A 144,179-nucleotide genomic window follows, 5' to 3' on the forward strand; every position below is an offset into this window, starting at 1 on the left:
ATTTTGTACTTTCTGCTTGTGCAAATCATGTGCATTTAGGCTCACACAAGCATGCTTCCATTCATTGAAATGGGCAATTAACTTAATGAGTTCCATATGTGCTATTTACCTGCACAAATAAAGCGTGCTGCGAATTTGTTTGTGACTGAAATGCATGAGCAAAATGCGCGCATGTGAACATAGCCACTGAACTCAATGGGTTCTATTCACTGTGTATTGTGCGCGCAAATTTTACACACGCCAAATGCTGTGCGAATGATCTCGTGTGACACAGGCCTCAGGGTGCCCTCACACATGCGATCGCGGTATCACTGCGTTTTTTTAATGCGAATGTCAGTACGACTTTCTAATGTTTAAAAGACATCACACAAAAATTGCAAGCGTGAAGGCGCCCTCACGGCTCAGTCAGACGGGCGGTTTTACATGCATTTATTTGCGTGTAAAAAAGATCGCACTGCGCGCGTAAAAAAAAACACAAGTGACCGCGTCTGTGGCCGCCCGTATGTTCTATCTTTTGTAGGTGCGAATTTTATGAACATGTAAACTTCGGACACGTGGCCGCTGCCATTGAAGATGCGAATCGTAAACGCACAAAACATGTGCTGCGAGCAAACGCCCGTCTGACTGGGCCCTTAGGGCTCCTACAGACGGGCGGTTTTGTGTCAGTTTTTGCTGATGGGGCGGGCTGGGGCTGTGAAGCGGTGCAAAACGAAACCATTGATTTTAATGGTTTCGTTTTCACTATCAGAACTCTCACGCATTATTACTACGCACGAGAAAAGATAGGACTTGCCCTATCTTTGTCGCACGTAGTTAATACCTGTGAGAACGATAGGGCAGCCGCAGGACCGATATTCTTGCTCTTTTTTTTCAAACTCGGGCGCAATAGCGCGGCGTTTGAATAGTAAAAGAAACCCACCTGGTTCATGCGCTAATAATCTCCGTAGCGGCGAGCATATTAGCGCATGCGCCTGTCTGTTTAAGAGTCCAAGATGGAAAAATCGCAGCATCTTCTTCAAGAATCACCCATTATTTCCTATGAATGTGTGAAAAAAAATCGCATTAAACTGACATGCCGGGCAATGTGCGCACGAGTGGGATGCGTTTTTTATCCTTTCAGGCATCGACAGACGAATGTGTAACGCAATACGTTCGCTACTGCGCAATTGTTTTACACAGTGAATGAGTGTATTTTCCTCGTGTGCCTGCGCAAATGCTGTGCGTATTTGCACAGACACAGCTTATTTACATGGGTGGGGTAATCATGGTGCCGGGTACAAGCATGTAGGTGTACGTTATTGCGCACCTCCTATAGACCTCTGTGAGGCACTTTGGCGCCCAGACACGCACAAGATAGAGCAGGTCCTATTTTTTGGGAAAAAAAAAAAAGTGAGAATGAACCTATTGAAATCAAGAGCCCAAGAGTTGTAATAAGACGCGTCACCCAGCTTTCCCAGGAACAGATAAAACCACTGGAGAAAGAAGGATGACTGAAGGACTCGTGGAGCTGCGGGGGACAATCTTGTATCGGCATCTCCCACCACCAGACAGCCGCCCCGCTACGTATCTTTATTGCCATCTCCTGCGGGACAGATAACAGGCGTCCATGTTGCTTTTATTAGCACCATCCTTCCAGCATCTGCTGCCCAGCGGGCGCTCCTGCCAGATGGCAGCGATTACACTAACAGTGCATTAAGCGCAGCCCTGTTGGTGGTGCCATTTATTGGAGCCGCTGGTGCCGCTTGGATTGCGGCCAATACACAATTTTATTTTATTTTTGATTCCATAAAGTTTCATAGCAGCAGAATATTTTTATTTGGAATAAGTAACGCTAGTAATATTTTTGTGTTTTCCTGTTACATTATAAGCAGGGCCCTTGTGTTCCTCCCAGCGCCCCTCACCCGCTCGCTGGAGGTGGTCGTTTTATGAAGGTTATATTTATGAAAATGTAATTTAAAGTAAAGCTTCACCTCCAGAGTCGCATAAACTGCAACGTTAAAGGGGGTTTAGAGATTAGGTAAAATATACTGGTCTGCATTTAGTAATCAATTTCAAGGAGGGTGGAGGTGCCCCCATACCAGCCCATTGCCCCACATCAGTGCTATCAGATTGCCCCCATACACAGTGCCAGCCCATTGCCCCATATCAGTGCTAGCAGATTGCCCCCATACACAGTGCCAACCCATTGCTCCCGTGCAACGGACCCCATCCTGGTGATAGATCATCAATAGTGTTTCCCTGGAAAAACCCCTTAACCCTTTGCAATCCATTTTGGATTCAAGGTTTCCTAGGGGGCTTTTTCTTTCTGCCATTATACAATGGCGCCATCAGCTGGCTAGAGCCAGTACTGTGGTATGGGACATGCTGGAGAGGCCCCCAACAGTAGAGTGGCCAGTAATATACAGTAAGAATACCCTGCTGGACGTCTTCCGACATCGGAGCTGTACAGCCTTCAAATAGAATGTCTTAAGACATCAGACAGTGGATTTGGAAAGGGTTAATGATTCTTTTCATAAGCCCTGTCCTGACACTTTTCTCTCTTTTACTTATTGACCTGAGCTTGCAAACCTTGCAACGCACATGACGACCTGGAAGTGCAAATCCAGTCCTGCTCCCCTGTACCTTTATCTCCTGCATCGGAACCAGAGAGAAAGGCCCAGGGGACGCCAACCAAAGCCTTCGCCATATGCGCCCTGTAATCCGAGATTATACAAGTTATATATCAAAACCTTCTTATAGCGGAAATATAGCAATCTAAAAAATACACAACTACAAATTCAAAATAAAACTAAGAAGTGGAAAAAAGTGAAAAAAAAAATAGAAATAGCCCTAAACGTCACAGAAAAAAACACAGCAAAAAATAGGGCAGTAAAACCACCACATGGGTAAAATCCTAAAGAGTGTCTGGTCCTTAAGGGGTTAAAAAGGACTGCTAGTACTGGAGGGGGCTTTAAAGTAGGTGATCAGGCAATAACAGAGGAAACAGAAAGGGCTACAGAGGGGCTTATATTACTGTGGGGGTTATAGAGAGGCTTATATCACTGCTGGGGCTACAGAGGGGTCTATATTACTGGGGGGGGGGGTTACAGAGGGGTCTATATTACTGGGGGGGTTACAGAGGGGTCTATATTACTGTGGGGGTTACAGAGGGGTCTATATTACTGGGGGGGGTTACAGAGGGGTCTATATTACTGGGGGGGGGGGGGTTACAGAGGGGTCTATATTACTGGGGGGGTTACAGAGGGGTCTATATTACTGTGGGGGCTACAGGGGAGTCTATATTACTGTGGGGGAACAGAGGAGTTTATATTACTGTGGGGGAACAGAGGAGTCTATATTACTGTGGGGGCTACAGAGGAGTTTGTATTACTGTGGGGGGCTACAGAGGAGTCTATATTACTGTGGGGGCTACAGGGGAGTCTATATTACTGTGGGGGCTACAGAGGAGTTTATATTACTGTGGGGGGCTACAGAGGAGTTTATATTACTGTGGGGGGCTACAGAGGAGTCTATATTACTGTGGGGGCTACAGAGGAGTGTGTGTGTGTGGGGGGGGTGGTGTTACAGAGGGGTTTATATTACTGTGGGGGGTACAGGGGAGTCTATATTAATGTGTGTGTGTGGGGGGGGGGTGTTACAGAGGGGTTTATATTACTGTGGGGGGTTACAGAGGGGTTTATATTACTGTGGGGGCTACAGGGGAGTCTATATTACTGTGTGTGTGTGTGGGGGGGGGTGTTACAGAGGGGTTTATATTACTGTGGGGGGTTACAGAGGGGTTTATATTACTGTGGGGCACAGAGGGGTTTATATTACTGTGGGGGCTACAGGGGAGTCTATATTACTGTGTGGGGGGGAGGGGGGCTACAGAGGGGCGTATATTACTGTGGGGACTAGAGTGGATTATAGTACTGTGGGGCTGCAGAGGGGCTTGTATTGCTGAGGGGCATAGTGGAGGAATGGATTACTGTGTAAAGGTACTAGACCTATTCCTGTGCAGGGGGCACAGAAAGGAGCGTCAGAGATAATGCCAGAATGAGGAGAGTGTGCTGGGAGAAGTCTTCATAGCGGTCTGGGTAAGATAAAGTATGGGGCCTGTCCAGAGTGTTGTGGTGAGGAGCTGGCTTAGGCCTCATGTCCATGGGAAAAATCAGGCACGCTGCGGATATGTAATGCGGATTTCTGCTACGGATGCAGTGCGGATCAGCTTAAAATTGTGTTTTATTGCTTGCGGGTGACATGCGGATGGATTTTTTTTCACGCACGTACGTACGCAGATGCAATTTTTACGCTGGAGGTGTTTTGCCCACTTTACCCCAACTCATAGTACTTTCCCTACCTCCCGGCCTTGAAATCCGCAGCGGATCTCCCGCACCCATTTAATTCACATTTAAGATCCGCAGCGGATCTCCCACACCCATAGAGATCAATGGGGGCCATCCGGAGCGTGATCCGCACTTAGGCCTCATGTCCACGGGGAAAATCAGGCTCGCTACGGATTCTCCATGGAGAATCTGCAGCGGGTCCCTCCTGCCCCGCGGACATGAGGGCTGAAAATAAGAATAAATAAGAATAAACTCACGTCTCGCCCGCTCCGGATCTTCCCTTCGCCGCGGCGTCATCTTCTCTCCGTCGCGGCCGGATCTTCTTTCTTCGGCCCGGCGGATGCACAGGGCACGTCGGTGACGTGCCCCACGCATGCGCCGGCCCAAAGAAAAAAGATCTGGCCGCGACGAAGAGAAGATGGCGCCGCGGCGAAGGGAAAACCGGAGCGGGTGAGTAAATTCCGATTTTTGTCTCCCGCGGATCCGGACGGCTTTCATAGGCTTCAATAGAAGCCCGCGGGAGCCGTCCCCGGGGGAGACACGCACGAAAATGGAGCATGGTCCAGATTTTTTCATGCTCCATTTTTTTGTAAATCCCTTTTATTGACCATCCACGGGTATTTATCTACTTGCGGGTGGTCAATGCATCCCTATGGGGTGCGGATCCGCGGGCGGGAGAAGAGTTAAAATCCGCTGCGGATTTTAATTCTTCTTTTGCCCGTGGACATGAGGCCTTAAATGGAGCATGTCGCATTTTTTTTCCTGCACATGAAATTTTTAAATCACTTTAAAATACCATCCGCGGCTATTTATCTGCCCGCGGGTGGTCAATACATTCCTATGGGAAATTTTACATGCAGATCACGCGCACGGGCAATCCACTGCGGATTTTACTATTTATTTTCCCCGTGGCCATAAGGCCTTAGGCCTCATGTCCACGGGGAAAATCAGGCCCGCTACGGATTCTACATGGAGAATCCGCAGCGGGTCTCTCCTGCCCCGCGGACATGAGCGCTGAAAATAAGAATTTAAAAGAATTAACTCACCCGCAGCGGGCCGGGCACCTCTTCTCTTCCTCACGGTCGGATCTTCTTTCTTCGGCCGGCGGATGAACTCGGCACGTCGGCGGCGTGCCGCGCATGCGCCGGGCACATCCGCCGAGCCGAAGCAAGAAAGATCCGGCCGTGAGGAAGAGAAGACGTGCCCGGCCCGCTGCGGGTAAGTTATTCTTATTTTAGGTCTCCCACGGATCCGGACGGCTTCCATAGGCTGCAATAGAAGCCTGCGGGAGCCGTCCCTGCTGGAGACCCGCACGAAAATGGAGCATGTCGCGTTTTTTTACATGCTCCATTTTTTAAAAATTCACTTTTATTGACCATCCGCGGGTATTTATCTACCTGCGGGTGGTCAATGCATCCCTATGGGGTGCGGATCCGCAGGCGGGAGAAGAGTTAAAATCCGCTGCGGATTTTAATTCTTCTTTTGCCCGTGGACACGAGGCCTTACAGTGGAGCAGATTCCACAGACAGAGGAAAGGCGAGCAGCCACGTCCAGAGAGACCGAGCATCAGTGTTTGGGTCACCCCAGAAGAGCGCAGCAACAGGTAAGCTTTACAGCATGCGGGGTCTGGTAAGTATACGTTTTTACTTTTTAAGGGACCAAAAGATTTGGAGGGGCGCTCATGACAGTGTTGCACTGGATCCTCCAAGGGTTGAGACAGTCCTGCGCTTAATACACACATCAAATAGCTAGAAGTGTCCCTCCAGCGCCTCCTCGTGGATTCTGCGACACAGTATGATTCCTGAAGAGATCACTCTTGAATCGTGGGGTACTTTTTGCTCCACAGAAGAGACCATGATGCTTACAGAGGAGCCCCGGAATGCTGATGTGACTACACGGACTTGTGCAATGGATTGCACATCAATCACTAATAAAATAACTTATCTGTCAAATTACGGGGTCAGGTGACTACTTTTTAAAGGCGATCTAGTCTGTAATCTATATATACCTAGGGCACGTGTATCAAACCGCGATGAGCTTCAGACGCAGAAGGTCCGGCTCTCCACTTTCCCTGGAGGATGCAGCCAGCGCTCCGCAGAGGGGACGGCGCCAGCACAGGGAACGGGAGCCATCTTGGACTCTGAGCTCCAGCGCACCTCCACACTGCTCTGTTTAGTGACTTACAGGTGGTGGCACAGCTCTGTCAGCCCTACCCGGGCACCCTAGCCACCCTCCAAGGTAGGACGCTCGGTGCTAAAGTGGTGGAAGGAGAGAAACATCATCATAGTGTAGTGACCTGGAATGTCCTCCAGGATAGCCACACAATTATCTGTGTTGTAACACCTAGCTATGGGCTCCTAGGAGACATAGAAGGTGCTGTACGTGGGAAAAACCCTGTTTCCCCCTTTCTTCTCAAAGCTAAAGCTAACTGCTTGGCAACAGCTGGCTGTTTATTGGCCATTGTCATGTGATCCCTGATTGGTAGAGAGGGATGGTGTGATAATCTGCAACACCCCAGAGGGGTGACCCTTGGCACCTGGCTAACGTGAAGAGCTGGGAGGGATAAGTGCTGGTTTGTCATGGCGGCACTTACCAGGTTCGGTCGTACAGGAAAAGCCTGTAGTGTGAACGGGTACCTGTTTAAAACTTTTGCAGGGCTCTCTCTAATGACGGGACTCACTCCTTCACATCCATACCCTAAACACTACAGGATATCGCTTCTCTTCCTCCATCTTCACCTACATGGAAACTGAAGGTGCTTCCATGCGGCTCTGTGGAAGCACTCTCGGATGGACAGGATGGAAGACCTCTTCCCGCTCTCAAACACTCACATTTATAACCTCACTTGTACCACATGACAAGACAAACTGATAAATCTACATGCAGGCAATGATTTTATTACTGTTCACCTCCCAAGCGCTGCAGCTGTGCAACACATACACTGGATATGACAGGACAAGCTTTGCACAGTGCATGTACATAGGACAAAACATGTATGACATTTATGGAGGGGACCAGGATGGTGTTCTGGGCCACTACAAGTCCAGAGCTAGAAAATATCTGGGTGAGGCAGGATGTTAAGGGGAGGCGTAGACAGAAAGTGAAGGACTTAGTCAGTTGGAGGAGGAGGCAGTCGGAGGAGGAGGACATGCAGGCGGAGTTCCACAGTGCGAGCAGAGATAACGCGATTGGAAGTGGGAAGTCAGGATTTACAAGCTTCCTAATCGATAGCAGTGTGGAGGAGAATGTTTGGGGCTTGTCTACTAAATAGTGCGTTACACAAAACCCGATGAAGTCACAGCCAGGGAAAGTAAAGAGGCCGATCTTAGAGTCTACTCCATTAACTGTCTTAAAGTCATCCAGTAGGCCTAGCAAATAACTGGGACTGTGGGAATTCTACTGAGTAACCTCTAGAGTCAAATAGACAGAGAACGTTGAAGGTTAAAGTGTGTTATACTGAATGTTACTGTGCACCAACGTATAATGTGTTCTAAAGTCATATCTCTGCCGATTACTGCAAGACTGCTATTTGCTTTGTTGCTTAATTGTCATTTGAGCTTAAGTAAACCTGTGTACCCCCAGTTTACAAATCAAAGCTACCAGGACTCGTGTCAGTTATTTCGCCATTAACTCTTGGAGTCCCGGATGAGGTACTGGCGTCACGTGACAAACCACCGTTTAGTATTTAGAGACTGTCAAAACCCTTTTGCCACTGTGGGGCGACCGAGTAAGGCACCTTTGTTGCCATTGTCGGGAGAGATCACAGAGCCACCCGTGACATCCATCTTGCTTCCCCGTGGTCTCCCCTACTTTGGCGTGCCCCGCTCGGACGCTGCAGTAGTGCATAGAGCGCCACAGCTGTGTAAGGAGTAGGTACATTTAGGGCTCATTCACATGGGTGAATGCAGTTTCAGTGTGTGAAATATGTAGCATTTTCACAGACCGAAAACATGTGCATTTGGACCTTCATGCGTAAATATGCAATCATGTGTATTTGTTGTGCATCTGCGTGATTCCATTGACTTTGCAGGCTCCTGCACACGAGCGTATGCGTAGATACAGCGCTCGCGGGAGGATGACCGGACTGCGTTCTGAATGAAGCACAATCACATGCCTTTACGCGTGTTCACGCGCATTTTACTGTACTTTTGTGCGCTGCTGGGCTCGTTCAGCAACCTAATTAGTCCTTGGTGTAAATAATTAACACCACAAAACCGTGCTGTTACTGTTGAGCCTAGGGTGCACAAATGTGCACAAAAATAGAGCATGTCGCGTATGTTTTGGCCCGACAGAAATGGAATGATTTCTATTGTCTGTAGTTTGTGAGCGCAAAAATGTGCGCAAAATCGCCGTCTGCAGGAGTCCTCGGGGCTTTTCCCGACAATTGTTTTTTTTTTACGTGTGCAATATGCAGTGAATAGAACCCATCGATGTTAACGGGCTTGTCCTAAGGCTACCTACACATGGGCGAGTGCGACATTGGGCCCAATATCACGCTCGCCAGTGTCCGTTTTCACGCTGATGTGAGGCGGTTTCCTGTCAAAAACGCCTCCCATCATTTCAGTAAGGCAGCGATCCTCTGGCGCAGCTTTCAGCCGCGTCGGAGGGTCAGCAAGTGTTTCCCATTGTTTCCAATGGAAAATCTTGCATCGTACTCGCATGCGGCTCGTACGGCCTGCGATGTGTTCTACTGTCCCTTTGAAAGTAATGGCGATGCTTTCCAAGGAACACGAATATATGGGACACGCAGCACACGTGAAAACCGCATGTATGAATATCCCAATGCAAATCAATGGTGTCTAAGCTGTCCGTAACATGTGCGGAATACGGAGATCAAATACACCCGTGTAAATGAGCCCTTATAAATGGCCCCTTGAAGGTGACCATTGCTGATGTGGCCCTCTGTGAAAATGAGTTTTACACCCCTGCTTTAGGGGGTCTTTTTTAGGGGTTCTAGTCTGGGTTTACTATCATGGCGGCTTCACACGGGCGTATTTTGTGTGTGTGCAAAATCTGCGCCCGCAATGCGCTGAGAATAGAATCCATTGATTTCAATGGATCAGTTCACACGGCCTTCTCTTGCACGGCGCGGCGCCCTCACTTTACTGCGCATTTGTGCAATGCGCTGCACATTTCCACTGGAATAAAAACACATCTGGAACTCATTAGACTAAATAGCCATTTAAAGTGCGGCGTGGTTGAGTCGCACGCGCAAAACATCATGAACTGCGGCTGCAAAATGTATAGTTAAATATGTTGGAACGCATGCATAGCGCAAATGGGGAAACCTCTCATCGCACCGCGTGCACCTAGCAAGTGGTGCGGTGAATACAATGAGGCGCGCCCAAAGATAGGACCTACAGCAATTAGTTTCCCGCATCGCGGTGCCATGCGGTAAAGCTCGCTCATGTGTATGACAGCATTCATAGGATAGGGTTCATATTCGTACGAGATTGGTGCGTGTTGCACGATTTTCTCGGCCGTACAGTTAAGTCTAATTTAACCGCGCATTTGTAGAACGAAACTACATCTTAAACAACAAAACGGATCCGTTAAACTATTGCGTCTCTAACGGATGGAAATGCAAATCAGTCGTCCGTTGGTTAGTTGCTGGGTAGTTATGTTAGAGCACATTTAATTTCAGTTTTTCTGGTCCGAGAACAGAACAAAAGTGAGGAAAACAGTGATGATGTCATTTGCGCCAGGAGCTCGCTATCCTCATACTGCCGGATAGTTGGGGCACGAGGGTCCTTCTACACGGGACAACCGTGTAATCCGCTGGAGGCGGAGCGGCCGGAGATTTCTTCCATCTGCCTCAATTCTCAGTAAGGGCGGCTCCACATGAGCGTATGCGTAAAAGCACCAGCGCAATGTATTTGTGCATTAATGAGGTTGATTTGCGCAGGTCTGCACATAGTACTGTACTTTTTGCGCACGCAGGGCCAGTGCACACCCACGTGCGACGCACTCATGCCACGGATTAAAAGGTTACTTAATCTAACGAGGTCCAGATATGTTCTTTTTTTCGCGGTTTTACGCATAGATTTCTATGGGGACCTTTGCTGCACAAAACACAGAAAGATATGGCAGGTCGTACTGTTTTTAAGCGCAAAATGTGTGCGCAAAACACAAAATCAATGTAAAAGGGCCCCACAAGTCCCCGTACATCAACGTAATGTACAGGAGCCCAAACAGCTGCCCCCTGCTGGAGGATAACTCATTCTGCAGCTCTTCTAATGTGCTAGTAGCTCTGCACTGCCATCTGCTGGAGGACAAAACGTTTTTCACCTCTTGTAATGCTCTACTAGCGCTGTACTGCCATCTGCTGGAGGATAACACGTTTTGCAGTTCTTCTAACTCACCAGTAGCTCTGCACTGCCATCTGCTGTGGAATAGAGTGCTTTGCAGCTTCTGTAATGTGCTCTTAGCTCTGCACTGCCATCTGCTGGAAAATAAAGCGTTTTACAGCTCTTCTAACTCGCCAGTAGCTCTGCACTGCCATCTGCTGGGGAATAGAGTGCTTTGCAGCTCTGTAATGTGCCCTTAGCTCTGCACTGCCATCTGCTGGAAAATAAAACATTTTGCAACTCTTCTAATGTGCTGGTAACTCTACACTGCCATCTGCTGAGGGATAACGCGTTTTGCGGCTCTTCTAATGCGGCTCTAGCTCTGCACTGCCATCTGCTGGCGAACAGGGTGCTCTGCAGCGCTCCTCTCAGCTAAGTCGTGTGCTGAATCTTTTGTCTCTCTTCACTGCCATCTGCTGGCGAACAGGGTGTACTGCAGCGCTCCTCTCGGCTGAGCTGTGTGCTAAATCTTTTGGCTCTACACTGCCATCTGCTGGCGAACAGGGTGTTCTGCAGCGCTCCTCAGCTGAGCCGCGTCATGACTCTACTGCATCTCTCCGCTGCCATCTGGTGGACAGAGTTGATTATTGCAGTCATGGTTCCCGGTTACGCCCTCTACTCCCGTGACTTGTTTTGTCGCAACATCCGCTTCCGTTCGGGATCTGAGGACCGAGTGCTGCAGGTGAGAGCTGTCAGATCCGCTGGGGGGGTCCAGACTCCGGGAGTTATTTCCAGTTTGACGTCATGCATCCTGTCATGACGTCATTAGCCCTAACATTGTGGCTTTACTTCTGTCCCTGCTAATCCCAGCCTTCTGCATGCTGTCTGTACTGTAGATGTAGCAGAGCTGAGTGTGTTGTTGGTGCGCTGATGTTCTAGTTTGTGTTCTTTCAGCATATATTTGCAGTCTGTGCGCCCACAACTCGCAGCGTGCGGCCACCCGCGTGTACTGAGAGCCGCAGTCTTACACCGGCTGCGGATCGCTACACCTCTGCAGTCTTAGATATTTCCTAGTGGCGTTGCATGGCGTTCGCGCGGTGAATGTGCAGGATGCTACGCGGCGCTGTCCGTTTTTTTGTAACCTTGTGTGATTCCCGCCCTTCAGGTCGCAGCCGTTAATCTCCCAGCATGCCTTTCCTCCACGGCTTCCGGAGGATAATATTTGAGTACCAGCCTCTGGTAGATGAGATCCTGGGCGCGGCGGGCATCCAGGACCCGGAGCAGACGGAGGCGCCGCCGAGCACTGCCAGGTACGACAACGTCCGAAGGCGTTCACATCAGCATCCGAGCCTCCGCAAAGAGCAGACATAGATGTCCGCTAAAAACGCAGGAGGAAATGGCGCCGCACGCAAATCCAGCAAAATAGCGGATGGAAACCGCAGGATCCCGTTGTATTCTGTTTGTTTCCTCGCATGGCGGTTCAGTGCGGCTGAACGGAGCAGGAAGCTGATGTGAATGAGCCCTAACAGTGGCTGGGGGGGGGGGGGAGTGCAGCTCTTTAGTGCTCTCTCTGTAAGATCTCTGCTTGCTGTCAGTAAACAGTCACTTAGGATTTGTTCACCTCCGGGTTATTTCCTTTTGATCTCAGTGGGTCTTCGCAGCGCCGGTTGTTCTCAGTTCGGTTCCGTTTGCTTTCCGTTTTTCAATGGAACATAATAGCGCAGACCGCCATGCTTTTATTCCACTGAGAAACGGAAAGCAAATGAAACGGATAGAAATGCGCCTCTTTACAGATTTTGCGCCTCTTTATATATTTTCTTCCTGCAGTTGTGGCTGCTGAATCCATTAATACAAAGTAAACATTGGCGCTCGTCCGTTCGTGTTTTTTTTTTTTTATTCGGTTTTGCTATTGGCTTCATTTAAAAAACAGAAACGGATCCATTACAAATGGAAAGCGAAGCGCAGATGTGAACGAGTCGTTACCGCGGACTAAACCGCGCTGCAGAGCTGAGGCCGTGTTCGCTGTAGCGCTGAAGTCCCGTTCGTACGGTAGAATCGCGGCAGACTTTTTCATGGTAAATCCCGCTCAGAATCCGTGTCATGATCCGCGGCTCTCCGCCACGATTTTTGGTGTGAACGGGCAAAATCCGTGCTTGGAATTCTGACGCACAAAACCGCGTTTCCGCATCCAGGAGTGCCGAGTTGATGCAGAGATGTGATGTTTCGTGTCAGAATTCCACTCGCAGGTTTTGTCCATTTGCCCCAAAACCACGACACAAAGCTGCAGAATTTGCCGCAGTGCGAACACGACCTTTGTCTGTTGTTCGTCCCCATCCTAGCGCCCGATCCAGCGGTTCCGGCCGTGGACCCCATTATCTGTAGTATACGGCCCGTCTGGTCTCCGGATCGTCGCCTGGAATATTCCTGGTTGAAATAGCGCAGCGTGATCCGCTATTTCGTCTAGACTGTCTGCATGGAGCCCCTGCCAGAGATGAGCGCAGAGGGGCTCATTCACACGGGCAGATGACAGTTTGGTCCTTGAAAACTGGACTGATTTCTCTGCGTGTTGCGTTCATCGCATCGTCCATTTTTCACTCGCACAAAAAAAAAAATCCAATACCGCGGCGCACACGCGTGTAAGATCCATGTTTGCTACGTCTTTTATGCTCCCATAGACTTTCATAGCCGATCGGACCCGCTGTGTTTTACGAGCGTCAGTTCGCCTGAATACACATTATTTACTCTAATGGTTCTGTCCGTTTCCAGTCAGTGAAAAATCCGAACGGCTCACGGAGAGGTAATCTGCCCGAATGGTTATCACAGCTGAGGGTTTGTTACCGTTGTATCCAGTCTAGGATATATATCTACACTGACACATTGTAACAAATGATCAGGACAGAAGAGACTCGTCTGCACTGGATACATTGTATCAAAGCCCCTGCTGAGAAATATGTTTGTAAACAGAATCCCATTCACTGACAGTAAGCAGAGATGCTGAAGTGTAAAAACCAGTCCGTGCTACACTGGTAGAAGCGGCGTCGGGGTGGTATTGGGGCTACATGAGGTGAGGGGACGCACATTCCCGGTGCACATGACACTTCCTGTTCTGCTTGTCCGCAGCTTCCTGGCCGCGCAGGATGACAAGTTCCTTGCCCTGCACAAACTGCTGGAGAGACATTCGCAGTCTGTGTTCTACCGCGAGGGGATAAGTTACTCCTTGCTGAAGGTGGCTGAACTGGGGCTGCTGCCCGCCGCCGCGATCCTCCTGCAGTGCGGCGCCGACCTCAACTTTGAAGGTAAATACTCAGATTTCTATTGTTCCCAACATGGCTGCTGTAGCGCCCGTCCCCCAGACACCTGAGTGGGAAGAGACGAGTCGCCATGTATGAGATGCCGGGAAGGCTGGGTGACCACCAGTGATAGTCCGTGCTGGAGGCACCCGAGACCTCCCATGGCATCTCCGCAGGTCTGATATAACTGTCTCCTGCCTTATTACGTTGGCGCATGACGTCAGAAGCGGATGTTGGTGTTACGGTAATATAGTTTGACCCTTTCCACCAAAATCCAGTAAATGTTGTCGTGTGACAGATGGCAGCGGAGGGGCGGTCTGCCAAAATGGCGTCTGCTATGGACGCGCGTATAAAGCAAACGTGCAACTGAATTCTTCTGTGCAGAAAAAATGCCCCCGTTGACCGTCAACGATGCTTGAATGTGTACAGAGACCAAAAATTGGATGTTGGCACAGCGAGGCGGTGGGTGGGGGCAACATGCAGGACAAGGCACGCCCCGGATGACTGTGCACAGCTGTCACACCATGATATGAAGAGCATCTTGATCAGCGCCAATCAGTGGATTACAACCGGGGAGCGGAGTATGAGCCTCAATGTGTTGGAGACACTTAGGCCGCCTGCACACCAACAGATCTGCATTGCGGTATGCGCGGTCGGCGTCCGCACTGTGGATCCGTGGCAAATACCGTTCGTTACATCCTAGGGAAACCCGCTGCTTCCTGCACACCTGCGGAAACCAATTGCAGTTTCCGCAAATAGAGGAAAAATCGTAGCATGTGCCATTTTTGTGTGGGCTCCGCACTAATGGCTTCCATTGAAGTCAATGGAAGCCGTCCGACCCGCGGCCCATCTGTAATTGACATTGAGGTCACGGGTGCCCACGGCATCGCCTAGCGATGGCATGGGGAAAAGAAAAATCTGTGCTGCGCATGTCTGACGGCGAGGCGCCGGGTCCATCCGCAATACAGGTTAAAAAGAACAGAGGCAGCCACGTGTGGACGCCGGCAGCGGTAGGGTCCGGTTTCTGCTGCGCGCTCCCGCATGTAGCACCCAGATGTGCCGTCTGCAGGCGGCATTATGAACTGTGATTGGCGCCGATGAGCTGATCCACTGTTTGGTCTGCATAAACGTTCAGCAAGCATCAGCGAATGTTAACGGGCGCAATTGTTTTCTGCACGGAGGAATAAGGTTACACATCTTAGCTGTAAATACACTTTCCGGTCGGATCGCCCTTCTGCTGTCGCATGGCTAGAAAGTCTACCGGATATTGGCGGGAAGGTTCAAGCTCTACTGCCAGACCGCCAACATCCGCTTCTGACATCATATGACAGGAGGCATTAGCTTTGGGGTGACCATCATAGCAGCCGCTCCCCCCCTCTAGGACTCCCACCATGTCTAGTTCAGCCCCCCCAGCTGAGGGTGATGGCTACTGGTTGGGGCTTACAGAAGCAGCTGAGTGGCTTCTCCATGCTGCTGCTAACATAGAAGTCAATGGGAGTCACACAAATGCATAACATAGGAAATGCGGCCGGATCTTCTTTCCCTCTGCCTGGCGGATGTGCTTGGCACGCTGGAAGCCGTGCACTCCTTTTTTTTTTTTTTGTACTCCTGCTCTCTCACGCCGGAGAGCAGTAATTCAGCTGCAGGTGTACCGCGGGACCGGGCGGCTTCCATAGGCTTCTACAGAGCCCCGCAGAAAATGGAGCATGCGGCGGGTGTTTTCTCGCACGTGCGATCCACGCAGCAGGGAAAATTGACATCCGCAGGTATTTACTTACCTGCGGGTGTCCAATGTATCCCTATGGGCGCGGATCACGTGTGCGGGACACCCGTGCGGCCTTCCTAAATCCATTTGTCCAGTGGTCATGAGGCCTTAGTGGACGCTCGCGGAGTTGCCTGTGGACGTGCCATGGCCGGTCTCTGATGGGCGCAGCTAATAACCTCCCAACAGCCACATTAAATGTGAAAAAACCCTCTAGAAAATGTCACTTGTTGTAAATTTTGAATTTACGTCTCATGTAAATATATTTGGCGCAGAACTCGGTCGCCTGAAGTGCATTTTTAACCCCTTAGTGACATAACTAATTCTAGCCAGTGAATAGTTTCCCCCGTTGTGTTCCAGCAGTCATAACTTTTCCCCATCCTTGTAGCCGTGGGGCAACCTGTATTTTGCGGGCCGAGTTCTAGTTTTTATAAGGACTGGGATCCTTCAGATATAATGGACGGAATAACGGCTATTTTATGGTTTTTACTGGGTAGCAACAAATAAAAAATTCCACCATTGATTTTTGGGATTTTTGTTTTGGTGATGCTCAGTGTGGTGTGAATATTATGTTGCCTTTATGCTGCGGGTCGTTACCATGAGGACGAACCCAAATGTTACTACTTTGTAAAAATAAAAAAAAAAGTTTTTATTGTACACAAGTTTTTGTGGAGCCGTATGTCGGGGGCAGAGTGTCTGCAGCATTGTTATTTTTCTGTTGACTGAGCTGTATGAGGCCTTTTTTGTAGTAGTTTTTATTGATACAATTTAGCGGTATATATGATTTTTTTTTTTTAAATCGGTTATTTTGGCATTTTCTTTTTTTTATGCAATTTACTGTGTTGGATTAATGTAATATTTTATAGTACCGGTTGTGATGGATGTGGCATTTTTTTATGTTGTGTTTTTTTTTTTTTTCTTTTTCACTTTAATATTTAAAGCCTTGTGTAAGGAGTAAAAGAAAGTGTTAACCTTTTCTATAAAAGTGCTTAGATGTCGGCAATGACTACACCATTTGCAGAGTAAAACTGTGTAAAGGATTGATTAGATGAGCAAGTCTTCATCTTTTCTGGGGAAAAAGACCCCATATGTGACAATCAGAGAGCAAATATTTTCCTCGGGGGGAATAATGAAGAAAGTCTGTGTCACCCCCTTCCCTGGGACAGAGCGAAAGACGAGCTACTCATAGATTTCTTCTAAGCAGCCTGCTCCTCCCTCTCTGCTCTACACACACGGACAGCGGTAAACTTCAGTATTCCAGACCCCACTTCAAATGACTGTAGCTTTTGTTCTATAGTGCCACTGACAACACCACCAAAAGTAGGTCGATGGCCCTGATAGAACCAGAGTTACAGTCGTTTAAAGTAGAACAAGTTCTATTTGTCCAAAACTGTTTTTTTTTCCTGCAGGAGGAGCAGGGCTCCTCCTGGACTGTAGGGGGCGTAAGGTCCCAGATAAATCCCTGTGTCCACTTTGGACAATGACTTTTGGTTAGAAATCTTTCCTGACACTTGGCTGATCACTGAAGGTTCCAGCAGTGAGACATCCTGTGATCAGCTGTAATCTGTGGGCAAACCTGGCTGCAAGTGTTTACTTCCCCTGCAGCGCCTCCACAGGGAAAATGAAGCATTACACCATTGGCATTGAAATCAATAAGCTGCCTGTGTAATACAGGACAGTCCTCCAGGGTGAGACATAATTTTAGTATCTGCTCTGTATAAAGGAGGGTCCTGACCAGGGGATCTCTCCTCAATATTTCCTAATAGGGTAAGTTAACCCTTAAAGTGACATTACAGATTTTGACCAAGGTTATCCACTTTTTTTTTTATCTTCCCAGATCCTGTGACGTACTACACAGCTCTTCACATCGCCGTCCTCCGGAACCAACCCGGCATGGTAGAGCTACTGGTGCAAAATGGCGCAGATATTAATAAGAGGGACCGGGTGAGACAACTCCCCCCCCCAGTTGGTATAACGGTCTGATATTAAAGGGGTATTCCATCTTACACATCCATGGCATATCCAGAGGATGACCAGACCTCGATAGTCTTGTGTTTGCATCACTCACTGTCAATACTTTCTCTGGTTCAGATTCATGAAAGCAGTCCGCTGGACCTGGCCAGCGAGGAGTCCGAACGGCTGCCATGTTTACAGCGACTTCTTGAGCTCGGAGCAGATGTGAACACCGCAGATAAAAATGGTCAGTGACTGGCGCACGTGGCGTAGGTTTGTTTGAAAGTGGTGAGGGAAATCATTTAAATGAAAAAAAAGCTGCAGCAGGAAGGGGTTAAATGTGCCCATTTGACCTTTTGCCTTGTTCTTTGTTGCTCTGCCCGAACCACTTTGTTAATGTTGGCAGGTAAGACGGCGCTGCTGCACGCACTGGCCAGCAGTGACGGGGTCCAGATTCACAACACTGAAAATATCCGCTTGCTGTTGGAAGGAGGTAAGTCACCTCAATGCAGGCCCTCTGTCCAGCAATACCAGAAACTTCCAGCCTGTTTCTGACACTAGGTCACATGGTATGGATTCTACCCCAATCTTTTTGGTGATGTCATCACAGGGGGCTGATGGGGCTCATTTCATTAGCTAAGCCAGCCCCCTTTTCTGTTATGGCTGATGCAGAGAAGGGGCTGGCTTAGTTATTGATGAGCCAGTCGGACAGCTCCCCTAAATGGCGTCACGAACAACACGATGAGAGGACGACGAATCCATAGCATGTGACCGCCAGAAGTGGAGATGCCACCACTGCAGGACCTGTAACGGCTTGGGTTAGTGTTTCTCTTCCTAGACGATCCTGTAACAGGTCCTTCATCAAGAATTGTTTGGTCTTCTAGAGCAATAGACAAGTCACTGCATTACACGGTCATTTATTTATTGATGACTGTAACACTTCATTTCTCCTCTGGGGGCACTGCAGGGAAATTGAACAGCTACTACTGCCAACTGATAGCTGGTCCTATTGGTAAGACAAAACGTGGTTAGGGGAATCTAGAATAGGGAGTAATTGTGATGCTAGGGCTGGTCCTAAACCACAAGTACCGCCACTGCTTACCTCCCCTTCTATCTTCTAGGCGCTGATGTGAAGGTCACAACCAAGGATTGTGACACCGTATTTTCAAGCATCATCTTCCTACTGGGAGAGACTGTTGGATCGGATAACGATGAGGCAAAGCTGATTAACCACTTCTGCTTCCGGGTCAGCCAGCTGTTGATGGTCCACGGCGCCGACCCCAGCGAGTGCCCGTCCCACGAGTCCCTCACCCACACGTGCCTCAAGAGCTTCAAGCTGCACTTCCCTCTCCTGCGTTTCCTTCTAGAATCTGGTGCTTCGTACAACTGCTCGCTGCACGGCCCGTCCTGCTGGTCTGGCTTTCACATAGTCTTTGACAGGCTGTGCACTTACCTGGGCAGCTGCGAGGACTGTGACTCTGTGGACCTGCTGAACAAAGCCGAGAGCGTCCTGGAGCTGATGGTCGCTCAGTCTCCCAGGATCACTCTGCCCAGGAACTTTGATATCAACACATCGAACTGCAGGGTCCATGCGGACAAAGTGACCGCCCTACACCAGTCCCTGAAACAGCTGGAGCAGTCGCCCCCTACGCTGAAGCATTGGTGCAGGGTCTACATCCGCCAGAGGCTCAGGCCTTGGCCTGTGGACGTCAAAGTGAAATCTTTGCCCCTTCCTGACCGGCTGAAACTGTATCTTCTTATCCATCCTGCTGCCTCCTATGAAGACGACTTATAGTGGAGGACTTCCCAAGAGAAGACTTTGCCCCGTGTCCTTACACTTCAACCCTACTGGAGCTTCTGCAGTGCAGAGGTTCAATCCCCCCACCTGTTTCTCTTGCGTCTGTGATCAGGGTGTAGTAATCGAAGGCTGATCTATTTCATCGGGGTATTAACCCATTATCTGGAAATGAATTTCTGCATGAACCCCACCCTTCTCGCCCGGACCTGTGGAGAACATGGTATCTATTGTAATAAATGGAGCTCTGGTGGTAGAGGACGGCTCGGGGTAAAATGTCTTCCTGTAAATTGGAAAGCTACTGGTCCACCTTGTGGAGATCTAATATAAAAGAAGAGCAACTTTAAGGCAGAAGTCTATAATCTGTGGCTGCCTAGCTGGCATGCTACTACAACTAGCAGCATGTCCAGACAGCCTGCAGAGAGAAACCACAGATTGGAGACCACTGTATAAAAGCAATGCACCTTGGGGAAAAAAATATGTAAATACCTCAAGACATAACATTGTCTTTGCAGTGGCACCTGTAGGTGACTTTCTAGAGCACTGAAATTTTGGATTATCAACCACCTGTAGATTAAGGTTTAGGAGCTATAGATCGGGTCTCTTGTTTGGCTTGGACCCTTAAAGTGTATGTACACCTTTAAATACCTAATTTTTCATTAACGTGGCTTTCTGGACAAATACGATTGATGATTTATCCTCAGGATAGATCATCATCAATCGTTGAGCGCCAGGGATCAGCTGATCGGCCTCCTGTCAGCGCAGCGGGACTGGATGTCATCATCTGGGTTGGAGAAGGAAGTCTCAGAGGTGGTTTCACTCCTATAGAAGTTATCTGCCTCTTCGGCCGGGTGCCCACAGGGTGGACATTCCACATCCATTTTTGAACCCGAGACTAAGCATCAAAGTGAACAAGATTTGTAAACATTTCGTTCACACGTTGTGGACGAGCCGCACGGAAACTGACATGCGGCGTGAAATTCAAATCCGCGAGATGTCGACTGTATCGCCGATTCCGCTGCGGACTCCCTTACTTCTAGGGGGAAAGATTTCCATAGCGGAATACAGACAGAAAAGCAGCTTGAGGGTGCGTTCCCACGAACGTATATCGGCTCGGTTTTCACGCCGAGCCGATATACGTTGTCCTTGTGTGCAGAGGGGGGAGGCTGGAAGAGCCTCAGAGCAGGAACTGAGCTCCCGCCCCCTCTCCGCCCCTCTGCACTATTTGCAATGAGAGGAGCCGGAACGGGGGCGGGGCTAAGGTCCGGGAATTAGCCCCGCCCCCGTTCCGCCTCTCCCCATTGCAAATAGTGCAGAGGGGTGGAGAGGAGGCAGAGAGGGGGCGGGAGCAGAGTTTCTGCTCCTAGGCTCTTCCAGCCTCCCCCCTCTGCACACGAGGACAACGTATATCAGCTCGGCGTGAAAACCGAGCCGATATACGTTTGTGGGAACGCACCCTGAAGCAGCCGTTCCCCTGCCGAAATCTTAGTCCCCCTGCAGACATTCCGTGAGATTTCCGTCCCGTGGGAACCCAGCCTTACCCTTTCTGCCCTCACCACCAATGTGGACATCTGGCCCCGCTGCACCAACAGCAGGCCAATCAGCTGATCACCGAGGATCCCAAGCAGCGGATCCATGGTGATCAACTACTAATCACTAATGCTGAAGATGGATAATTAATAGTAATGGCCTGGAAAATCACTTTAAAGGGTCTGTTTTGGGAGGGGGGGTGCGTACTTGAGCTTACGGGTTCTTTCACACGAGCGTATATGTTTTTACTCGCCGGTGCCATAAAATTGCAATGAAAGGACTTTAGTACTTAGCGTTTTCTCACCCATTCACACGACCGTTGAGCGTGGTTTTTAGCGAAAAAATACGCTGCACCCTGGAAAACCCTCGCTCGGCTTTACTTCTCAGAATGACTTCTAATGCCTCCATAGAGGCAGCTGTAAGCTTTTCGCTGCCCCCCCCCTCCCATTTTCCCTGCTCCCATAGGAGTCTATGGGACCTGCTGGCGTATATTAGCCAAAACCTAGTTCCAGAACTATCTTTTTGCCCAACATATAGACGTTGGCGTGTATTTTGGTCGTGTATGTTCCCTTTTTCATGTTTCCATGCGCCATATCATCGCCCATGTGAATGCCTGCATTGCCACAGGAGGTTGCATATAATCAGTCGCACCGTTTATGCGCTCTTGTGAAAGAGCCCTAATGTTGTTGTACGGTAATACATAGCAGCTTTTCTCCTCCAGGGTGGTGGTAGGTACAGCATGTTGTACCCGTGTGCCCACTCCGCTATATCGCATTGCTGCATAGAATAAGCAGATGCTCATTGGTCAGCAGATTCTGTCTTTGATGTAATTATAAAACGCTCGCTCGTTAGCGGTCCATGGAAGTGGCAAGGAAGATGCGCTGCCGACCAATGAGAGCAGCCTTTGTAAATGTTAGCATTCACCAATCGGTGCTCGTGCCAATAGGTTGCTTCTCAGCCAGTCTAAAAGGCCCCGGGGGCCGGCCCCATAGAGTATAAGGAGGGACTATCAGACCTTGGATGGTCTCTTAGTAATACGCGAGTTCATTTTAAAGGCCTCCCTGTATAAAGAGGCCGCGGTGCAGCTCTGGATTCCAAAATTCACTTTTGCCTGTGAAGACTTCCTTTTGCGTGACGGACCAGCCCCGTGCTGCCTGAAGTACACAGATAGACAATCCAGCCATCTGAATGGACCCTAACATTTTACATCTTGGGGTTAACCCTTAGCCCCCAGCCGCTATGAGACCATTGCTTTAAAAAAAAAAAAGAGAACCTGTTATCACCTTTGAGCCCCATAAACTACATTATGGGGGTCAAAGGTGAGGGAACGGGGCACTGCGTTTGATATTCCCCGGGTCCCTGTTCCTACACTGTAGGGAGTTGCATCCCGCATGACTCTGCAGACGGCTCTGTGTGCATAGTGTCCCATAGAGATGAATGGGAGAGTGTGAGCACACGGCTGTCGAAAAAGTCAATGGTGTGTGTGCATGCCAACTGGCGGGGGCACCACGTGAGTATAAATGCAGCACCCCAGACTACCTGTTCCCTCATGTGATTTATAGTGATAGCAGGTTTCCTTTAACATCTAAAACTGAGCCCCCTTTGGTCCCCGTCAGTACAGTGCAGGGAACACTGCTGGTCTATCCTCTTAAAAAGACGGAGTAGATGGAGACCATTGGATTGAGGGTGTGGAAGTGACACCCCTATGGTTCCATCCAGCTTACCATTTCAATGCCGTTTTAGACTCGTGAGCCGGAGTGCGGGGCAGAGGGAAAATCGTAATGTGTAAGAAACCTAACCATAATCCAGAGAAGTTGGCTGCCCCCTAGTGGTATACTCAGCACTGTGCTTCTCGCCACTGGCACCATTCATGAATATGCTGATGATGAGAGGGCTAGATATGACCGAGGTATGGCGTTAATGAGAATCTGGATTTTGAAGCCCCATTTACATGGAACAAAGGTTGGGCAACTGCTGCACGCCACCCGTCCCCCAGATGTACTCGCTCCCATGCTGTCACACAGGAGCGAGTATCGCTGGCTCGCAGCGGGACAGCTGGAGATTTCACTCCTCGCTCTCTCCCGCCCCTCTCTATTCACTTAACACAGCAGCCGTTTAGTACTGAACGACGGCCATTTACACTGAGCGATCAGGGGTCAGGATTTTAGGCAGCCTGAACGACGATCATTCGCTGTGTCCAAGTGGGGGAGAGCGAGGAGTGAAAGCTCCTGCAGCCGGCCAAAGGTACTCGCTCTTGTGAAACAGCATGGGAGCGGGTACATGCGGGGACGCGTGTAGGGCATCGTTTGCCCGACCTTTTGGCCATGTAAATGGGGCTTTAATCTTTTCATGCTCATTGTGCTTCCACACAAACCGGAATATTTCATAATGGAAATCCACATTTTGGACACGCTGATTTCGACACAGATTTGCTGCAGTATTTAGCCATTTACAAAAAGTGTCAAAATCTGGATGTCAGACATTCAGATTTACTCATTTTATCAAAAGCATTACACTAAACAAAGTGACTCTGGTGGTACTTACCGCCGTCCCCAGATAAGGCACCATAAACCTGCTGACAGACTAGAGAGGAGCGAGCGTACTCGCTAAGGCAAACTACTCGAGCGAGGAGTGCCTTATGCGAGTACCTGCCCGCTCATCTCTAAAGATTCAGGTCCCGGCGGGGAGAATGGGGAGGGGGAATCTCTCTCTCTCCCTTCTGCTCACTCCCGCAACTCACCGCTCTCCCCCGCCGGCACCAAATCTTTTGAGATGAGCGGGCAGGTACCCTAATAAGGCACTACTCGCTCGAGTAGTTAGCCTTAGCGAGTACGCTCGCTCATCTCTAACGGCCACATTTCCGTGTCTAATACCGTTGAGCATCCCGATCAGCTCCAAGCTTCCTCTTCCTATGAGGCTGTATCCGCACGGGTGACAGCGATATCGCTGCTACGTACAGGCAGGCTGGTAGCGTCAGTGATGCTTTTCTTCTTGGGTAAAGTGTGGCATCGTGTCGCCGCTGCCCGCGATACAAATCGTGTGATTGTGTGGCGAGAAGGTTAATAGGACTTTCTAATGTTAAAAATCACATCGCATGAAAATCCCAAGTTCGTGCGAGAAAGCAGCCGCCTCCATGGGGAAACATGGGCTACAGCGAATAGCAAATCGCAGCTGTTTATAGCATGCTGCGATTATGTAGTCTCCCAATGTAATAGACTACAGGACCTCGCCCGTGGGGACCAACCCATAGGGAAGCACGGGCTCTACATACATGCGATTTGTAGCACTGACATTGCTACGAAATCGTCTGAAGCTCAGTGGGGGACAAGATGGCGGTCGTCCACCCCGGCCCCTCGGCCGTACTATTGACTCATGTGGCTGTTATATACTCGGAGAAGGTTACCCAAAGGCTTAATGTCTTTTACACTGCCTGCTGCTCAGGCCAATGAATAAGCAAGCGATCGGCCATCGATCATTGCCTGAAAGATACGGAGTAAACGGCTTCCTTATTTCACTGGTGTTTTTGAGTGAGAAAGAAGTGCCAGAAACGTAGGGCGGCGTTGTTGTTTTTTTTAAAATTGGTATTTAGTCACACGGGTGAAGTTTTTTTTTGGCCACCCCCAAAGCATGCTATGATTGGCGTAGAGATGAGCGAACGTACTCGGATAAGCACTACTCGTCCGAGTAATGTGCCTTATCCGAGTATCTCGCCGCTCGTCCTGAAAGATTCGGGGCGCTCCGCTGCTGACAGGTGAGTCGCAGCGGGGAGCAGGGGCAGAGCGGGCGGGAGAGAGGGAGAGAAAGATCTCCCCTCCGTTCCTCCCCGCTCTCCCCTGCAGCTCCCCGCTCCGCGGCGCGTCCCGAATCTTTCAGGACGAGCGGGGAGGTACTCGGATAAAGCACATTACTCGGACGAGTAGTGCTTATCCGAGTACGTTCGCTCATCTCTAGATTGGCAAAGAAAAAGGCTATTTTTTGGGGGCCCCTGTAAAAACTCCCACATGCTTTGGGGTGAAGTTGCAGTAGCTTTCACTCCTTGAGTTTAAATTCAACTGAAAGGGTGAAATCTGTTGCAGATTTTGGTAATGATCATCTGCGTGTGAACGGACCTTTATGTGCTCATACAACAGGGACCGAAGAGTCCAGGGGGGTGTAGAGTTCGCAGAATTAAACTTCCCAAACAGAGAAGCCTCTGGAAGGCGTTTTGCTGCTCCAAAGGAGATCAAATGCAGGCGATACGCTCACCATTTATGGGGAAAAAGTCACAGGTAGGGGGCGCTGTAGAGGACGAGGTCTACTGTGACCAACCTGCCTCAATCATTAGATCTGAAGGACCACATTTGTCGGCATGCTGTAGCGATAAAGGCCTCATTGTCCATGGCATAAATGGAGGGAGGGAGAGTGAGTGAGTTGCACCCATAGGGAAACATTTACATGCCCACGGGTGCCCAATAATTCCCTATGGGCGCAGATCACACACCTGGATTTTGTATTTAAATACCTGCGGATGTTATTTTCCCCGCAGCATGCTCCATTTTGAAGCAGTTTTCTCGCACGTTCTGTTCCCCTTGAAGCCAATGGAAGCTGATTGGATCTGCAGCGCAGACAGTCTGTCCATGCGTCCGTGCTGCAGACTGCAAGACCGCAGGAGTTATAAAAAAAATTAAAAATGGCGCATTCGCGTAGCACATTGCCGGCGTCTGGAGCGCATCCACCGCGCAGAAGAAAGAAGATCCAGCCTGCACGGAGGAGAGCCCCACAGCGTGAGGACGGGCAAGTATAATGTACTTTCGGGCCTAAATTCTGCAGGCCGGGTAGAATCCGCTGCTGGATCCTGCACGAGAGAAACCGCGCGGGCCCGCGGACACGAGGCCTAAAGCAGACTCATGTGCTGCAGTGGGAAACATGCTTTTGCAAATGGAGAGTTGTTGACAAATTCCTTTTTTCTTAAATGGACAGCACATCATCTGAAGGGGCCGCTGTCTTGAATTTCATCTCATTTGGAGCAGCCGAATGCCTTCTAGCGCCCACCAAATTGGGTGAAGTTTAATTTTGCTAACCCTGTACCTTCATATTTACCTGTGTCCCCGTCAGCTCTGACAAGCGGCGCTCGGTCTGCGTCTCCGACTCAGTAGACTTGCTGATCTCTTCGATGGAGCGCATACACTGACTGCAGAAGTGCGAACTGGGAGCCCGGTAAGTAGAAATAGAAGTACACCCCCGACCTCCCTGTCCTATAAGCCGCATAAACCTGTTATGGTGAGGACAGGGGGGGGGGTAATCTCTACCATCAGACTGACCCCAGATTTCCAAGACTCCTAAAGTTCAGATTGGATTGGTTTATACATCCCTCCCATGGAAATGCTTAGGGGCCAGGCCTCAGCAGGTCTAGGAGGACAACATAAGGGGACGATGCGGTTGGTGAAGTAACAAGATTTACCAAAAAATAATTTATTATATTCAAAATATGTCTGACTCCTGTCACACCGGGACCAGATCCGTGTAGAACCTCATGCAATGCACAACGTATAAACACCACCCGATTACCAACACGACTCCTGCTCACCCCCTGTGCGAAGCCTTTACACATCGGCCTGCCCACATGAAGTACAAAAGTCTGCACCCCCTTGTTAAAGTGCCAGGAAGAGTGGGCAAAGACTGCCCCGTCAAGATGTGCCATGCTGATAGACACCTACTACTAAGGATGAATGCTGGCCTAAAGCCACAGGGTGCATCAGCACAGGATTGGTTGTAGGGTGTGTATATTTATGCAACCACATGGTTTTAATTTTTTTCTTTTAAGTTTGTCCACCCTAAGAGATTTCAGTTTGTTTTTCTGTGGCATTGCCCAGATAACGGGTGACATGGAAGGTGGCAATAAATCTGAAATTATTCATCTGTCAGGTTTTTAAACATGACCAAAATGTGGCATTTTAACAGAGTGTGGAGACTTTTTATATCCACTGTAGGAACCAATGACAACATTGCAAACTGTCTTCTATATTGCAAGTTCCTATATTAAATGAATGGAATCTGAAAAACATGGCTACTTTCTTCTAGAAAAAGCGCCCCTGCTGTCCCCAGTCCACGTCAGGTACTGCAGCTCAGCCACATTTACTAGAATGCGGCCATATTACTCAGGAAGCAAGCAGCCATGTGTTTCTGGATAACCCCTTCCACTACAAAACTACCCCCTCCACAAGTAGATGACGGGTGCACTAAATTCCTTAATCACACAACACACGTCTTTTTTTGACAAACACTATCAAGTCACCCCAAACAATATCCACGAGCGTTCACGGAAAGCGAGAGCGCCACCTTAATAGTCTCTTTACTTCTTATGGTGCTAAGTGCATCAACTGTGCTATGTGACCACCAGGAAGGGTTAAAGTGTAACTAAACTTTTAGAAAACTTCTGACATTGCATAGCAACATCAAAAGTTTGGATCGGCAGGGGGGCCAGGGGCGGAGACCCTCTTCAATCACTAGAATGGAGAAGCAGAAGCAATGTGCCAGTTTGGCGCTTTGCTTGGAGTCGTGCACAGGCTCAATAGAAAGTATATAAGTGCGGACGCTGCGAGCTGATCAGAGCGCAGGTCTTATGCCGACTGCTTCCGTCCCTTCATGTTAGACGTTTTGATTTTGGGTTTGTGTACCGAGCCCCCCACTGATCACCGACATACAGTCTTGTCACCAAGTATCCAGCAGCACTCATAGTTCCAAAGGAGGTAAAGGTATTATTACTCCATGCACAGCCACCGTTCGGGGATCATGGACCTCCAAATCCCCACAGTGAATCCAAAGGCATGAAAAATAGTGGCAGCATCAAGGGTGCGAAGCAAAAATCAAGAACTCTTTATTGCTTAACGTTTCGACCAGAGGACTTTATCAAGGCTTGATAAAGTCCTCTGGTCGAAACGTGAAGCCCAGAGGACTTTATCAAGGCTTGATAAAGTCCTCTGGTCGAAACGTGAAGCAATAACGAGTTCTGTATTTTTGCGTCACACCCTTGATGCTGCCACTATTTTTCATGCCTTTGGATTTACTGATCACCGACATGGCACCAGCTGAAGAGAAGCTCATAGACCTTCTTTGAGCCCATCTTTAGCTAGCAAGTGAAGACCGCACTCTGATAAAACGAAGGGGGAGAAGCACTTATCAGTGGGGGTCTCGGCTTCCGACCGCTCAAAACATCTGACCTGGCATTGCCATGCCAGAATTTTGCTAAAAGTTTTGTTATCCTTTAACCTGACCCTCTGGTTCTGGACAAGGAAGGCTCCAACACTTGACTACCTGGCACGACTGTCAGGCACATACGCGGTCAGTGAGTGGAGGCGGCATGCACCAGATCTCTCTTCCAGCCACCCGCCTCCATTCAGTACAAAAAGGCAGTTGCTCAAAGATTGGGTGACTTCCGTTTATACAGAGAGAAGTCACTCAATAGTCGTTGTATTTCGTGCTCTGTTGGAGGGCCGTGTCTACAGTCTGAGCAACTTATCCCATGTAAAGGCACCTTAAGACACTACATGCTGCTCTGACTGGCCAGCGATTCTCAGGTCAGCAGCACTGGCCAATCAAAGCAGGTGTAGTGCCTTAGATGGATGATGCAGCAGGTAGTCTGAGAAGTGGTGCGGCCATCTTTGTTTGGTCAGGACCGGAGGATCGCTTTAAAGAGTACTTCCCCCAATATGGCTGTCTTTACAGCTCCCAGAGAGATCGCCATCCAGCTTTCCAAGACTCCAGCGTATCAAACCTGCCATGTTCAACATCAGTGTGGAAGGAGGATGCAGCGCTGTATAACTAGGCAGAGTGGCCATTCAGGAGCCTTGGCAAGCTGGGTGATGAACAGTGTGGGAGCAGTGATAGCAGGCATATTGGTTGTCACTTTATGTGTTAGTCTTGGCGCAGTCTCTTGATAAGTTGGTTACTCCGCAGCAGCCAGGTGATGGGCACCCTATACCCGACAGTCCTAATCTGTTACCTCTCACTCGGATCCCAGCGTACTGAGAAAGCAGCATGCTATATAGCAACATCTGAGTTTTTTGGCAAAGCAGAACAGTGGGAAGGTCTTAGAGAAACCGAGACATCCGTGGTGGAAGTTATCTCATGGCGATGGAATAAACATGGTAGATTTCCTCGGGGAAGTTCTCCTGCCTCTCCTGGGCCAGTACACAGAGGCCGGCCTGTCTGATGAGACGACGTACCAGGTCCAAGTCCCTGCAGATGCTGCTGTCCACTTCGTCCATGATGACTCCTTCCTGGGCCATGTTGTCCTTGATGATGATTAAGCCATTGGGTCTCAGGCCAGCTTTACACCTCTTAAGATAATCCACTAAGTGACTGTCGGTTAAGTGCCCTGCCGTAAGAGAGAGACGCACTGAAAACTGGATACCCAGAGATGGACTGGTTGCTAGGGATGTGCTGCCTGACAACACCATTGGTTGTTAGGCAGTGTATCCCCAGTGACCAGACTGTCAGACAAGCCACATTAACACTGATCAGTTCCAGTATTTTTGCCAGGGGGCAGCTGGCACTGGATATGAAGACATAGGTGTACAAAGATCCAGCATCGCCACAAGCTTGATTAAAACATCCATCTTTATTGCAAATATGTAAGAGACATGCGGTGAAACAGGAGCCGGAGACAAAGGAGCTACGCGGGTTGGAGAAATATTCCTTCACTGCTTCAACCCATATACAATTACATAGTTTAAAAAGCCCTCGCTCCGAGACCACATGTTAAAACCAGCCAATCATAGTCGACCACTAGTGGTCATACAACTACTACATACAGTCATGACGGCTAAACTCCTTAGGCCCCATGTCCACGGGCGGATCGGATGCTGCCCGCGGCCGAGCACACCGCATACCTGTCCGGGTCTTCTATTTTCTTCACTGCGGATGTGTGGGGAAGCGCCGACCGTCCGTCGCCCATGCGCAGTGGAGGGTTTTTTTTAAACTCCCGCTGAATCCACGGCCTATATCTGCATTGTCAATCGCAGACGGCTGCGAGTCGGATGGCTTCTATTGACTTGAACGAAAGCAGTCCGTGCGGAAAATGGAAGTGGAGCATGCTGCGATTTGTCCAGACAAAAAGGTCCGCAAAACAAACCTGCAGGCTTTAATGTGCGGACGCCCGTGCTTCCCTATGGGCGGCCTGATTCACCCGTGGACATTTGGCCTTGTTATTAAAAATTAACACACTAACGACAGTCCTAATAATATAGCAAGTCTTTTAGTAGATTGGGCCCATGTAGAATTCTTGTATGCAGTAAATGTACTGAGTAGGGACTGTTTGTAGTTGCGGCCTTTTTGTGGTCTATTAACCCTTTCGATACTCTGAAAGGACAAAGCAGAAATGTAACCATTATGTCATTAGATGAAATGTTTGGATGCCGCTGACAGGCTTGTTGCATTGAGGTTATTAACACGACGGGGTTCCATCAGTGTGATTAAGTGTAGCTCGTTTCATACAATATGTGGTCGGACCACTTTCCCCCTTAGGATTAGAATTAGCGATCATCTGGTGGAGGTTAATAACTCCAACGCAGCGAACCTTTCAGCGGCATCCAAACATTTCATCCATTGTCATAATGGTAACATTTCTGCTTTTACCTTTCAGAATATCGAAAGGCTTAATAGACCACAAAAGGAGACACAGCTGCAAACAAGCTGCAAACAAGCTGCAAAAAAACGCTACTCATTAAAGATTAAAAAAAAAAAAATAAAAATAAAAATTTAATTTTTTTTTTAATTAACTGCAAACGAGAATTCTACATGGACTCCATATTCTTAAAGACTCGCTATAGTAGGACAATGTTTTAGGCCGGCTTCACGCTGGCGATAAAAATCACATGATGCAGGAGTGAGTGAAAATGCACGATTATGAAACCAATGATTTTTCAATGGTTTCATTCCCACTTGCAATGTTTTCACTGAAGCCATGTTGCGATTGAAAAAAATTCTGCTATTTCGCCTACTGTTTCCAACAGGACAGGCAGCAGCAGCGCCGGCCCCATTGAGATCAATGGGAGAACATCGCAATCCCCTGCCGCGGGTCCGACAGCCGCGGTAGGGATGAAGAGCGCCCCCACAGGGATGCGAGGCTGTTTCCATGCGAACACACCTCACATCTTGATTTTTTTTTCTTTAAAAGGATTGCGAGGGCGATATTGGCCCATGAATCGCAGTCCGATATCGCCCGCAGTGTGAAACCGGCCTTAGTTTGTTAATTTGTAATAGCAATAAGGAGTTCTACTACATATAAAATTATGACAGCTGATGTATGACTAGTGATTGGCTGTTTTTAATCATGTGACCTTGGAGTGGGGGCTATTTAAAACTAGAATTGTATAACGTTACCCCAAACTATCTGGGCAATCCAATCCCCAACACACAATTTTAGGCGTGCTCTAAAAACGCACATCTTCAGGGAGGCATATCAAACCCCTCTGTACTCCTCCTGATAACATGCTCACTGACCTACCGACTGCAATCCCTGCTAGTGCCATCAACTGCCTCTGCAGTCATACCGATTCAGCCAATAAACAGCTCAAGTCTGACCATTGTCTATGTGTATAGCATCCCTCACTCTCCACCTCACCATGCCCGCACATCTCCAGCCCCTTTACCTTCTGTATCACCCCATTACTTGTAGTATGTAAGCTCATTGGAGCAGGACCCTCACCCCTACTGTTTCCATCAACTGATTACTACATGTTACCGTGGTTGTATGTTGTCCCGTCTTGTAAGCACTGCGGAATATGTTGGCGCTATATAAATATTTTTATTATTAGGTTATAAGATGTGATATTCCTTCTTGTCGGAGGGTTCTCTTTGTAGTTGCACATTGTACTACGCCGAGTTATAGTTTTAATATATATATATATTATTTTTTTTACATTGACTTTTAAAAAAAAAATCTTACTTGGCTGCTCCTACTGCTTGCATACAAACGGGTTAGCTTGGTGCCTGCAGGAGGGGTATAGCTAGTAGGAGGAGCCAACACTTTTCTGCTTAGTGTCCACCTCCTAGTGGCAGTAGCTATAACCATGGCCTTCAGCTGTGTCCCAATGAATGAGACCAGAAAGATATTTTACAGCAAGTACAAAAATCTTCTTTTCTTGTCCGTATCATTGGGGGAAAACAGATGAAGATCTTGGGATGTTCTAGAGCAGTCTTTCAGCAGCAGGCAAAGTATAGAAGGATGCATGAGATCAGTTTATAGCAGTCCGTGAAAAACTTTTCTATGGAGGGAGGTGTCCACAGATGCAAAAGTGTCCACCCGGTAGAACTTTGAAAAGGTGTGCAAAGAGGTCTATGTAGCAGCTTTACATACTTGTCTAGCGGAAGCCTTCTTGCCTACTGCCCACAAGGCACCCACTACCCGAGTAGTATGCACTGTAACATGGAAGAGAGTCCACCTTTGGCACGGTAGGCTGCTACCACCGCTAATCGGATCCAGCGAGAGAGAGGACCACCTTGGAAGCCACAATGCTACGTCTTGGCCAATCAGGGATCACAAGCAGAGTCAAAGCATCTGAAAGAGGTAGGTCAGCAAGGCTCGCACTAGATCCAGTTTGTAAAGAGCACATTATCAGAGGTGAACTGTGGAGGGACAGGTGGAATGCCGAAACCACCTCAGGTAAGGAGCAGGAGACAGGACCACCTTGTCCTGATGAAAGCATGAATGGATGCTTGGTCCACAAGGCTGCAAACTCGGAAACCCGACAAATGGAGGTAACTACTACCAAGGTGGTCACTTTCCAGGACAAAAGTCGAGCTGGAACTTCACTCAATGGTTCGAAGGGATGAGACTGTAGCGCATTCAATACTAGATTAAGGTTTCCAAGGTGGGAAGAAGAATGGTATGGAGGGGTGGTGTGAGCGACCCCTTGTTGAAAAGTACCAGCAGTTGACTTTGAAGCTAGTGGGCTTTGGAAAAGTATGGATAGTGGAGATACCTGACTCTTCAAAGAACTAAGTCTCAAGCGCATATCCAAACCCTCCTGTAGGAAGGATGGGAGAGGAGATAAGGAAAAAAAAAAAAAAACGCATAGAGGAAATTGCGCAGATCACACCAGAGAAATTTCTCTTTTTCCCCAAATGCGATGATAAATCCGAGAGGATTGTTTTCTAGCTTTCACCATGATTTAAATGACAGGTTCCACAAATTCATAGGCTCTTAAATCCACAGTTTCAACCATGCCGGCAAGCGACACATGGACAAACTCGGGTGGAAGAGTGGTCCCTATAAGAGAAAATCTTCTCAAAGGAAAGGTGCAGCAGAGTTGGTGAAATCCGCGTACCACATGCAGCGAAGCCAATCTAGGGCAATGAGAGTCACCAGGAGTCCTTCCATCTTGATGAGAAGTCACAGTATTAGTTAGAGGGGGAAAGTAGAATGGGAACAGGAAGTCAATTCATGCAATTACTAGTGCATCCACTGTTTGAGCTTGAGGGTCCCGAGACCTGGACACAAGGCACCTGCCCTAATGATTTATGTAGGCGACAGCCATCACGTTGTCAGTTTGCACTCCAGCTGATAGATCTCCCAACTAGAGTCCAAAGTAATGAAGTGACAAGAGAATGGCTCAAAATTCCAACACATTTATCAGTAGTGTGGACTCCTGTCTGCTCCAAGTGCCTTGCACCGTGAGATTTCACAGAGTATCCCCACCACCAAAGGGACAGGCATCAGTGAGGAGTGCCTACCATTGAGGGGTCAGAGAGAAGCATCAGAGCTGGATCCATGGGGAATCCAGTCACCAAAAAAGGGAGCGTTGTATCTGCCGATCAAGAAAGTCCACTTCAAGAGTCTACTCGAGTGGCAGAGCGTGAAAATGACCAAAAGGAACTGCCTCGAAGGAGGAGACCATCAGCCCCAGCATTCTCATGCAGTGATGAATGGTCATGGGATTGAGAGTTTGTAGAGAGCATAACAGCTTCTGGAAGAAAAGTAATTTTGGCTACAGCAGTAGTATACAGGCCTGAGCGGATCGAAGGAGAGACCCAGAAAGTCTAGAAACAGTGAAAGGGAAGATTGTTGGGGTGGTTGATCTATCCAAACCTGGACAGGGTGTCCAGAGACTCTCTAGCTTCACTGATGCCAGAACCTTTGTGAAAACTCATGGGGCTGTGGCCAACCCAAAGAAGAGGGTCATGAATTGATAGTGGAGCGAAGAAATCGCTGATGCACTAGACAGATAAGAACATGAAGATAGGCATCCTTGATACCAATGGATGAGAGAAACCTCTCTACGGGTTCCATGGATGCAATGAAAAAGGTCAGCGATTCCATGCTGAAATTTCGGACTTTGACATACTGATTCAACTTCTTAAGGTCTAGAACAGGCTTGACAGGGTCATCCCTCTTGGGTACTACAAATAGATTGGAATAGAAACCTGCAAAGTGTTGAGAAGGAGGAAAGGGAACAAGGATGCCTTCAGAGAATAGGTTGTCTGTCACCCGAGCCAAACCATTGGCCTTTGAAGGGAACTTGGGAATCCTGGAGCTGAAGAAGCAAACTGGAGGGGGGCAAAAAAATTCTATGGTGTGGCCAAAAGAAACGACCTCTTGAACCAAGAAGTTTTAGACGTGGGCAAGCTAAGTCTCCCTGAATAGGGAAAGTTATCCTCCACCCTGTAAGCATTGGGAGGGGGCTGCCCTTCATGTGGAAGATTCAGTAGAAGAAAACCTTAAAGGGGTTGTCTCGCGAAATCAAGTGGGGGTATACACTTCTGTATGGCCATATTAATGCACTTTGTAATATACATCGTGCATTAAATATGAGCCATACAGAAGTTATTCACTTATCTGCTCCGTTGCTAGCGTCCCCGTGGTTCCGTCTAATTTCGGTGTCTTCTTGCTTTTTTAGACGCGCTTGCGCAGATGGGTCTTCTCCCTTCGGCTCCGCTCGGCAGCATCGGCGTTTTGGCTCCGCCGCCTTGTACGCGTCATCGCGAAGGGAGAAGACCCATCTGCGCAAGCGCGTCTAAAAAAGCAAGAAGACACCGAAATTAGACGGAACCATGGCGACGGGGACGCTAGCAACGGAGCAGATAAGTGAATAACTTCTGTATGGCTCATATTTAATGCACGATGTATATTACAAAGTGCATTAATATGACCATACAGAAGTGTATAACCCCACTTGATTTCGCGAGACAACCCCTTTAAGGCCTATGGTCACAGGGCACCTTTGTTTTTATTCCTGTCAAGTTTTCTTACTGAGCTCCAGTGGCTGGAACAGCAAAAGGAGCGAAATTGAGGCCGTTTCTTCTGCAGAGCTCTTGCACATCTGGATCTGTTCTGTGGAAGGCGAGAACTCTTCCCCACCAGTGGCTTCAGAGAGGATCTCATCCCGTCTGGTGCTATAGAGTCATGAGCAAACAAAAGGGAGGCTTGTTAAGGACTTATTAGAGGAGGTATCTGCATCCCAGGATTTTAGCCACAGGGTGCGGCATGTGACTACTAAAGCGCAAGTTACGAGTCTGGCTGCGTCCAGGGAAGATTCGCAGATACACTTCCCTGCATGGCTTATCTGATGCACAATGTCTGCCAATTTTTCCAGAGGAGAGCCGGATAGAATACCTTAGCGTAGTTGCTTGGCCCATTCAGTAGTGGCCTTGCTGACCCAGAGAGGCGAAAACTGTCCCAAATGCCGAGCCAACTGCCTCAAAAGAGGTTTTGGCTAGAGAATCCATTTTCTTGAAAAGACAAAGCATATGCCATAGGAAGGGTGGTGTGTTTCGACCAATGGGACACTGTTGAATCCATGATTGGTGAAGACTACTTCTTCACCAACTCCCCTGGAAAAAAAATACATGAGGTCCAAACACTTAGGCTTAGTGAAGCATTTGCCTGGAAGGTTTCATTCCCTGGTCCATACATTGTCAAACTTTGAATGAGGAGGGAAAGCCTTAGGAGAACACTTCGGGCATCTGAAAGACAAGTTTGCCGCTGACGTAATAGGAGTCTGATCCGATACCTGAAGGTTATTCTTCACGTTGACCATCAGGCTATCCAACACAGTGAAGAGTTTAGAAGGGTGTTCTCCGTCCAGATTAAAATCAGAGGGGGACACAGACTGTTCATCCTCTGAGTGCATCCTGAAAAGGGCTGGACAGGGTGACGAAGCAGGTGACCTGGATGATTGCCTTGAGTGAGAAGGCCTAGTTCTCTCCCGTGGTCTACCATGGGAGGAGTCCTGCGTGAAAAGGCTGCCTCCGTCAGGAACATTTTAAAAAGGCTTACTTGTAGTATGGTCCAACCGGTCTAGAATTGCAGTAGATGCCCTAGTAAGGACCGAGATCGCCTATAACACAGAGCGTTCCCATTTTGGTTTGGCGGTCAGTAGGGGCTGGGCAGTAGCACATCCGTGGCAATTGCTGCGATGGAATAGGACAAAATGGCACAAACTGCCTCATGTAAATTTAGTGTTGTAGCGAGAGCACGCATAGTATGTGGCTCTGGCTTACACCTGTCTGGAGTCAGACATGGTGTAAAAATGCCATGGAAAGTTAATAGAAAACTGTTGTATAGTCCCTACTGCAATGGGTACTGGAGGGGCAAAAGAGCAGGTAAGCTAGCCACCAGGCAAAACTTACCCTATCAAGAGCTGGTCTGATGAGTGAAGGATCACTGCAGGATGGTCTACAGCTCTCTCTCTAAGGGGTGAAGCTCTGGAATCAAGGTGCATGCAAGGCACCACAGGTCCCAGCAAGCGAGCGCGAGAGGCTGAGGCACATGAAGAAACTGATGTGAGGGCGGAACCTGCTGAGAAGAAACCACAGGGTCCAGTGTGAGCCCAGGAATGAGGATCGCTGCACAGTGCTTGGGGAGAGAAGGAAGCCCTCCCTTAAACAGAGCGCTGGGACTGGATGAGACCGGCGTGATTGTACCGGCACAGAAGTGACCCAACTAGGCCTGAAGGCATGGCTGGTGGTCTGCCACCAAGGATGCATCCCCCGCTTTGAAAGACAGTGGAGGAGAGAAGAGGGCGGCATCGGGCAGGAGCAAACCCGTGGCGGAGGCAGTCACCTTAGATCAGAACTCATCAACCGGCCATGGGGAACTGCTAGGCGGAACCCAACCACCACCTCGGGCCTGTACTTGCCTGCCTTTAAGGAGGCAGGGAGTGCTCTGGTGAAAGGGGACACTGGCTGGCGGGTCACTTTAAGTTAGAGCTTGGACGTGCCTCCTTTTCTTCAGAGGTCCGGGTAGGCAACAGAACATAGTATGTAAGACCAAAAAAATATCCATCTAGTTCAGCTTATTTGTTCCCCCCAATGTTGATCCAGAGGAAAGCAAAGAAAGGAAAAAAAATAAAAAATAATAATGACGTGGAAGCCAATTTTCTTCATTTAAGGAAAAAAAAAAATTCCTTCTTGACTCCAATCTGGCAATCAGAATAATCCCCGGATCACCGACCCTCCTGAAGTTATTAGTGACTATAACATGTAATATTGTATCGCTCAAGAAAGGAGTCTAGGCCCCTCTTAAACCCTTATCGAGTTCATCATCACCACATCCTCAAGCAGAAAGTTCCATAGTCTCACTGCTCTTACAGTAAAGAACCCCCTTCTATGTCCGTTAACTCTGTTCTGTTTGCCCTCCTTGGTGGGGTAACAGAGTCCTGCCAGCCCTGTATTCCCCGAGTCCAAATAGTTCTTGAAGACCGGCAACAGGTCTGCCTCCTATTGACACTAAGCTAAAACTGATCAGCTTGGTGCCTGCAGAAACACTATAGCTAGTGTAACCTAGTGGCAGTAGCTATACCCAGTTTTCAGCTGTGTCCCCCAATGATACGGATGAGGAAATAAAGATAATAATGCAAGGGCTAGATTATTATATTTAAGGGAAGATTATGGTAAATTTGCGCAATGTACTTGACTACCTAAGCAGTGACTTGGTATGGGATTGACCTCACCTATCACCCACTGGATCCAGATGACATCATAGCGATTGTCCTCAGGTACAAAGTCTTGTAAGCCACAGCAGAAGTATTCACCGATCCTTTTCCCGTCTTCCCCCAGGTAACCTTTTGCTTTGCTGAGAAATTCATCGGTGACGTCGACCATGTCTACGGTTTTGAAGAGTGGCAGCAAGAGGCGTTTGGTGATTCGCCCAATACCGGCCCCACAGTCTAAAGCACATGAGGTGCTGGTTTTGTGGGGGCCATCCTGTGAAACAGAAGAAAGGTAATCCTGAAGTTAGGGATTTCCACCTCGGTGTAGAATTTGTATATTAGTGTGTAACCATGAAAACACATACACGTTGTATACCAGAAAACTGCATCATGGGAAAGTCTCTAATGAAACCATTGAATTGCGCTGGGTAGATGGATGGTGAAGTATTCGGATTACGATACCAAAGACTATATACACGCATAATCATAATGGATTCTGAACGTGGGAATCCATTACACCTTGTACCCAGCAGGACGACACACAATCTGGCTGGGGCACCGCGGACAAATATGTCAGAAGCAATAGCGGATCCACTAACCACACATGCAATTTCCCTCTCCACCAACATGAAATGCAAAATGGACACAGTGACCATCAGCAGCCTAGAGAAATGGAAAAGATGGAGGCATTGCCAGTCAACGACCAATCAGATTACAGCTTTCATGTTTCTAGCGCAGGTTACAAAGTAAAATCTGAAATGTGATTTGATGCTAAGGGCAATGCCTCAGCTTTGTGATTTGGCCCAATCAGGGATTTAATCAGTGCACGGGACACTGAGGCATTGCCAATAGCAATCAGATTTCAGCTCTCCTTTTCCTAATGTCACCAGATTAGTTGCTATGAGCAACAGCGCCATTTTTCTGTCGTAGTTTGGATAAGGATATTCAATGGACACCAGAGTAAAGATGTATTCACAAACGCTGATTTTGTCACTTTTTTAGTTGCAACTTGAAAGTCTGTGGTGAAAACGACAAAAAAAAAAGGAAACTGAGAAAACTGAACTTGTGAATACACACCAGAGGAAAATCATAAAATACAGCCCTAATCATGTATGGGAACAAGTCACAGGAAAATCCTTTTAAATAAGAACATGATGGACATTTATGAAAGGCTTTACGCCACAATTGCAACGTGGAAAAGTTGCAAGTGTTGGTGCACGTCTCACTTGCGCAAAAAAAAAAAAAAAAAAAATTTTACCTGCGGTTGGGGAAAAAAGTGTTCCTAAAGGGACTTAAAATTTTTTTTACAAATACGCTATAACATTATAAGATGAGTATCCCCCTTTTATGGGTATAACTACACGAGGCATTAATGCGGCAGATCTTCCGCTGTTGAGATCCTCCTTTTGTGGTCCTACCCATAAGGATCTACATCCTCCTTGATGGGCCTTAAAGGGGTTGTCCCGCGGCAGCAAGTGGGTCTATACACTTCTGCATGGCCATATTAATGCACTTTGTAATATACATTGTGCATTAATTATGAGCCATACAGAAGTTATAAAAAGTTTTATACTTACCTGCTCCGTTGCTGGCGTCCTCGTCTCCATGGTGCCGACTAATTTTCGCCCTCCGATGGCCAAATTAGCCGCGCTTGCGCAGTCCTGGTCTTCTGCTCTCTTCAATGGAGCCGCTCGTGCAGAATGCAGGCTCCGTGTAGCTCTGCCCCGTCACGTGCCGATTCCAGCCAATCAGGAGGCTGGAATTGGCAATGTACCGCACAGAAGAGCTGCGGTCCACGGAGGAAGAGGATTCCGGCGGCCATCTTCACAGGTAAGTATAGAAGTCACCGGAGCGCGGGGATTAAGGTAAGCGCTCCGGTAAGCTTTCTGTACGTCCCTGCATCGGGGTTGTCTCGCGCCGAACGGGGGGGGGGGGGGGGGGGCTGAAAAAAAAGAAAAAACCCGTTTCGGCGCGGGACAACCCCTTTAAGCAATTAGTGAGTCGTGTTACAGCTCATTGTGGGAGTTTAAAAGGAACCTTTCCGGTCCTCACAGTGCAACAAACTTAGTTAGGCTGTGTTCCCACTAGGCGGATTCCCGCCGGAAATACCGCGGTTTGGCCGCAGCCGAAACCACGAGATTTCCGCCGGAAGAACCGCCGCAGAAAAACCCGCAGCGGCTTTGAAGCGGCCCGGCCGCTCGCTCTTCCGCTGCGGCTGGCGCCCCCATAGAGGAGAGTGCGGCCGCGGCGGAAAGAAAAAGAAAATCGGGCATGCTGCATATTCTGAAGCCGCGGCTGCGGTTTCAGCCGGACTTACCGCAGCGGATTGGCCTTCCCGTGTGGATGAGATTTCTGAGAAATCTCGTCCACATGGCTGGCTAATCCCGAGATTAGCGGCCGGAGGCGGATTTGCCACGGCGAAATTCCGCGGCGGAATTTCCGCGGCAAATCTGCCCTGTGTGAATGCAGCCTTATAGTATTTCTTCACTAACTAGGCCTGGGTAACTTTTTTTTTTTTTCCCCTTTACAAAAGTGGTGTGGGTGGCCTAAAAAGTGAAAAATGTGTAAATTTTTTTTTTTTTTTAAATCACTTTAGGAACATTTTCCATATATGTGCAACTTAGAGCATAGATTCTAAAGTTTGAATCCTGGGGTATATGTGCATAAGAATAGTGTTAAAGGGGTCGTGCCGAGAAGCACAACCTCTTCTGGAATGCGGAGTTCAGGGTGACTGCTTTCAGCAGGACCGGAGGTGATCGGCTCATTTTGCTGGCATGCCATTTTCCTTGCAGCAGCCACTGCAGGGGAAATGTAGATTTACAGGATGGCGATTTCACATGAATGGCCACTCTGTAACAACAAGATGGCAGAAGACCTGCTACAACAGAATCCGCTTTCATTAACCCCTTAGTGACGAAGCCTGTTTGCGCCTTAGTGACGGAGCCAAATTTCGGAAATCTGACATGCGTCGTTCAACGTGGCATAACTCCGTAAAGGCTTTACATATCCCAGTGATTCTGACATTGTTTTTTCGCCACATGTTGTACTTCATTTAGATTGTAAAAAGAGACCGATATAATTTGTGTATATTTATTAAAAGTACCAATATTGGAAAAATTTTGAAAAAATTGTCATTTTTTCACATTTTCAACCATAATATCTCAAATATGTCCAAACATACTGTACAAATTTTTGATAAGATATGTATTTCCATCTGTTTACTTTATTCTGAATGCACACTTGAAAAACTTTTGTGTTTTTTTTAACCATTTAGAGGACGTACAAATTTAACATTACTTTTCAGCATTTTGAGGAGCACTTTGTTTTCCTGCACCAAGCCAAGTTTGCAGAGGCTCATAAGTGTCAGAATAATAGATACACCCACAAATGACCCCATTTTAAAAACTACACCCCTTAGTGTATTCACTGAGGGGTGTCATGAGTATTTTGACCCCACCAGTTCTTTTCAGGAATTAGTTCAATTTAGGGGACAAAAAATAAAATTTCATATTTTTGCAAATATGTCATTTTAAAGACATATTTTTTTCCTATAGAGCCCATGAAAATGAGGATTTACACACCAAAATGGATACCCCCGTTTCTCCCGTGTTCAGAAACATACCCATTGTGGCCCTAATCTTATGTCTGGATGCATAACGGGAGCCAAAATGAAAGGAGTAGTCGGTGTCTTTCAGAACATAAATTTTGCTTGAAGGCGTTTTAGGCCCCATAGCACTTTTGTAGAGCTCTTGAGTGGCCAAAACCAAAGAGAACCCCCACAAGTGACCCCATTTTGAAAACTAGACCCCTTAACGAATTTATCTAGGGGTGTACTGACCATTTTGACCCCATAGTTTTTGAATGAATTCAAGCCAAGCAAAAGGAAAAAATTGTGATTTTCATTTTTTTGTCAATTCTGTCATTTTAAAAACAGCTTTTTTTGTACAGCACACGCATGAATGAAGCCTTTCATCCCAAAATGGATACCCCTGATTCTCCCGTGTTCAGAGACATACCCATTGTGGCCCTAATCTTATGTCTGGATGCACAATGGGGCCCAAAACGAAAGGAGTAGTCGGTGGCTTTAAGAACATAGATTTTCCTTGAAGGAGTTTTAGGCCCATAGCACTTTTGTAGAGCTCTTGAGCGGCCAAAATCAAAGAGAACCCCCACAAGTGACCCCATTTTGAAAACTAGACCCCTTAATGAATTTATCTAGGGGTGTACTGCCCATTTTGAGCCCACAGTTTTTGAATGAATTGAAGCAAAGCAAAAGGAAAAAATTGTGATTTTCGTTTTTTTGGCAATTCTGTCGTTTTAAAAACTGCTTTTTTGGTACAGCACACACATGAATGAAGACTTGCACCCCAAAGTGGATACCCCTGTTTGTCCCGTGTTCAGAGACATACCCATTGTGGCCCTAATCTTTTGTCTGGATGCACAACGGGGCCCAAAATGAAAGGAGTAGTCGGTGTCTTTCAGAACAGAAATTTAGCATGAAGGTGATTTAGACCCCATTGCACACTTGTAGAGCCCTTGAGCGGCCAAAACGACAGAGAACCCCCACAAATGATCCCATTTTGAAAACTAGACCCCCTAACGAATTTATTTAGGGGTGTACTGTGTATTTTTACCCTACAATTTTTGAATAAATCTAAGCAAAGCAGTAGGAAAAAAATTACAATTTTCATTTTTTTGGCAGTTGTATCAATTTAAAAACTGTTTTTTTTCTACAGCACACATAGGGATGAAGACTTTCACCCCAAAATGGATACCCCTGTTTGTCCCGTGTTCAGAACCATACCCCTTGTGGCCCTAATCTACTTAAAGGACGCATGGCTAGGCCTATAATGGAAGGAGCACCCGTTGGATTTTAGGGTACAACGGAATAAATTCCAGGCCCCATTGCCCACTTATAGAGTCATTGAGCGTCCAAAACTATAAAGACCCCCACAAATATCCCCATTTTAAAAACTAGACCCCTTAACGAATTCATCTAGGGGTGTACTGCGTATTTTGACCACACAGTATTTGAATACATTTCAGCAAAGCAGAAGAAAAAAATTACAATTTTCATTTTTTTGGCAATTTTGTCAATTTAAAAACTTTTTTTTTTGTACAGTTTACATAGGAATGAAGACGTTCACCCCAAAATGGATACCCCCGTTTGTCCCGTGTTCAAAAACATTACCGTTGTGGCCCTAATCTACTTACAGGAAACATGGCAAGGCCTGTAATGGAGGGAACACCCGTTGGATTGCAGGGCACAACTGAATAAATTCCAGGCCCCATTGCTCATTTGTACGGAATAAAAATTGACTCCCTAAAATCCCCCCCCCCCCCTCCACGCCCTTTTCGGCGTTCCCCAAATCTTAGATAAAAGTAATAATGTGAACTGTGTAGTATTTCCAAAGACGGGTAATTATGGAGGCTGGTTGGGATGGGTACATGGGGCAATAAAACCGGGTATCCCCCCTCCTCTCATGCTTTTTGGGAGTCATTTTTTGACCTCAGTGGCGGGGATGGGGTGTAAAAAGTGGCGCTCTGTGAGTCTCCGTAAGCTTGATGAGGTGCGGCGGTCTCACACAGAAGGCGCTCAACAAGCTGCTCCTGGAACTGCAGGAAGGCGAGCGTTCCCGGGGCTTCTTGTAAATTGCGTATTACAGGTAGCGGTCTGAATAACGCCGGGCTCACACAGCCGTAGGTGGATCCCGGCTGTGAGCCCGGCTGTGACCCTGCGTACGGCCGCGTAATGTACTGCGCATAACTGCGTACTTACACGGGCGGTCATGCGCAGTACACTTTTTTTTTTGTTGTTTGTATTTCCCGCACCGTCGCTTAGCGATGACGCGGGTACCCGCAGCCCGTATACAACGTAGTTGCGTATGGGCTGCGGGTATATCCATGACCATGGAGCACAATGGGCTCTATGTTGCGGATATCCGCGGTAAAATAGAACCTGCTGCGTTCTCTTTTCTGTGAGTGGATTACGCAATTCCAACCCGCTAATGTGAGCGGAATTGTGTAATCCAATGCGATTGATCTGCGTATTACCGCTAATCAAACGCATGCGGAATCCGTAATTCCTATCCGGTCATGTGAGACCGGCCTAAGGTAGATCGCTACCTTTTTTTCACGTGACCGGGGACCGCTCAACGAGGCCACCCGTCACTGCTCCAGGCTCTCGGTGACCGTTGGTCGCGGAGAGCAAGGAGATATTAAGTTTCCTGGGCTCCCTGACTCCTGCGCATGTGTCCGGTGTTTTGCCAGCGGTCGCATGCGCAGAATACGGGAAAGTTCACGGAAGAAGATTGCGTCGGGGTGTAAATATGGAGACCTCCGGTAAAAAATTTTATCTCCTCTCACCGATCGCATCAGTGAGGGGAGATGAAGCTTCACCTTTTTTTAACTTTTACGTGATCACCATTATTCTTTGGATAACAGCGAACACGTGATCAGGAACCGCTCACCGCGGCCCCCCGTGAAATCTCCAGGCTCTCGGCTAAGTTTTGTAGCCAGGAGCAGGGAGATTTTAAAAAACCACGGCTTTTGCGCATGTGCCTGCCACATTGGTGACGGGCGCGTGCGCAGAAGCTGGGTTGAGGTCTGCGGATAAATCCGCAGGCCTTAGGTACGTCATTTCATCCTCCCTCACGGATATGATCCGTGGGGGGAGATGAAACGCAAGCTTTTTTTAACTTTTTAAAACTTTTTTTTTACTTTTTGCACTTTTTTTTTTTTACCTTTTACCCCTTTTTTTATTTTTATTTTTTTACTTTTTGCACTTTTTTTTTTTACTTTACATGATCACTGTCATCCATTGGATGACAGTGATCATGTCCCTGGTGACATCCCTCTGCTCTTGGCTACACATGGCAGCCAGGAGCAGAGCAATTTTGAATTTCCCGGGGCTCGAGCCCCTCTGTGCACGCGCCCGATGTCAATCATCGGGCGCGCATGCGCAGACGGGGATTTCGGGTCCCGGGACATCGGGACATCGCAGAGGACCGGGGGTGAGTATCTTCACCTCCCCTCATGGATCCGATCCATGAGGGGAGGTGAAACTTTACTTTTGTTTTACTTTTTAAACTTTTTCGCGATCACCGCTATCGCAATGGATAGCGGTGATCGCGGGCCCGGGGACCGCTCACAGTGGTCCCCGGTAACACCTCCTGGTTCCCGGCTACCTTCAGGAGCCGGGAGCCAGGAGATTTTAAATTTGCCGGGGACACCCGGGCTTCTGCGCGTGCGCGTGACGTCATCGTCAGGCGCGCATGCGCAGAAGGCCGCCGGCGGGTCCGTGAGGACCAGATCTCCGGGGGACACCGCCGACAAGCCGTGTGAGTATTTTCAGCTGCCGTGATGGATCCGATCCATCATAGCAGCTGAATTACTACTTTTTTACACTGTTTTATTTACTTTTTTGCGATCGGCGCTATTCATTTTATAGCGCCGATCGCAATGCCGGGGGGGACTGCCCGCATCCTGGGATGACAGCTCCATGCTGTCGGCTACCTGCGGGCACCGACAGCATGGAGCTGTCACGTCCTCAGGCCAGTGGGCATCAATCCAAAGAGGATGCATAAAACTACGTCCTCTAGGATTAAGGCCCACTTTCTGAGGACGTAGTTTCCCGATGGGGCCGTCGTTAAGGGGTTAAGCGTCTTCATTCCAGGACGTAGGGCACATGGATGAGGGCCCTCTCTAACAGGGCGTATGAACCGTGATGCCACCTTGGCACAACTTTTAATGCACCACTAAGCTCCATTACGTACAGTGCAGCAGAATATGAAATATACCTTAAAGAAAAACGTATAAAGCTACCAACAGCCTCGTATCTTCCTCTCCATCTCCCACTCACTGGTAACCGTTGATAAAACAAAAGCTGAGAAAAGAAATTCAACCCCCGAGCCCTGGTGGCGTTCCTGTCTGCCAGCGCTCGTCACAGCTCATCCGGATTTCCCAGCTCCACACAGAGCAGACTTACGGCTCTAATTATAGCGGGGATGACAAGACTCATCAGGATCTCCAGGCATACTCACTCGCAGGAATTTCTGCAGGAACCTTTTGGAGCCATTGATATCGATGCTGGATATGTGACCGTATCCGCCCAGCATGCCATCCACCGTGGGGGGGATATTTTTCCAGTACTTCTTTGCTTTACAATAAAATTGGGATTCATCTTCTACCATGTCGGTCGACATTATGGAGAGAACTAAGAAAAAACGGAAAACATTAACAACTGCAACAATAATGAAAAAACACAAACTAGTGGAAAGAAGAAATAAATGACGTCACATTCCAAACGAAATAAGACGAAACAAAGATCTTCTCGACACGACGGCAGTAAACGCGCCGATTCTGAGATTTGCATCGGAATCTTTTCCGTGCCCCATTAGTTTCAATGAGAATCTGCGCTGCGGCTCATCCAGTGCAGATGATCTCTGTGTGGATTTGGGGGGGTTACAAACAGAAAAAAAAAGGAATTGACATGTCAGTTGCTGTCGCTGTTTCCGTGCAGAAACCATAGTGGACGGCCATGTCTGACTGAATCCACATGCAGGTCCACGGCATATCAAAATACAAGTCCATGGCAGAAATCCGAGAGGCAGTTTCTGATATCGGTCACGGATTCCGTAGCAGGGCTTTCTGACAGAAAGAGCTGCAGTGTGAACGGGTGCTAAAAAATAAATTTTAATTTTTTTTAAAAAAGTCAATAAAAAATAGTTCTAATAAAGAAACAAAAATAAACAGGAAAGATTAAAAACCGGGAAAATATAAAAATAGTTAAAAATAAAATGTAAAAAAAAGTTTGAATATTTTAAAAAAGTTAAATCAATACAAGTTATACAAAAAAAGAAAAAAAACAAAAACATTAAACAGGAAAAATAAAAAAATGTGAAAAACAATTGTATGAAAGACCTTCTAGTTTACAACGGGGATCTGAAATCAACCATTTCCCAGCGCCGTCCTCCATATCGTCCGTATAAAGTTCTCCACCTCTGCTCTCCGCCCGTCCCAGGTGACCGGCCGCCGCTCAGCTTGCGTTTTGTTGTTCGATACCAAGTGACTCCGGTGACGGCTAACCTTTTACCCGTGACCGGGCACGGTGGGTACAGACGCCTTCCTCCGACCGCTGTCTGTGCAGCTTTCCCCACCAAACTTTATCACGGATTGGATTTCACTGCAGAGGCTTCTACGCCTGCAATGCAGAGAATTAGCTGTGACAGCCCGTTATGGAGGACGCCGCCGGCTCCATCAGGGAACATCACCTCTATTTTTAAGATTTGCCACTTTAACCCATCGGTTACTGGCCGGGTGGCTAACCAGTCGTACAGAAAGTAGTCATTAAATGACCTTATCGGGGTGAGGCCGACCCCGAGGCCCCATCTGTTCAAACAGCTAACGGTCTTGAAAGCTCACTAAAAATAGTGAGCTCTTGTAATGCAGCGCTCACACATACCATCCGTGCCACGCGGCCAAGAATAACAGCCAGGACAAAGTATAAAGGGAGACGGACCAGAGCGAGCAGACGGACAACGCCGGCCTATCCTACAGAAAGAATGCAGTAAAACTGCTTAGATAACAACTCCATGGCATGAACATTGCTTCTGTACTCTTTAGGGGTGATGCAAGAGCACCCTGCATGCCTCCTGGGGGTATAGAACGCTCCTGTGTCCCCGGCACTGTCAGCAGACCATGGAAACCATAAGGTCTCTAGTCCACCACGTATAGTAACGGAGTGGCGCAATTACTGTAAACACGTTATTAACGCTCCAGTAATAACGTATTCCTGGCTATAGACCCGGCTGGAGTCCAGGATATAGGAGACCCGGTATAGGCTGAGTCATATTAGGACCAGGCTCTCAAAAGTCCTATAAGGGCCTAAGAGGTTGCCCGATCTCCCCAGCTAGAACACGGTACAAGGGGCAGTAACCAGAACATACTGACCAGTTTCCCTCCTAGCACCCCCTACAGGGCATTTCACTCGAAGCCCAACCCAGTAATTTGGCAATATTTGTGTTCGGTACAATGATATCTCACAAGGGTTCTTGGCAAGCTCAGAAACGTCATGGCAGATGTGGGAAGCGGCCACCGCCGACCTTCAAGTACTTCTGAACCGGCACGCCAACGTTTCAAAAGGTACAGTGCGCCCCATGCCCACGATAACAGCAACGTCACGCCTCAGGTTATTCTTCAGTGCGGTGACGGTATGAACACTATCCTCCAAGTGGCCCCATAAGACAAGTCTGCCGGTGGAAGGTCCAGTGATCTCTGTGGCCACAGATCCTTCAAGGTGATCCTGTCCCCGATGGAAGAACAAGTTTCCGCCAGGCTCTGGTGGGTCGTGTGACAAGGCGCCCGTTTTGCTGGAAGTGACCACTCTGCTCCCCGTCATCATACAGCCGGTTCACTAGTTCTGGGGATGTCGTCCAGTAATGTCCAGTGCTGAAGGTGTCATTGATAGCAGGGCCAATGATATGGCGAATAGGGCAACGTGCGCCACACCGACTTTTATGGGACGTGGTGGTTTTTAGTGGATTGCTTGCAGCTTATATCCATGTGTCTTGGGCATCCACGTGGCCACAAAGATGGAATCATGTTTCATCGGTGAACCACGTGATCTCCAACAGTTCCTGACGTTGGTCTAAATGTCCCTGAACGGCTCCTTGTACTCCACACGCTGTAGGGTTTCAACTCAGACGTGTGGCATTAATCAGGGGGTTCTTGGCCACCTATAGAGAGTCCTCCTAAAAGGTCTAAACCGTATTGTGTATTAGAGAGGGTGGGCAATGCAGACAACTCCTCATGTGTAAACCCCATACCAACTGAACAGGGCAGAGTTTGCCAGAACAAGCTGGTGATGCCTGCGCCCGATCCTATGAAGGGACAAAGAGAAAAAGGCTCCTGCGCTCAGGGTGCCAAGCAACCCCAGACACACCGAGAAGGAGAGAAATTAAGGGGGAACTACATGTGGGAAGAAACCGCTTTGTTCTAGCTAACAGTGGGCATGCTCATGAAGGACCGAAAATGGGGAGAAACGTTGGGAGTCTTACCCTGCTCCACACTGAGTATCAGTATATCTGAGGAATCAGCAGCCTCCGCTCCGAAACGCGTTGCTCTCTACTGTGTGTCAATATATACAGTCTGGTTCTATGACGATGCCATATTGATTGTACAAAGAGCTTTCATCCCACATGTAGTTCCTCTATACTTTTCGGGGTGTCTGGTGTTCCTTGGACCCCGAGCGCAGGAGCCTTTGTCTCTACTGATTTCCTCTGGGGTTCTCTTGCCGCCCCAGATGTTCTCCTTCATGCCCTCTCCTGATGTCCTTGTGGCACGGGGTGTCCTTCACAACAGCACATTCTGCATTCACATATTAGGGGCTTTACATAAAGATGGCTACAGGTTTACTGCTCCAAATATCTGGCTGCAATCAACAAGGGCGCTGCCCCATCTACTGGCTCCATCCTAAGAAGGGTTACCAAGTAATCCATGACCGAGTCGAGTCCTCCAGGGAAGGAGTTGCCCACGAACAGCAGCCCCCTCTACTGGTAGGATACAAGCCATCTTGGCCCCAAGGTCAAGAAGTACCAAAGAGAAGGAACATTGGGAACCTCAGCAGACAGAAAGATGAAGACGCTCCCAGAGGCATCTGACGCCCTCCGCCACTTCACCTTTACACACAGTAAGTAAACTGGATGCCGAGGAGGAACCATGAATATATCACGGGGCGAGAGAGGGCACCTCCTACTGTCCATATCCTCCTCAACGTACTGGCAAGATGCACCGGCATAGGGACAGCTGCGGTCAGGGGGCCGCCGCGCCGCCACGGAGGCCGCTACGGTCAGGGGGCCGCCGCGGGGGCCGCTACGGTCAGGGGGCCGCCGCGGGGGCCGCTACGGTCAGGGGGCCGCCGCGGGGGCCGCTACGGTCAGGGGGCCGCCGCGGGGGCCGCTACGGTCAGGGGGCCGCCGCGGGGGCCGCTACGGTCAGGGGGCCGCCGCGGGGGCCGCTACGGTCAGGGGGCCGCCGCGGGGGCCGCTACGGTCAGGGGGCCGCCGCGGTCAGGGGGCCGCCGCGCCGCCACGGGGGCCGCCACGGTCAGGGGGCCGCCGCGCCGCCACGGGGGCCGCCACGGTCAGGGGGCCGCCGCGCCGCCACGGGGGCCGCCACGGTCAGGGGGCCGCCGCGCCGCCACGGGGGCCGCTACGGTCAGGGGGCCGCTACGGTCAGGGGGCCGCTACGGTCAGGGGGCCGCTACGGTCAGGGGGCCGCTACGGTCAGGGGACAAGTTTTGCCCCGATTGTAATATGGCCCTTTTACACAAGAAGACAGTCGGCTAAACGACCACATGAGCGCTGACGGACTTCACCGCTGGATCGCGGGCGTCACACTCAGCGCTTCACCTTCTATATGAAGCTCTGATCGGGAAGCGTTTACACGAAACGAGAAGCCACATTGTGTACGGCACGTTCACACGCAGCGGTTATCGCTGGATGCAGCCAATCTGGACGATAATCGCCCGTGTGCAGGCGGTCACCCCGAGCAACAGATCGGTCACCTGTTGGAGTCACTCGCTTATAGCAAAGCTGATAACTAACCGACCGTCCGACCAGGAGCCCCAATGTCTGGGCGACTCCGGGTAACGGGCGGACCGATCCCCAGCCACCTGAACGACTATCGGCCGGTGTGACCGCACCCATACGAGTCAGGCTAAACAATACGCCATGTGAGGTGAGGGGCAGCTGTGCCGGCACCGGGCAGATACACCCCGTGGCCCCTGCTTATGGAAGACTGTAAGGACCTGGAGATGACGTAGTGCCCGGTGTGAGGACGCGTCTCTCCAGCTCTACTTCACACTACAACACACGGGAGCCGATACTCACTGCCCGCCCGGACACCGCGCCGCCGCCCGCCGACTCCAACGACCGCTCTGGGCTACAGGGCGCATGTGGACGACAAGTCCAGCTCTCTTCCGGCCTGACAGCACGCTGACCAATCAACAACGAGCAAAGCGTAGCCAGCCAATCACCGTTAAAATACACACACACTGGCTAACGTATCAGCGACACGATGCTGTCAGATTGACAGCCGCGCTAACCAATCATATTACAACCGGCGTCCGACTGACAGAGACCTGGAAGGTCCCGTGGTCACATATCCAGCGGCCGTGTGATAGTAATAATAGATTATGGAGTGTATACAGGTGACTCCAGTCAAAGTGCAGAAACATCTCAAGGATGATCAAGAGAAATGAGTGGGCCCCAGAGCTAAATAGAGTCATAGCAAAGGGTGTGAATACTTGTGGCAATGAAAGGGTGTGAATACTTATGTCAATGCAGAATGGTAGTTCTTTATGATTTTTTTATTATGTACAACGATTTCTCCCATTCTGTGGTCACTTTGTCATTATGGGGTATAATTTGCACGAGGCCAGAATATAACAAAATGTAACAGAGTGAAAGGGTCTGAAGTCTTCCCGGCCCCCCGGACACCCCGAGCAGGGCTCCCCGAGGCTCGCTTCACACGGACAATTTTGTGCGCACAATATGCACAGAATAGAACCCATTGATTTCAATGAGTTTGTTCGCATTTCCGTATTTTATGGACGCATTTCGGTTTTGCAAATAAAATGACATCACGCTCTATTTTTCTGCGTATTTGCACACTAAAGGTCCCTAAGAAGTCAATGGGGGGTGCGCAAATGCGCACACAATACGTAAGAGGATGTATGAACCTCTGCGTAAGGCTTCATTCCCACAAGCGCATATACGTCGCATTTACCGTCCAATGCATCTGTTCACACGGGCGAATATACGGCGCGTAAATATGTCAGCAGCGTGAAAATTAGAACATATACGCGGCCCGCGCATATACACTCAGCCAAAAGATAGTTCTGGAACCATCTTTTGGCCAATATACGCGGTGGGTCCCATAGACTCCTATGGGAGCAGGGAAGAGAATGCAAGGGGAGGCATTCATGTAGCATCCAACGCAGCGAAGAGCTCACAGGTGCCTCTATATAGACACCGGAAGGCATCCTGAGGATTTTGGCAGAGCGCGGGATTTCCAGAGTGCGGCGTATTTTTTCCGCTAAAAATGACGCTTGCGGTCGTGTGAATGGACGAGAAAACGCTGGCCGTGATCGTGGAAAAATGCCCATTCACGCACTTCTACAGAGAGGGCGTCAAAACGTAAAAACGCTGTCGCTGTTTATGCGTTCGTGTAAAAAAGCCATAATTCTGCTGGGGAAATAACAAGGAACTCATTAAGACTAATTAGCCATGTCAATCAGTGCGCCGCTGGTATCCGCTCACAAGTGAACAAGCCTTGTGGGCGCAAAAAGTTCAGTAAAATACTGCGATGCGCGTGCAAAAAAGCATCTCACTCCGCCCAAACGCCACGTTCATGTGAATCTGGCTTTCGGGTATGATCACACACGGCAGATATTGAAGGTATCCACTTGTTGCATTGTAATGAATGGGGCTTTGAAAATCCGTGATACGTCTGCGACAAATAGTGCATGCTGCGGATCTGAAAACCCACATCATAACTCCCCCCCCCGCTGCAGAGGTCTTCCGTTGTGAGCCGACGCGGTTTGTTAAAGCCGCATTCTCTTACATTCGTCTGCACATTGCTGCTGCATCTCGTCTTGCGTCCTGCGGCAGTTCCGCTGCGTGCGAGCTCACCCGCATGTCATATTAGGAAACTGCTCGCAGTGTAATAACCTAATACATGAAATACACGGCAACCAACCCATAATATCTGATATGGCTGATGATGAATAGAACGTGTGTGCACAGCCACCCAGTGAGAGAGATTCCAGACTACTGTAACCTGAAGCCAATAATACTGAACTAAATGTACTCATGTTTAACCCCTTAGATGCCAGCAGATAATGGTGTTCTACCAATGCAGCTTTAATAAACCTATTATCACTTTATTATGGCTTTTTATAGAGTAAACGTTCACATACTAGGGAAGTCACCTGGCATCTGCCTAGGGCACCAAGATGTGAGGGACTGCCAACAGTGGTGCGGCTATAATGGTGAATGTAATCATACCTGAGCCTTGGTGTCTGAGCGGGGTCCAGCAGACTATAAATGGGCTGTGAGGGTTGATGGTATAGGTTTTGCATCAGGACCCTCATATGGGGAACGTGGCAGCTCATCATCAGTCCCCTGCTGCATGGAAATGCAAGAATTCTGAGAAATACATCTCTCTCTCTCTCTCTCTCTCTCTCTCTCCCTTTTTCTCTCTCTCTCTCTCTCTTTCTCTCTCTCTCTCTTTCTCTCTCTTTCTCTTTATCTCTCTTTCTCTCTTTTTCTCTCTCTCTCTCTTTTTTTCTCTCTCTCTCTCTTTTTTCTCTCTCTCTTTCTCTCTCTCTTTCTCTCTCTCCCTTTCTCTCTCTCTTTCTCTTTCTCTCTCTTTTTCTCTCTCTCTTTCTCTTTCTCTCTTTTTCTCTCTCTCTTTCTCTCTATCTCTTTTTTCTCTCTCTCTCTCTTTCTCTCTCTCTTTCTCTCTCTTTCTCTCTCTCTTTCTCTCTCTCTCTTTTTCTCTCTCTGTTTTTCTCTCTCTCTCTTTCTCTCTCTTTCTCTCTCTCTCTTTTTCTCTCTCTCTTTTTTTCTCTCTCTCTCTCTCTCTCTCTCTCTCTCTCTCCCCTTAATTTACAAGGACCTATAGGCACATATTAGTCCTACAGCTAATAGCACAGTGATTTCCACAGTAAAGTGTGCTTTCCCTACACCAGGTCATTGTCCAAGAGCTGCAACCATGACAGCAATGTAAAACAATCACACCCCATAACTAACTAAATCACACCCACAGGCAGAGAATGCACCTGAGCAATATGTAAAATCTGCCCATATTCCAAATAATAGCTGCAAACCGAAAATGCAAGTCCCCGCGACAATCTTTTTGGTGCTGCCGTCATTTAAAGGGGATGCCTTATCCAGGTATGTATGCAACTGGCTGCCTTCTTCACATATACATAGCGTAATATACAGTATCATCATCTGCAGTGCAAAATGTGGAATTAACCCATATTATTATAGTAGGAACACTGATCATCATGCATACATATACCGCCATGCTGGCATTCTGGAGCCCGCTGGCATGGTTCCATATGCCTAAACTTACTTGAAGAACACATATCCACAAACATCACAGATGCAATATAAGTACAGTATTTAGTCAATCCTACGGGAGTTGTCTACTCTACTGGCCAATAAATGTTACCTGTAGTTAGAAAGACAATGTAATCCTACAAATGCGAATTCTTCTTTCTCCTGAAGGTAAAGTCTTGTGGTACCATGCAGGCCGAAGACTGTGTACTAGACTAGGAAGGAAACATCAAAAAAAGAGATGTTGATGGATGTTCTTGGCACTGACAACAAGACGTTAGATGGATTTTACAATGAGCTTCGCCGTAAATATCCAGATGCCTTTAACCTTGCTACTGACCTTGGCAGAAGGAATGGATCACTACAGAAATTACCACATCTGGAGAAGGTGCCATCGCCAATCCTTGGAATCCCACCAAACTCTCCAAATATGGCCTCTTCCCAAAGATGGTCACCAGATAGTTTCCTTTCCAAGGTGAAATATCAGAAAACACATAATGAACAAAGAAAAGAAGTAGAAAAACCTCAGCAAAGTGGAAATGCCGTCATCATCAAGAATCAAGCCATGGCTATGCCAACCTGGACCCGGAAAGATTACCTAGAAGCTCAAAATGGGGTTTCTTTTCAACTTCCAACTCTACGTACTCAGATTGAGCAGAACAAAATTGAGCTGAAAAGCAGGCTTAACTCACCCAAAAAGATGGTGACCAACCAAACTTTTACACTCCAGACGAGCAATAGTGCTGAAGCAAAGACCTCAAGTGATTACACAACTAAAAAGTCCACCAATGATTGCATCACAAAACTGACCAATGGAGATAACACCACCACAAAGACCTCCAGAGACTACATCACCACCAAGTCCGCCAATGATTACATCATCACACAGACCTTTAGAGATTACCCAACCACAAAGTCCCCTGATGATTACCTTAACACACAGATCAATGGAGATTACACCACCACGAAGACCTCCAGAGACTACATCACCACCAAGTCCGCCAATGATTACATCATCACACAGACCTTTAGAGATTACCCAACCACAAAGTCCCCTGATGATTACCTTAACACACAGACCAATGGAGATTACACCACCACAAAGACGTCAAGAGATTGCAATGCCACAAAACCCACCAATGATTACAGTACCACAAAGACGTCACAAGAGTACACCAATACAAAACCCACCAATGATTACACCACCGCAAAGACGTCAGGATATTATACTAACACAAAGCCTGCCAGGGATTATACCACCATAAAGACCTCCAGAGATTACATTATCACAAAAACAACCAACACATACTCTACCACACAGACCATCGGAGATTATAACACCGCCAGAGTTTACACCACCACAAAGCCCACCAAGGATTATACCACCACACAGACCACCAGAGGTCACAACACCGCAAAGACCTCTAGAGATTACACCACCACAAAGTCTACCAAGGATTACACCACAACAAGAGAGAGGTCTCCATCACAAGGAAATGTTCCTGGAGTTAAGTCTGATCCATTAGGAACCATCATGAAAGAACTGTTGCCTGACAAGCCTAGTCGATTAATAAAAGACCTGCCTAAGACCACCAACGGGCTCTCCAATAATGGTAAACGTTCATATTATTTAATTGATGGGATTCTACATGGTCTGGTTAGATTAGTCAAGTGATGTCACTTTTCTGCTTTGTGAATCCTTTTGCTCCACGAATCACATTTTTACCCCTTGAATCACTCATTATAAGTAAAGTGTCAGACATTGATTTACATGGTACCAAATGAACCAACTTTTTGAGTCTTTTTAATCTTTTTGACATGGTAGCTACCTATAGGAGGCACTAGAGAAACAGCTTTGTTTCTTCTGTACGAGAACTATTTTACATACCATTCCCAGTGAGCAATGCTCTTAAGACCCCCTTTCCCAAGGAGAATCAGTACCTTCTAGGACACAATACAAGTGAAAGTCACTAAGGCATGTCCATGGGTGCAACAGTGACACAAATGTGGTGTGTTTGGATGTATTGTAAACAGGGCTATAGGAGAAGACATATTTGCTTATGCTATTACATATATTCATGTATACCACAAAAATGTTTTCGTGTAGTAGCCACCCAGGGGTTGCTTTAAAGAGAATATCCATGTTAGAAGATAACATTGTGCCAGTTGATGAGGAGGTTGACCCACTGATTCCAGGAATGATGGGACATTGAGCTGTGTGCATGGGCTGTCTTGACATGGTGTCTCCATAAACACTAAGTGAGTGAAGAGGAACTAAGGGTAATTATTTTACAACATGGACCACCCAAGTGTCATAGGGCTTACAGTATGTTCTCTTCTTCTATAGGTGGCTTTGTTTCAGACAGTGACTCTGGAGTTTCTACATGCGCGCCAATGAAAGTATTCAGGTAAATTACCGTGTGAAATATTACTATATCTGTAGGCATATTAATGAAAACTAGACTTGAGGAACAGTACTAAAACACAAGAATGGTGATCACCAATCATAATACCGGTCTAAATAAATAGAGAGCTATCATGGTTTAGTGTAGGATGCTAAGAGGTTCTTGTGAATGCTATGTTTCTTATAATGACAATGAAATTACTTTTTCCAACCATGAATGTGATATTGCCCATCTTTCATGCTTCACAAGAATGATGGGATCCAAATTAGAGTCATGGATAAGCTTGAGATCATGGGTATGCTTCTTTAATACAGCCAACACATACATGGTGGACAATCCAGTAGTTGAGTTGAGAACATGTTTCCAGATATTAGAGGAGGGGTGTGATTACTTTTCACCTTAGACAGGCTAGAAGCACACTTAGAAGAGAAGATGATGATTATTGGATGTGCACTTGACTTTCATGGAAAGAAGATCATCAAAGCACTCATCTGGCAATGTAGGTAGTTTCCTTTCAACCACAGATATGGACTATGTTGGATCCATCTGATCAGTTCCCATCATGGAGCTTGATGCTCAGATTGACCGGTTAGAACTAGCCAAGTACATTCAGAATTTAACCTACAGGAAAGTCTTTGCAGATGTTGAAGCCTGCAAAAAGGTCTTTGAAGGCCACATCCAGCCGATGGAGTGCAACTGTTTGCAATTCTAATATGTAGAAGTCTTCCTTTCCTCACAATTTACACTCAACCAGCAGACAAATTTGTAAAATTTCTTCCAGATGGTATCGGGTGACTTCATGGTTCTATAAAATGTATCTCTCATTGTCCTCCGTCTGCTAAGCAATGCAGATTTCCCTAAGGGAGCATTATCCACATATGGTGGACATGCTTTTTTTGTAGCACCTCCTTGAGTGAAATAGAACGTCGGAGAATAAAGCCAGTAAATCCCGTATAAGATGCTGAGCTTTGTTGGTTTTCCCTGACTCAAGTACTAATTAATGCAGATACTGTTTGTGGTCAAAAACAATCATCCCTGCCAGTCAGAAGACTTGTCACAATAGGTGCTCTGTTTCCAAAACTGAACCACGTCTATGAAGCAACTACTTTTAGAACGTGTCACAATGCAGTTAAGACTGTTGCACGCTCGCCCCTCAACTTTAGTCTTAGATACAGTAGATCTGTCTCATGAACTGAGGTCACTTGAGTGCATGGAAGGATGGGAAATCCCTTACGTATGTGTTCTGTGGTACAAGTCGTAGACAGTGAGATGTTCTACTAACATTTATGTTCATCTCTGAAACTCATATCCTCACTTGATGGGCTGTTAGCTCCAACAGGCCAGAAATCCAATCACATGACAAAAGCTATTTCGCCCATCTGATTATTTGATAGCCAGGTTGACATTGCTGTCAATTATTGTCTTATTTGCTGCACCCAGCGATGCTTCTATGCTTCTAATCATTTTGCTGCCTTTTTGACCCATTTAGACACAACGGCCCATTTAGACACAGCGATTATCGCTCAAAATCCGTCTTTTGAGCAATAATCGTTGTGTCTAACTGCACTGACATCGTGCAGTTTTCGTTAAGCCGTCGCTGATCTTTCAGCATGCTGAATGAGAACGATCAGCCTTATCAGGAATTCACAGCAGGATACAGCTGATACTATTTTTCAGCTGTCTTCCGCTCCCTGATGACAGGTTGGGTATAAAGAACAGAGCTGTCCAGCTATGTTCTGCATACCCCTCTAGGAGCGCTCGGCTGTATAACAGCTGGGCGCTCTGAGCAGAGAACAGCTGGATGCAAAAGACAAGCAGCCCCGCTTGTTTTCTGCATACCCCGCTCGGAGCGCTCGGCTGTATAACAGCTGGGCGCTCTGAGCAGAGAACAGCTGGACGCAGAAAACAAGCGGCCCCGCTTGTTTTCTGCATACCCCGCTCGGAGCGCTCGGCTGTATAACAGCCGGGCGTTTCGAGCAGAGAACAGCTGGATGCAGAAGACAAGCGGCCCCGCTTGTCTTCTGCATCCCCCGCTCGGAGCGCAAATTGATCGCTCAACACTTGAGTGATCACCTTCGCCTAAAGGCACACAACAACTATCGCTCAAAAGACATTTTTTGAGCAATAATCGTTGTGTCTAAATGCTAAGTTGAAATTGAAATGAAGGGGAGGGAGTTGCTTAAATTGAAGAAGTCGAATAGCATGGAAGAAATACAGTATATATTACCAAATTTCTACTTAGTTGGAGAAGGGTATTAGCAGAAAAGAAGCTCTCATTTCACCACATGGATGGTGCCCCTTTGGGCACATTGGCCCAAAGCTGTCTACAGTGTATTGCTGGAGACTACACCTAGTTCTTTGTTTTGGGTAACTTATGAGATTCAGTCTTTATTTAGTAGACCTGCAGCTTCAGTAGACCTCAGTTGGGTGCAAATGTTGTAGAGATGGCCACATGGAGGAAAAAGTTATACCCCAATGCCACCTTTCATGGTTGGTGCATCATAGAAGCATTGAGTATAGAAGAGAGTTGTAGACCCTAGTTGTCTACCTGAAGGCTTTAGTGGTGTAAATCCAGCCTCATATGTTAGAATTTTTTGTCCTCTTATTGTTTAATTTCCAAATGAGCCTCTCGTCTTGCACTTCATGGGATCATATAGGGGGTGTACCATTGCGCCCATCATACACATACCCAAGTCTTAAAAGGAGTCTGCCTGGTTGATACATTCTCTTCGTTGGGGATTTCTAGTTTCTAATATATTTTCTGTTTGCTGTTAGTAAATACAGATATACTTTACATTTGAAAGCTGATCTGTCAAAATTCCAGTTTGCTGTCCTGTCCCTGTATCTAAATATCTTGGTCATGGTAGAACAGCTTGTTGGCAAACACCCCCACCCACCAACCAACGCACTTGGGCACGTATCCCACAATCCTCTCTTACCTACTCACCTGTTCCAGGCTCTGTTACGTTGCACCAAACTCTGTATTGTGCAATCAGTACTAGATCCGTCCCATTCGCTGACAGCCAGCAGACATCCTGAAAAAGGGAATGAATTAAAACACTAATGGGCATATTTATTTAGACTGGTGTTTCAGCTATAATTTACTTCAATTTCTGTAAATCAGTAAATTTAATGGGCCATGTTTGACTACAGCCCCTAAACAGTAAGCTCCACATAGTTTTTGAAAAACTGTCCAAAAACTTCAAAATGCAAAAATTTTGGTGCTTGCGCCAAAATTGGAACTCTTGTATGCTGAGAACCTGGCGTACAAATATAATACATATGCCTCAAAGTGTATTAGAAAGTTGATGAACTATTTGTTATTTGGCACTTCCACACAGGACAAAATATTCTGCAGAGTCCGGGCTTCCCGGACCACCTTTGCCACAGGTTCGTCTGTGGTTGGCCTCCAGTACTGCCGGACCACTGTACCTCCTTGAACCGCATAACTATAGAAGAACTCTTGGTTGCAAGGATGTCACTGAGCTAGGCGAGACACCGGCAAAAACTCTTTCCAACTTCACATAGTCTGCAGCAGAACAACTTTCATTAACCGAAAACACAGTCCACTACCCGCGGTATGAACAGGCTAGATGGCGATTGATGGAGAGTCTGCCGAAACTCGTTGGGGGGTGGGGGCACTTCCTGTTCCAGCACCGCCACCATCGCTTTACAATAAACAACATTTAAAGAAACACACCCCATAAAATAAGAATATCAATGTTTATCCCTTACATTAGTGCCCCATTTCTAGATTATATGAGTGGATGCTCTTCTGATGCTGTACATCTCCTCTAGTGCTATATCACAAGTTCAGAGTCTTTACTTCACCCGTGTCTACATTTCAGCACTTCCTGTAAATTTACATGTTATTGCACAGAGCAAGACGAATAATAATAAGTGGAAGAAGGGTTTGCTCTAATGTACGGACGCAGCCAGGAAATGCATGATGTGCATTAAAAATGTGCTGACTTGCGAGATATCTGTACAGTCCATAAATGACACCAAATGTCTCATTCTGTCCAATAATATTTGTACCACATTATTAAAAAAAGGCAATTTAGATGTGACGGATGCAATTATCTGATGATGGATGTATATATACACTAGAGTGGAAATTGGAGGAGGTCAATTCATATGTGAAAATGGCAATTATTCAACGCCTGAAAATCCAGAAACCTGGAGTCTGAGATGGCCTCCACAGTCCTACATGTAGTCTACAGGCCCCCCGCTGGCCTTTTCCTCTTTGCATTAGAGAATGTAGTACCAAATTATAATACATGGGGGAGCGGGCTAACTGATATTTGGGAGCCAATGTATTGGGAAGCTTCTTTTGATGAGCCATAATCATATCACATTTTCCATATGTGACACCCCTCCATGCCCCCAATTAGCCGAGGTTTGATTGGCTGAAGATTCTCTGGTGGACCCTGATCCTGCACGGTAAGGGCTCTTTCACACGAGCATGTGCGTTTTCATGTTTTAGCACCGGCATAGTAAAATTGCATGAAAGGATATTTTTTTGCCAGGGTAATTCATGTTTTCTCGCCCATTCACACGACCGTTGAGCGTGGTTTTTAGCGAAAAAATATTTTGCACCCTGGAAAACCCTTGTTCGGCTTTATTCCTCTGAATGACTTTTAACACTTTCCAGTCCAATTTGTATCTAGGGGGCTTACTCTTTTTCTGCCGTTAAACAACGGCGCTATCTGCTGGCTAAAGCCAGTACTGCATGAGATGACACACTGGATAGACTCCAACATCAGAGAGGCTGGCAATATTCAGTAAGAGAACCCCGACGGATGTCTTCCAACATCGGAGCTGTACAGCCTTAAATCATAATGTCTTCAGAGGTCAGACAGTGGATTGGAAAGGGTTAATGCCTACATAGAGGCACCTGTAAGCTTTTCGCAGCCTCAGCCTCTCTTTATTTTTTCCTACTCCCATAGGAGTCTATGGGGTGCAGTGATCCCACAGTGAGGAGGAGAGGGGGACACAAGACTCCCGCTCTTGGAATCAGCGGGGGTGTCAGCAGCGAGACCCTCCTACGGATAGCTGATAAAACTCGATTGTAGTCCAACCTGTTTAGCATTTGTAATCTGAAGACAATCCTTTGCTCCTGGACTAAAACAATTGTTCCGTAATGTAGTGCATATGGCAGCCTATCCGCACACTGGGGCTCCCCATGTACCTAAACCATGGGGTCACCTAATAAATACTTTATCCTGATAATAACATCCCCCCAAGACTTGCTTATGTCAATGTGCCCTACATACAAAATTACCCCTAAAGCCATGCCAGCCATATAATGCTATAATGCCCTTATGTTACAACACATAGTCACCTCCGAAGCCGTATGTGATCACCCCAGTAATACACAGTGGGCCACAGAAAAGTAGCCGGCACCACACTTATGAAAGCTACCTAAAAGAAAAGCTGTCTTTGTTGCCCATAGCAACCAATCACAGCGCAGTTTTCATTTCTTATACTGCTGAGGTAAAATGAAAGCTGTGCTGTGATTGGTTGCTATTCCATATACTGCTGAGGTAAAATGAAAACTGCGGTATGATTGGTTGCTATGGGCAACAGATTTTTTTTTAGGCAGCTTTCATAACAGTGTGGCGCTGACTACTTCTATGTGGCCCACCGTGTATAATAGGGGCATTTATATATTTAGCATAAGTCCATTTTTAATCATAGAACCATTCAATCAGCTTCGGTCTGAGTGGCGAGGCGGTCGGGGCCAGTGACATCACTGCTCCTGGTGCGCTGACAGTAGATGGCGGTCACAGTCCAGAAGAGCCAGTGTCTTCCTGCCATCGCACCTCATTCCGCTTCCCTGTGTCACCCTACAATGTGGTCTGCATTCTGCATGAAGAAAACGTATCATACGTTAGTAAAGCTGAAGTAATTAAGTGGACGCCGTATCTTGGTGACGTGATTAACCCTGTCCTTGTTTCTTCTTTTCGAAAGGCCAAAAACCAAGAGTCCGCAGGCTCCTCCAGCTTCACGTGACATTATAAAGAAATTCTCCGCCAAACCCCAAAAACCGTCTGAGCCCGTGAAGGCCGACCATTCCTTAGTGCGGGAGAATAAGTATGTTCTCATTTGGGATGTTGTATGTTTATTGAAAAGGTATGAAAAAACTTGAACAATGGAAAGCGGTGGTTGGGAACGCCATCCTGTGTGTGGCATATTGCTAAGGGAACGGGGCAAATGTGCGAGGGGTAACGTCCAACATGGCAGCCATTTTGAAAGCCGCCATGTTGGAACCAAGTCAAGATTTTCAAAGGGGAAGGGGTGTATGCAACATATTGATCTGATAGAGAATTTGATGAGGAATCCAAATCTGTGCTTAAATGTCATGTACCTTTATTCAGGCTAAAGTTATTAACATTTTTTTCTGTGACATGGGACACAACGACGATCCACTACAGGATATGCTCCCCATTGTTTGGAATCGTCACTGCTATCCTCTTCTCCTTTTCACGATGCACTGAGAGCAACACCTCAACAGAATCTGCTGTTGCATGTGCGCCCCACTTCATAAACCTGGGACTCGACATCACCACACAGGTAGAAGTCCAAGGGGGTGAGATCCGGCGATTCTGTGTGCCAGCCATTTTGGAGGGATCTGTCCAGTGCGGGTTTGTGTCGAACCAGTAGCGAAGGTTTTGTTTGTTCACCTTCTCGTTCACGTAGATGTTTGCTTCATCACTACTCTCTGTGAAATGTGGGTCCCGTTGCAATTGCTGTGACACCAATTCTGCAAATCCAACACAGCGATTGGGATCATCCTCATTGAGAAGATGCAGCTAATGGATCTTTTCAGGTGCCATTTGTACGTAGCCAGTATCCGCCCCATGGTGGTTCGACTCACCCCGCTCTCCTGAGACAGACGCCGCGTGCTTCTATGTAGGCTCCCGCAGAAAGACACCAGGGCGGCCATAGTTGTTGCTTTGTTTGTAGCAGTTTTGTTACATCCACTTTTTGGCAGGTCCAATACAGAACCTTTTAGCCAAAATTTGACAAGCAATTTGCCAACTGTGGCATGCCAGATGGGTGGTCTGGTAGAATACCGACTATTGAAATCCACCGCAATGACTCAGGTACTGCACCTCCTGGAGATCAGCCCGATCTCTGTCCTCTCCTCGCCATATGTGTCTGTGACAAAGTGAAAATCGATAATAACTTGAGCTGGAATAAAGGTACATGACATTTAAGCACAGATTTGGTTTCCTTATCAACGTCTCCATCAGATACATATGTTACATATACCCTTCCATTTAAAATATTGACTGGGTTCTAAGATTGCAACTTTCAAAATGCCCATTGTGCTGGACACCACCTCTTACAGATTTGCCCCTTTCCCCTTAGCAACATGTCACACACTGGATGGCATTCCCAACCACTGTTTTCCATTTATTCAGGTGTCTCCATACCTTTGGACTACCCAGTAGATAAAGTCTATAGTTTACTACAATTTTCCAATATTTCTATTTCAGTTTGTTAGTTTTTCAAGATCTCTGTTTGCTGTCATTTAATAGGAACTTTCATTGTCAGGAGATAAAAATCAGTCCTGGTGATGTGATGGACGCACACTACAACACACAGCTCTGATAGCTGTACTGTAACTGTTAAAGGGGTTTTCTGGGTATTTACTATTAATAACCTATCCTCAGAATAGGTCATCAATAACTAATTGACGGAGGTCCATCACTCGGGATCCCCACCGATCAGCTGATCCTTGATCGCCAATAATGAAGAGGAAATGTAACAGAAAGCAACGCCTCTATTGATTCCAATGAGAGCAAAGCCTTCTATTACACTTCCGGCACCAATCCCAATGCGAATGTCCAGCTCGACTTCACTGACTGAGGGCCCGAGGATCAAATAATCGGTGGGGATCCCAAGTGGCAGACCCCTGCTGATCAACTATTTATGACCTATCATGAGAACAGGAAATCCCTTTAAGGTCCCTTTACACGGGCCAATTACCAGACCTGAATGTTCCTCTGAATGCTAGTTCACACAACAATCGGTTAGTGTAAAAGCACTAACAATCAGCCGACAAATGAGTGAACACTCATTGTTGGTGGACCATTTCGTCTCAGTGAGCTTGCTGATTGGCTGCACATCTCCCTGTGTGAACAGAGAATTGAACAGCTGATGTATGGGGATGAACGATCATACTAACGATCGTTCATCACCGTAAGTCAATTTTTGGCCTCCAACTTGTCTAAAAGGCCTCTAATAGTGTCTGTATATGCTGCACATCGCGGCTGTAAACACATGCGGATCTCCGCTGATAACTGTGGGGTACCTGGACTTTTCATATTGTTGATAAGTCGTGCCGTCCGGCAATAAGCGGAGAGCCGCAGGACTTTTCATCAGTAATACGCAGTATGTACACACACCATTAGAGATCTTTTAGACAAGCTGATTTCTCGACCCGATGGCGTCTTTACATTCTGTGGATCGCTGATGTAAACTACTGCGGGTCTCTGCTGATTTCCGGATGGCACTAGGAGTTGTCAACTGGAACAATATGACAAGCACAGGTAGCCCACGGCAATCAGCAGAGATCCTCATGTGTTTACAGCAGCGATACGCAGCATATATATGGATACATTAACGGGTCGCAGCATGAACAGGCACCCTTTTCTGTCCTGGTCTGTCTATAACATGATCAGGGCAGGGAAGAATTACTTCTACCAGTCAGTAGAGCTAATTTCTCCCTGTGACACTGACTACTTTTGGCCTTCAGCTGGTTGACTGACTTGTTTTCACACATTACTTGACGTTATTTTGCCTGTGTAGTGACAGAACTAATACTTGCCTATGGGCCCAGAATCTCGTTAGTCCACCCCAGTATAACACATGCCTCTTGTAGTCATATTAACAATGTGAAATATGGGTTATCTGACAGAACACAAATAATCCAGAGGAACGACAACCCCGTGACAAGGTACTCAAAGAGCTCTATCAACTTCAATGAGAAGATACCCCAAGGGCCCACAAGAGCGCGAGTGCACTTTGAGGATGAATCCAAAGAAGATGCAGAGTTTCGATACCAGGAAAGATGTCTTCTGGAGAGAACACAGACTACTAAAATGAGCACAAGTATCCCACCAGGTCCTCAGATAAAACAGGTAGAAAGGAACACCAAGTCTGAAACCACTGAGAGATCTTCACTCCCGAGGGAAGGGGAAAAGCCAAAAAGCACAGATCAACAGACCACAACCCTTCCACATAGACGTCAACCGTTTCCACCAAATGTAGCAAAGAAAGTGTTAATTGATATCCCACGAGGTGGTCTTCCCAGCAGGCATCTACCTCAAATACGGGTTACCCCTGTAATAAGGGACACCACTAACAAACAGTTTTCTCCTCGAAATGCGACTTCTCTTGATGGAATCACAATGAGCTTCACAAACACCAACCACGATTGGAGGGAGCCAACCCAAAGTATCACAGCAATGGAAGGGGACGAAAGAGGCCACCATAGTCTATCATCACTAGAAACGCTGGACAGTGGAACCACAGAAGGTAATATATAGGGCTGGTCTTAGGGGTGCATGGGATGCGCCTACTAAAGAGGGCACTAGAGATGGCCTGGGTCTTAAAGAGGTTTTCTGCTACTTTAATGCTGTTGACTTATCTTAGGATAGGCCTTCATTATCAAATTGGTGGGGGTCTGACTCCCAGTACTTCTACTTATCTGCTGACTGAAAAGGCCATGGCAATCTGATAATTACTGTGTCCCCTCCATTACTTGCCAGGCACAGCTCTGTATATTTGGTAGTGGCTATGTCTGGTATTACAGCTTATTCATATTCACTTGAATGAAAGTGAACTGCAGTACCAGGCACAACCACAACAAAAAGTACAGTGCTGTGCATGATAATAAAGGGTTACATCGCCTGCTAAGTGCTGTAGCCCTTTCAATCAGCTGATTGTCGACAGGGGTGCTGAGTGTTGTCCCTAACCAAACTGATACTGATGTATATGGCCTACCCTCATGCCTCATTCACACTGGTGCATGCAATTTTAGTCTATGAAAAATGCACCGTTATCACTGCATGTGTATTTTTGGTGTGCACGTTTTTTAAATTTCGAGTTTTTTCCACTATTTCCTGGCAACGTGTAAAAACGCAGTAAATATAAATGTAACATCGTTTTCACTGCGTTTTTTACACTCCCATAGACTTTCATGGGCGATTTTGTGTACAAACCCTTTCAGTGTACCTTCACACATAGTGGAAATGGTACGGCACCAACATTTGCATCAAAGCCAATGGTGCGGATACTGATGCATATCTTGATGTGGAACCGCGCTGGATTTCACTCCTTCAATTGAAAGGGTTCAATCTTCCGCCGATCCGCATCAAAAACTGTGTCAAAATTCACACCAATGGTGTGGACTCTTACGCGTTTTTTGACACATTTTCAGGTTAAAGCACTATTTACATGCAAAGATGCTCACTCAAAATTTGTTAGTTTTGAGCGATCATTTTGCATTAGCTACTAAAGGGCTAATTAGCCCATTAGTAGTGAGCTAGCTTCATGTGCATGTATTTAGAGACCAGCGGATGGTCTGTTCTCTAAATACATCTGCTTTGCTCTGCCACGGGCTGCTGGCTGCATACGATGCTATCAGTGCTGCCCGCGGAGAACACAGCATGCCGTCCCTGCTATCAGGGACAAAAGATTTTATGCTGATCTGAAGTCACCGATGAACAAAGAGTTCAAGTTAAGTACACGATGGGCACACATTTACACGCAACGGCTAGCGCTCAAAAGCCGTCGTTTGAATGAATTTTGAGCGATAATCGTTACGTGTAAATGGGGCTTTAGTTTGAGCACTGACGACGGCCTTGTTCATGTCTGGAGACCTCGGGGTGAGTGTCTTAATCCTGCCTTTGCTGTGGAGCAGAACACTGCCCCCTGCTGTTGTGATGGTCTGAGGGGGCCATTGCATATGACAGTCGGTCACCCCTAGTGGTGGTACGAGGGACAATGACAGCTCAGCGATATGTTCAGGACATCCTGCAGCCACACGTGTTCCTCTCATGGCGGCTTCCAAGAGGCAGCAGGATAATGCTCGGCCGCACACACAAGGGGGTCACAGGAGCCCCCACAACATTGTCACACTTCTGTGGCTGCCCGGTCACCAGATTTATCACCAATAGAGCATGTATGGGACCATCTGGGATGCCAACTTTAACAACCCACAAGTTTGCATGATCTAGAGACTCCGTTACAGCAAATGTGGATATCGAACTTGTATGCCTCCATGTCCACCCCTATCATATCATGTATCCAAGCTAGAGGCAGACCAACAGGGTACAAAAGCCTCCAAGACCACCTGTGTCACATCTTGTATCCAAGCTAGCGGCAGTACAACAGGGTACTAGAACCTCCATGCACATCGGTATCACATCTTGTATCCAAGCTAGAGGTGGTACAACAGGGTACTAGAGCCTCCATGCCCGCCCGTATCACATCTTGTATCCAAGCTAGGGGCAGTACAACAGGGTACTAGAGCCTCCATGCCTGCCTGTATCACATCTTGTATCCAAGCTAGGGGCAGTACAACAGGGTACTAGAGCCTCCATGCCTGCCTGTATCACATCTTGTATCCAAGCTAGCGGCAGTACAACAGGGTACTAGAGCCTCCATGCACATCGGTATCACATCTTGTATCCAAGCTAGAGGTGGTACAACAGGGTACTAGAGCCTCCATGCCCGCCCGTATCACATCTTGTATCCAAGCTAGGGGCAGTACAACAGGGTACTAGAGCCTCCATGCCTGCCTGTATCACATCTTGTATCCAAGCTAGAGGCGGTACAACAGGGTACTAGAGCCTCCATGCGCATCGGTATCACATCTTGTATCCAAGCTAGAGGCAGTACAACAGGGTACTAGAGCCTCCATGCCCACCCGTATCACATCTTGTATCCAAGCTAGAGGTGGTACAGCAGGGTACTAGAGCCTCCATGTCTGCCCATATCACATCTTGTATCCAAGCTAGAGGTGGTACAGCAGGGTACTAGAGCCTCCATGCCTGCCTGTATCACATCTTGTATCCAAGCTAGAGGCGGTACAACAGGGTACTAGAGCCTCCATGCACATCGGTATCACATCTTGTATCCAAGCTAGAGGCAGTACAACAGGGTACTAGAGCCTCCATGCCCGCCTGTATCACATCTTGTATCCAAGCTAGGGGCAGTACAACAGGGTACTAGAGCCTCCATGCCTGCCTGTATCACATCTTGTATCCAAGCTAGCGGCAGTACAACAGGGTACTAGAGCCTCCATGCACATCGGTATCACATCTTGTATCCAAGCTAGAGGTGGTACAACAGGGTACTAGAGCCTCCATGCCCGCCCGTATCACATCTTGTATCCAAGCTAGGGGCAGTACAACAGGGTACTAGAGCCTCCATGCCTGCCTGTATCACATCTTGTATCCAAGCTAGAGGCGGTACAACAGGGTACTAGAGCCTCCATGCGCATCGGTATCACATCTTGTATCCAAGCTAGAGGCAGTACAACAGGGTACTAGAGCCTCCATGCCCACCCGTATCACATCTTGTATCCAAGCTAGAGGTGGTACAGCAGGGTACTAGAGCCTCCATGTCTGCCCATATCACATCTTGTATCCAAGCTAGAGGTGGTACAGCAGGGTACTAGAGCCTCCATGCCCGCCCGTATCACATCTTGTATCCAAGCTAGAGGTGGTACAGCAGGGTACTAGAGCCTCCATGCCTGCCTGTATCACATCTTGTATCCAAGCTAGAGGCGGTACAACAGGGTACTAGAGCCTCCATGCACATCGGTATCACATCTTGTATCCAAGCTAGAGGCAGTACAACAGGGTACTAGAGCCTCCATGCCCACCCGTATCACATCTTGTATCCAAGCTAGAGGTGGTACAGCAGGGTACTAGAGCCTCCATGTCTGCCCATATCACATCTTGTATCCAAGCTAGAGGTGGTACAGCAGGGTACTAGAGCCTCCATGCCCGCCCGTATCACATCTTGTATCCAAGCTAGAGGTGGTACAGCAGGGTACTAGAGCCTCCATGTCTGCCCATATCACATCTTGTATCCAAGCTAGAGGTGGTACAGCAGGGTACTAGAGCCTCCATGTCTGCCCATATCACATCTTGTATCCAAGCTAGAGGTGGTACAGCAGGGTACTAGAGCCTCCATGTCTGCCCATATCACATCTTGTATCCAAGCTAGAGGTGGTACAGCCGGGTACTAGAGCCTCCCTACAAGAGGTCGGTTCTCCACAATAAATGATCCTTTTGCTCTGATACTGTAATCACTTATATCAATGTTACAATCACACAGAGAAAGTTTCATCCATACGACAATTTCTAGGGGAGGGATTGGTTTTGACAATGAGTGTATGATTTGTGCAGCAGTATTATTTAGGCATTGTACATCACTGGTATTAGATTACTTTGTATTTATGGAGCTGTTATGTGGTTGCTGTATGTTAGTATTATTTGATCACCATATGGGGGTATTTACATTGTGTGGCACATCTACGTCAGTGCTGTACATTATTTTTTAACTATATGGTGGTGATGGCGCAGTATAGCACTAGTATTTGGCAATTTATAGCACTGTTATTTGGGCACCATATTGTGTGCCACATATAATAAGACACAGCTTGGTATAGTTATTTGGGTACTGTACGAAAGCACATATGGAGGGGCGCCATTCAAATGTATCCTGTTGGCAGGGTCTTCATGCCTCTTGTCTTCTGTTGGCTTTAAAGGGTTTAATGCTTCTCTAATTTTATTTTTTTGGTCTTACCTACAGCCTGACTGCTCTTGTAGTACGTGTCTCGTATCTCTATTGATAGCCTGGAAGCATAGAGTTATGTTGATGCATAGCAGAAATGGTGCAGCGAAAAATACGCATCAAAGACGGTGTCTAAGGGCTCATGTCCACGGGCAAAATATGATTTAAGATCCGCAGCGGATCTCCCGCATGCGGATCCGCATCCCATAGGGATGCATTGACCACCCGCGGGTAGATAAATACCCGCGGATCGTCAATAAAAGGGATTTTAAAAAAAATGGAGCATGGAAAAATCTGGACCATGCTCCATTTTCGTGCGGGTCTCCCGCGGGGACGGCTCCCGCGGGCTTCTATTGAAGCCTATGGAAGCCGTCCGGATCCGCGGGAGACCTAAAATAGGAATTTAAAGTATTTACCTATCCGGCGCGGGCGGGGAATGTCAGCTGTTCCTCACGGCCGCATCTTCCTTGCTTCGGCTCGGCGGATGTGCCCGGCGCATGCGCGCGGCACGTCGACGACGTGCCGGCGACGTGCCGCCGGCGTCAGGAATTCATCCGCCGGCCGAAAATGAAGATCCGGCCGTGAGGAACAGCTGACATTCCCCGCCCGCGCCGGATAGGTAAATGTTTTTAAATTGCTATTTTCGGCGCTCATGTCCGCGGGGCAGGAGGGACCCGCTGCAGATTCTACATGGAGAATCTGCAGCGGATCTGATTTTCCCCGTGGACATGAGGCCTAAGTCCACACAATTGATGCAGATTTAGACACAGTTTTTGCCGCAGATCCGCAGCAGATTTCACCCTTTCAACTGAAGGGATTTAGGGCTCATGTCCACGGGCAAAATAAGAATTAAAATCCGCAGCAGATTTTAACTCTTCACCCGCACGCGGATCCGCACCCCATAGGGATGCATTGACCACCCGCAGGGTAGATAAATACCCGCGGATCGTCAATAAAAGGAATTTAAAAAAAAATGGAGCATGAAAAAATCCGGACCATGCTCCATTTTCATGCGTTCTCCCGCGGGGACGGCTCCCGCGGGCTTCTATTGAAGCCTATGGAAGCCGTCCGGATCCGCGGGAGACAAAAATCAGAGTTTACTCACACGCTCCGGTTCTTCTCTTCGGCGCCGCGCCATCTTCTCTCAGTCGCGGCCGGATCATTTTGCTTCGGCCCGGCGCATGCGCGGGGCACGTCACCGACGTCATCATGCACATCCGCCGAGTCGAAGAAAGAAGATCCGGCCGCGACGAGAGAAGATGACGCCGCAGCGAAGAGAAGAAACGGAGCGGATGGGAGGTGAGTTTATTCTGATTTATTGCTATTTTCAGCGCTCATGTCCGCGGGGCAGGAGGGACCCGCTGCAGATTCTCCATGGAGAATCTGCAGCGGATCTGATTTTCCCCGTGGACATGAGGCCTAAGTGTGCTACATATTTGCAGCAAAAGTTGCTGCCCAATCCGCGCCAATAGTCTGCATTGTGACATGGGTTTTGGCTGTGAATTTTCTGCTGCGGAAAATTCACGCTGGCAAGAAAATCGCACAATTATGAAACCAATGATTTTTAATGGTTTCATTCTCATTTGCGATGCTTTCACTCCTGCGATGTTGAGTGAAAGAAAATTGCAGCATTCCCTTTCTTTGATACCGCCCATTGTCTCCAATGGGGCCAGCAGCAGCATCAGCTCCATTGATAACAATGGAGGCGATATCGGTTCAGGAGTTACAGCCCAATATCGCCCTCGCGATTGTGCAGGAGCCCTGATTCCACTACATGTGAATGTATCCTAAAATGGACTGTAGTTCATTTTTAAGGCGTCATAAGGTCAAACCGCAAATAAGGGCGATGGACTAAATCCTCCACAGTGCCACCTATTGAAAGGCAGCATTCCTTCAAGCCAAAGTCAGACTTTTTATAGAAGCCTTGTTACAATGACCGGGAATTAAAAGCAAAGCCAGACTCCATGTACATACAACTGTTTCAGGGTTTTTGCCCTTCATCAGTGTACAGTAGGAGTGCATATTACCCAGAGGAGCGTGCATGGCCATTTGAGTCTCCTCACTTAGTTTATAGTTGCTCTCCCTAAGGAGAAAGGATAGCGTTTCTGCCCCCCCCCCCCCCATCCCAGGCCTCTCACTATCAAAGCCAGACTCCTACTGTACACTGATGAAGGTCAACAACCCTGAAACAGCTGTATATACATGGAGTCTGGCTTTGCTTTTAATTCCCAGTCATTGTAACAAGGCTTGTTACAGACTTTGACTTGAAGGAATGCAGCCTTCCAATAGGTGGCGCTGTGGAGGATTTATTCCATCGCCCTTATTTGTATATTACCCAGAGGAGCGTGCATGGCTATTTGAGTCTCCTCACTTAGTTTATAGTTGCTCTCCCTAAGGAGAAAAGCTAGCGTTTCTGACCCTGAAGGTCAAACTAGATTGTACAACCTGTGGAATGCCCTATTACCCGGTGCTTGTATCCTATGTTATAAATCCCCAAACTAAAAAAATAATCTAAATAAAATCTACCATTAAAATGGAATGACAATAACAAAATTCCCAAAATTAAACTTACAGTTTCTTCTGAAGTCTCAATAATGAAAAAGGAATGGGGAGAGTCAAATTCTTCTATCGGCAGTGGAAACCAGTCAAGATCCTCATCTCAAAACCGTGACCTCAATCTGGAGCATACATCACGGAGTAAAGGTAAGTGGTCATTGCATCTACAATTAATGCACTTATGCTTGAGAAGGAACAACATCCAGGCCCAAAGTAGTCCATATCATTTACATGGAACGGTACGACAAATACGACATGAAAGACTTCTATTTCTTATGGGTAAGGTGTACAGAGAGGTGGGTCATGTTAGGCATTCTGGATGTGTTGACTAGCTGTGACGGCTCAGAAGGTAAGGAAGGACATATATGGCATTTATTTTGGTCCCATAGGTGGGCACTTGTGCGAAGTAAGCTTCCTGTGCATACACCAAATGTATCCACAGAGCCACTTTTAGCATTTGTTGGGCCTGTATAAGATGGTACACCGTTTTTCAACTGTATGCAACAGTGTAGTCGATCATTCTCTTTCTAGCTAGTAGAAAAACGTATATTTTTTTTAACGGGAACCTATAAGTGACCTATATGCCACTATATACAGGTGGAGCATGTCCTGGCCCTCACATCCAGAGTATGTTCTCCAATACGAGGGGATGCCTGCTCTGTAGATAAGACAGGTTTGCTCATGGTAGAACATATCCTAGATGAGACCCCTGACTACTATACCTTCAGCCCACAAGTTGGTTTGGAAAGACATGTGTCAGCAGGTTAGGGCATAGACCCCATAAAGTGAATAAATTATAGCCCTCTGAACGTCACCTCTTCCCATTTCGCTGTTTTTGTTATTTTCTGTCTACAGTCAACCACATTATGAATACCATACGGTTTTGCTTTTGTCTCACAAGGTCCAGAAAGCTCCTTCTACAGTAAGGTGAGGAGGAGCCTTCGCTTGAAGAAGAAGCCAAGGTCTGAAGCAGCAAGTGGCAGCCTCCATTCAGATTTCATTTTCAAGAATTTCAAGGATCTAGAACCCGAACAGAGAACTTACACTTCAAAAGAGATTGATGGGTAAGACCATCACTCAGTCACCTAAGGCCTAGGTTCTTGTGGTATGTTTGCCCAGGGGGTGCACACTAGCTAACTAGTAGGTGTTCCATTGCTGTATTATGGGCGTGATTTCATCCCGTTAATGCGGCCGTAATAAATGGAACGAAGCTATCTTTTGGCGTTCTCTTGGTACGCCTCGCCCATTGTTTTCAATGGGAACTTCAAAGACATCGCATGTCACTCACATGCCGTGTGATGTGAATGCGAGGGCGATGTGATGTTGAAATCAATGGGAAACACTTGCGATCGTGGCGTAACTATAGGGGATGTGGTTGCACCCGGGCCCATGAGCCTTAGGGGGCCCATAAGGCCTCTCCTCTCTATATAGGGAGCCCAGTACTATGAATAAAACATTATAGTTGGGGCCCTGTTACAGGATTTGCATTGGGGCCGGGAGCTTTAAGTTACGCCTCTGCTTGCGATCCTCTAGCATGCGTGAAAGAAGTGCCTGAGGATCGTAATTTTACGAAAGTGATGAAACGCACGTTGGCAAGAGCGGTATCGGGCCGAGTTTCTCTGCCCAGTATCGTATCCGCTCGTGTGAATGTAACCCAATTTATATATACTAACCACATTAGATAATGCAGGGTTCTAAGAGTTGTGTATTTTTCTGACATTAAATATGTTGCCTTGCGTTTCTGCTTGCACGGTATAGTCACGGCCACAGTTTACGTACACCTAATAGAGATGAGCAAGTATACTCGCTAAATGTGATTGTTCTCAGCAAGAGAAAAGACGTAATCTTGTAGATATGATACCTTTTAATGGCTAACAAAAATACATGATGTAATAATAGCGAGCTTTCGTACCAACGCAGGGTACTTCTTCCGGCTTAAATGGATTGGATCTGAAGAGGCATGCATATTTATACACACTTATAACATACATACTTATGACAAGGCACAGATATGGATGTGATTGGTTCGCACTTAAAAGGAATTCTGCAAACCAGAAAACAAACTTTTTTTGTCTAGGCACTGATAGCGGAGTGAAAGTTTTATGGTCCCTAAATTACTGTTGGAGGGGGGGAAAAAGGTCAACAGGCTCGAATTGTTATAAGAGATACACAAACATTTTTAGCTAAATACTGATAAGGGAGTGAAAGTTTATGGTCCCTGAATTACTGTTGATGGGGGTATGAATACTGGGTTAAACTATTCCCCAGGATTTATGCGTGAATGGGAAGTTTGAGGCTTGATTGCACAGATAAGACCCCCATCAACAGTAATTCAGGGACCATAAACTTTCACTCCCTTATCAGTATTTAGCTAAAAATGTTTGTGTATCTCTTATAACAATTCGAGCCTGTTGACCTTTTTCCCCCCCTCCAACAGTAATTTAGGGACCATAAAACTTTCACTCTGCTATCAGTGCCTAGACAAAAAAAGTTTGTTTTCTGGTTTGCAGAATTCCTTTTAAGTGCGAACCAATCACATCCATATCTGTGCCTTGTCATAAGTATGTATGTTATAAGTGTGTATAAATATGCATGCCTCTTCAGATCCAATCCATTTAAGCCGGAAGAAGTACCCTGCGTTGGTACGAAAGCTCGCTATTATTACATCATGTATTTTTGTTAGCCATTAAAAGGTATCATATCTACAAGATTACGTCTTTTCTCTTGCTGAGAACAATCACATTTTGCTCTACTGGCTAACACGGTACCAGATCTTTGTTTTCATTATACTCGCTAAGGCACATTACTCGAGCGAGTAGTGCCTTAGCCGAGTATCTCCCTGCTCGTCTCTAAAGATTCGGGGGCCAGCGCGGGTGACAGGTGAGTTGCGGCGGGGAGCGGGGGGAGAGAGGGAGAGATCTCCCCTCTGTTCCTCCCCGCTCTCCCCCGCCGGCCCCGAATCTTTGGAGACGAGCGGGGAGATACTCGGTTAAGGCACTACTCGCTCATCTCTAACACCTATACACTTAACCTATTTGGCAAGTGCTGACTTTATGACTTCACCAGAACAGGCGATGTTTTCCACTGCTTAATGATACAATTTTTGTGCTCTTTTGCCCACTGCAGTCTCATTTGTTTCTCTTAGGTCTCATGCCCATGGGCATATGCTTAAAACACTGTGGGTCTCTCCACAGCGTTTTACCCATTTTGCAAACATACGTTCTGCCAGCAGAGAGTCGGCAGAGACTGCATATGGCACTGCACATGCCCGCGTATCACACGAATATGGACATGTGCAGTGTGACTCTTTTTTTTTTTTAATTCTCTGTTCTGTTGCAGGGCAGGCATATGTATGGAAATGCCACCCATACGCAATGTATAGCGTAAGGGGAGCATATCATACACATCCCATACAAATGTATGCAGAGAAATAGAGCATGCTGCGATTTATTCTGAATGCGTATCGATATGCAGTGTCTACACGTTGGCGTGCATGGATCAATTAAAGTCTTTGACTCCATTCACCGGGTGTCACGTGTCCGTGCAACATACGTGTAATACGGGGCGAAAACACGGTCGTGAACATAAGCCCTTTGACTGTTACTGTTTCTCAACAATGGCCCTGGAACTGGCCATCTTCTGTTATTACCCATCCATGCTCAGGGACAATGAGTTGTTCATTTGGGCACGTTAGTTGTTCCACCAGCTTTGTATTCAACTGCAATTTGCTTGATTGCGCAGGACCTCTTCATCAGAAAGGTTCATGACATCCTCCTTTGACTCTTCGTTAAGTTTTTCTACTTTTGCTAGATGATTTTCCTTGATCACACCATTCCCCGTATACTCTCAACACCGCTGCGCAAGAAAACCCCACGCGGTTGGCAGTGACATCCCGGCCCCGCTAGTCTAGCACCGATGACCCGGCCTCGTTGGAATCACTCAGATCGCTGGATTTTCCCATCTAATGTGGACTCACACTGAAACTGATCCATGGAGAACTTGTCATGTGATTTTATACTTTCCCCCGGGGTGATGGGGAAAATTTCTATACCGGGAAGCTCCAATTATGAAAGGGCCTGGGTATCCAATAAAGTGGCCATTCAGTGTATGCCCTTTCCCCCACTCTTTGCATTGAGGCTTTGAAATGCTATGACTGCCAACCAACGGATGAACCTTCCAATATATTCTGCCATTCAGATGGACTGATATTTTCCACTGGTCTGCCATAGGTATTTGTTATCCGTCTCTTAGTACCCCAACAATTCCAATAGTCTGGCACTTTTTACTTGAACGAAAGTGAGCTGTGATCCTACAAGCCCTTAGTACACACCGTACCACAGCAAGATGAAGGACGTCCTTTGCAGAAAACCGCTGTGCGTATTCCATGACCTCATATCAGACATTTTTGAGGTTGACTCTTCTTCCCCTCCCTCACTTCCAAGCTTTAAGAGGCTTTAAAAATGAGATTATCTGAAGTTAACCAAATTCTTCTTTAGCGCCCGAGAGGGCTAATAAGCTCAGTATGAAGGTTTTAATCAGCTCCCGCAGAAAACAGATACATTGTGTCAGTGGCTTTCCGTGTCATTTTCCGCAGTGGAATATATCCCTATAATATGATTCATGATACAGAGGGATTTGGCTGATCCTCGTACTGTTTCCACACATAAATTCTGCATCACACATTCATCTCATGTCTCCTGTTTCCGTTGCAGAGGAGTCCATGGAAAATCTAGTCCACATGGTGCCGCAATTCACAGACTACCCAACCAGAATGCAGCAAATGCCAGTATACCCAGCCGTATCAACATCAATAGGACGAAGAAGGACATTATGGGGGATGTCGACATGCAGGGCACAGAGAGAACCCATCCAGTAAAGGTGACATTGTCTAGTGATTGGTGAACGTAAAGAACAGAACACTAAACCATCCACACTTTATTACCCAGAGGCTGATTTTGGTAGATGCATCTGTCATGGGTGAGGTGTTCCGATGCAGCATGCAAGAAATGATGCATCCGACGGAGTTACCAAAATCTAAAATGTTTATTTGAAACAAAGAAAAAGTGGAAATGAGTAATTATACAACAGTAATGAATATACAGTTGACCTTTCACCTTTGAAAATTAGGCCCTATCAACCACTAGTGAAAACATAGGAAAAACAACACTTGCTGAGCAGTGTAGAACAGCAATACTTTGTGAACAATGTCGATAGCACTCACTTATTAATGATATTGGCTCAAATATATAGATTGCGGCAAACAGCGCACAAGTTCTCCTCCATGATCATTGCCCCAACACAGTGTTTTAGAAAAGCCTTATTCCTGTATACACGAGTAATGTAGCTTTAAAGAACACAGTTCATAATCAAGGTCAGAGCACCAGAAACTTTCACAAAATTACTGTCCGCATGATAAGCCCTATCTCCTATCTGCTAACACGCTGTCTTTAACCTTTTTAGTGTGCACACCTAGCATATTTTTTCTGAGGCCAGCCTTACTTACGGACGTGATTATCACGGTCGCATAACGGGACAAAGTCATGCCCATCTGTTTAGGCCCTAAGACGCAGCATATGTGTCCATATGAAGTAACCCTAAGGGTTCTTTTACATGGGAAAACTGTTGTCAGAATAGTTGTTTGCTAGGCGACTAGATTGTAAGCAACAGTTGTTCCATGTAAACATGGCCTCCAATTGCGTGATTAGCGAGAATTCATTCACCGTTCGCTTTGCTTCAGCTCACCTAAAAATAGTCGCTGGTTTGATTATTGTCTGGTGTAAACAGGTAATAGTTGTCTTTTAGCAACTAGCCAACAACTTTGCAGGGAGGTGCGCTCTTGTTCAGCGTGCGCTTCCTGCTGAAAGCTGATTGGTTCCCAGATTTTTTTTTAAACATTTTGCCCTCCCACTTAGCACTTATTGGTTCCAGAAAACACATAAATACGTGCGATGATCTTCGACTGAACCAAGGCTCAAACAAAAAAATAAAGTCCTTTCAGGCAGCGAGAAAGAGGGGCTGCGGCACCGACTGTTCAGTTGAACCGGCAAAAGACCACAGCAGTCACTGTTCACCTGAAGACCACTCCTACGTATTAATGTCTGTTCAGTGGACTCGGCAATTAATGAATGTACGTTGGGGAGGGCTTAAAATTTAAAATACACTCCTGCTGAGAACCTCATGTCCGCTAACTAGTCAACCAATGATATTTCGACCCGCGTAAACGCTCCCAACAACAGTGATCGCAAAACTGAACTAGTGAACAACAATTGCGCTGCTTAAAAGTTCACAAACAACAGTTGTTCCTATGTTTTAACCCTTTCCCAATCCACTGTCTGATGTCTAAAAACATTCTGATTGAAGGCTGTACAGCTTCAATGTCAGAAGACGTCCGGCAGGGTATTCTTACTGTAGATTACTGGCCGCTCTGTTGTCAGGGGCTTCTCCAGAATGTCCCATACCGCAGTACTGGCTCTAGCCAGCAGATGGCGCCATTGTATAATGGCTGAAAGAGAAAGCCCCCTAGGAAACTCTGAATCCAAAATTGGATTGCAAAGGGTTAAAGCATGGCCATATTGTTATTGGTAGTTTTATCTGGCAGCTCTCCTTGATTTAGCAAATACTTGTGTTCCCCATGAATAACAGATTTGGAACATCTTTTTCTCCTCTGTTATTCCTCCTGAAAATAAACTGAGGCTCACCTTTGGCTTTTCAGTGGGGCGTTTCCCCACACTGTCCAATCAGTGCTGACAGACTGCAGGCACACGCCCTACTGATAAGAGAAAAAGAAAACTCCCAGTTGTCAATTATTCCAACATTTCCAGGAAGCATAACAGAGGAACAGCACAACAGAGTGTTCTAAGGAAAGATGCTCCAGAATTGTTATTTCATGGGGTATCTACTAAAACCGACAAGTCAGGAGAACTGTCCAGTCCTGTACGAAAAACTTGGGACTGAAATATAATTGAATTTTTACCATTCAGGCGCCATATTCTCCCATGAGAATGATGCAGACGCTGCTGAAGAAAAGACGAGTGAAGGATTACCTGGTCCGTGTGCCCTCTCCACCACCGCAGGAAGCCAGGTAATTCATGCCGTCACTACAATGACTTCTGTGCTGCTAATCTGAGTGATATTGACTCTGAATACAAAATGCCCAGTGTTACTAATATTTAGGAAGACCCCCGTGACCCCCTACATTCATTGAACTCTTTTAGCTTTAGGAGTTCTAAGGAGTTTCTTCCAGAAACAGCGCCACTCTTTTCTGTGGACTATGTCTGGTATTGCAGCTAAGCCTCATTCATTAAAATGAGTTGTAATAAGGGCTCACTTGCACGGGTGTGTGGGGGCTGGGTATAACACGCATATATGTCACGCACGTAATACACAGTACACAATTGAATACACATGTAGGGCTTATTCAGACAATCGTATTTGCGCAGGTATTTCCACCCATTAAAAAGTCGCACATATAACGCGATCATGCAATGCATAGGGTTTTAATTGCTTCATTCAGACGACCGTGTTTTTTCTGCGCAAAATATTAACACGAGAAAAAATAGGACCTTCTCTATAAGATAGGTTTTGCCCTATCTTTCTCTGTGTTGCGCAAAAAGCTACCATAGACTTCTATGGCAGCAGAAAAAAAGGGAGGGGGAGGGAGTTAACCTGTGTACAACGCATTTTATTGCCATTCCGAGGTTTATTCTATTCGTTGCTTGCCATCGCTTCAGCGTGTTTTTTTACACTCGTGCAGCAGCGCCCCGTGCGAATGACTTTAAAAACGCCAATTACGATCGGGAGTTGAGCTTGTTGGAAATTCGTAATGGCGAACGTATTAACTCAAACGCTCGTCAGAATAAGCCCTTACTGTGTATTTTAAATCCTCACGGCCTATAATGCGCATGATATGCCCCAAAATAGCACATGCTGTTCCACGTCCGTGGAAAAAACGTATATCTTAATGGCTTTTAGGACTGCATATCATGCACATGAAATATACAGGCGTAATACGCTGCCCCCATAGGCCCGTGTGGATGAGCCCTAAGGACAAGAGTGGTGCTGTTTCTGGAAGAAGCACCTTTAAGGCTGGGTTCACACAGGGCGGAATTTCGCCGCGGCAAATCCGCATGCGGCCGCTAATCCCGGGATTAGCCAGCCATGTGGACGAGATTTCTCAGAAATCTCGTCGACACGGGATGGCAAATCCGCTGCGGTTAATCCAGCAGAAACTACCACTGCGGCGCGGATTTGCCGACCGCAGCATGTTCATTTTTTTTTTCTGCTGCGACCACGCTCTCCTCTATGGGAGCGCCGGCCGCATCGGAAGAGCGAGTGGTCGGGCCACTTCAAAACCGCCGCGGATTTTGAAACAGCGGTTCTCCCGGCGGAAATGTTGCGGTTTTTCGCTGCGGCCAAACCGCGACATTTCCGTCGGGAATCCGCCCCGTGTGACCGTGGCCTAAGCACTCTGTTAAATGTGAGATCTGATAGAGCCTGCACATTATTGTCTTCAGGCCCTCAACCCCCAGTAGATACAGAGGAGAGCAGATCCCTGACCCGCCATCTGGAAGAGTACTGGCCATACAACCTGACTCCAGCCGCCTGGTGGAACTCGAACGCCCAAAAATGGGGTTCAGCGGATTGTATCTGACTAAGAAGAACCAAAATGGTCACTCAGGTGAGTGGACACACACGTTAATCTCTCATTCTGGCAGATCAGCAGGACTAGATCCATAATCCATACAACATCCCTATGATAACACTGCTGGAATTGCAGTTTCTTAGATACACAGACTGGCCACTTTATTAGAGACACAATTAAAGCTTACCTGTATGGAAATTAGACCCATGACTTTGGAGTGCAAGTTTTCCGTGGATCAGTTTCACTGTGAATCCACATAACAAAGGAAAATCCAGTGATCTGAGCGATCACCAGCGAGCTCTGGTCATTAGTACTAGACTAGCCAGGCCAGGATTTCACTGCCAACCGTGTGGGGATTTCTCGTGCAGTGGTGTAGAGTATATACAGAGAATGGCACGAAACGAAACAACTCATTGATGAAAGGGGTCAGAGGAGGGTGTCAGGAATAGTTCTGGTGAACAGGCGCTGCACAGTTAGGAGCAGCTGTATACAATGCAGGGGCTCCAACTAATGTGTCTAAACGGACAAGTTATCGTTCCTTAGCACAGATGGGCTATGATAGCAGATGACCACTTCCAGCGCCATTGATGCCTAAGGGCTCATGTCCACGGGCAAAATAAGAATTAAAATCCGCAGCGGATTTTAACTCTTCTTCTGCCCGCGGATCCGCACCCCATAGGGATGCATTGACCACCCGCGGGTAGATAAATACCCGCGGATCGTCAATAAAAGAGATTTTAAAAAAAATGGAGCATGAAAAAATCCGGACCATGCTCCATTTTCATGCGGGTCTCCCGCGGGGTCGGCTCCCGCAGGCTTCTATTGAAGCCTATGGAAGCCGTCCGGATCCGCGGGAGACCAAAAATAGGAATTTAAAAGAATTACTCACCCGGAGCGGGCGCTGAAGGTCTTCTCTTCCTCACGGCCGGATATTTCTTGCTTCGGCTCGGCATTCATCCGCCGGCCGAAAATGAAGATCCGGCCGTGAGGAACAGCTGACCTTCTCCGCCCGCTACGGATAGGTAAATGCTTTTAAATTCTTATTTTCAGCGCTCATGTCCGCGGGGCAGGAGGGACCATGTAGAATCTGCAGCGGATCTGATTTTCCCCGTGGACATGAGGCCTAAAGGTTAGAGATGAGCGAGCGTACTCGGAAAAGCACTACTCGCTTGAGTAATTGGCTTTATCCGAGTATCGCTGTGCTCGGGTCTGAAGATTCGGGTGCCGGCACGGAGCGGGGAGCTGCAGGGGAGAGCGGGGAGGAACGGAGGTAAGATCTTTCTCTCCCTCTCTCCCGCCCGCTCTCCCCTGCTCCCCGCTGCGACTCACCTGTCAGCCGCAGCGGCACCCGAATCTTCAGGGACGAGCACAGCGATACTCGGATAAAGCACATTACTCGAGCGAGTAGTGCTTTTCCGAGTACGCTCGCTCATCTCTACTAAAGGTGCATTCACACGGGCGAGCGCGATATCAGTCCGAAAAACTCAGACCAATAAAAGAGAGCAAATATTGGATCACTGAGCAGTGGAAAAACATCGCCAGGTCAGATGAATCCAGATTTCTGTTGCACGGTACTGATGGGAGTCAGAATTTGGCACAAGAAGCATAAATGGATGACCCCTTCCTGTCAGCTGGTCAGAGTCTGCATGGGCCAATATTCCTGTAGAATGGTGCTGCTGTCCTGAGGGCCACAGGTTCCTACACACCACTATGGGTTTCCAATAATGTGGTCATTCATTGTATATTTGGTGTACTACTGGCGGCTACCAATATGACTGCCCTCCATTGCATAACTACCAAAAGCAGAGGGGGGCAGTCTCTCAATCTAGAAGTCTTGAGATCTTCTCATGTTTCTGGTTCTAGCTGTCCTCAAACCTTAATAGATCAGTTTGCTGTCTCTACTGTGAAAGCGGAAGCCCCTGCTACTGCTACTTGCTTGGGACCCCCTGACCCGCTTCCGCAGAGAGTCATCTAGAATGCTGCAGCGCAAAGTTGCCCCTAAACTACCAATTTGAGGAGGGGGAACAATGAGTGCATTCCATTATTCTTGGCGTTCACCATGTTCAGCCTGAGATGTGTTGCCTACAAACTATCCGAGACCAACAATAGCACAAGGTTTAGGTATAGGATATCAGTCATGGACACGGGTGGGAAATGTGCACATTACCCCTTACACCCCCTTGTAGTCAACCTGAGAAGATCACGTCCCCCACCCTCTGCACTCAAACACATCCTCCAGTTACTGTGGTAGCCTAGCAACAACTGCGAAAACAGGGATCAGGGAACCTGAAGTTGAAGGACCTTGCTGCAAAGTTGAAGTTGAATCAAAATTAAAAAAACGAACTTTCTGGTTATGGCCAACCTTAGCTATGCATAACCAGTAAGGTCACACAGGGCGCTGGCCAGCAGCTTGTAGAGGGGTACCAGGTGGATGTAGGCTGGGGGCTATTTTCCCCCTTCGATTTGCCCAGCCAGATGATCTTCTTCCTTTGTGCAGCAGTGTCTTGTGGAGCTACATGAATCATCCTTTTCTTAGCTCTGTCACCCCCTCTGATGTTCCGAGATGCTGCTGTCAACCCATTGGTGCCCCCACAACATGATCGCTTAGTTCTGCTACTGTATTTACGTTGCGAGCTAGTTCTGTATTTATGTTATGAGCTTGGTTCTGGTGCTGTATTTATGTACCGAGCTTGGTGCTGGTGCTGTATTTATGTACCGAGCTTGGTTCTGCAGCTGTGCTTATGTACTGAGCTTGGTTCTGGTGCTTTATTTATGTTATGAGCTTGGTTCTGGCTCAGTATTTATGTTATTAGATTGGTTCTGGTACAGTATTTATTCCCTGAGCTGTTCTGGTACGAATATGCTGCTATCTTTTTGCTCTCACATAAGCAGAATACAAGCAGACTTCCTATCAGTCAAATACATATAGTTTTTTTCTTATGATGGAGAAGGGGCAAAAAAAAATTCTGCACACAGCACCATCGAGCCTAAGATTGTTTCCAACGTTTACCATATTTGCAGGCTGGATTTGAATAAAAAGGCTAAAAGGTGCATTTAAACGGAAAGATGATCACTCAAAAGACAGTTTGAGTGAAAGTTTTGAGCGATCATCTTTGCATAACTCTTAAGTAGCTAATTAGCTACTTAAAGAGTTATAAATGCAGGCGGAGCGGGACACCGCGCTGATTGCGAGAACAAAGCAGCTGTTTGCATATACAAAACAGCTGCTTTGTTCTCACAGTTATCAGCAGTGTCCCGCTGAGCTGCTAGCTCCGAGAAACAGCAGGAGCCCTGACAGCTCCTTTGTTCTCGGAGCTTTCAGCTGGTCTCCCGCTGGGAAGTCCAGCTGAAAGAATGCTATGAGCCCCGCTTGCTGAGAAGAGTCATCGTTGATTTCAAGCTTGCTAGAAATCAACGATAAATGAATGGCGCACAATGGCAGCGCGTTTAGACACAACGATTATCACACAAAAGATGGCTTTTGAGCGAATTTTGAGCGATACTCGTTGTGTCTAAATGGAGCTTAAATGTTGGATCTCATTGTGGCCTGACGGGATTTGTCCAATCCAATCATTATGTTACCTGCATGAATGGTCCAATCCAATAATCCTTATTTAAAATGATAGTGATGCGTATATTGGAAGATACCATTATGGAGAATAATAGACGTGTTTTAACAGAATGAGAACAAGCATACTCATTGCAGTGAAATGTCCCGATGTGTAAATCATCAAATTATTTTAATTATTAGCAGACTTTTGATTGTTGACAATTCTCGTGTATTCAGAATCAGCAGGTTGCATTTTATTGGTTATTAAAGGGACTATCAGCCTTGGAGAAAATCTATTTTTGCTAGGGCTCTCTTGATGTTACAGCATGTCCCACTGCTGGGATTTGTGGAGGAATCAAGCAACAAGTGCTTTATTTTCCTACAGCGCCACCATAGGAGAAATAAAGCATTACACAATGCAAAGTAAAAAAGGTCTGTGTCTGATGCAGGACAGGTCCTCCTGAGCGAAAGGCATTCTTCGTAACAGCTTTTAGCTTAGGCTACTCAACAGGTTCTTGAATAGGACATGCCCCCTCTATCCACACATAATTTGGTTAACTAAAGCAAATAATCCTTTTAAAAGTATCTCAATGTGGGTTGTACTGAACATCCTGGTTGAGGATTCACTATTTGCTTTTTTTGGGGTGCAGTGGTGGTTTTTAAGTGTGATTGTAGTCAAAGGTGGGCTTTCAATGTGCAAGAATCCTAATAACTTCGGCAATCCTTAAAGGACTTGTCCAGTCAGGATAGGCCATCAATACTAGACTAGTAGGGGTCCATCACCTGGGACCCCAATTGAGCAGCTATTGCTAGGCTGGTACATTTGTGCACAGAGATGATTTCTAAAAGAAGCAGACAGCTCCGTTCCCACTGTTGTGGCCAGGCTTGGTATTACAGGCAAAGTTCCTATTAAAGTGAATGGGAACTTTGCATTTAATGCAAGCCAGGATACTGCAGTGGGAACGGATCTGTCTACTTATTGTAGAAACCAGCTTTATGTGTGAGTGCATCAGCCTAGCAAACAGCTGATCAGCGGTGGTCCTGGGCAGTGGACACCCATTATGTACTATTGATGGCCTATCCTGAGGACAAAGGCAAAGGACACGTTTGGCATGGAAAAAAATATTTTTGGACATTTGTTAGTAGCTCGCTGGAATTTAAAAAGTTGCTCTTATTTTCTAGCTGCAGTCTTCATTTGTTCATTCATTTTCAGAGCCCCTAATATAGTTTACATCCTGCTTCTAGTATCATACTTTTCTAATGTGGGGGTGCCCTTCCAAGTAATCCATGCTGGATGTGAGGTCTGCGGTCTTCATCAGCACTCATGTATCAGCACAGCTTCATGTCTGTGTTGGTTTCTCCTTCTACAACCCAGGAGGGCTCTCTTCTTCCTTGTGCTGACATACTCTTATACTAATTACTGTGTGATTTCCCTTCACTCCCACAGCAGGTTCTTTCTCCTCTATGTACAATGACACACAGCCTGTGTGTTTAACTCTCCAAACTGCCTTGTGTGTGGTTTCCTCCCTATCTGATCTGCTTGTATGATCTGCCCCCCCCTGGTAACATGGATGCTGAAGAGCGTGTGATTCCCCCTCCCTCTCACTGCAGGTTCTCTCCTCTTCCTGTGCAAAACTTGATAGACTGTGTGATTCACCATCCTCCAGCAAACAGCCTTCTGTGTGCTATCATCCTTATCTGATCTGCCTGTGTGATCTGCATTCCCTGATAACATGGATGCTATCCCCCTTGCCACCCTCTGATCAGTCCTGTACAGCCTCTCCTTCCACGCTGCTGTCATTTCGTACACAAACAGAAGGAAGGGGAAGAGCATACAGGGCCCACACAGATAGAAGGGATGTTCTAGACGGGCAGCTAGTCAGGTGAGGGAATTGCACAAACTTCATAACAGCAAAATGGTAAGACATTTTTAATGAAGCCCATTTAGAAAGTTACTTAATTTTTGTGTTCAGGAAGCAAATGTATAATAAAAAAAATCAGTACAAAGGTGTCCGTAGCGTTTAAAGGGGCTTTTGGACATTGGTGTTTCTTTAAAACCCGCTAAACCTTTTTGGTCTCTGTCAGTCCCTATGTTGACTTTGCTTTTACCAGGACATGAAATCACAATGCCTTGTCATCCAATGGCTCTAGTCCTAAGTGATTCAATATCCAAAAGCATTCATTGGACTAACCAAGGACTACAGCAAGAAGTGCTTCTAACTAGATTAATGCTTGCTAGAGACATGAGATAGCTACTCACAGCTATCTGCCCAGCTCTAACTTAGAGGGGTTTTCTGTTGTTAGATGACTTTTTAGCTGCAAATTGCTGAAATAACAAAACTGGCGGTCCTAAACCGTCCTCCGCCATGGCGCTCAAGCACTGCAGTCCATGGTCTTGCCAGTCTTTGTTTAGGAATGGCTACCACTTTTTTCTGGGTAAAAAATATTGCTGACTGATTCCCAGGATAGGTCATTAATAGTTAATCGCCAGGTACCCGCCGCTCAAGATCCCCAGCGATGGGTCAATTGCCTGACCCACTGTGAGTGCAGCGGTCCAGATGTGGGTCATAGGGTACAGCAGTGGAAATGCCCTGGTTAGCTTCACTCCCACTGAAATCAATGGGAGCTGAAACAGCTATTACACTTCCACGCCCGTCCCCGCTGTCAGAGGCAAAAATAGCTAGTCCAATATTTAAAGGGGTTGTCCCGCGGCAGCAAGTGGGTCTATACACTTCTGTATGGCCATAATAATGCACTTTGTAATGTACATTGTGCATTAATTATGAGCCATACAGAAGTTATAAAAAGTTTTATACTTACCTGCTCCGTTGCTGGCGTCCTCGTCTCCATGGTGCCGACTAATTTTCGCCCTCCGATGGCCAAATTAGCCGCGCTTGCGCAGTCCGGGTCTTCTCCTCTTCTCTATGGGGCTCCGTGTAGCTCCGTGTAGCTCCGCCCCATCACGTGCCGATTCCAGCCAATCAGGAGGCTGGAATCGGCAATGGACCGCACAGAAGCCCTGCGGTCCATGGAGACAGAGGATCCCGGCGGCCATCTTCAGCAGGTGAGTATGAAGACGCCGGACCGCCGGGATTCAGGTAAGCGCTGTGGGGGTTGTTTTTTTAACCCCTGCATCGGGGTTGTCTCGCGCCGAACGGGGGGGGGGGGTTTAAAAAAAAAAAAACCCCGTTTCGGCGCGGGACAACCCCTTTAAGCTGCATTCAAACAGGCGAGTGCAATATCGGGCCGAGAAACTCGACCCAATATTGCGCTTGCCAATGTGCGTTTTTCACACCAAATGTCAGACATTTTTGAAATTGCGATCCTCAGACGTGTGTTTCCCGTGCTTCAGAGAATTGCAATTGTGTGCCATTGATTTCAATGGGAAACATCACATCACACTCACATGCACAATGCACTTTGTGCGAGTGCCATGTGATCTCTTTTTAGGTCCCACTAAAAACAATAAGAGAGGCGTTCCACGGGAACACCCAACGATAGAACATGCTGCGATTTGTATCCTGCGGGCAAATGAAGAAAATCCGCTCATGTGAATAAGTCCATTCAAAAGAATGGAGTTTATATTCGTGCGAGTCTTGTGCGTCTTGCAATGTACAAAACTTGTGTGAGATTTTAGCCCGTCTCAATAAGCCCTTAGAGTGGAGTGCAATTACACACACTAACTTATTGGAGTGCCCAGTTTTCAGAAAATATACTTTCCCCTTTAGGCCTCATGTCCACAGGGAAAATCAGGCCCGCTACAGATTCTACATGGAGAATCCGCAGCGGGTCCCTCCTGCCCCGCGGACATGAGGGCTTAAAATAAGAATAAACTTTCCCGCAGTGGACCAGGCAGATCTTCTCTTCTTCGCGGCCGGATCTTCTTTCTTCGGCCGGCGGATGTGCTCGGCACACCGGCTGCGTGCCGCGCGCATGTGCTGGGCATACCTGCCGGGCTGAAGGAAGAAGATCCGGCCGTGAAGAAGAGTAGAACTGCCCGGTCCGCTGCGGGTAAGTTATTCTTATTTTAGGTCTCCCGCGGATCCGGACAGCTTCCATAGGCTTCAATAGAAACCTGCAGGAGACCCGCACGAAAATGTAGCATGTCCATTTTTTTTCATGCTCCATTTTTTTTAAAATTCACTTTTATTGACCATCCGCGGGTATTTATCTACCCGCGGGTGGTCAATGCATCCCTATGGGATGCGGATCCGCATGCGGGTGATCCGCTGCAGATCTAAAATCCTATTTTGCCCGTGGACATGAGGCCTTAGTTTTCTCATGTTATGGGCCTTTTCTGTCCCAGAATTTTGGGTCAGGACTCTGAGCTGCCAGGAAAACTTCTAAAACTCACTGGATAAAGGGTCTGACTTTGAGTGCCCAGTGAACCAAGACAAACTGCTGCGCTGGACATAGCAATTAATTACCTCCAGGGACTTCCTCTAAGTAGAGGCCAAGTTTAGAGACAGATTGTGTAATGAGTTTGTCAATACTCTTCCATTCTACATATCAAATTCATTACCTGCGACAGTTGTCAGCGGTGGAGCCTGCGATCAGTGCGAATATGTAGTAGTGCACAACACTACACAGCGTCCTCTCCCCACCATAACGAAACCTGCAGGATGTTGACTATATTTGAAGGGGTTTTCCAGGAAAATGCTAGTGATGATGTGTCCTCAGGATAGTTCATCAATAGTTGATTGGCCGGAGTCCACCTCTCGGGACCCTGGCTGATCAGGCGCCCGCTATCTGCACCGCAACACACAGGGGTACGGAATGGAAACTGCTGCTCCAACCCTTCTGTAGCGTCCAACGCCTGTAACTGCAGGCTGGTTTTAATGGGAGCTGCACCTGTAGTTACAAGTACAGTACATTACACAGGGGGCAGAGCAGCAGTTTCCAATCTGACCCCACTGTATACTAGCGCTGTCAGCAGGTCCCCAATCAGAGGTCGGCCAGGGTCCTGAATGGCGGGCTGCAGCCGATCAACTATTGATGGCCTACCCTTAGGATAATACTTTCGTGGAAAGCCCCTTTAATTGCCAAATAGACTGGAGAATGGGAATTCACAACTGGCGTTTATGCCATGTACCATCTTTACTATGTGGGTTATATTCTTTTTGCATCCCGCTAGACAATTAGGCAGAGCTTATAGCGTACCTCCCGACTTTTGAACAATGATAAGAGAGACAGTCCTTGTGGTGCACGCAGTGCGTGGTGTCAATTTTTTTCATGTTGGGCAACACCCATTTTTTCACTATGCCACACCCTTTGTGTCATCTCAAAGTAATAGTGCTCCATTAGTTTCCCTCTCACAGTAATAGTGCCCCTCAGTGACACCCTCACAGTAATAATGCCCCTACTCAGTAATAAAGCCCCCGTATGCCCCCCTCAATAATAATGCCCCTACTCAGTAATAAAGCCCCCATATGCCCCCCTCAATAATAATGCCCCCACTCAATAGCAATGCCCCCATATTGCCCCCTAAATAATAATACCACTGCTCAGCAATAATGTCCCCATTTGCCCACCCTCAATATTAAAGCCCCCACTCAGTAATAATGTCCCAATGTTCCCCTTCAATAATAATGCAGCAACTCATTAATAATGCCCCCAAGTGTTCTCACTCAGTAGTCATGTCCTCGCTCGGTAATACTGCCCCCTCAATAGTAATGCCCCCCTAAACCATAATGCTCCCATGTGCCTCATCATAAAATCTGTTCCTACATTGAACACAACATGACAGACGGCAGTATTCTTACCCACTGCTGCAAAATGAAAGCCAAGAAAGTGCCTCTCTTTACGTAAAATAGCGAGTCCACAGAGTAATGACTTGGGGGACCGTCAGGGGTGTCAATGCCATGTGCCTGACTATCAGCTGAGACACTTTTCATTACTGCACATAGCAAAGGTCACATATCATTTGGATGGAAGAACAGGAAAAACCTCACTTTATAAGAATATATATAGAAACATTTTTTCCCAGAGTGCACTTGGGGTAGGTGCAGGACCCATTATGGTACTTTATTAAGTGTTACCACTTCATAATAATATCCACGACTATCTTATTTATTGCTAGAAAAGAACAAAGAGGCATCAGTGCTTGTCCAATCTGAGCAGTCGATGAGTACAAGTAACCATTGGTACTGATGATGACCCTGTACTACCATTGCTGATACTCATTCTTAACATTACCTTTTATGTCATTTATACTTTCCGCTAAAAGTTTGATTGTTTTGCTCACTGGTTCTTAAAATATATATGTTTCTGAAGGCATGGGATGTAAGCAATGAACATGCAATACCTATGTGGGGCACTTGGTGGCACTGTTGTATTTCCTATTTTCCTATGTAAGTCTCTTTGGCCAAAACTCTTTCTCGCTTTCCTATAAGCGATACTACTTCATATCTTGTTGGACCTATAGAACAGTCATAGAAGGCATTAAATCCCGGAACCTTTACAGAGTTACTATGATTAGTGCGGTAAATTGCACGGATTTCGTTATCTGCTCTGTATTATCAGATGTGGCAGAGAATTCCACGAGTCTAAGAGGTATATAATAGTGATATTTTGCATATAAGGAGACCTAAATATGTGGGGTTTTTTTAGCACACGTTCATTTGTAGTGAGAAAATAATAGCCCGGTTATTATAAAGAAGACCCTAACTAGGCTTCGCAACCCCACAGGGGCGCCATATTGTTAGACGTAGTATACAATGGCTATGCATAAGTGGCACAAAGGGGCTTTCAATATGGTGGTCAAACTTTAGGCACCAGGCTGGAAAATCTGCATGTGGGGCATTTATTAACCATTTCCAATCCACTGTCTGACCTCTAAAGACATTATGATTTAAGGCTGTACAGCTCCGATGTTGGAAGACGTCCGTCGGGGTTCTCTTACTGTATATTGCCAGCCTCTCTGCTGTCCGAGTCTATCCAACGTGTCACCTCATGCAGTAATGGCTTTAGCCAGCAGATAGCGCCGTTGTATAATGACAGAAAAAGAGTAAGCCCCCTAGGAAAACCAGGATACAAATTGGATTGGAAAGGGTTAATGGTGGCTTTTGCTTTAAAAGATCAATCAGGTTTCTAATGAAAGTGGAGAATCTTTGCAATGTAGTTTCTCGGCACTTCAGCTACATGAGTCCCACTGGGCTAGCACAGGGCTGATAGAAGCCGAAGAAGTAGCAAAGCAGTTCTACTACTTGGTATCTATCAGCCTGACCCCATAATAATATCTGTGCGCTCTCCAGCTAAAGAGACGTCAGACGTTCTGAAACCTTTTGCATGAGCAATATTGGTAAGCCACGGATTTCTTCAACATTGACATAGGGTCCGACAAGACCGCATCCTGTCACCATTCCTATTCAATCTACTGCTCGACCACATCATGAAACGAGCATTTGGGCCGAATATAGTTGACATTGTGGGACATAACCCACTCCAATGGTAGGCTGACTTGGACTTTGGCGATGTTCTAGCTCTTCTTACATCATCGTTCCCCAAACTCCTCAACATCAGCTCTGAAAGAAGAAGCGGCTATGGTTGGTTTACAGATTAGTCTTCAGATTGTGAGTTGGATACGCCTCACCTATAAATGCCTCATTACGGTCACCCAACAACAGCGGTTTAGGAGATTGACCGGTTTGTCTACTTAGACCGCACAATCACCAATGACAGGGATGCTGAATGTGATGTCCAGCGTTGTAAGGCGTGACCAACTTTCCAACATCTGTTCCCTATATGGGCTACCGCCTCACTCCCATTACTAACGAAAATACGACTTCTGAGCACTATTGTGATCCCGACTGTACTACTGTATAGGTGTCACAGACTGCACCAATCACATGGCTGCTCACTGATCTCGTTTTTTGCGCCGTCAGTCTACATCTCTTCGCAGGTTGCGCCTTGACGCTGGACTTCCTTGCATGGCTCTGGGATCTCAGCCAGGACATTACATGATCCCTCAAGCAGATTTTGCTAAAGTACTTTGGTCCACTGTGGCAATTCAATAGTTATGTCTTCCTGGTCTTTGGTCTCTGTTGCCATAGTGGTTCCTAATCAACTTATCATCTACTTAATTTAGACTGAGTTGTGCCTTGTTTGAGTACCAATGCAGTTCTTCATAGGTCTGATCCTGTAAACTCCTAAACCAGATCACCTTCTGTACCCAGTCTTGTCTGGCTTGTTACCTGCATAGCTCCGCTACATCATCCAGTTACCTGCCTGGCTCTGCTACATCATCCAGTTACCTGCCTGGCTCTGCTACATCATCCAGTTACCTGCCTGGCTCTGCTACATCATCCAGTTACCTGCCTGGCTCCGCTACATCATCCAGTTACCTGCCTGGCTCCACTACATCATCCAGTTACCTTCACGGCTCTGCTACATCGTCACCAAGACTTGTCTGACCATCTGTGCTGCTAGCCACACCATGATCGCCCATGTCATCGTGGTTCCAAGGATCCACGAAACAACAGCACCTAAGGTTGGTGTCGTTACAGCATTACAATATATTCCTGAGTGATGGATAGCAACCACACGGATCAACACGAACGTGATGTTTTCCAACAGTTTTACAACATGTTTTCCTCCGCCGCGTGTTCAAGATTGCTTACCACGATTGGGTTACAAATGAAGAAATTTGCCGTAGCTCCAATACGCGGCTACTCAACTCTCGAATCATTGAATGCCGACTTGGTTTTGCTGAACACATTCTACGCCTCCCTGAGCCAAAACTGCCAAGAAGCGCTTTCTCGTGGAATCGAAAAAATGGGAAGCATTAGTGGAGAAGGCAAAAGATCACCTTACAATGTACTTTTATAGAAGACTTGCGTATTGTCAACCTTTCATGGGATGATACCGAAACTACTGCTTTTGATCGCCAACAATGGAATTTTTTTGTTGCCCAATGCACCAAAGGGCATAGGAGGACCTAAGTAAGTAACATTGATTCTATGGGGTATTTGGCCCTGCAGCATATATTAGTATCTATACCGCTATGGGGAATGCAGTCATTATACTACCACTGTGGTGACACAGTTATAAGGACGTCTTGCATTATTACATGACACCGATATGACCGATTCTAGGCATAATGCTTATGCTATTATATTAGCACTGTGGTTTGCATCATGTGGTAGTTTTATATGGGCATTGCATGGCAGTATTATTTGGAAAATTGCATTGAAATGTTATGGGCAATGCATGTTAGTATTGTTTAGGTACAGCATGGCACTGATAGTTGGGGACTGAATGCATTGTTTTATAGACACTACGACTATGAATGGCACTATTATATGAGGACAATAGATGGCATTATTATATGGGCTCTAGTACGGGATTTATTGAACCCATCACCCACAATATTAAAACCATCTGCATATTGTGTAGGTCGCCCTTGTACCACCAAAATAGCTCTGACCCATGAAGGTATGGTCTCCCCAACACCCCCGGTGTGTCCTAAGATGTTACTGCTTGGTGCGGTTTCTCTGTGGGAGCGGACCAGACAGGCTAGTATTTGCCCCCATACGCAATGAACCTTGCCAACATTGAACCTTTTTCCAATGTACTACTGGTTGTCCTGCTTTGGACCACATTTGGTAGGTACTAACCACTGCATACCAGGAACACCCAACAAGACCTGCCTTTATGGAGATGTTTTGACCCAGTCGTCTACACATGGATCATACACACTTGTTCAGCTCCTGACACTTGCCCATTTTTCCTCCTTCCAACTACACCAACTTCAAGAATTGACTGCCCTTAGAAATCTTTAGAGTTAACTGGGACCTAGAGTTAAGGGATGTGACCACGCTCAGTCCCTCTACCTCTAAATGCCTGGCCAGCAGTCTGGTCCGGACGCTGCCCTCTTAGTCAGTGCAGGCTGCCTACTCCCTCTCTCTCCGGCACTACTGCACTCATAGCAGGAAGGAAGGGGAGGAGGCAGCCTGCACTGACTGAGAGAGCAGCATCTGGACCAGCGGAAATGTAGGTTGCAGATAGACTTGTGCTTCACCTACTTTGCAGATATTTGGGAAGGGAGTGTTCAGTCAGTGGGTGGGGAGTGCTTGGCCATTTGGCCCTTGGTTCCCTGGTCATATTAACTCTGTAGTAGTCGTGTGATCTACCTACATTGGCGGCATATCACTGGTTTCTGGCTTAAATTGTAGTAAATCAGATGGACTAAGCATGGCCACATCCCTAGGCCTCAGTAAACTTTGTTTTCAAAGGATTTCTAAGGGCAGAGAATGGGCTAAAATAGAAAGAAAAGCATTACTCACCCTTTAAATAGCCCCCTAGTCTAGTGCAGCCTCCCAGATCCCGGCTGCTCCAGACTTAGACACTGCCGTAGCAGTCATGAGCTCTTCATCATTCACATGATCACTGCAGCCAATCACTGGCTTTAATAGTCATGTGTGCATAAATGGAATGACGTGTGACTGCAAAGGCCAGTGACTATCTGCAGTGGTCCAGTGAATAATGAATGGCATGTGACTGCTGCAGGAGCTTGTAGGACCAGAGCGGCAGGGATCAAGGTGACTGCACTGGACTTTTTTAGAACTCCCCAAAAAACTCTTTAAAGGTGTTTTTCAGGATTAAACTATTGAGGACCTATCCTGAAGATAGGTCCTCAATAGTTGATCAGTGGGGTCCGCCATCCATGTTGAAAAGCTGATTGAAGAGGCCACGGTGCTTGGGTAAGTGAAACGGCTTACTCTCAGGATAGGACATCAATAGTTTAGTCCCAGAAAACCCCTTTAAAATTTGATGAACTCTTTTGGGCACGTTGGAGGTGTGTGGTGAGATGATTGTGAATCAATGAACCTTTGTCATATGAGGATAAACTAGTACATGCTTTTACAACCAGACAACCAATTGAGGGAGAAGTGCGTTTTGCTCACACCACCAGGGTCCAGCTAAAAAGGACAATGGGGTGGAGCCTAACCATTTGTCAATTCAGATGGATGCTGTATTCACTACTCTAAATTCATTTCTCTATTGGAAACCTTTAAAATATCTGACTCTATTACATGATCCAGAAAAAAAGCAACATTCTTGTGAGATGTTCTTTACATGTCTGGACGATCCTGAATTTGGCTCTCCAGGAGTACAGTATGAATTACGTTCATGCATACCGCTCCTTTTTACATCCTGCTTCCTGACACTGGTAACACCAGGGGCCCATTGCTGGTGAGGCTACTCTGTGGTCCAAACATGAAGGTTCCAACGTGACTAAAGAGCTCCGTCTGTTTCCAAAAATACCCTGGAATGTTAATATATTCCAAATGTTGAGCAGTGAAGTCTCAACTCAATTATGTTAAGACGCCCGGCCAAGCTTTTGCTAGAGAGTAGTGTCTATGAAGAAACATACATGGCAGACATCAGCAGGAGAGCTGTGTACACAAAACATCCATGCAGAAGCCTTATGTAAGAGGTATATGTGTGCCACCCTACAAGCATGATGTCCAACTGGTGGCCCTCATGGGTCTGCATGTTGCCTTCATTTGCATGCTGCACAGTTTGTAGAAGAAGGTTAATGGTTGGGTTCACACTCTTCTTGACTAAACGCATAAGCATTAGATTTTCGTCAGTGGAATGATTTGAGGGATCCACAATGTAATATCTATGGAGCATGGCAGACCCATGTCTGAAGGCTGACATCATGATGGAACGTATAGATCAGACAAGATGTATATTTCATGCCTAACCCTTCTCTAGGAGAGAAATGACAGCTGCTTATCTCAGCAGCTGTAGCATAAATGTGACCGTTGTTGGCCACAGCCCCCCCCCTCCTCCACCCCACTCCCGTTAAACCCAGCCCTTTTTAAAAAGTGTCAAGAGGAGTAAGAAGTTGCAAAGTCTGGCACAAAAATGGCGTGCACCAAAATTTGCAACTTTTTGACATAAAATTTGGCAAAAGCCGTTGATAAAAAAAAAGACCTATTGTATAAATCAAGTTTTATTATGGTAAACACATTTTTTTCCAATGTCACGATCTGTATTTTTAAAGAATTCTAAAATCCTGCAGTTTTCACACTGACCACTAAAGCCTCTTTTACAAAGCACGATTATCGGGCAAATTGCTTGCTATACCAAGCGGACCTATCAGAGATAAATCGCTAATCAGATCTTTCAAGCAAGCCATAAAATCATCGTTGGTCTCCCGCTGCATCATTCATTTTAAACAGGCCATTGTTCATTTATGAATGACTGCCTGCTTGCTGTGAATGAAGGCGGGCGGCCGGAACCATCCCGGCCTGCTCCACCTCCATTCACTGAACGATGATTCTCCTGTGTAAAAGCACAGAAGCTAACATTGCTACGGATGGCACTGAAGCGCCCAACAATAGTCCCATGTAAAAGTGGATTAAGCATAATAATAGTCTGACACTTCTTGTTCTGTAGAGAAAAAGTATCAACAGTCATCTCATTACCATCACAGACAGGATTACAATGAGAGGTGACACCTACATACAGGATTCACCATTCACAATAGTTGATGGTCACAGCTCACCTCCTCCCACCCCTGCACAAGTCACAGAGCATGCTCACAACACACTTCCATAAAAGTCAATGGATCCCCTCTTGTTCATTGTGTGAATGGCCCATGAGATTGCTGTAAAGCATATCTCTAAATGCTGATAACTGCAGTTCAGGCAAGATAGCGGCCCCCATAGTCATGTACAGACAATAGAATAAGAACATCTGCAATCAGAAAATAAAAACTTAGAAAATAAAGAATTTTTAACTCTCTGGTTTTAATTAGTAAAAATATATATAGGTGATACATTCCCTTTAAGGTCTGACCCCTTGAAGATACATTATGAGTAGAGATGAGCGAGTAGTGCCTTAGCCGAGTATCTCCCCGCTCGTCTCTAAAGATTCAGGGGCCGGCGCGGGTGACAGGTGAGTTGCAGCGGGGAGCGGGGGGGAGAGAGAGAGATCTCCCCTCCGTTCCTCCCCGCTCTCCCCCGCCGCTCCCCGCCCCCCACCGGTCCCCTAATCTTTAGAGACGAGCGGGGAGATACTCGGCTAAGGCACTACTCGCTCGAGTAATGTGCCTTAGCGAGTATACTCGCTCATCTCTAATTATGAGGCTAATTAGTACAGAATGAGATCCTAAAAATGAAATGGTGTAAAGGATGGACCATCACTTTAAGAGCCTCTAAAAATCATGAATGCCTCTTTATCTCCTGGTGTCTTCTTTCCTTATTATAGACCAACTGAACTTCTAGAAGTAGTGACATCAGCTGAGCGCCATCCTCTATGAGTCATGAAGTGATTCATGGGAACACTTCTCGACAGTGATTGCACCATGCAGGAACCTTTAACTGCCGTTTACATTGGGGTTTGGAAAGTCACACAAGTATATGAGGACACTGCAAACAGTACAGGCTTTTAGCATACCTTACATTGTACAATTAAAGGGACATGACATCTGCAATTTATAGTATACTATCTAATCTCCATTTGTCGTGCTGTTGGGTGAAATCTATTATTTATTGTTATCAGATATTTCAGGCTGGGAGAGTCTGGCTAAGATGATCTTCAACAGGAAGCAGGAAGTTAAGAGAAGTTTTGCCTCTATCATCCCTACTATTTTTCATATAGTTAACATACGTCATGAGGTTGTATGAGGCTTCCCTAAAGGGTTAAAAATGTTGTTATAGCAATGGACTACAAGATGCGCCAGAAATTGCACCAAAATCACCTCATGTAGCAAATTTTGGCACAGCAGAACTGAACATGCCGATCAACAATGGCATGGACACAGAAAGAGGAGATTGGAGTTCATCAGAAACGATTTGTAAGTGAGGCTGGCCTCAGAAAAAACGCTGGGTGTGCACATTGACTAGAGGGTTAAAGACAGTTGCTAACAGGTCTGCTATAGAAGATAGAGCTTGTAGTATGGATACAAACTTTGTGTAAATTTCCATGCACAAACCTCGGTCATGGACTGTTACTTAAAGCGACATTACACGTGTACATGGGAACCTGCCTTTCTCCAAAACTGTGTTGGGGTGGTATTTACTGAAGTGCCATTGGGCATTGTATTCCGCCCTATGTATTTTTTATTGTTGAGACGGTATTGTAAATTACTTTCACACAGCACTACTGTTACGATGGACTGTTCATAATCGGTCACTCTTCCTACATTTTAGCTATCAGTAGTGTGTAGGTGCCTAAACATAGAAATTCATTCACTTAATCATAATCGTTATCTTATCCTTATTAATTTCTACTTTTGTGTGTTTAAATGAATACTGTACACTTTGGTTACTCCATCTGCTGCATTGTATCCACAACCCGTGACAATGTGATGAGGCACATAGTCAGACCAGTGTATCAGTCCCTTACATGTACATACATTGGATATGTATATATTTATAGGTTCAATGAACAAAATTATATTTTAGCCAATCAAATGCCTAGAAAGAAGGAGGAGCAGATCGGGGTGATGCATACTAGTGCTTATCTATGCTCGAAAACCAAAGCGGGGCTGTACTGAGAACTCTCATTGTTCTGCCTGTGTCTCTCTAGGACACCAACCTAAACTTCTGATCTCTTGGTCACTGGGTTCAGGAAATACTTAAAAGTACCCATTTTTGTCAAGGATGGAGCAGTCAAGTCGCAGAGTCATGCAAGCTTCATAGACGCTGACTTCTGCTTAGACCTTGCTTTCTCCTTAGACCCTGCCCTTAGTTTGTCCTTGGCTTCTTTATGGCCCATGTCCTCTGCTTACAGCCTGCATAGTCTTTTACTTCTGTATGGATCCTACCATTTGCATAAACCCTGTCTCTGCTATCCTATGTTTACACATTGTTTTCTGCTTAGATCCCGCCCTCTCTTTGCTTGATCTCGACCCTGATCTCTGCTTAAACTCTGTCCTTTGTTTAAATCCTGGCATCTGCTTAGAGCCTGTCCTTAGTATAGACCTTGTACTCTGCATAGCCCTAGCACACAGCTTAGACCCTGCCCTCTCCTTAGACCTATCCCTCTTCATAGACCCTGCCGTCTCCTTAGATCCTGCCCTCTGCTAGACCTTGCATCCTCTGCTTAAACTCTGTCCTCTTCTTAGATCCTACCCCTAACATCAGGTGTCAGACTTATTTTCACTGAGGGCCCCAGCAGCCTTATCATTGCCTTCAAAGATCCCATTGTAATTTTAATACTGTATAGCAATAGTGACCCCCATAGTGGCTGCAGTAATAACAGTGTCCCACATAGTGACCCCAGTAGTAAGAGTGGCCCTAGTGGTAATAGTGACTCCCATAGTGAGCCCAGTAATAATAGTGACCCCAGTAGTAACAGGGTCCCCCATAGTGGCCCCAGTAGTAAATAACCCCCATAGTGACCCTCATAGTGGCCCTATTAGTAATAGTATCCCCATACTAGCCTCAGTAGTAATAGTGGACATAGTAGCAATAGTGTCCCACATAGTGGCCCCAGTAGTAATATAGTAATAATGACCCCAGTAATAATAGAGACCCTAAGAGTAGCAGGGTCCCCCATAGTGACTCCAGTAGTAAGTAAGCCCCATAGTGGCCCTAGTAGTAATAGTATCTCCCATAGTGGCCTCAGTAGTAATATTGCCCACATGTTAGCCCCAGTATTAATAGTGACCTCCATAGTGGTCCTAATAGTAATAGTGCCCCCCATGGAGGGTCTAGTAGTAATAGTGTCCCCTATATTGGCTCCAGTAGTAATAAATGATCTCTCTAGTAGTCCCAGTAGTAATAATGACCCCCTATTGGCCTCTGGTCGCCAGTATCCCTACAAGCATTCCACTCACCCAGCCTGCAGCCACGGTCCAGCGTCAGCCACTTCTGAGACTGTTACCGCTGACCTCTCCCCTTGGTGTCTACGCTGCATAAAGGACGGCACACACAGATACCGGTAGTGGGGAAGAGATCAGTGATCGCAGACTGTGGTACTGCTTGCAGGCTGGTTGAGTGGAATGCCTACTAGCTGGCTGCATGGCCGGTGGGCCACATAAAAGGAGGTGGCTGGTTGGATTCGGTTTGTGGGCCTTGTGTTTGACATGTGTACTCTACATAGACCCTGCCTTCTAGCTGTAAATTAAAATCTAGATGGCTTCAAATTGTTTGAGTTCAATCCCCGCGTGGTTCAGGTAGCCGGCTCAAAGTTGACTCAGCCTTCCATCCATCTGAGGTCGGTAAGCAGCTTGGTGGGGGTAATGAATAAAAATTACCTGAAAGCGCTGCGGAATAAGTTGGTAGTATACAAATAACAAGATTTATTTTTTTTATTTAATCCATGAATCCTGATGCAGTTTCTCCTTCAGCATCCTCTTTCGTTCTCCTTAGTTGCATCGCCTTGAGCTTTAGCCAGTAGTAATCTAAGACGTACTGGTTGCTATGGAAGTGCTGCTTACCAACCCTCCTGTACATACTAGGCTTTGTTCTGTGATGAGAGCCTCCATCACGGTTCTGTCTGGGGTTTCGCTACTTTTGACGGCAAGAAAAACATTACATGCAGTGCTATTCGTCAAAATGATGGAAACCTCGATGGACCCCATTATAATTCCATTATAAATGAATGTCATGATGCTAGTGTGAACATAGCCCGAGGCAATGTGTCCCGAGCAACCACACTGCCTCAAATGGCTCACAACTTCAGCTCATCGCTGCATTGGCACTGTGCTGACAACAAGCAAAGCTTGGCATTCTCCATCTGAACCTGTGTTAAATCACATTTGAAGGGGATATCTGGTTTAAAAACCCATTTCCAACTAGGCTGTTGGAGAATTCAGAGGTAATTGAGGGACACTCAGGATGCTCTACTGTTATTCAAAGAGGCTGCAAAGAGTGTCTCTTATTCTAGAGGACCCAATACATTCCTCTATTTCACAGGCAGCCCATTGATTTCAGTAGGGACTGTGCAATGCTTCATTTCCCCTGTGGGGGTGCTGTAGGGAAGATGATCACTTGTTGAGGAATATCTTCACAGATGACAGCTGATGGCTAGGGGTCCCAGCATCAAGATCATCGCAAAATAGGTGAGTTTTGTGCAAATTTATCACAGAGGGGGCAGTTTGTGAGCATTTTGGGGGTGCTAATGGTGGTGGGGCTAAATGCCTTAAGTTATGTTGACAACCGTGCAGTAGAAAACACCAGTAATAGAATTGGCACATTGTAGGTAGATGTTCTATTACAGATGTTGCACTGATGACCAATTACTCCTCTGTTCTGAGTGTAATGTAGCCAGCACTCCTTTGTAATGCTGCACCCCAGTTCTGCATTCAGAGCTGGTTATAATGGAGAGCAAGACAAAATGCAGAGCCACTTTCCGGGAACAGTGCATTTCCATATCTAATGGCTGGACAGCTGCCAGCAGGCTTTCAGAAGGCTTCATGGGGAATGGATCCTGTACATCTCTTCCATGCGCTATGATCACTGCTATAGTCTGCTGAGCCAGTCTAGAATTGGAATGCAGATGAGCACAGCCTTTGGAAATTAAGCTTCGCCTCTGTCAGGAGACCAAAACCACAGCTTGCCTGAAATACCTTCATTTCCGCACACATCATCCAGGACTTGCACCATGAAACGCGTTGCATCAGGAATACCTATAATATTTTAGATTTTCTCCACTGCAGACATATTCTGCTATTATCAATAGGTGATACTGAAAATGTTCATTTGGGTCCAACTAATGAGATCCTCACTGATCTGGAGAATGGGGCTTCCTGGTCCCCTATGCGGGGGGGGGGGGGGGGGGTTGTATAAGCTATAGGTGAGTATGCCCTGTCATTTCTATATCTTCAATACACTTCGATATTGAGTAAATGTGCACAAGTGACCACTTCTCCGCCATGAACTGTGGAATTGGCACCCTCCATACACATGATCGGTGGAATCCCATTGTTTCAGAACACTGTCAAAAGTAGTTCTAGTGGAAAAACTCTTTAAATTATTTTTTTCATGGTCCTGGACTATAGCGTAATTTAGCATATCTGGATTTCGCACCCTACTTCTGTGCAGACACAACAAGATGGCTCCTGGAAAGATATAAAATAATACCAGGCAGTACTAGTGCAGTATGTAATACATACAGTACAATTCTGGTAATTGCTGGATACCAAATAAGATAGTTCAACATGAACCTGGGTGGAACCTCCGGCACAGACATGAATATTGCCTAATCCGAACCCACTCCAGAAGTTGCTGTCCTTAGGCTGCCAGTACTTAAAGTGTCATTGTCATTTTCTGCAATACACAATATAAGGCACTTGCCTGTATTATGCTTGTGCAGAAAGCAGCAGGATAGTAACATACCCATACCATAACAGCTCAGGGAACAAATACTGTACCAGAACCAAGCACAGTACATAAATACAGCACCAGAACCAAGCTCATAACATATATACAGCACCAGCACCAAGCTCAGGACATAGCTATAATAACTAGAACCAAGCCCATAACATAAATACAGGAGTAGAACTAAACGATTGTGTTGCAGGAGTGCCAATGGGCTGACAGCAGTGCTTCAAAACCTCACAGGGGGAGACATAGCCAGGCGGATTCAGGTCCACAAGACACTGTCACACAAAGGTAGAAGATCTTTTGGCTGGACAGACCTAAGGGGGCGATTACCCACAGCCTATGTCTGCCTGGTGCCTCCCTAAAGCCTGGTGGCCGGCGCCCTGTGCAACCACACGGGTCGCACACAGCTAAAGCCGGCCATGCCCGTGTGACAGATGGTAAAAATTGGTATTCTCACCTTGTAGTGTCCTTGTGCCTGACCCAACACTATATGCACTTGTACAATAAAAGTTCCTGGTTGCTGCCGACTCACTCGGTCCACAGGTGAAGAAAAGGTTAGTAATACTGGCAGGAAGTGGAGTACCGCTTAGCGCAGCACCAGGGAAGACTCATCCACTGTTCAGGTTTACGGATTGCACTAGGCTATACGAGACACTATAATGCGTTTCGAATTGCCATGGACCCTTCTTCAGGTAGGTATACCAAACCATTGTAACTATTGCGATCAGCTGCTATAGCTGGGGACAGTTGCTGATGACTGCGAATATGTTATTGCCCGCTACCCATTGAAATCTGTGGGTTAACACATAATATATGGTTACGTCAAATCTGCTAGATTGAGAGTAGCTTTAGGAAGCATCCTACCTCTCCTCTGGCTGATATCCCAAGATGGGGAGACCCAAGTGGTAGACCCCATGTATGATGTCCACAGTCCGGTTGTCCCAAATTAAAACCCCTTTTGCTGGTGGTAATATGAGCTTCCGTTATATAAGAGGAGTGTCCTTGCATTACTAAACCTATCTTGGATTGTGCCATTTCCTGACGACAATAATATCTCAAATTAGAATATTAATATTAACCAAACGGAATAAATGATAATAAAAACCTATTACAAGATTGTAAGGAATAATTCATATTAATTAGTGAGCTTCAATGGCTGGATACAGATAACGGTGGATGGAATGCATGAGTAAAGGTTAGATAATAATGGAGGGATAAGTATCTCACAACGACCTTTTCATTTATAATTAGTATTTGGATGTAATTAATTACGTTGATGAGTGTTTTACTATTTATGTGACAGAATAAATTGTATTAAAATAATGGATAAAATAATCGTCGAGTTCCATGGGTCTCTATAGAGGACTACTGCAAGGGGGGAAACGGGGTAGGACATGGTGCGATCGAGCATTGCACCACTATCATACAAAAAAGACCATGGGGGAAATTTATGTAGAGCGGCGTATATAAATTCAAAGTGCTCTGCAGTAAAATGTGCCAAAATGATTAAGACGTACAAGCCTTTTAAAGGGGTATCCACAGGATATGGCGTAAAAGTCTGGCAGGTATGAGTCCCACGCCTGGGACTCACACCTATCTAGAGTTAGAGCCACCACATTCGAGTGGTAACCGGGAGGATGGAAATAGCTGATCATCAAGTGCTGGTGTTTCTCTAACTCCCAAAGATGTCAAAGGAGAGTGAGCTACACTATTTCTATAACTCAGGTGCCGTGGAAACAGAGTATCTCCCACTGACTTCTATGGGAGTTACAGAAATAGTGTAGTTCAGCCAAGCTTAACTGTTTCTGCCATTTATTCGAGCATCTCGTAACCAGCGGTATTCCCATCTTAGCCTTTTTTTGCTTCCAATACATTTGGCAAATGTCTGGACAGTCTGCGCACCAGAATGTGAAAGCGTAGGTTTCCTCTATTATTTATGCCAGCTTCTTATATAGTACTGTAAATATCTTGAACTGTGGGAAGTCATGACCCTTTTTTGCTAAGCCCACCTACAATTAGAAAAGTATCAAGTAGGGAGTAAAAAGGTAAACCATGCAACTTTTTTGTGCCAGGAATCTGGCATATATCACTACATAAAGTCCCCCTATGAGTGCTGATAATTGCGTACGAATAATGGCAACGCCTAGTTGTCAATGTATTCATACATTTGTAGGAAGAATAAGCGAAGTATGATACAGTGGGGGAAATGTATTAAAAGGATTGGTTCCATATCACCACTTCCTATTTAAGATGAGAAACCCGTGGTTGGTTTCCCGACCACCTTGCTAGGTGTTACAGAAACAGTTGAGCATGGCAGCCTTCTGCTGTTTCCGTAACTCCCATTAAAGTGAATGAGTGTTATGCAAATAGTGTAGCATGGTACACTGTGCTGTTTCTGTAACATGGGAGTTATGCAAATGGTATTGTTGTATCTTGTCTCCACCGGAAATAATGGGTGGAGACATGGGTATGTGCCGATCGGCTAGCTGCATGCCGGCAGAAAACTGCTTGTGATAGCAGCCGGCTAAGAGTGGCAGCAGCCGACCAGAGTAGCGATGCTGCCATCATGCTAAGAGCGGGGCCAGTTTCTGAGGAGGCCTGGATGACAGACTGCAGCGAAGCCCGCTGGGGACACACAGTGGTGGAGCCAGGAGGGAAGACGGGTGAGCATCGAAGAGTTACTGACCGGAGAAGTACACCGGGATCACTGACAGCACCCGTGCTGCTACCGGGACCCTGTAAAGTGGTACTGTAGCGGCACAGCAGCAGGACTCACAGGAGACAGTGCCAGTGCAGGAGCGGCAACGGAACGAGGCTAAGCATCGGGGGGTGAGTGACAGCTGTCGATTGGTTAAATTATGGCACAGGGGGCCTCAGGAGCGGCACCTACACATCTCCCAGTCAGGCAAGGGGACCTCAGGAGCGGCACCTGCACATCTCCCAGTCAGCCAGGGCCTAGCAGCGGGACACAGTCGGCCACAGCAGGAGCAGGGGGCCGGAAAGGTCTGTGTCTCCGGCAGCCAATCCGAAGCTGGGGGCGTTCCCTCTAGCTCCCACAGCACAGCCCATGTCTCCATCCATAACTGTGGTGGAGACAAGATACAACAATACCTATGCAAACGACATAGTGCATTGTGTCATGCTGTTTCCGTAATTCCCACTGCTCAACTGTTTCCAAAACATCTGGCGAAGAAGCCAACTGCGAGTTTCTCATCTTAGCCAGGATGTGCTGAAATGGGACAACCCCTTTAAGAGCAGCATTTCAAACATCGGTCTTAATATAATTTCCGCTGGCATATGGTGCAGCTAATATTTGAAAGAGCGTACACCTCTTAAATATATCAGGCACTTCTCAACTCTTCCACATGCCTACACAGAAATGTTTGCCAGGTCTGATCTGGTGTCCATTTTTGGTATAATTTATGCCAGTTTATGGCATAAATTATGCAGAAATGTATCAATCTGGGCCGACCATGCCCTCTCCCAACAAAGTCACATCCTCTTTTTGGGAATGTGTCAGGCAGCGACATAGCAGTTAAAAAGTTGCAAAATTTTTGCACAAGCCTTGCACAAAATTTTGCATCTTTTTATGCCGGAAAGTAGTGTAAAAAGTGTTATGAATTACACTCAATGAATTGTAAGAAAAGACGCTCCAGGATTGTTATTTCATAGGGGATACAAGTAGTTGGTAAAACAGAAATGTCAAGAGAGCTGAAACAATGTATGAGCCCACAGGCTTATTAGGCATCCTATACACATTAGATAGTTGTGTTCTGAGCATTCACCTGGCCGACAGCTATATCTCCTGACCACCCCAGGCTCATGAGCCACTAGACTTATGAATAGATACAGTATAGGCCCATAGATTCACAGATAGATATAATAGATAACAGTAATATAGTTTCAGCCTCCAAAAAAGAAGCATCATGGGAAGTGCAGTTCTCTTGGATTTGCAGCATTCTTGCTTCGGAGCACAGCCGCCCTGTTGTGTTAACAGCGGTTCATTCTTTGCCCTGTCATGGCAACTTTAGAAAATGTCTTTCTTATTCCTTGAACAATACCTTAGCTGTGTCCGTAACTTCTCCATCCATACTTGGAGCATAAAATGGGTCATAAGCTGAAGCTTAAGAAGCAGGTAATGCTTAGACAAGTTAGGACAGCTCTTTCATGTGCGGTGGCCAGTGATCCCTGGCTTTCTGAGGCATTGCTTCAGTTCATCAAGGCTCCTGGGAATGCTTTGCACGTCAAAGAGTTCCAGGATGAAAGGAGATTTGCAGGAACTTGCAGCTTTCCTCCAGCCCAGCACTGCTCCTTTCAACAGCCAGGTTTCAGTTTTGATGTCAGGTATAGAACCCGCTCTGTCTACTCCGTCAGATTTGATGTGACAAACATGAAAAGACGAGGAAGCTTTTTAGAGGGAACCGTAAACAAAATAAGCATTCCATGCGGTAACAGAGGAATAAGGGGCGTACATTAAGCGTCATTTATGTCTTAGAATGTGAGAGTAGATGTTCTCCTACATCCCTAGATGCAAGGATAATGCCGGGAGGGAACACGAAGGCACAGGAGTAACTTGAAGGATCATTTACATATGGAATAATCAAGGGCATGAAGAACATTGAGGCTTCATAAAAAGCTGTTTATGGATGCGCAAAAAATTCTTGGTGAAGACCTTGAGGTGGGATCTTTACCAATTTCCAGAACAAAGGGGGTATGGCTCGGATTAAGGTAGCCAAAGCCCTTCAGTGTTGATCAGATCGAAGGGTCCTTTTACACTGGCCAAGAATTGGCCAGTTGTAATGAGCTCACGTTGGCTTTTAACACACAGAGGGTAATTGCTTATATGGAGCTGAACGTTCGTTAGTACTGCTGTTTGCCCCCATCCTGTTATCATCGGTCTGCTATATATCTCCCAGTTCACACAGGATGATGTGCAGCTGCCTAGAGAACATTTTTCTGCTTGCTAAAAGCCATAGTCCATCAACAAATGAGCATTTGCTTGTCATCGATTGATCATTAGTGTTACGGCACTCTGCCCCCCGAGCGCCAGATGGGGTGCCCTGAACTTCCCGCACCCCACTGTCCCTGCCTACTTGCCTTGGCCCTGGCTAACCCCAGGCGGACAACTGGGCGGCGGTCCCTGTACTGGCTAGGGACCTGGCGACTACCACGATGGAACTAACTAACGGGGGACAGAGTGCCGACAAAAGAGGCAGGTGTAACAGACCAACAAAACTTACTAGGTAAATCAAGGCTGGAGGTGGAGCTCACAGACAAACGCAAGGATACTGACAAGCAACTAGGGCAGACTGGAACAGACCTGACTAGAGGCTAGCAGAACCAATAACTGGCAGTGAGCTCAGGTCACTGCCAGCCTTTTAACTTCAAGCCCCCGCCCGGGGGCGGAGAGTGGGAGGAGCCGACTCTCCCACTGTGCATAAGGAAGGTGGGGGAGAGCGGGCGGCACCCTATGGGCGGACACGCCCACGCCGCCGCACGCTGGCTGCCCCACGCCGCCGGGAGAGCCCCGACTGCAGAGCTCCGGGACGCCGGAGCCGACATCGGAGCGGTGCGCGCCGGTCGCAGGACCCAGCACCGCCCTGCATGGTAACAATTAGCTCTTTAATATTGCCCAATTGGTCGCACAAATGTTTGGGTGAATGTTCATGCGCAATTATCAGACTGTGTAAAAGGCTCTCCAAACAGTGCCAACCAGGGATGCTTGTAGTGTTCAAGAATTTGAGTTGTGGTAGTCAAAGGGTGTGTTAGGTTTGATATTATTCAAACACGGCAATGATAAGTGGTATTCATTCTGATGTTGCTTAGCTAAAGCCATATGTACCATACGGGCAACCCATTCAGCTACTTCGGGATAAAGAGGGCTCTGTCCTGGTTGATCCCATCCCCTTTGTTTTGCCGTGTTTAGTTAGTTATCTTGCTTGGACGACGAGGATCCATAGCGCCGATCTAGAATGACCATGACCGAGAGCATTGTTCCATTCAGTGCAGGTGTCGGAGAAGGTACCGTTGCCTATCTGTTGCACTCATGAGCGCCGCGGACCACCAGAAGGCCTCAGCCATCCGGCAGGGGGTCGTCTCTCGATTTTCCTAGCAATTACTGCGTTAGAGCAACGTGGGCCGGGACAGCTTCTGACAAGCATGCAACATGACCAAAAAGTACGAGTCGTCTCTTTGTTATTTTAATGTGATTGACCCAAGCCCCGTGCAAGCCTGGATCTCACTGTTTAGATGACGTCAAACCAACGGACACGGAAAATCTGGCGTTGGCATCGCAGGTGAAAGGATTTCAGACGCTCAGTGGTTTGCGACAGTAAGGTCCAAGTCTCCGAGCCTTGCTGTGTTTGGGAGGTGAGAATATGTGAAGGGTTTCCTATACCAAAAGAACTGCATTGCTTACAAATCACGGAATGGGGAATTGACACAAAGGTCGATAAAGACAGAAACAAACACCATGCCTTTCTGTCTTTGGTGGCAATGTCTAACAACCTTGATGGGGACCCAATTTGGTCTTTGCTATGAGGTCCCCTCTCTTCGATATACTTACTATTGCTTGATATAAAATGGCAGAAGTTACTCAAATAACTAGATAGAATTCTTTGCATACGATCAAGTTGTCCTTTTCTCCGTCTTTCTCATTGGCGGTTAAAGTTTAACTGTGCTTTCTAAAAACTTTTCACGCGTCACAGCGGCATATCAAAAGTTTTGATCGCTGGGATCCAGGTGCTGAGACCCCCACTGATTGCTAGAATGAGCCAGCTGAAGCGCTGCCACCGCTCGCTAGCTGAAGACGGGCCTGTAGACTTTCTATACTTCAGTCCTTCAGCTAGTGAGCAGTGATGGCATTCAGAAGAGGGCTTCAGCTCATTCCAGCGATTGTTGCGCTCAGCAGCCAGACCACTGCAATCAAAAACCTTTGACATATCTCTATGCCATGTCAAAGGTTTTTAAAAAGCTCTGTGAAACGTTAAGGTGCTTGGGGATTATAATCCTGTTGTGTTGGAAAGAATCTCTCAGCTAGTCATTGATGTTCTAGTGACTTTGTGGTGGTCTTCTGCTTAAAGACAGCAGCCAATCTAAAGAAGCCGAACTGCAGTCTAATAGAACATAGGGCAGAGCAACATGTATGTCTAATGGGACAGAAGGTGAATTTCAGACTCTCAACAGACAAACCAAGCCCTATCCTACGGAGCAGATAATTGGCTAAACCATAGCCAATAATAAGTAGCAGAGGGTCATTGCCTAAACACAGTCACTTTGACCAATGTATCCAAGGAAATAAGGTGGTGGAACATCTGTGATAACAACCTAGTGAACCAGAGACTTCTTATCTGCTCTACCCAATATCCAACTATTAGACGTTCTATAATGTTCCAAATCAATAAGTAGATTGGCGTGTCAGTGGATGTTTCCTTCACATAGATCTCCGCATTACTCCTGCCCTCTCCACTCCTTCTCCCTCAACCCATTGCTGTCTGACCTACTGACCTTGTCTATGACATCTAATGCTAACACTTTCTTTCACCTCCTGTCAGGGTTGTATGTGGTTCAGCTGAGCAGAGTCTTCACCTCATCATTTCCACAGGGGATATTAGAAGTGGGAGATGAAATCGTGGAGATAAATAGGCTACAAGCGAAGGACCTACGTTTGGATGAAATCTATACTCTCCTTGAAGAAAGCAGCTGTGTCCTTCTCAGAGTGTCCAGGAACGTCTCGTCATCTTCGTAGGGTCCAGATATATAGATGTAATGTCTACTCCTCCTCATATTTTACACAGATTAAAAAACATTGTATAACATATAAATATATTGTGAAAACAGCAATAATTGCCAGGTTTTAAAGTATTTCATCAGTGAGAAAGTAGTACCGTGATCATATAACCACAGTGACCATCACTCCACAGTTCCTCAAGGACAGCCATAGTGCTCCATCACATCACAATATCCCATTACATCCAAAGTGCCTCATCGTTGGAGCCATGGTTAGGGTTGCCACCTTTCTCACCAGAAAATAGCGGTTAAGGTAAAAGGGGTATGGTTTGGGGGCATGGCTTAACATGATTTTTGATTTTACCTCTGTTATTCCTCCTGCATGTATGACTACACTGACAACTGTCTGTTCTCATCCTTGCATTGTAGAACTAAGCTCTACGTTCCTTTATACTAAGGTGCTAGCCGTTAATGCCCTCTGTATTGTGTCACCAGCTGACGATGGCCCACCAGCAACAGACCCCCCCCCCCCCCATATTGGGGCAGTAACGGTTGACGACTTCATAAAAATCCATGAGTGTCTCAGAGGCTACTTATGACCTATTTTAGTCATTGGCATGCATAGAACTGAGGGCGCCGTCTAGCAAAACACAGAATTGCCCTCCTAAAAACATTTCATAATGTTGTGTCCCCATTTAGTAGTGGTGTTCCCTCTGTGGCGTCAAATAATAAGTGTCCCCCTTGTAGAAAAAAATAATAATAGTGCCCCCTCTTGTGGCTCTAAATAATAATACTACCCCCTGTGGCTCTATTTATTAATAATACCCCCTTCTCTTGCCATACACTGCCCAGTAATCTTAACCCTCCCTTCTCAGGCTTGGCAGCAAAGTGTTAACAAGCAGCAGAGATCCCACTCATGCTCTCAAAAGTTCACAACGCAGCACGCTCTTTGCAGAGGAACATTTGACTTCTCACCCATCTCCTGCATGGAGTGCACGTTATAACAGGCGATAAGGGGGGGGGGGGGATCAGGGTAATCCCCTCATACAGACCCTTGTGAGTAGCAGATCTCTGTTTCGTAGACCAATGAGGGGAAGTGGGACTCAGCGAGTCGGTGTTGTGGCGGGGCCATTCAGCCCTTGCCCTACTGCAGCTTAATTATTTTGATATTTAATTGATATTGCCAATAAAAAAATAAATGCTGGCATCGTCCTTGGGATATAATTGCCATTAGGCTGTTCACCTACCAGCCGGGTGGCAACCCCAGTCACAGTATTCGTTAGAGCCCCAGTCCCCCATAGATCCATAGTATCCTTGCACCTCACGGTACCCCATTACAGTTATAGTTGCTCCATCACAATCACAGCACCTCCATTACAGACAGTACTGTACAACCGTAACATCCACAGTGTCCCTATTACACCATAGTGCCCACATTATATCACAGTGCCCCATCACTGCCATAGTGCCCTACCACAGCTACATTGCCCAAAGCACAACCACATTGCCTCCATTACACGCACACCTATAGTACTTGCCCTCTCCATAGGTTGGAGCTGTTCTCTTCGTCTATTGTCAGGAAGTCATATGTAAGTGTCCAACTGGTGGTCACCTGACTGGGAAAAGAGACTGGGTCTACCCTGCTGTTCAGGTTATGACAATTACATAAATACAAATTTGCAAATTTCACATTTTGGGGGGGCATTACAGTAAAATTGAATGAACCCTTCAAGGACTCAATTTTGGGCTTTAATGCTGCTTCTTATTTTTAACCTTTCATGATTCCATTACTTAAGCTTATTTGAGGCTTTTTTTTACTGATAAGTTGCACTTTTCATGCATTGTTTTGAGATATACACAGTATCTGCGTGCTATTTATATTTACAGGAAAATTTGTATGTACAGGCGATTACACAAATAGGCATACAATATATGTTAATGATATATGTTAATTATTGTACTGATAACATACACCTAATAAAAAGAATTATGACATGAATTGTGTGTTCTTTTCTTTTTAACAATTTCTTAATATAGTTGTTTTTTTTAACACATTTTTTACATTTAGTGTTTTTTATGCATAAAAAGGAAACCTGTCATGTGTATTATTGTATCTTGTCACCACCAGAAGCTAGGGGTTTAACATGGCTTTCATGGGGAAACACCCCTGTCTCACACCTAGCTCCCGATTGGCTGCATTCTGCAAGGTCCTGGAAGGTGCTACCAGGTGTCTAGTGATTTTTGCCTGTGCAGGAGGGTTAGGGATTAGTTTTCCAGTGAGGCTTAAATTATTCCCTGTAAATGCTTCTATGTTACAGGTGTAACATGGAAGCATTTACAGGTAATAATGTAAGCCTAACTGGAAAACTAATCCCTAACCCTCCAGCACAGGCAAAAACCAAAGCATACTGTTGCCGGGGAACCTACACCCCGCCGCCGCTGCTAAGACTGTCCTCCCCCAGCACCCCACCAGCGCTCACATGTGGCCACCGGTGGGTCCCTCGCCTGCCTTCTCCCCCACTGCATCACGAGCCGCACAGCCGCTAGGAGCATTGACATGTGCCGACAACCGTCTGTCTGTGCTGGCCTGTATCAGGAGCCAGACGCTCAACAGCGGGGCACATACAAGGAGCGGAGCTGGAACAGTACAGCCGCCGGAGACAGTCACAGTGGCCCAGCTAAAGGGGACTGCAGCTGGGAGAGTACAGCTGAGGGGGAGAGTGACAGCAGGGCCGCTAAAGGAAGATGGTATGGGATGATGGGAGGCTTTGCACCCTTGGGAAAATCGCATGTTGGCGAGTGCAATATCGGGCCGCGAATCACTCGCCCGTGAAGTTAGCCTTATGGAGTAATGTCCCAGGGTTTTTAAGAACTTACAGCTTGTTCCCGCAGCTCCCAGCAAGAGATCATTCTAGTTTACTCAGGAGGTCCTAATAGCCCCACCCATGATTGAAAGTCTTCTAGCTATTATGGTACCCTGCATGTTGAGAAAACTGTCAATGACAGAACGGTGGGTTTAGCTGCAGTTCTGAATAAACTAGACTCATCTCTTGCTGGGAGCTGCAGGAACAAGCTGTAAGTTCTTAAAAACCACCGAACACTACCCCTTAATTGACAACCCACTGAAATCGGCATGTCTGTCACTACTTTATTCAGCGCTCAGTAAAGACAACATGAAGGACATGACAGGTTCTCTTTAAATATTTTTTTAATTTATATAATTATTTTAATAATATAAATGGGTTATCTTACGAATACAAGATTTTTGGGAAATCAGCTCCTTATCAGCTGATCGACGCAAGTTTGACTTCTACAATGGGCAGGAGAACTTATGGCCAGCCATGCATTTTACCTGCAGCACCAAATATCTATTTTCTGAAACGTCCTACTTCCCGAGCACACCAACTTGGCAAACAACTGATCAGAGGGTTTACTGGGTGGCAAACCCTTGCCGATCTACTAGTGATGGCCTATCCATAGTAGATCCTATGGATAATCCACCAATAGATTACTACTGGAGAAGCTCTTTAAATTATTATAACACCTAAAGAAGTTACCCTATCACAGCAAGTTACCTCCTATCTACAGGGCAGGGAATACCTTGCTGATCAGTAGAGGTCCAACAGCTGGGACCTTCATTGATCCCGGGATTTTAGCCCTGGCCTGTCCCGAAGTTCTGCTATCTTTGGTGGTCCCATAGAAGTGAATGGAATGGAGGCACACATGCATGCATGGCCTTCAATGTCAAAACTTTGGGATGCGCCAGGGCTGAAATCTTGAGTTTGGTGGAGGCCCAGCTGTCAGATACCCCCACCGCTTAGCAAGTTATCTCCTATCCTTTGGATAACTTGCTGTGATGAGAGTACCCCTTTAAATGTCAAGTTAATATTTGCTACATCTGTGCATATCTATATATATATTTAAATACTATTACAATATATTCTAATTATCACCAGTACAACGAGTCACAACTAAAGGAAAAAACTATTCTGTCATTATAGAAATACAACATTTTCACACATTTCATAAGTAAAGGAATCGATTAAAGATTCATAGACGTCGCCAAAAATTAACTACTGGAGTAAAATCTTTAGTAAGTGACTTGAGTGATCCGTCTTAGGAATTCACACATGGTAATGATCAGGGGCCGAGCATTTCCAGATTGCTATAGAGAAGTGTGCGTCTTGAATGTTAATGAGGTCCACATACAAAGCAAGAGAAGGCGAGAATTCTAAAGCAGAAAGGGATATAGTCCACAGGACCAATCACGTTAAGCCAACCGTTCAAGTTACAGCTATCATTCATTCAATCTGATGTAAAAATTTACCTGAACCCACCTCAAAAATGGTGGTCACTTGCCATTATAGTCTATAGGAGGTAAGGAAATAGCCAGACATGTTCACTCAACTGTTTCCATATTTCCCATAGACAGTGCTGTCCCTAGGTTAGAGGGTACCCTGCGCAGCATTTCTTTTGGTGCCCTCCCTTGTTACCCATTATAAGGAAAAAAAAACTATAGATATATAACTGATAGGCAGTCTGCCTGTATTCTGCATGTGCAAAAAGCAGCAAGATAGCAGCATACCGACACCAGAACAACTGTACCAGACAAGGCTCACAACATATATACAGCACCAGAACCAAGCTCATAACATAAATACAGCATTAGAGCAGCTCAGTGAATAAATTCTGCACCACAACCAAGCTCATAAAATAACATAAATACAGCACCAGAACCAAGCTCAGTACATAAATATAACAGAAAACATGAATACATAAAACTAATACTAGAACCAATCTCAGTACATAGGTAAGTACCAGAACCAAGCTCATAACACAAACACAGCATGAACCAACCTCAGTACACACATGCAATACCACTGTAAGGGATCAAACTGGGAACCTCCTGCACTCCAGCCAGTGGCTCTAACTACTGAGCCATCCAGGCTGTGGACAGTTCCCCTACATGACTCTCAGCCTTGTTCCATCATCCCAGTTATCTAGTTCGTGCTTCCTGGTCCTGACCCCGCCTCTGTTCTTGATTGCACTTCCTATAAAAGCCTGGCCCTGCCACACCCTCAGTGTGTGATTATTCTGTCCCACAGCATCGTTCAGCTCCACTTCTGCCTGCTTCTTTGCTATTGTGACAAGACCTCCTGATACTGACTTCTGGCTTCCCATCTGACTATGTTACCCATTTCATCCATCTGTACCGCAAACCAAGACCTCCTGTTGCTGACCTCTAGCTTCCCATCTGACTATGTTACCCACTTCATCCATCTGTACTGCAAACCGAGCCCTCCAGTTGCTGATAGCCCCATAGGGATAACATTGTGACACAGAAATGTCCAAGCGGACTGTGTGAAAGGTCCCTAAAGGGTACATGCACACAGACTGTAAAAAATGTGTACCTGAGTTTCTTGTACACAAACATCTTGTATGTGTACTGTCCTATGTGTGGGAGACCGCACATTGACATGTATTATTTTTGTCCAATATTTGCAATTTTTTTCATTTGAACTTTTCGTCCGAGTACAAAAAGCCCATGTGCATAGTCTGGTTCAAATGAATGGATCATATTTTCATCCAATTTTTAAAGCAATTTTTCAGTCCAAAAATCTCAAAGGAAAAAAGGGCGGTGTGCATGTACCCTTAGGTGAAAGAATGCCTATCTAGGACTCTGGTAGACCATCCCAGGGTGATCTACTAGCAGCCAGATGCTACAGAGTTAACCGCAATCCCAGAAGCAGGCTGTTTATGGCTTATTCGGCTCCTCATGTGATGCTGGCTCGCATGTGATCCTGTTCCACAGAATGATGTCTAACCCACTTCCTGCTATGACTTTCAGGGAAGTCACATGCCGCCGCGCTCGCTGTACACAAGCTGCTCTGGGAATATTTCACATTTCCTCCCTGGTTCAGCTGCTCTTTATATATCATCGCAGGGATGTTTTATTGCCTCTAGCAGCAGCCTGTGTGGCCCTTTAAAATGGAATCAAAGAGAAGACGGCATAAATAGCAATTCCCTTATATATTATTATAATATAGGCAAAGTGGCCCTATTTTGCAGAGTAAATTAGCAGCAAGCTATGCCACTATAGCACTATATTTTTGGGGAGCAATTTTGGTAACGAGACTGTTTGGAAATTGCTAGTTATGCAATGTAATGTTCTTTTACTGACGTGTGTATGTAAAAGATTTGCTCTATACAAAGCTAGGGTAAAAGTCATCAAAAATAGCTGATTTTAACATTATGGGGGACTATGGGGGACTCTCAACTGTCCCTTGATGGCAGATTTGGGGTAAAGAAGGGTCATATGTTGGATTTCAACATCCTTTATTCAAGTAGGAAATACGCGGCTGCCAGAAGGGTCTGGTAATGGCTTATCACCCTCGTTCCATTGAAATGGTGGAATTATGAGAAATAGTTGTTCAAGGGGTGGCTCAGAATTGACTTTTATCACCTTACCACGGGATAGGTAAAAAAAAGTGTAATCAGTGAGGGTCTCAGCACTGGGATCCCCACCGAACCTGAGGACAGGGGTCCCATGTGCCCCTCCTACTCACTGCACCCCCTGCAGTGAGGACAATATTAAATGGAAAAAATGCACTGTGATGCTCCAGTCATCTTCACTGGGCCTGTCAGAGATAGTGGAACGCTTGTACTCTGCTATCTCCATCAGCACCCTTGAAATGGATTGGCACCGCGCATGTTCAGACATGGATCCATTTAGTCTCCGTGTCACTGCGGGGGGTGTGGTGAGGAGGAGACAGGGACAAAGGACCCCCATTCTCAGGATCGGTGAGGGTCTCAGAACCTCACTGATCAGATTTTTTTGACCTATCTTGTATACATGTTAGATTGCTGTTTGCTAAACACTCTTTTGGCCAACAGCTATCTCGGCCAACACCCCATAAACATGAGCGATCAGCCGAGCTTCGCTGCTGCTAATGCCTCCATATTATATTAGTCTTATAGAAAGTGATGTTACAGGGTTGTTGATCTCTAGTGGGTAAAACAGTAAATTGTTTTTATTGTATAATTGCTATGGCAGACATATTATTGGTGTGGTTACACAAAGCGGACATCGATAGCGTCATGACACTTATGGCTTCAATGTGCAGAGAGTTTTACTGTAGGAAGGTTTGATGACCCTCATGTCTGACGGATCCTGTTTCAGCCAGTGGATATGGAGCCATTCTGATTCTCAGTACCCAAGTCAGACGGAGTAGGACTTATCTATTGTTTAATGAATCGGTTTTGGAGGACATCGTATATACATTCATATTGCAACAATATTGCATCAGCTCCAACTTGTCATTGTCCCTTGTACCACTACTAGGGGTGACCAACTGTACGCGATGGCCCCCCAAACCATTACACCAGCAGTGTGCCACTCTACAGCAAAAGTAGGATTGAGGCGCTCACCCTGAGGTCTCCAGACACAAACACACCAGTTGTCAGCGCTCAAACTAAAGCTGGATTAGACGCTGAAGACAGCTCGGTTCCAGTCCGTAGCGTCCAGTTTCATCATTCACGACAACACTGTGAACAGAGGTGATGGTGGGTGGATGTCAAAAGCTGCACATGTAATGGGCGCCATGAGACCAAATGTTCTTTAACCAAGCATGTGGAAATGGTTGCGCCAAAAAAAGGAGCCTGTAACAATGGTACCACCTGTGTCTGGATGGCGGACAACAAAATAGTTGTAGCTTCTCGTGCTTGTCAGACGATTCTCACTACTGCTGGTCTGTCTGGGGTCCTGAGCCCGGTTGCCTTGTGTGCCCTCACACATCCGCTGGCCCCAACATCTCCTAACAGTCTGGTCAGAATGGCCGGTGCGGGACAATTCATCGCTATGACCATCCAGCTTCTCACACCCCAATAATGCGCCCCTCTCAGACTCTGGTAACGGGGTGACATCTCTTCTCTGTATCATAGAGGAGTCTAGTGGTCAACAAGCTCTACACAGGCGAAAGAAGAGGTCACTACACACAAGGAGCCTCTTATAGGCCAAGGGTACAACCACTTTTAGGGCCTCCGGTGACAAGACCGTTCATCTAACCATGCCACAACTCTAATCATTTACATATCTGCCTGAGATGTAACTGCATGCTCAGTATTGCTGCTAAACAATAACTTCTTCTAGGGGGGCGTGATTTTTTTTTTTTACAAAAAGTGTAATATGTTCTGTGTGAAGGTTATGGAACGTTCAAGTCGCGCCCTCTTATGAAGTGAAACAATACAAACAGTTACTTTCATTGAATTAAACTTTTTTTTTTTGTAAAAAAACAATGCTGCTTCCGCCTCCGTCTGTCACTGCTGCACCACAACACCACCACCTACCTGCTACAGGTGTGTCTTATCTACAAGGACAAATGGGCATCATATGGCCATGGCTCGTTGGCCACTGCCCTAATGCATGATTTGTCAGCCTGATCCTTTGGAGCAACTATGTACTTATGTAAAGAGAATTTAGTAGTAGTGTTTCCATACAGAATAGACCATTAGGCCTCCAGCAGACTAACATATTTTGGGGCTGTGTGCTGTCCATGTACTTCCATTATAAGCCTATGGAGCTATATGCAATTACATTTTTTGACCGGTGAAAAACTCATGGCAAGTCCTATTCCTGTCAATTCCACATACAAAAAATAGGTCATACCAATGCATGTGAATGTGCTGTGTCTATGTATATTGGGCCCCAGTCCAATAAAAGGTACACCCAAGTCTCTTGAGCACAATTCACAGTCACGGCTAATGAGCACCTAGTCTTATATGAAGTATTTATAAAGTCCAGTAACCGCACAACATTAGAATAATTGGATCCGACTGTCTATGGGGTTTTCTGGAAGTGTAATGAATGTTCTATATTACAATCGCTTTAGTTCCGCCACTGCTGCACAAATCATTTATCTGTATGACAGTTTAGTGACATTTCATGAGGATAAATAACAGGTAGATTATTATTCCGCTTATAGGAGAATAACTGCGAATCAAGGGAGTGAAATTATTTCATTTACCTAGTCAATTTATGTAGGAGGGAAAGCAACAAATACAGGGAGGGATGATACTATAAAGTGGGTGTAGATGATGATGATACTATAAAGTGGGTATAGATGACTTAGAGTGTTGCCTTCCTTTACTAATTCTATGAGGTAAGTGAATAAATAACGATCCCCCTAATGTAACGATGTTATCTAAATTAAGCTGGGGCATTCAGTACCATGCTACGCTTTATAAACTTGTCTGTCCATGAGGGGCCTCTAAGGTTTTCTACTTTTTGAGGGCTCCAAGTCAATATTCCCTCACCTTCCGTGGTTGCAATAGCTGGTCACCAAGCCTTTACCTTTTTTTCCCATTACATTGGCAAAACCAGAATGGCATTAGGATTGGGTGACCTGTGCAATCACATAGGACACATTATCTGTCACTACTGAAGAGGGCACCTGAAGGCTTTTGCATCCCTCATCCGATGCAGCTATATTCCCTATTTTATTGCCTAGGTAGTATCATTTAGGTAGCTGTTGGGCAGTGCTCTTTGGGCACCTCAAGGCAATGGTACATCTATGTGATCGTTGTAAGACTATTATTTGGTACTGTTTATAACAAGGGGGGCATTAATAGAGGTAGCATTCAATCTATATCAGCCCTGGCAGAACTGTAGCAAAACTGGCAAATTACTGATAGGATCTTCCTAGATTTTACTTTCGATAATTGGTCACCTTCAGGTACAACGTCATAAGTATATGTATATAATGATCTGGGTTAGGCTGATTTAACCGGTTTTGTTATAATGTAACTTTTCGCCCTCCGTGACACTTCGTCCTTGTGACACCATGTTATGTGGTTGAGTCTGTAGGTGATCACAGGCTGCATTCTCAGTGCTTTCTCAGTCTGAGTTGGTACCAGCTCAGGTGATGTGAGGCTGGCCAGATTCAGGAAGGGGCTGAGCTTGGTTAGGGAGATTGAAGTCTCTTGCTGACAACTTTATTTTCCAAAAAGTAGAAGAGAAAGCAAGGGGACCTGCTATAGTGGACCTAATTCATACCAACAGGGAGGAAACGGTTGAAGGAGTAAGTGTGGCTGGGACCTTAGGAGGCAGTGATCATGCTATCCTTGAATTTTGGATAACAAGGGGAGGAAGACCTGAGAAGACTCAAACATCATGGCCGGATTTCTGAAAGACAGATTTTAATGGCCTCAGAAAGAGGGTAGAAAGGATCCAATGCCTGAATGTTCTTAAGGACAGAAATGTCCAAGGAGGTTGGGAAAGTTTGCAAAATGAGATTCATAAAGCACAATCGTTAACAATCCCTAAAAGACTGGAGGATGGAAGTATTTAAAGACACCAGGATGGATAAACACAGAACTTAAATGCATGCTAAAAAGAAAGAAAAATATGTTTATGAAATGGAAAGAGGGGGGAACATCTAAAGAAGAATATAATGCGGTCTGCAGAAACTGCAGGGCAAGTGTCAGAATAGCTAAAGCTGATAATGAATTGAGGCTTGCAAGAGAGGCCAAATCAATAAAAAAGGATTTTGGGAGTACGTCAAAAGCAAAAGAAAAGTCAAAGATGCTATAGGATGTTTACAGGATGAAAATATTGATTTGGTTAAAAATGATGTTGAGAAGATCGAACTTTTAAATTCCTATTTTGAATTTGTATTTTCTCATAAAGTAAACATCAACTGATCTTCCCTGTGATGTTGGGGGAATAAAGCCAAGAGATGGTGAGGGAACACTTAGCTAGCTTAAATTAATTCAAATCTCCAGGTCCAGATGAATTACATCCTAGGATACTGAAAGAAATAGAAAAAGTGATGACCACTCCCCACAATCTTTGAAAATTCCTGAAGAACAGAAGTCCTAAAAGATTGGAGAAGGGCAAATGTTGTCCCTATCTTACAAAAAGGGAAAAAGATGGACCCAGGAAACTACAGGCCTGTGAGCCTGACTTCTATACCGGGAAAGATCTTTGAACAAATTATTAAACAGCATGTGTGCAAATACTTGGATGAGAATGGAGTAATTAACCAGAGCCAGCATGGGTTTGTAACAAACAAGTCAGCCAGACAAATCAAATTTCATTCTATGAAAGAATCACCGACTGGGTTGATCAGAGAAATGCAGTACAGTATATCTTGATTTTAGTAAAGCATTTGACAAAGTAACCTCCTTATTGAAAAAATGACAAAATATGGGATTGACAAGGTAACTGTTAGGTAAATTCACAGCTGGTTGAGCGATCGTACTCAAAGAGTGGTCATAAATGGTTGCATATCCAAGTGGAACAATGTATCAAGTGGAGTACCACAAGGCTCTGTGTGGTTCAACATTACTAAAAATGAACAAGATGATGGAATTGAGGAGTAACTAATCAAATCTGCAGACGACATAAAGTTAGGAGGGATAGCAAAGACTAGACAAGAGAAGATTCAAAATGATTTAAACAAGCTTGAAAAGTGGAAGGCAACTACCAAAATTGTATTAAATGGAAAGAAATGCATGTTGAAAAAAAAAAAAAGAAAAGCATGTGTAGAATGGGAGGAATTGAGCTAAGCAGCTGCACGTGTGAACTCAACTTGGGTATGCTAATAGATCACAGACTGAACATGAATTAACAGTGTGATGCAGCAACAAAAAAGGCAAATACACTTCTGGAATGCATTAGGAGAAGCATAGAGTCTAGATCTCGTGAGGTAAGTATCATCTGGAATACTGTGTCCATTTCTGGGCACCAGTAATTAAAAAAAGATATTGACAAACTGGAGTAAGTTCAGAGAAGAGTTACCAAGATGGTGAGCGGTCTGCAAACCATATCTATGAGCAACGGTTAAAGGATCTGGGAATGTTTAGCTTGCAAAAAAGAAGGCTGAGAGGAGACTTAATAGCGGTCTACAAATATCTGAAGGGCTGTCACAGTGCAGAGGGATCAGTCCTATTCTCATTTGTACAAGGAAAGACTAGAAGCAATTGGAGGAAACTAAAAGGGAGGAGATACAGATTAGATATTAGAAAAAACTTTCTGATAGTGAGGGTGATCAATGAGTGGAATAGGTTGCCAATGGAGGTGGTGAGTTCTCCTTCAATGGAAGCCTTCAAACAGAGGCTGGACAGACATCTGTCTGGGGCGATTTAGTGAATCCTGCAGGGGGTTGGACCTAATAACCCTGGAGGTCCCTTCTAACTCTACCATTCTACAATTCTGGTTATAGCAACTGCGTCATTAACGGGGCTATCCTGTTACCAGACAACATCCTTTTTTAGGGCCCCTTATAGCAAAATAATAAACGGAGCAGTACTTACCTCCCCGTTGCAGAACTCAAACAACAATTAGCCAACCTAAACAAAAGTCTCTTTACCTGTTGCAACGGGCTGTAGGAGTCGGAGAGAGGAGTTGAGGAACCGCTGTTGTACAATACCGACTCGTATTATAGTCTGTTCTAGCAGAAAACCTGAAGAAAAACAGTTTACAGCGCCTGAATGTCCAGAATTGTCCCGAGAGGATTTCAGTCCAAACGACTATTGTGGCCTCCTGACCATATCCATCTACAATCTCAACGCTTCTTCCACTTCCTGTCTTTTTCCTGCTCACACAGGTTCCTCCAGGCATCCCCTCTTCATATGCCCTATTAGAATGTCTGCAGCCAGTATCTTATCTAATGGTGGCTTTATACACAGGACAACTATCATCTGAATAATCGCTCCAGAGTGAATGACAATGACAGTTGTTCCGTGTACATACAGCCCCCCACCAGGTGACCAGCGAGAATAACTTCACTAGTCATTTCATTTCAACTCACTTAAAAATAGTTGCTGCTTGATTAATTATAGTCCGGTGTAAAGTGACAATCGTTGTCTTTCACTGACTAGCCAATAAACTTTGCAGGGCGCTGTGCGCTTCAGCGACCGTGAAATCGAACAACCAGTGAACAAAAATCATTCTATATAAACGCACACAAACAATAGTCGTTTATACGCTTAAAGGGAACCTGTCACCAGGTATGAGCACCATAAACTAAGTTACGCAGCTCGTACGGCAGGTTCTCTGGAGTCCGAGGAGGCGGTTTGTGGAAAAATCAATGTATATAGTTCCAGCACTTCTCGTAAAAAAACAGATCTTTATTAGAATATATCCATAGAAAGGCAAAAACGCTCCCATGTACGAACAGGGACCTACGAATTTTGCATTCCTTGACGCTGTCCTCTGTGCGCTCCCCTTATTGCATGTTGGCTGTTTGACATAATGTTGTGAATCAAGATTTTTGGTGAGCTGTATTTTACCTTTTAGGCCACTGTCACACGCAGCATCGGCAAAACACCATGATTTTACAGCTGTTTTCAGGCTGCGTTCGACAGCGTTTTTTTAACGCACTCCATCATTGTGATGGGTGAGGAGATGCACTAAGAAGCACAAAAACGCAGTAAAATAAAGCAGATAGTACTAGAAAACATTGTTATCGAGCGCATATCTGTGAGGTCCCATTGAAATCCATGGGAGTGTTATATCGCGATTACCGTGTTGTTCAAAACAGTAATCGCGGTAAAAAGCGCATGTGTGAGAGTGGCCTTACTGTTTATATATATGTATATCTATTTCTGGTGTTTACAAACTCCCATTCAATACCTGTTCTATACATATATATTGAACATGCAGCCAAGGATGCTGAAAAAAAAAATCAATACTCACCTTGCAGGTGCCGTCCGGGTCCCCAGCTCCGCTCTCTGTAACTTCGTGCAGGCTGCCAGGCACTTGTCAAGCTGGCAGAGGATCTTCTTGGAAATCCCCGCCTCCAGCAAGAGATTGCTCTGATTGGCTGAAGTAGCTGAGTAACAGCCAGCTCAGTTAATCAGAGTAATGTCTTGATGGGAGGTGGGGAAGAGATGGGATCCCCATGGGATTTAGATGGAGGGAGGCGGGGCTACAGGGGATCCTTGTGGGATTTCCCCATAGCTGGGGGGAGGAAGAACATGGCTAGAAGGGATCCACAAGGGATTTGCCTATAGCTGGGAGGGAGAGAGGGTGGGGCTAGAGAGAGGGCGGGGCTAGAGGGGTTCTTCCAGGGATTCCTCCATAGCAAGGAGAAGATTGGGCTAGAGAGAGGGTGAGGCTAGAAGGGTTTTACCCAGGGATTCCCCCATAGCAAGGAAAGACAGAGGGCAGGACTAGATGGATTCTCCCAGGGATTCCACAAAAGCAAGATGAGAGAAGGGTGGGGCTAGAGAGAGGGCGGAGTGAAAGGGTTTCTCCCAGGGATATCCCCCATAGTAAGGAGGGAGAGGGCGAGGTTAGAGGACAGTTCCCTCTAGCTCTGCCCTCTCTCCCCCCGGTCTTGGGGAATCCCTCTAGCACTGCCACCTCTCTCTCCTCACTACGGGGAATTCCTTATTCTCCGCTGCTGTTCGGAGTTCAGGGACAGCTAAACTGCAAGTTTAAAATGCCCTGCTGTAAACTCTTACTAGTCCCCGCTGGGAAGAGGGGAGCCCCGGGGAGATAAAAGTAACCCCCGGGAAGTCCCCTCATCTCCTAACTGGAGCTTACAACGGGACATTTAAAATATACTTCTGAGTTTAGTGGCGTGGCAGCACTCCTTCCCCTCATTATGTCTCTTCCTCTCCCATTCCCATTGTTTAGAAGTTTCAACTAAACAATCCAAATGTTTAGCTAATCTCCCTCCCCCTTGTTATCCAGCTCCCATAAGAGCCTATGGAAACTCCGGCGCATCACGCGCCAAAGATAGATCAGGTCCTATTTTCGCACGCAGCAGGGTATTTTAGATGCTGAAATCACAGGCGCTCATGTCCTATTTTTTTAGGTGCGTGGTTTTTGCACAGCTAATATTCCTCCGTCTGAATGTTTCCATAGGAAACCATTGGTTCTACTGGTCGTGGGCATATAATGTAGCTGCGTGAAGTTCCCCGTGTGACCGAACCCTTACAACATTATGTCATTAAAAAAATGATAAACGACTTACAGATCAAAAAGACTTCCATATTTGAGTATCCTGAATCTTTTTTGGTTCAGTGGAATGATATACTTTCTACATGTTTACTTGATTTGATGCCGCTGATCATCTCATTTGAACACGAGAAACATAAACACCTTCATTCAGTCATCCAGGAAGCTCAATATTCACTACAATTATATCAAACTCATGAAGATAATATGGCGTTGCACAAATCTTTACAAGATAACCTCTCTAAACTAGAGGTCATATTACTTCTAGCGAAAAATCCAAGTTGGATTGAGACAGACGTGACGATCAGACTGAGGCCCCTTTCATACGACCGTATGCGTTTTTCCTTTCGTCGTACGCACTGAAAAATCACATGAATGAAGAATAGCCGCAATCAAGTCCCGATCTTTAGCCGTGTATTGTCTGCCGTTCACATGGCCGGCTGCAGCGTATCGGCAAAAAAATACGCTGAAGCGGGGAAATCGCTTAATTGACAGAAATCCTCGGAATGACTGCAAATTCGTGAATACAGCCAGCTGTCTTCTTTTCCCAGCATTGGATGCAGCTAAACTACCTCCCCCTCCCTTTTTTTCAGCTCCCATAGAAGTCTATGGGAGCTTCCAGTGTTTCTCGCCCAAAGATAGAGCAAGACCTATCTTTAAACGCAGGGTTTAAAATCGGATACCGAAAATGGCCACCGATGTTCTATTTTTGCCATCAAAATTTACTAAAAAATGGTCAATCTGAATGAATACATTGGAATCCAATACTTCAGATGGTCGTGATTTTTCCCCGATTTATGGACGCAGCTAAATAGCTGCATATATACGGTCTGGTAAATAAGACCTAATGCTGTGTATACTTGGCATTTACAGCACAAAACATCTAACAAGAAGCCAAAATCTATTATAAAGAAGTCTAATAGCCACAACAAAAATGTGAGCTTTTCTTCTTCAGATCCGAATGTCTGATGTACAAACTGATTTTTGAGATACAGATGATTCTTCCAATTATTTTGTGGTTTCAAATAAACATAACACTCGTTCTTATATAGTTCACAAGACTCCTCATTTTTCTCTGTAAATACCCAGTGTACTTCCAAAAATCCATCAAAAAACAACGACGGAGAGCCGATAGAAAACTCCGGAAAAAACAACTACTCCATGAGGAAACACAGCGACAAACATCCCATGTGAACAACATTTCCCCAGTTGTCAGTTTATCAGTTGTCAATTGGGCGCAGTTTTCTATTCTTTCAAAGGGTCTCAGTTTTGCACCCTCCTGTAATATGAACCTGTATGGGACAATCAAAGATGTCAATAAATTTAGACGACTATTAACTGTGAAGAAACGTTTTTCTAATATTCCTACTATCGAAAATCCGACTCCAGCTCTTCCTATTACTTCAGATCAAGTTGTTTTTCGAATAGCACCGGACTACAAGCTATTCCTTTTGAAATGGCGTTTGATGGACAATTAACTACTCTAGCTCTCATCAGGTTACAAGATGAGCCAATGTCTCCTGTGGATGTGTTTTCTATAACCAAACAAGAGCTTCATTTATGGACTCCTTACAAATTCAAGTGGAAGAAGAACACCAGCTTATATCCAAGATAGTACAATACATATCACCAAACCAAAGATAAGCACCAGAAGATATTGCTCTCAATTAGGAATGAGCGAATGTACTCGTTTAGGGCGATTTCGCAATCGAGCACCGCTTTTTTCGAGTAACTGACTACTCGGGTGAAAAGATTCGGGGAGCGGGGCATAGCAGTGGGGAACAGGGGGGAGCTCTCTCCCTCCCCCCCCCCACTCCCCTCTGCAACCCCTCGCTCACCCCCGGCACCCCCCGAATCTTTTCGCCCGAGTAGTCAGTTTCTCGAAAAAAGCAGTGCTCGATTGCGAAATCGCCCTAAATGAGTACATTTGCTCATCTCTACTCTCAATCCTTTTATTATAGTCCGCACTGCAAATAAGGGCGGTTCTATTGTGATACTTGACAAAGCTTTATATGAAGGTGAAGTACTTATATTATCTGACACTCCCACATACCGGTCTCTTAACCCCTTCATGATGCGGCCCTTTTTTTTTCCATTTTTGTTTTTTCCTCCCCCCCTTAAAAAAATCATAACTCCTTTATTTATCCATCGACGTTGCTGTATGAGGGCTTGTTTTTCGCGGGACGAGTTGTAGTTTTCAATGCTGCTATTTAAAGTACCATATAATGTACTGAAAAACTTTAAAAAAATTCTAAGAGGAGTAAAATGAAAAATAAAAAACGACATTCCGACATCTTTCAGTGTGTCTTGTTTCTACGGCACATCAACTACAACTAAAGCGTCATGATAACTTTATTCTATGGGTCAGTACGATTGCTACCATACCAAACTTGTATAGTTTTTTTTTTACTATACTACTCTTTTTTTTTTTCAAAGACATTTAATTTTTTTCAATTATTTTCTGTGGTCATTTTGTACACGCAATAACTTTTTTATTTTTCCATCAACGTAGTTGAGCGAGGGCTCATTTTTGGCGGAATGTCCTGTAGTTTCCGTTAGTACTAATTTGGAATACGTACAACTTTTTGATCGCTTTTTATTGTGTTTTTTCTGGGAGACAGGATGACTGAAAAAGTGCATTTCTGGCGTTCTTTTTTTTTTTTTTGGACGACGTTCACCTTGTGGGGTAAATAATGTGCTACTTTGATAGATCAGACTTTTACGGATACGGCAATACCAAATATGTATTTTTATTTTATTATTTAGACTTTTTAATTATAGATATGGCAAAAGGGGGTGATTTAAACTTTTGTTACTTTTTTTTTTTTTACAATTAAAAAAACTTTATTGCTCTTTTTTTCACTTTACCTTTAAGTCCCCCTGGGGGACTCCAATATGCAGTATTTTAATCGCTCCTGCAGTATGACGTAATGCTATAGCATTACGTCATACTGCATTCTGACAGGCAGCCACTCCACGGGGATGGCTTGATAGGCAGTCTCTCAAGGCAGCCCTGGGGCCTTTCAGACGGCCCCGGGCAGCCATGTCACCTGCACGGCTCTCCCGATCTCACCGCGGGGGGGCCATATGGGACCCCCGAACAGCGTTCGGGGGCTTTAAAGGGTTAATAGCCGCGATCGCGGCTATTGCCGACGGTTGTCAGCTGTAATAAACAACTGACGCCCGCGCTGTATGCAGAAAGGTCGCCCCGCGACCTCTCTGCATACATACCCCGACACTCCAGGACGTAAATGTACGCCCTGGAGCGGGAAGGGGTTAATATTGATCCAACAAAAACATTTAATATTGCTTTATCCAAATTGCTACAGGAAGGTTTGTCCTCAGGGATAATAGACTAAAAACTATATGATTATCTGTTGGTGGACTCTCCAGGCCGCCCTATACTTCATGCATTACCCAAAATTCATAAAAACGTCCTTTCTTCTCCTTTACGCCCGATTATAGCTAGTAATGGCTCATTGCTTGAAGGACTCAGTATATGGCTTGATACTCTACTACAGCCATTGGTACCAGAATTCCTCGCTACATTAATGGTCCCTGTTATAGGGTTTAGATATATTATAGTGGTGGGCTCACTATTCTTGGATTACAATGGAGGTTTCCTCTCTTTATACAGTTATTCCACATAGTGACATTCTGTCATCAGCCTCTGCGGCCACGAAATCTTTGTCATCAATGACTTTAGAAAAGTTGGAATGACAAAGTTCATCATCGTCGTAAATTTTCAAAGTAGTGTAGATATGCACAGGAACTTCCTCGCCCAAATTCTACAGCCGGGTATCAGATTTGTCACCAAGAAAACGCATACATTAGGCAACATGATGGCTTCTAGCTTATACAACATATTACTTTGACATCTCAAAATTTGCTCTTGACTAGAGATTGTTTCAGATGTGCCCAATCAGGATGTGGTCCGCGATCGATGTGGTCTGTGCTCTTTATTAAAACAAACCAAAACATTTTCTTCCTCTACAACATTCTAGACTTTTTATATTATTTCATTTATGAATTGTAACACCACTCCTGTCACTTATGTTACTGAATGTACGATCTGTTGTGAGCAATACATCGGATAGTAAAACAACATCTTGCTGAGCACATATCTGGCTCCAATCCCTCCTCAGGTATAGTGAGATGTTCCCTGTCTGCAGCATCCAGACATTTTTTGGAAATCCACCATGGGGATATATCCTCATTTAACCCCTTGAGTGGCACGCCCGGAAAATTTCCGTGACGAGCTCCACTGCTCATAGTGACATAGCCCGGAAGATTTCCGGGCTATGTATCACTATGGGAGCTGCAGAGCACAATGCCACAAGCTGTGACAGTGTGTTCTGCCTGCACAGACCCACACAGAGCAGTGCAAGGGCTTTGAAAAACCAGCAGAAGATATTGCCGATATGTCGGCAACCTCCTGCTTTGTTTACAGGTTGCCATAGAGACCATCGGCTTGTCAGAAGCAAGCCGATGGTCTCTGTGGCAGGGAGAGCTTGGTGCTTGGCTGTGAGAGGACAGCTAGGTACTAGCTCTTACAGCAGAGATCAGAGAAAACCTCCGATCTCTGCTGTGTTAACCCTTTACATGCTGCAGTCTATGTGACTGCAGCATGTAAAGGGCTGTCACTGCAGCATGTAAAGGGCTGTCACCATCGGACCCCTGGAATGTGATCAGGGGTCCTGATGGGTCCCTGTGGAAGTCCCCTAAAGGGACAAAAAAAAAATAAAAAAAAAAGGTTAAAAATTATAAAAAAAATAAATAAAAACACTTGTCTCCCTTTACTTTGTAAAAAATCAAAAATACAATCACACATGTAGTATCCATGCGTCGTAATGACCCAGAGAAGGAAGGAAGTTAATACATTATTTAACCCCTTAATGACAAGGCCCCTTTTTTTCTTTTTTCCCCATTTCTTTTTTTCCTCCCCCCTGTTTAAAAAAATCACAACTTGTCCCGCAAAAAACAAGCCCTCATATGGCCATGTCAATGGAAAAATGAAAACGTTAATGGCTCTTGAGACGCAACTGCAAAATTAGTTGAAATTCAATGATTAGACCATTTTAAAAAACCTGCCCTGGTGGGCACGACAGGGTGGTAGGAAACCCGCCACTCAAGGGGTTAAAGTCACTGGCATTTGAAGGATGTTTCGCCCAGCAACAGGTGGAGATTGGTTTAAAAAATTGCTTTCAAGAGAGGTTTATTAGATTAAAAATGAGATTTCCAAAAGGTCTTAACTAGAGATGAGCGAGTATACTCGCTAAAGGCAATTGCTCGAGCGAGCATTGCCTTTAGCGAGTACCTGCCCGCTCGAGACCAAAGGTTCGGGTGCCAGCGGGGGGCAGGGAGCTGCGGAGAAGAGCGGGGAGGAACGGAGGGGAGATCTCTCTCTCCCTCTCTCCCCCCTCCCGCTCCCTCCTGCTGACTGCTGCTACTCACCGCTCCCCCGCACCAGCACCCGAACCTTTGGTCTCGAGCGGGCAGGTACTCGCTAAAGGCAATGCTCGCTCGAGCAATTGCCTTTAGCAAGTATACTCGCTCATGTCTAGTCTTAACGTCCGATCTGATCTTATGTTTATATACTAATATTTTTGTATTGTTTTTCTTTTCCTCATTATTTATTCATTAGTAGGAGTGGTCATGCTGTTCTTATGTCATATCCTGTGACCTGTAAATTACTTGCTTCTTGTACAGGCTGTATGCTGAGGCTGAGATTTTGGCCAAAACGTGTGGGCCCCTGTTCACACATGTGAGTGTTTTTAACCTTTCTATGGATATATTTTAATAAGGATTCATATTTTGATGAGAGATGTTGGAGCTCTAGACATTGTTTTTTCCACATTGCATTTCTGAGAAACCGGCTTGGCGTTGTCCTCCATGTTCTCCCCTTATTGGAGGATGGCTGGCATAATGTTGTGGATCAAGATTTCTGGTGATTTTATCTTTTTACTGTTTATATATAGGTATTTCTTACACTTACCCCGCTACCTGATCCAGTGTTGTTACCCCCAAAAGTCAGAGTGGACTGTGCAGCCGGATTGCTGTCTGCATTTGTGTGCGCACACACCCATAGCAATCAATTGGAGAACGCACACATGGTGTACTGAAATGAATCGGATTTTTCTGCGCCACGCGATCTTCAGTGGGAGACAGAGCTGAATTGTGGGAGTGGGTGAATATAGAACATACATCCTCCGGCTCCCTGTCAAATTCCCTAACCGCACCATAACGGTGTACTGTGAGACGTGACAGTTCTCTTTAAGTGCCCAACAGTCGTCCCAAAGATTACCTCTCTGGTGCTTTCACCCTGATATAATTGCTCAGTGAATAGAGGTGGAGCAGGCGGGAGATCTCTTCCGGCCACCTTCCTTCATTCACAGTAAACAGGCCGTCATTCATAGATGAATGACGGCCTGTTTACAAGGGCTGATTATGGCCATTTTTATGCCTGAAGAAAATTAACTACGAACAATAAGTGAATAAATTATTGTTTGTCATCCAATCGTTGGCCTTCTTTACACTGAAAGATTATCATTCAATTTCATATGATCCACCGCTTACCTGAACGATAATACGTTACTAAAGGCCCATGGTATGATTGTATCTTGTCACTACCAGGAAGCTAGGGGTTTGACAGGGCTTAGATGCAGGAATGTCCTGTCACACCCCTAGTTCCCGATTGGTGACTTTTCTAAGGTCCTTGAAGGTCCGAGCTGCAGCGTATGTATTGCTTTTTGCTGGCCCAGGAGGATTAGGGTAAGAGGTTGGTTGTCCTATGAGGTGTAAATGCAGAAGCCTTTACACATAATAATCTAAGCCTAATAGGAAAACTAACCCCTTACCCTAACCCTCCTGGGCCGGCAAAATGCTGTTCAAAGCCTGCAGCTGTCTTTCCACTCCCTGACTGCTCCGCCTGGCCATTACTTAGCAGGCGCCGTGGCGGCTGTTAGCTCAGTACCTGCTGGCAATTGACCCTGCCACTCAGTCATGGGGGTCTGCTGTCGTGCGGCCATGTCAGGACAGCACTTGGAGTCCTGTGCCGACTGTGGCTCCAGTGCCTCTGTGTGTCCCGCCGCTTCCAGCCTCGGACGTGTCTTGATGCTGTCAATGAACAGCTGTTGCCGGTGTCCTCTGGCGACCCTACCAATGTCTGCGCGTTCACTCCCTGCATCGCCGCTGTCCTTCTACATCTCGGATTTTAGTAAGGCCCCCCAGCCAACCAGAAGTTGGGGGCGTTACTAAATTGTTTGACAGCTGGTACCTTGAAACCACCCCTAACTTCCGGTGGTGACAAGGTACAATAATACCAAGGCCCACTTACACGGAGCGATGATCGCTCAAAAAAAAAAGAAAAACGCTAAAACGCGATTGTTTGAGCAATAATCGTTGCGACCATCGTGCATTTTTCATGCACTGCTAGCTGATTGTTAAATTCAGGTCAACCTAAAAATCATTGTGTGGTCTGATCAGGAGTTCTCCATGTTGATAGCATTGTTTCCCAAAGGAAACAAAGGAACTGAAAGCAGATAAGAGCCCTTGGGCTATTAACTGCATTCAGCTAAGGCTTCATTTGTACACTTAATTGCTCTTAAGTAGCTGAGTAGCTACTTAATAGTTTATGCAAAATGATAGCTCTATGTAAATGGGCCTTAAGACACAAGGATCTTGTCTGATTCCTTATGAGGTAAGTAGAAGGTGATTGTTGAATGAACAGCAAGTCATATCTACAGCCTGTATTGGGGCTCATTCAAACGGGCGGATTTTCAGTCTGTGTGCCGTCCGTATATTCCATGGATGGCGCACGGACCCATTATAGCCTATGAGGCTGTACGCATGAGCGATATTTTTATTTTCACGTACGAGAATATAACTTGCACTGTCTGTGCAGATTGGACAGAATACGGACCAGCGTCCTGTTCCATGCTTGCTTTGCCTGTTTTCTGGCACAACATGCATAACCTCATCTGAATAAGCCCTTACAACTATGTTCACATCTACATCTTAGGCCAGCTTCACATGGCATAAGCATATTTACGGACGCATTTGTGCTGCGTATTTGCGCAATGGGTGTTACATTTTTATGCATATTTTACTATATTTTTTGCATGGGCATGTCCTGCTAATTTGCTCATGTAATCAAGATTTCTTTGATTTCAGTGGCCAATTAAGTTTAATATGGGCTAGTGGGTGCATAATAGACACCAAAGTAGAATAGGATATGTTTTTATTGCGCAACCAAAATGCATGCAGAAAAAACACATGTGACTGAACCTATTGAATTCAATGGGTTCTATCTAGAGATGAGCGAGCGTACTCGGCTACGCCCCTTTTTCGCCCGAGCGCCGCGATTTTCGAGTACATTTGTACTCGGGCGAAAAGATTCGGGGGGCGCCGTGGGTGAGTGGGGGGTTGCAGCGGGGAGTGGGGGGGAGAGGGAGAGAGAGAGGGCTCCCTCCTGTTCCCCGCTGCTACCCCCCGCGCCGCCACGCCTCCCCCGCCCCCCAGCGCCCCTGGAACCCTGGAATCTTTTCACCCGAGTACTGAAGTACTCGAAAATCGCGGTGCTCGATCGAGTAATTACTCGAAATGAGTATACTCGCTCATCTCTAGTTCTATCCAATGCATATTGCACAAGCTCATTTTGCACGTGTAATACGCAGTGCAAATGTGAATAAGCCCTTAGACTCGTTCGCAACCTCCGCCACAAGAAACGTGTGCTACAAAAAGCACTTCTTTACCATCAAAATGACAGATCCTTTTATACGTCAATGGGATCCTGAATCTGACCCCTGAATCTCTACTGCTGGATATATATGGGATGTCTTCATTTTGAAAAATATTTACTATATTCCATGCAATTTCCTGCCTACATAATACAAATATCCAACCGTATGTCGGGCAGCGCACGGTATATATTTATATCCATGTTTACCAGAAAGTAAACTGTTTAGCCCCGATCTGCTCCTCAGAAATATCGTCCTTGGGAATTAGATGCATCAATGTAATACACCAGACTGGGGGATCAGTGATGATAGGGTAATGGTGGAGATTTAGCAAAACCGGTGCTCATACCAACCAATCAGTTGCCAGTTCTCATTTTTCAGAGGCCCTTTGGAAAATAAGAGATGGAATCTGATTGATAAATCTCCCCCGTTTAGGCCTATGTCACACGAGCGTATGCGTATTTGTGCTGTTTTTTTGCACATTGCGCATTATGTATTTGCGTGCGCAACAGAACCCATTCACAACCTATATCTGCATATATGCAAATAACAAAACTCTTATGGCCCATTTACACCAGCAGATGATCACTCAAAAATCGCTCAAACGACAGTCTGAGGGTGCGTTCACACGAACGTATATCTGCTGGGTTTTCACGCCGAGCCGATATACGTCATCCTCATGTGCAGGGGGGGGAGGCAGGAAGAGCCCAGGAGCAGAAACTCAGCTCCCGCCCCCTCTCTGCCTCCTCTCCACCCCTCTGCACTATTTGCAATGGGGAGAGGCGGAACGGGGGCGGGGCTAATTCCCGGAACTTAGCCCCGCACCCGTTCCGCCTCCTCTCATTGCAAATAGTGCAGAGGGGCGGAGAGGAGGCAGAGAGGGGGCGGGAGCTCAGTTCCTGCTCCTGGGCTCTTCCAGCCTCCCCCTCCTGCACATGAGGACAACGTATATCGGCTCGGCGTGAAAACCAAGCCGATATACGTTCATGTGAATGCACCCTGAGTGACAGCTTTGAGTGATCATTTTGCATAAACTATTAAGTAGCTTCTCAGCTACTTAGGAGCAATTAAGTATGCAGATGAAACCTTCACTGAGTGCAGTAAGGCTGCTTGTCCACAGCTGTTGCGATATCCCGCGGCAGATCTTCGTTGCGGGAGCCGCCGACCGGGAGCAGGAGTCGGCAGACGGATCTCCGCGGTGAGCCTATCTGACAGATAGGCTCACAGCGGAGAATTGCAGCAATTCGCAGCATGCTGCGATTTGCCGGACGCAAGCGGAGAATCACTATGTTTCTCTGCTCGTGGACAGGGGGGCTGCGCCTTCCACAGCAACGCTATAGAAAGCATGCATTGCGTTCCCCGCGGCCGGATTATCACCGCGGGGAACGCAATGCAATAATGCCTGTGGACAGGCAGCCTTAATAGCCCAAGAGCTTTTATCTGCGCTCAGATCCTTTGTTCTCCATGGGAAAACAATGCTATCATCACTCCCCGTGGAGAACTTCTGATAAGAGCGAATGACGATTTTTAGGTTGGACTGAATTTAATGATCAGCTAGCAGTGCCCGAAAAGCGTACGATGGGCGTACATTTAGATGCACCGATTATCGCTAAAACGATCGCCGATTAGCGATTTTTTTAGCGATTATCGGCTGGTGTAAATGGGCCTTCACATCTGTCTTTTAAAAGGTGTCAAACATCTGTCTAGGATTCCTTGAGCTCAGAACATTTACACATGCATTTCTAATTGCATCATCATCATCATCGTACACACAAGACACATAATCAATAAGACCTAATAGGTCATTACTGAATCATCCCATAAGAAGTAGACCCCAGTGAAAATGATTGAATCCAAAGTTAGTGCCTATTGATGGCTATGGACAAGGAGCGGGATGTGAGTGGAGCTAAGCTACAGCCCTCTCCCCGCCCCCTGTCCATAGCCATGAATGGGAGGAGGCGGGGCAGGCCACTTAGCTCCACCCCACCCACTCCCATTGTAAAGAGCGAGCGGGGAGGAGACAAGAGGGGAGCCTGCGATGAGGAGGGAGGGGAAATGGGCGACGGCATGGTGAGCTCAGCGCATATGCACTGGGCCCCATGTGGTGTGAACGGGCGCACAAACATTATATTTGTGCACACGTTCACGAGCTTCTAAGCCCCAGATGGAAGCATATATTGCCCTTCATTATGGAGTTGGGAATTAATTTTTTTCCCCCAGGGTGGGGTAAATTGGCTTTTGCCTCATTAGGGGCTTTTTGCTTTCCTCTGGATCAACATGGGGGGGAAGAAACAGGCCAAACTAGATGGACAATTGTCTTTATTCAGCCTAGCATACTATGTTACTATGCTCTGATATCCTGGTGGGCCAGTGGAATCCTAGCTGGCCACAATGGGAATGTTATCTATGGAGCAATTAATGCCCATCACTAGGAATGTCATTCACAACTGATCAAATTTATTGGTTGCATTGGTCACAGCTGTACTCAGGAACACTCCTATTGTTGCCAAATCAAACATTCACAGGGCAAAGCCTGAGCCTTCTGCTGGCCGCAGAGAATAGAGATTGCTGTCAATGCAACGCCCTGACTGCACTGACCTCTGACACCAGAGACCAGGACAGGAATAGGAAGCTAAATTATCCTGCAAGAGGCTTATAATCAATGGATGAGGACACAAAACTGCTGCAGAGTTGGATCCGTTGTGAAGTGATACATCTGAATATATGTTTTATATATGGGTTACCAGTATGGCCTATACACAGTATTACATACGTATATATTATGTGTATATGGCCAACTGTAGTGTTCTTCCATGTGTTTTCCAGAATTTTATCGGCAAATTCATGCAATCTTGATAAGATCTGCTAGTAATTTCATTGAACAGTCCGATAGCCCTCCTAAAGATCTGTTGAAAGTAGGTACAAACAGATTGGATTTTTATCTCCGTTTTTGCATTTGAGATAAGCGGTAGCAGATGACTCTGATCCTGCCACGCATGGTAGGGTAATTGGGCAAAAATGGACAATGTAAGAGCCACAAGCAAGCAATATTCCTGGATAACAGCCATAAAGAATGGCTCTAGACCCAGCTTGTCCTCTTGTAATGCTTAAGGGGATTGTCCAGTTGTAAACTAGTTATGGCCTATCTGCAGAATAGGCAATTAATAGTAGGATCAGGGGAGGTCTCCTATTCCACATCCCTGCCAATTAGCTGTTCTCCTAGCCACTGTGCTCAAGCATGGGGCCAATTTTTGCAGGAAGCAGACAGCTCCATTTCCACTACAGTGGCCAGGCTTGAAATTACAGGCAAAATTCCCATTGAAGTGAATGACAACTTTACCTGTAATGCCAAGCTTGGTCACTGAATTGGGAATAAAGCTGTCTGCTTCTTGAATCAGCTCAAACCATAAGTGCACCAGCCTGGCAAGCAGCTGATCAATGAGGATCTTGGGCTGCCGATCCCCATGATATACTATTAATGGCCTATTTAAAGGATAGGCCATCAATAGTTTACAACTGGACAACCCCTTCAATGGCTTCTGCACCGAAAATGTGGCCATAGCTGCAGTTTCCTCAAACTACAGCGGCTCATCATTGCAGATACACCTTACTGTATTAGGGACATTTAGATATCTGTACTTCTTCCTTTGAAGTATAGGAGAAGATGACCAGAAAATTACTTTTTAACTACCCTTTTTGAGTTAATAGAGGAGGGGGTTCACGAGTTCAGGACCCTTATTTGTTATCTAGAATGAAAAGCAGCTACAAAATGTGTTTCTCTTTTTGGCGGACCTGGCATATCCATGTATTTAATAGACAGCGCATTGTTATTGATTTTAGTGAACACTGTGTTATACTTAATTTATCCTGTGGAGGTGCTGTAGGGAGATTGAACACTTGCTGCTGGCTTCTTCCACTGATTACAGCTCATTGCTTATATTGCAGGTGATTGTAGAGCGATGCAGGATTCAAAAAACAATGCAGCAGATGGGGTAACCAAAATGAATAATATTTATTCAAAGAAGAAGGTTAACAGTAAACAAAATGATAATGATGGTTAAAAATTGAACTCAGACTTTTGAGTGCCTTAATGCTATCTACTGCTAACTAATTCATAAGAATATTAAGACTTTAGGAACAAAATGTATTAATAGGAATATCTTGTAATCGGTATCAATTGTACTTGATCTATATCAGTACTGTTCAGCGGAATACAGAGTACGGAATATAGTGCACAGTCCCTTTACAGGTTAACACTCCAATACGGTATACCTTTGCAGTGTCCAGCTTCCAGCACCCAAGACTTGCATAAAATCCAGTGTCCGTGATATTAGCCCTAATTCCTATAGCTGGCCTGTTGATTAATGAACTGTGTCACTTTCTGGTGTGCAAACCTAGTGTTTGTGTTGAGACCGGCCTCACTTACAGTTCCACTGCACAGGAGTCCCCGCTACTACCGCCTTCAGCTTGTCCTGAATCAGGGGAGTGACTTTACGGTGGCTTTCTTTGCTCAACCTCCTCTTGTTATGCAGCAATAAATTGCCTCTTTTTATGTAGTAGCCTCTGTCAATCATGTAGAGTCCATTGGGCATGCTCAATTTGGGGCAAATTTTTGCACATGCAGTAATTTTGATGCATTTTACTGTGCATCGCCACAACAATATTTTAAAGAAGATTTCCTGGGAGAATACTATTGAGGACCTGTCCTCATGATAGGTCATGAATAGTTGATTGGCTGGGGTCCGTCGTTTGGGCCCCTGACCGATCAGTTGAGTGGGCATATGCTGTCATCACCGCAAATACACAGAGGTCGGAGCGGAAGCAGAAGAAGTCTCCGCGCCAACGTCTGTGTAGTGGACGGGGTTTGTAACTGCAGGCATGGCTCTCATTGAAATCTACGCTAAATACACTGTAATTCACTTATCGTTGGGGAGCCTTATAAGAAAAAGGCATTATTCAAGGTGGACAACCCCTTATAAGGCCACTTTGTTGATTCCCCCCCCCCCCCCATTCATTATGTAACTATCCCCCAATTATACATAAGTGGGTTACTGTTACCTTGGTTAGTTATTCCTTTCTCTTTGAAGCTTCCAATCTCTTTCTCCTCAGGCAGTCATGTGATCTCAATTCTAATTGGGTTTATGCTGTCTGAGACTTGTCAGTTTCTTAGTCTGTGTGATGCTGTTACATGGTCCTACCACAAAAACTGCCTGGAGGGGGACACAGAATTCCTAACACATTACTGATGATAATCCCACAGCTCTTGTCAGATAAGTATAATAGAGGAGATCACAGCTCATCCTCCTGACTGTGTACTTATGGTCTGTAGCTTATTTAGATGAATATAGAAGGTAATAATTGTAGCGGTCAGGTGAAAGATGGGGAGAGAGCGCAGATGATGGAAGTGATCATTGTCAACTATGCGTCACGGTGGTAATCACCGGCGCTTCCCCAAAACAAAGATGCAACTGCAGTGGTAAAAAGGGGTGGTATATAGTCTATGTGTATCTGTGACACTAGGGGAATTTGATGGAATAGGCTGGTCTCTGGATCTAGAGGGAGTTGTAGTCTGCTTACCATGGTGATGCTTGTTGGATCCCCCAAGAAGATGGACTCCAGGCCAGGTTGCCGGTTTAATAAGTATATGATGGTTTTATTTGCAGAACTCCAAAACAGCTGCAGCAGGTACATGCAAAACAGTTCTTCAGTTCCCTACATTACTACCTCTGGGTAACACTTCCAGGTTTCAGGGTCTTTTAAAGGCAGTTGTTTTCTATCTCATCTGTTGGCTTAGATACATGGAGGTAAATGCATCCTGGTCTAACCAGCAAGCAAGCAAGTACTGCCCACTCCTCCTCTCTGACTACAACTCTAATGCCTCACTGCCTTCTCCCTTCAACCCTTACCCCCTGGGATGGGGAAGCAGAGTCTGGCATTTTTTGAAAAGACCAGGTTCAGCCGATCAGAATTGCTTCTGATCAACCAATTACTGGAACCTTAACAATCAGCCTATGGAAGAAATTAGCATTTTTAATATGAAAATGTGACCTCCAGTTGCCGGGCAGATCTCCCTTTCTTAAATAAAGGTTGCAATAGCCCAGTAAGAGAGATAAGGGGCTGCCTAAACATCATCCATTTAATAGTTGAGTGTAGTAGCTTTTTCTGGGCCACTACATAATTAAACTGACCCCCTCCCCCAGCAGGCAGAAATGGTATAGCCTCTAGCTGGTACTATGCTAATGCATGATGGGAATGAGTTGAAAGTGAAAGTAAAAAAAAAAATCTCACCATCAGGGTGGATTCAGACGACCGTATTTCGGCTCGGTTTTCACGCTGAGCCAATATACAGTGTCCTCATCTACGGGGGGGGGGGGAGGCTGGAAGAGCCAGGGGCAGGAACTGAGCTCCCGCCCCCTCTCTGCCTCCTCTCCACCCCCTCTGCACTATTTGCAATGAAAGGAGGTGGGACGGGAGCAGGGCTAAGTGGGTGAATTAGCCTCGTCTCGCCTCTCCCCATTGCAAATAGTGCAGAGGGGCGGAGAGGAGGCAGAGAGGGGGCGGGAGCTCAGAGCACTGCTCCTGGCTCTTCCATCCCCCCCCCCTCCCTGCAGAGAGAGACGATGTATATCGTCTGGGCGTGAAAACTGAGCCGATATACGTTCGTCTGAATCCAACCTCAACATGATGCCTGATAAGCATCAGACAGGGAGCTGCTCTGCATAGAAGTAGTTGCAAAAAACAGAGGAGACCTCCAGAGTGTGACAGGCAATTAGTTGAGGGGGAGCAGGGATAGAAAAATGTGTTTTAACCAGAGTGGCCCTTTAAATTAGTATATTATTAGACTGATCAATCTATGTGCACTGGTCCTTTAACAGATCGAATATTCAATGTACTTTAGCGGGCAAATATTCTAAGTTTTTGTTATTTTTACAGCTTCAGTCTTCAGAAACGTCTACAGCGGTGGCCCGGTCGCCGTGCCAAAAACCCAACTGTAAAATATTCAAGCGCTTTAATTATTCTGCCTTTTCTAGAATGATGAGGCGCTGAGGAGTGAAATGCTTCTATCTGGACATTGTTCACAAGCAGGGGGGATTTATTTGCATTTGCACATTATGCAGAAAAGCTCCAGAAAGCTGCTGGCTTGAACCCACTCCCTCAGTCACATTGAGAGCCAGCTTGGGTTTTCTAGGTCAGAAGCAAAAGCCTTTTCTCCGCTTCCATTGTTTCCTAAGCTGCAGGCAGCTGAAATGCGATTGTAAGTGCTGCAGGCTCACGATGACAGACCCGGTCCTGCTTACAAAGAAAAGACAGCCACAGGGGAAGCTGGGCAGCTTGCACAGCAACGGCTGTCTCCTGATTCTCTTCAGCTTATGTCAACAGAGCTTTATTCATAGGAGGGGAAAAAAATCCAATTTAAAGTTACAATTCGATCCCCTTTATTACAGCCAATGAGTATTTGCTATTAGACTTGGACCACAGAGTTTACTAGGACTTGTTACTTATAGATGGATGTTTTCTATTGACGTGACTGTATGTAATAATCATATAAAACATCCCATCCTGATGTCAGAACCTGGACACTGTACCCCGATGAGCGGCGCCACATAGGTGCCACTTCTCATCTCCAGTCAGATTATTGTTGCTGGAAGTTCTTTCTCCTGTGCTGCCTACTGATTGACTGACTTGTAGTATAGCTGCAAAACAAGGTAATGCACACTACAGCTGCTGCAAGACATAGTACATGCCTCAGCTGCTGCAGAACATCACAGTACGCATCTCAGATGCTGCAGAGCAGAATAACGTATAGATCCAGTGCTGTAAAGAATCATCCAACAGACGTCAGCTGCTGCAGAGCATCATCAAACATACCTCAGCTACTGCAGAACATCATATGTATCTCCAATGCTGCAGAGCATCATCAGACACATCTCAGCTGCTGCAGAGCATTATAACATATATATCCAGTGCTGCAGAGCATCATCATACACATCACAGCTGCATCAGAACACATAATACATACCTCAGCTGCTGCAGAGCATCATAATACATATCTTCAGTGCTGCAGAGCATAATCAGACATGCCTCAGCTGCTGCAGAGCATCATACTATGTATCTCCAATGCTGCAGAGCATTATAATACATATCTACAGAGCATCATCCGACACACCCCAGCTGCTGCAGAGTATCATAGTACATATCTTCAGTGCTGCAGAGCATCATCAGACACACCTCAGCTGCTGCAGAGCATCATAATACATATCTTCAGTGCTGCAGAGCATCATCAGACATGCCTCAGCTGCTGCAGAAAATAAGACACACCTTAGCTGCTGCAGAACATCATCATACATATCTCTAATTCTGAAAAACATCATCATACACACTTTAGCAACAGCAGAACACAACAATTCAGAGCTCTGATGTTGTAGAACAGGATAATCCAGACATCAGCTGTTGCAGAGCATCATAATACACAACACAGATGCTGCAGAACATCATAATATTCCCCTCAGCTGATACAGAACATCATAACACCCATCTCTGATGCTTCAGAACCTCCAAATGAACGCTTCAGCTTCTGCAGAACCTCATAATATACATCTCAGAATACACTGCAGTATCAGTAGAGTCCACTACCTCAGGCCACCACCGATTTCCAGATTGATCGGTCTGCAGCCTTGTATAGACTGTCACAGCTCCTTTGTCATTCTCTGAGATTACCGTTAGTGGAAATCTCTAACAATGATTTCTAGACAAGGCATCACAGATTTGACTGTTGTGTCAGATAGTTCCAGTTGACAGCACTGGAGTGGTTGAAATGCTTTGTAGTGTTAGATATCAGTAGAGGACACTGTCTACCCATGTGATCTGAGATTTCAGAATGATGAGTGGAGATCACCTTTAAACAACAATCTACAAACAGTACAGTCTTATCAGATGCCCAGATAGTTATAGAATTAAATGACACTATTCTGGCTGCCAGTTGTCACCACTAGGGGGAGCTCGGGAGATAATTGCATATTAATTTATTATTGTGTTTAATGTATAATAGTATGCAGTAAGCTCCCCCTAGTGGTGCTGCAGGTGACTCAATACTGGACATTCACTTTGCACAAATTTCTAGAACACGGGAAAAAACTAGAGTAGCTGGATGAAATCTCCATGAGCAAACTCCAAAAAGAGAAGTTATGGTGTCCCTAGGTAAACACCATAAAAGCATCCTTTACTTTTTGCCCTTCACCTGCATAATTTTGGCAAGTAAGATAATATAGAATATAGCATTTTAGTCATTGAACCCATCTAATTAAAAACCATAAGGATGTTAGGCCATGGAACCAGCTTTAATTAGCCATGAAGAACCTGATAAGCCATCGATCTACATGGGAGATGTTATCATCAACAATCTTCTTTGCAGACCAGAGCTATAACAGTGCGTGTCCTTGGCCCCTGTACTACGCAGGAATTTATATTGCAAAAATTAGTGTTAAAAAGTCACAATTCTTCACGCAAGC

At 46.2% G+C, this 144,179-nt stretch overlaps 3 protein-coding genes across 8 annotated transcripts; 2 read left to right on the forward strand and 1 right to left on the reverse strand.

Moving 5' to 3' along the window:
* The first annotated feature begins 11,234 nt into the window (after positions 1 to 11,234).
* On the forward strand, positions 11,235 to 19,668 carry ASB6 (ankyrin repeat and SOCS box containing 6). Its single transcript, XM_066580521.1, has 7 exons — positions 11,235 to 11,354; positions 11,778 to 11,922; positions 13,733 to 13,908; positions 17,502 to 17,608; positions 17,756 to 17,864; positions 18,024 to 18,110; positions 18,739 to 19,668. Exons 2-7 carry the CDS (start codon positions 11,801 to 11,803, stop codon positions 19,410 to 19,412), a joined length of 1,275 nt encoding a protein of 424 aa, XP_066436618.1. The 5' UTR covers positions 11,235 to 11,354; positions 11,778 to 11,800; the 3' UTR covers positions 19,413 to 19,668.
* Positions 19,669 to 26,364: 6,696 nt separating this feature from the next.
* Positions 26,365 to 54,111, reverse strand: NTMT1 (N-terminal Xaa-Pro-Lys N-methyltransferase 1). 5 transcript variants are annotated; one of them, XM_066580527.1, is made up of 4 exons: positions 54,095 to 54,111; positions 45,895 to 46,067; positions 37,874 to 38,126; positions 26,365 to 29,298 (listed from the first exon to the last, which is right to left on the reverse strand). In XM_066580527.1, exons 2-4 carry the CDS (start codon positions 46,054 to 46,056, stop codon positions 29,042 to 29,044), a joined length of 672 nt encoding a protein of 223 aa, XP_066436624.1. In that variant the 5' UTR covers positions 46,057 to 46,067; positions 54,095 to 54,111; the 3' UTR covers positions 26,365 to 29,041. The 5 variants fall into 5 exon arrangements, with proteins under 5 accessions (XP_066436624.1, XP_066436622.1, XP_066436626.1 ...); XM_066580525.1 differs by lacking the exon at positions 54,095 to 54,111 and adding an exon at positions 50,743 to 50,836; XM_066580529.1 differs by lacking the exon at positions 54,095 to 54,111 and adding an exon at positions 46,940 to 47,125.
* Positions 53,717 to 111,998, forward strand: LOC136580178 (uncharacterized). 2 transcript variants are annotated; one of them, XM_066580522.1, is made up of 11 exons: positions 53,717 to 53,811; positions 54,151 to 55,592; positions 56,327 to 56,387; positions 62,358 to 62,480; positions 65,314 to 65,933; positions 72,780 to 72,908; positions 73,663 to 73,825; positions 77,474 to 77,639; positions 79,742 to 79,842; positions 81,275 to 81,438; positions 110,793 to 111,998. In XM_066580522.1, the coding sequence occupies exons 2-11, from the start codon at positions 54,221 to 54,223 to the stop codon at positions 110,984 to 110,986; spliced, it is 3,093 nt and encodes a 1,030-aa protein (XP_066436619.1). In that variant the 5' UTR covers positions 53,717 to 53,811; positions 54,151 to 54,220; the 3' UTR covers positions 110,987 to 111,998. The 2 variants fall into 2 exon arrangements, with proteins under 2 accessions (XP_066436619.1, XP_066436620.1); XM_066580523.1 differs by lacking the exon at positions 62,358 to 62,480.
* The last annotated feature ends 32,181 nt before the right edge of the window (positions 111,999 to 144,179 follow it).

This window comes from Eleutherodactylus coqui, chromosome 10 (genome assembly GCF_035609145.1).
Source record: "Eleutherodactylus coqui strain aEleCoq1 chromosome 10, aEleCoq1.hap1, whole genome shotgun sequence".
In the NCBI taxonomy this organism is placed as follows: Eukaryota; Metazoa; Chordata; class Amphibia; order Anura; family Eleutherodactylidae; genus Eleutherodactylus; species Eleutherodactylus coqui.

Excerpts from the sequence above, each read along its gene's own strand:
- ASB6 (XM_066580521.1), top strand. The coding sequence starts at position 11,801 with ATGCCTTTCCTCCACGGCTTCCGGAGGATAATATTTGAGTACCAGCCT. Across the intron at positions 17,609-17,755 it reads ATATTAATAAGAGGGACCGG|ATTCATGAAAGCAGTCCGCT; the intron begins GTGAGACAACTC and ends TCTCTGGTTCAG. Across the intron at positions 17,865-18,023 it reads GAACACCGCAGATAAAAATG|GTAAGACGGCGCTGCTGCAC; the intron begins GTCAGTGACTGG and ends TAATGTTGGCAG.
- NTMT1 (XM_066580524.1), bottom strand. The coding sequence starts at position 46,829 with ATGGAGGACGGCGCTGGGAAATGGTTGATTTCAGATCCCCGTTGTAAA. Across the intron at positions 46,068-46,774 it reads TCCCCGTTGTAAACTAGAAG|TTCTCTCCATAATGTCGACC; the intron begins GTCTTTCATACA and ends GTTTTTTCTTAG. Across the intron at positions 38,127-45,894 it reads TCCTGCAGAAATTCCTGCGA|GATGGCCCCCACAAAACCAG; the intron begins GTGAGTATGCCT and ends TCTGTTTCACAG.
- LOC136580178 (XM_066580522.1), top strand. The coding sequence starts at position 54,221 with ATGTTGATGGATGTTCTTGGCACTGACAACAAGACGTTAGATGGATTT. Across the intron at positions 55,593-56,326 it reads CAACGGGCTCTCCAATAATG|GTGGCTTTGTTTCAGACAGT; the intron begins GTAAACGTTCAT and ends CTTCTTCTATAG. Across the intron at positions 77,640-79,741 it reads AGAGAACCCATCCAGTAAAG|GCGCCATATTCTCCCATGAG; the intron begins GTGACATTGTCT and ends TTTACCATTCAG.